The 137965-nt window shown below is 43.1% G+C and overlaps 5 protein-coding genes and 1 long non-coding RNA gene across 20 annotated transcripts in view; 4 read left to right on the plus strand and 2 right to left on the minus strand.

The window, feature by feature from the left end:
• Nucleotides 1-42996, plus strand: part of arhgap39 (Rho GTPase activating protein 39) — a 186048-nt gene extending 143052 nt beyond the window's left edge. Inside the window, exons 2-15 of one of the 2 annotated variants that reach the window (XM_046300339.1) lie at nucleotides 849-1280; nucleotides 16840-17209; nucleotides 17450-17716; nucleotides 17877-18641; nucleotides 21520-21684; nucleotides 21914-22099; nucleotides 22378-22404; nucleotides 22674-22746; nucleotides 22975-23115; nucleotides 24890-24963; nucleotides 34283-34482; nucleotides 35355-35446; nucleotides 36555-36724; nucleotides 36864-42996. In XM_046300339.1, coding sequence (XP_046156295.1) covers nucleotides 849-1280; nucleotides 16840-17209; nucleotides 17450-17716; nucleotides 17877-18641; nucleotides 21520-21684; nucleotides 21914-22099; nucleotides 22378-22404; nucleotides 22674-22746; nucleotides 22975-23115; nucleotides 24890-24963; nucleotides 34283-34482; nucleotides 35355-35446; nucleotides 36555-36724; nucleotides 36864-37058 — 3157 coding nt within the window. In that variant the 3' untranslated portion in view covers nucleotides 37059-42996. The remainder of the gene's footprint in view (nucleotides 1-848; nucleotides 1281-16839; nucleotides 17210-17449; nucleotides 17717-17876; nucleotides 18642-21519; nucleotides 21685-21913; nucleotides 22100-22377; nucleotides 22405-22673; nucleotides 22747-22974; nucleotides 23116-24889; nucleotides 24964-34282; nucleotides 34483-35354; nucleotides 35447-36554; nucleotides 36725-36863) is intronic. The other variant, XM_046300341.1, reaches the window with a different exon arrangement.
• Nucleotides 42997-44519: 1523 nt separating this feature from the next.
• LOC123996692 (GDP-L-fucose synthase-like) lies at nucleotides 44520-51274 on the plus strand. The gene is made up of 10 exons (XM_046300293.1): nucleotides 44520-44673; nucleotides 47562-47722; nucleotides 47932-48046; nucleotides 48349-48477; nucleotides 48553-48626; nucleotides 48890-49023; nucleotides 49301-49432; nucleotides 49555-49634; nucleotides 49763-49862; nucleotides 50062-51274. Exons 2-10 carry the CDS (start codon nucleotides 47562-47564, stop codon nucleotides 50115-50117), a joined length of 981 nt encoding a protein of 326 aa, XP_046156249.1. The 5' UTR covers nucleotides 44520-44673; the 3' UTR covers nucleotides 50118-51274.
• Nucleotides 51275-54020: 2746 nt separating this feature from the next.
• Nucleotides 54021-63718, minus strand: bmb (brambleberry). 3 transcript variants are annotated; one of them, XM_046300367.1, is made up of 13 exons: nucleotides 63575-63717; nucleotides 62766-63002; nucleotides 62274-62402; nucleotides 61671-61856; nucleotides 61301-61523; nucleotides 60465-60581; nucleotides 59288-59467; nucleotides 58278-58487; nucleotides 57959-58094; nucleotides 57665-57726; nucleotides 57432-57556; nucleotides 55982-56079; nucleotides 54021-55249 (listed from the first exon to the last, which is right to left on the minus strand). In XM_046300367.1, exons 1-13 carry the CDS (start codon nucleotides 63698-63700, stop codon nucleotides 55120-55122), a joined length of 1959 nt encoding a protein of 652 aa, XP_046156323.1. In that variant the 5' UTR covers nucleotides 63701-63717; the 3' UTR covers nucleotides 54021-55119. The 3 variants fall into 3 exon arrangements, with proteins under 3 accessions (XP_046156323.1, XP_046156321.1, XP_046156322.1); XM_046300365.1 differs by having other exon boundaries at nucleotides 54026-55249; nucleotides 62766-63023; nucleotides 63575-63718; XM_046300366.1 differs by having other exon boundaries at nucleotides 54033-55249; nucleotides 58278-58484; nucleotides 62766-63023.
• Nucleotides 56585-58621, plus strand: LOC123996733. The gene is made up of 2 exons (XR_006832033.1): nucleotides 56585-56648; nucleotides 58021-58621. It is a non-coding gene; the product is annotated as an uncharacterized LOC123996733 (long non-coding RNA).
• Nucleotides 63719-63796: 78 nt separating the features above from the next.
• On the plus strand, nucleotides 63797-70144 carry pycr3 (pyrroline-5-carboxylate reductase 3). Of its 4 annotated transcripts, none has more exons than XM_046300368.1 (7): nucleotides 63797-63951; nucleotides 66249-66357; nucleotides 66720-66799; nucleotides 66973-67152; nucleotides 67473-67685; nucleotides 69482-69574; nucleotides 69673-70144. In XM_046300368.1, exons 2-7 carry the CDS (start codon nucleotides 66279-66281, stop codon nucleotides 69883-69885), a joined length of 858 nt encoding a protein of 285 aa, XP_046156324.1. In that variant the 5' UTR covers nucleotides 63797-63951; nucleotides 66249-66278; the 3' UTR covers nucleotides 69886-70144. The 4 variants fall into 4 exon arrangements, with proteins under 4 accessions (XP_046156324.1, XP_046156326.1, XP_046156325.1 ...); XM_046300370.1 differs by having other exon boundaries at nucleotides 66735-66799; XM_046300369.1 differs by lacking the exon at nucleotides 63797-63951 and adding an exon at nucleotides 63984-64241.
• A 24791-nt stretch (nucleotides 70145-94935) lies between these two features.
• LOC123996871 (leukocyte elastase inhibitor-like) lies at nucleotides 94936-112862 on the minus strand. Of its 9 annotated transcripts, none has more exons than XM_046300659.1 (7): nucleotides 112840-112862; nucleotides 98545-98723; nucleotides 97718-97855; nucleotides 96889-97006; nucleotides 96432-96574; nucleotides 95958-96125; nucleotides 94936-95515 (listed from the first exon to the last, which is right to left on the minus strand). In XM_046300659.1, the coding sequence occupies exons 1-7, from the start codon at nucleotides 112850-112852 to the stop codon at nucleotides 95108-95110; spliced, it is 1167 nt and encodes a 388-aa protein (XP_046156615.1). In that variant the 5' UTR covers nucleotides 112853-112862; the 3' UTR covers nucleotides 94936-95107. The 9 variants fall into 9 exon arrangements, with proteins under 9 accessions (XP_046156615.1, XP_046156616.1, XP_046156618.1 ...); XM_046300660.1 differs by lacking the exon at nucleotides 112840-112862 and adding an exon at nucleotides 100109-100246; XM_046300662.1 differs by lacking the exon at nucleotides 112840-112862 and adding an exon at nucleotides 100112-100245.
• Nucleotides 112863-137965: the final 25103 nt, after the last annotated feature.

Here is a 137965-nt window from a genome sequence, read left to right on the forward strand (position 1 = left end):
GTGTCAGAGAAAGGCCCAAAAAGTTGTCTAAGACTCCAGCTACCCTAGTCATAGACTGTTCCCTCTGCTACCGCACGGTAAGTGGTACCGGAGCGCCACGTCTAAGACCAAAAGCCTCCTTAACAGCTTCTACCCCCAAGCCATAAGACTGCTGAACAATTCATCAAACGGCCACCCAAACTTTTACACTGACACGCCCTCCCTCTGTTTGTTTGTACACTGCTGCTACTCACTGTTTATTATCTATGCATAGTCACTTCACCCCTACCTACATGTACAAAATAACTTGACTAACCTGTACCCCCGCACATTGACTCGTACCGGTACCCTGTGGATATAGCCTCGTTATTTTTATTGTGTTAATTTTTATTTTTATTTTACAATTTTTACTTTAGTTTATTCAGTAAATATTTTCTTAACTCTTTCTTGAACTGCATTGTTGGTTAAGGGCTTGTAAAGTAAGCATTTCACGGTAAGGTCTACAGCTGCTGTATTCGGAGCATGTGACAAGTAAAATGTGATTTGATTTGATTTGATTTGAGGTTGTCTGTGTATTATGTGGTGTGGCCTGAATAATGCAGGTTGTTGTCACATCTTACCCATGCAGCTGGCTTCCACAGGAGAGGATAGGAAGAGGCAGACTCACAGCTGTAGAGAAGCTCATATCTCAAAGCCAAAGTCATGTTTGCAAAGAAGCTCATATAAGCTTTACACTATAGAATTAGGAATTAGAATAAAATAGTAATAGGAATTAGAATAGTATTAATTTCCTGGGCCTATATCATCACATGATGCTATAGTACAGTAGTATTCATCTCTTGTCTATTCTCCTCTGTCCCCCTCTGCAGGTTGGAGTGGGTGGAGATCATAGAGCCGCGCACGCGGGAACGCATGTATGCCAATCTCCTCACCGGAGAGTGTGTGTGGGACCCCCCTCAAGGGGTACGTATTAAGAGGACAGGGGACAACCAGTGGTGGGAGCTGTTTGACCCCAACACCTCCCGCTTCTACTACTACAATGCTTCCACGCAACGTACCGTCTGGCACCGCCCTCAGGCCTGTGACATCATTCCCCTCGCCAAGCTACAGACGCTGAAGCAGCACACGGATGTTCCTTGCCCGGGAGGGGGAGGGACAGGGGGAGAAAGAGGGGGGAGGACGTCAGCTGATAACAGCCCGGGAAGGAGCAGTGCGGTCAGTAGAGAGGGGAGCACCTCATCTTCACTGGACCAGGAACTGACCGCATCAGAGAAACAGGGGAACAGAGAGGAGGCAGACAGGTAACTACATACACTACACTTCCCCTAACCATGACCCGACCACAATCTTAACTCTAACTCAACCACAGGGAGGAGGCACAGGGGTATCTAAGTCTTATACAGAACCATGACCACAACCACAAATCCTGTAGGTTCTCTGACATTCTATTTGCCCATCCCTCTCTCTCTCTCGCTCCATCTCTATCTCCCTCCCTCCCTCTCCTCCTCCCCCCCTATTCTCTCTCTCTTTCTCTCTCTCTCTCTCTCTCTCTCTCTCTCTCTCGCTCCATCTCTATCTCCCTCCCTCCCTCTCCTCCTCCCCCCCTATTCTCTCTCTCTTTCTCTCCTCTCTCTCTCTCTCTCTCTCTCTCTCTCTCTCTCTCTCTCTCTCTCTCTCTCTCTCTCTCTCTCTCTCTCTAACAAGTCTGTCTTTTGCTCACTTGCTGTAATCTGTTTCAGTCTTCTGTGATTGGTGAAATCGCTTGGCCGGGGTCACAGTGTCCTGTAAATGTGTTCTCTGCTCTTGTCTCTGCCAGAGCTGACAAACCAGCTCTCCTCTCTCACACACACACACACACACACACACACACACACACACACACACACACACACACACACACACACACACACACACACACACACACACACACACACACACACACACACACACACACACACACACACACGTACACACACATTTTCAGTCAGTATGTCCCTTTAAGAGAAGTTGTGTTCAGTGGTTTTGTGTGGTTTTCAGAGTTCATTAATAATGTCAGTGATGTTGGGCAGTGTGTGGTCCAGTACTAGTTGTTTTTGTGAGTTCCGGGCTGGGGGGGTCCAATGGGGCAATAGAACGAGCTCTATTTTAGTGGCCTCTGGTACAGTGCATTCGGAAAGTATTCAGCCCAATAGATTTTTTTTCCACATTTTGTGACGTTACAGCCTTGTTCTACATTTGATTGAATTGTTTGTTTTCCTCATCAATCTACACACAATAAATACCCCATAATGACAAAGCAAAACAGGTTTTTAGAAATGTTTGCAAATGTATTACAAATAAAAACATTCAAACCCTTTACTCAGTATTTTGTAGAAGCACCTTTGGCAACGAGTCTTCTTAGGTATGACGCTACAAGCTTGACACACCTGTATTTGGGGAGTTTCTCCCATTATTTTCTGCAGATCCTCTCAAGCTCTGTCAGGTTGGATGGGGAGCATCGCTGCACAGCTATTTTCAGGTTTCTCCAGAGATGTTGGATTGGGTTCAAGTCCGGGCTCTGGCTGGACCACTCAAGGACATTCAGAGACTCCTCCCATCTCCACAGAGGAACTCTGGAGCTCTGTAAGAGTGACCATCGTGTTCTTGGTTACCTCCCTGAACAAAGCCCTTCTCCCCCGATTGCTCAGTTTGGCCGGGCAGACAGCTCTAAGAAGAGTCTTGGTGGTTCCAAACTCCTTCCATTTAAGAATGATGGAGGCCACTGTGTTCTTGGGGGACTTTCAATGCTGCAGACATTTTTTGGTACCCTTCCCCAGATCTGTGCGTCGACACAATCCTGTCGCTGAGCTTTACAGATAATTCCTTCGACCTAATGGCTTGATTTTTGCTCTGACATGCACTGTCAACTGTGGGACCTTATATAGTGTCATGAGAATTTTCAATCCCAATGATAATAACTATCAATCAATCAATAGCTTTGACCAATCCCCGAGGTTTGTAAGACCATGGGTATAATAATAATTAGGCAAAGACTCAGCTTATGCAAAAGATTAATACAGTTTATTCACGAGAACATTCTGAAGTCCATTATACAAAGACATCCATTTTATAGCTGCGCACATATTTCCACACAAACAGTAGATATCCTACGCACTGGAGGCTGAGACAGGAGGGGTCAGGAGACACTGTTGCCCCTTCCGAGGACACCCCCGGACAGGGCCAAACAGGAAAGATATAACGCCACCCACTTTGCCAAAGCACAGCCCCCACACCACTAGAGGGACATCTTCAACCACCAACTTACCATCCTGAGACAAGGCTGAGTATAGCTCACAAAGATCTCCGCATACAAGTTCAAATCCTAAGCTACGCCTTGCTCAGACAGTCTGTGTTTTTCCACTATACAAATACATTGTTTAATCTAATTCTAACTACAACTACATACATCATCAGATTATAATTTTATGATTCTAATCGATTTCATACAATTATAAGATGTCAGAGTTTATTTTATTTATTTATTTCACCTTTATTTACCAGGTAGGCAAGTTGAGAACAAGTTCTCATTTACAATTGCGACCTGGCCAAGATAAAGCAAAGCAGTTCGACACATACAACAACACAGAGTTACACATGGAGTAAAACAAACATACAGTCAATAATACAGTAGAAAAATAAGTCTATCTACAATGTGAGCAAATGAGGTGAGATAAGGGAGGTAAAGGCAAAACAGGCCACGGTGGCGAAGTAAATACAATATAGCAAGTAAAACACTGGAATGGTATATTTGCAGTGGAGGAAAGTGCAAAGTAAAGATAGAAATAATGGGGTGCAAAGGAGCAAAATAAATAAATACAGTAGGAGGAGGGGTAGTTGATTAGGCTAAATTATAGATGGGCTATGTACAGGTGCAGTAATCTGTGCACTGCTCTGTCAGCTGGTGCTTAAAGCTAGTGAGGGAGATAAGTGTTTCCAGCTTCAGAGATGTTTGTAGTTCGTTCCAGACATTGGCAGCAGAGAAATGGAAGGAGAGGTGGCAAAAGAAAGAATTGGTTTTGGGGGTGACTAGAGAGATATACCTGATATACCTGCTGGAGCGCGTGCTACAGGTGGGTGCTGCTATGGTGACCAGCGAGCTGAGATAAGAGGGGACTTTACCTAGCAGGGTCTTGTAGATGACCTGGAGCCAGTGAGTTTGGCAACGAGTATGAAGCGAGGGCCAGCCAACGAGAGCGTACAGGTCGCAGTGATGGGTAGTATATGGGGCTTTGGTGACAAAACGGATGGCACTGTGATAGACTGCATCCAATTTATTGAGTTGGGTATTGGAGGCTATTTTGTAAATGACATCGCCGAAGTCGAGGATCGGTAGGATGGTCAGTTTTACAAGGGTATGTTTGGCAGCATTAGTGAAGGATGCTTTGTTGCGAAATAGGAAACCTATTCTAGATTTAACTTTGGATTGGAGTTGTTTGATATGAGTCTGGAAGGAGAGTTTACAGTCTAACCAGACACCTACGTATTTGTAGTTGTCCACATATTCTAAGTCAGAATCGGTTGAAGAGCATGCATTTAGTTTTACTTGTATTTAAGAGCAATTGGAGGCCACGGAAGGAGAGTTGTATGGCATTGAAGCTCGTCTGGAGGGTTGTTAACATAGTGTCCAAAGAAGGGCCAGAAGTATACAGAATGGTGTCGTCTGCGTAGAGGTAGATCAGAGACTCACCAGCAGCAAGAGTGACATCATTGATGATATACAGAGAGGAGAGCCGGTCCAAGGATAGAACCCTGTGGCACCTCCATAGAGAATGCCAGAAGCCTGGACAACAGGCCCTCCGATTTGACACACTGAACTATATCAGAGAAGTAATTGGTGAACCAAGTGAGGCAATCATTTGAGAAACCAAGGCTATCGAGTCTGCCGATGAGGATGTGGTGATTGACAGAGTCGAAAGCCTTGGCCAGGTCGATGAATACGGCTGCACAGTATTGTTTCTTAGTATTGTATTCGTTAAGATATCGTTTAGGACCTTGAGAGTGGCTGAGGTGCACCCATGACCAGCTCTGAAACCAGATTGCATAGCGGAGAAGGTATGGTAGGATTCAAAATGGTCGGTAATCTGTTGACTTGACTTTCGAAGACCTTAGAAAGGCAGGGTAGGATATATATAGGTCTGTAGAGGGGAATTATGTTATCATTATCTTTCCACATATACATTATTTTATCATATAGACAGGTGTGTGCCTTTTCAAAGCATGTCCAATCAATTGAATTTACAACAGGTGGACTCCAATCAAGTTGTAGAAACATCTCAAGGATGATCAATGGAAACAGGATGCACCTGAGCTCAATTTTGAGTCTCATAGCAAAGGGTCTGAATACTTATGTAAATAAGGTATTTCTGTTTCTAACAACCTGTTTTCACTTTGTCATTATGGGGTATTGTGTGTATATTGATGAGTAAAAAAAAATGTTAAATCAATTTTAGGAAAAGTCTGTAACGTAACAAAATGTGGAAAAGGGAAGTGGTCTGAATACTTGACATTAGCTTTTATAACCATGGACAAATAATTATGTTGTATGTTGAATAGCAATGGGACATATGAGATTGACTTTGTTCAGTAGGTTCTACACATTTTATAAACTAGTCAACACTTGCTGTTAGGTCGTCAATCAAAGCACAATAAATAGCCTATGCGCCCCACTCCGTGGCCTATTAAACACACAAAATCAAATGAATGTGCCACAAAACAATAATTACGTGGATTTCAACTAATTGTTTCCACTTACATTACATGGGATGTGTAAATTCACTCACAGGAGACAATGAAGAAGCATCATGCTCTCCCTCCTCTGTGAAAGGAAATTCAACTACAACCAGCCCCAGCATACAAAAATAAAACGGATACCGAGAGGCGGGACAGACAGCAGACTGAAAAACCAGCAGTTTCCCTGTCACCCCTCGCTTTGTGACTGGAAGATGCCTGTCCTAGATCCCTAGAAGATGCATATCGTTAATTCTAGCGGGAGAAGGCTATACAGACTTTTCTGACTTGCGAATTTAAGCTTTTTTGGGGCTCACGAGTGGCACAGCGGTTTAAGGCACTGCATCTCAGTGCTAGAGGCAGCACTACAGACACCTTGAATCGAATCCAGGCTGTATCACAACCGACCCTGATTGGGAGTCCCATAGAGCAGCGCACAATTGGCCCAGCATCGTCCGGGTTTGGCCGGTGTAGGCCGTCATTTTAAAGAGTTTGTTCTTAACTGACTTGCCTAGTTAAATAAAGGTTAAAAAATATATATATTTTTAAATATATGAAACAAAGCCTAGTCTATTTATGAAGTGGAAAAAGTAGACAGCTATTTATGGAAAACACTGTGGTTTGTCTCCAAGATGGATTGTGGGTATTGACCTTGAGGTCCACAGAAAAAGACAAGGATTCCATTTAGAAACCATGGAGAGAGAGAGAGAGAGAGAGAGAGAGAGAGAGAGAGAGAGAGAGAGAGAGAGAGAGAGAGAGAGAGAGAGAGAAGAGAGAGAGAGAGAGAGAGAGAGACGTTTGAAGAGATGGTCTTTGAGCCATCCTATTTCCCACTATGTCACTGTCTGCCCAGTAGTGTGTTTGTGTGTCAGGATTTCCATTAGCCGGTAATAGCCGGCTGTAAATACATTTGACCAGTCATGCTTATTGGTCTATAGGTTCATTTGCATAATTGTATGGAATTAAATTGGTGTGTATGTATACAGATACATAGTCTATGAGCGGAAAATCTGCCAGACAGCGCGAGAGCTGCTGCTACAGCTCATTCGTTGCTGCTGGAGTGAAGCATGTGCTTTTATAAGCCCAATCATTGTGTAACAATTCTGAATGTAATCACGTGTTAAAAACAGTTTTGATACCCACGATTAAAAAGAGCTACTATTTTTATTTCTCAACTGGTAATTGAAGCGTGCTTTCCATTCGCCGTTCAAGTGCATATAGCCAAGGCATGTCTTACCTTGCATCAAAGTCAAATCCAATCATAGAAATGGGGAGATGATTATTTTATAAAGACTTCCATATGCCATTGAAACCAGTAGCCTATTTCTCTCATGTTCTATTGGTTTTCAAATCAACTTTATTTCAATGTTCAGTAGTCAAAGGCACAATCCTAGTCATATTAGTAACCCCTGCTAGTTGTTGCATCTTTAGATCTCCCCTCTTTCAAAATCTCGAATGCATATTTTCATCTCGTTCACATGAAACCGATCGCATGTGTGCTGTGCTTTTGACAACTGTGTTTTCCCGCTAATGCATTATGGAAGGAACATGCGAGCACAGCCTACTGCCTTGTGTGCATTGCTGCACTTATAATGTGAAGAAGCAATAGTTTATCAACATTTTAAGTAAGACGTTCTGATCTGTTGCATCAGCCTCATTGTTTTTAACGTTTATTTACATTTGGATGTATCCTAGGCCTAGTGGTTGTATGAATCTGGGATCTATCGTCCCACAACTGTCCCAGAGTCTGTTTGATATAGGCTGTTTCTTTCTCGCACAGAACTACAAGCTGACCAATAGAATAGGTCAACTGTTTTACTATGGAGGAAAGTAAATTGACATAGGCTAGTGATTTTGCTGTTTGTTACTCGTCTTGTTGGCTGAAGAAAAGTAAATGTGAACAGTTATTCTAACATCTTCAAAGTGTACATTGGAATTCAGTAAGAAGGATGCACGGCGTTGCACCCTCAACTTGCATGTTCTGTTAAGATGAATTACCATAATCTAAATGGGATTCTGTCATTCTGAGCACAGTGGATGACGCCTGAATCACGTTACGCACCCAATGCATATGGGTCCGGTCATTTTCTCAAATGTCCGTTAAATAAAAATGCTGCCTTAACCAACAATGCAGTTTTAAGAAAAATACCTAAAGAAAAATAAGAAATAAAAATAACAAATAATTAAAGAGCAGCAGTAAAATAACAGTAGCGAGGCTATATACAGGGGGAACCGGTACAGAGTCAATGTGTGGGGGCACCGGTTAGTGGAGGTTTTTCTGCAGTGCTGTGGAGTTCATTCTTCCTGAAGGTCCAGCATATTGATGAACAGATCCATAATGCATTGTATACACTAAGCCTGTGTGTGTGTGTGTGTGTGTGTGTGTGTGTGTGTGTGTGTGTGTGTGTGTGTGTGTGTGTGTGTGTGTGTGTGTGTGTGTGTGTGTGTGTGTGTGTGTGTGTGTGTGTGTGTGTGTGTGTGTGTGTGTGTGTGTGTGTGTGTGTCTGTGTGTCTGTGTGTCTGTGTGTCTGTGTGTGTCTGTGTGTGTCTGTGTGTGTCAGATCCATAATGTATGTGGAGAAAGCCAGATCTCACAGCCATCTGGAGTTGATATTCAGAAGCAGAGAAGTGACAGACTGCAGCTGTCAGCCCAACCTGCCTGCCCTCACCTGAACACATACACATCACCCACTCTCTTCTCCGTCTCCTACTGGGTTTGTGCTCATACAGTACGTGTGTCTGATGTCCATCAAATGATGCAGGTGCTCCAAATTCCCGTAATTTTAAGAGTTGGTTGATGACAGGTTGGTTGATCATATTGATTGAGTTAATTAAATCGTTGCAGTGGCTAAAGCCACGCCCAGTCAATACACCTGGTGTTCAACCTTCCTAAGTTCTCCCATGTCACCCCACTCTTCCGCACACTCCACTGGCTTCCAGTCGAAGCTCGCATCATCTTCAAGTCCATGGTGCTTGCCTACGGAGCAGCAAGGGGAACTTCCCCTCCTTACCTTCAGGCTATGTTCAAACCCTACATCCCAACCGGAACACAACATTCCTCCACCTCTGGTCTCTTGGCCCTCCCCTACAGGGGGGCAGCTCCCGCTCAGCCCAGTCAAAGCTCTTCTCTGTCCTGGCACCCCAATGGTGAAACAAGCTCTCCCCTAAAATCAGGACCGCGGAGTACCTGCCCATCTTTCGAAAACATCTGAAACCCTACCTCTTTGAAGAGTACCTTAAATGACTCTCATGGTACCCCCCAGTGTGGAGGGAGAGATTAAGAGGAACATAATTCAGTGATTGGATTTATATAGCACTTTTAGAACTCAAAGCGCTTTACACAGTCAGGGGGAAACTCACCTCGTCCGCCACCAATGTGTGGCACCTACGTGGATAATGCACTACAACCATTTTTGTGCCAGAATGCTCACAACAGATCATTTAGAGAGGTGAGGAGTGATATATGCCAATTAGGAATGAGGGGGATGATGGAATGGGGCCAGGTTGAGAATTTAGCCATGACACCGGGATTAACACCCCTACTTTTTATAATAAAGTGCCATGCGATTTTTTTATGACCACAGAGAGTCATTCCATACATTTAACGTCCCATCCGAAACCCTACACAAGGCAATGTCCCCTTCACTGCTCTGGGATCACCTTGGACCAGAGTGCCCCCTACTGGCCTTCCAACACCACTTCCAGCAGCATCTGGTCTCCCATCCAGGGACTGAACAGGCCCAACCCTGCTTATCTTCAGAGGCAAGTCAGCAGTGGGATGCAGGGTGTAAATTGATTTGAAGGTCAAATGTATAGGAATAATTTATGGATATGGAAAGGAGGAACAATGTTCACTTTATACTGATTTTCTAGGGAGAGAGGGAAAGAGAGAGAGATTTAAAGAGCTGGATGGAAGGAGAGAAGACAGGCAAGGGAGTGACAGAGAGGCCAGGAGGGGGAACAAGAGATGATAGAAGAGATGTGAAGAGAGGGAGCGAGGGGGGGGAAAAGAGTAGAGGTGGTTTTGTATCTAATGGCTCCCAAGCACAGTGTGGTCTAACCCAACATACACAACCATGTAATCCTTAATCCTACCCCCTCAATACACACACACACACACACAGAGCATGGAACTATTGAAGCCGAGGCTGGCTAGTGCTGCAATCGATTTCACACCTTTTTCTCTCTCTCTTTCTCTGCCTTTCAATTTCAATTCAATTCAAGGGGCTTTATTGGCATGGGAAACATGTGTTAACATTGCCAAAGCAAGTGAGGTAGATAATATTCAATAGTGAAATAAACAATACAAATTAACAGTAAACATTACACATACAGAAGTTTCAAAACAATAAAGACATTACAAATGTCATATTACGTATATATACAGTGTTGTAACGATGTACAAAAGGTTAACGTTACATAAGGGAAAATAAATAAGCATAAATATGGGTTGTATTTACAATGTTTGTTCTTCACTGGTTGGCCTTTTCTTGTGGGACAGGTCACAAATCTTGCTGCTGTGATGGTACACTGTGGTATTTCACCCAGTAGATATGGGAGTTTATCAAAATTGGGTTTGTTTTCAAATTCTTTGTGGATCTGTGTAATCTGAGGGAAATATGTGTCTCTAATATGGTCATACATTGGACAGGAGGTTAGGAAGTGCAGCTCAGTTTCCACCTCATTTTGTGGGCAGTGTAGCCTGTCTTCTCTTGAGAGCTATGTCTGTACATAGTCAAAGCTTTCCTTAAGTTTGGGTCATTCACCGTGGACAGGTATTCTGCCACTGTGTACTCTCTGTTTAGGACCAAATAGCATTCTACTTTGCTCTGTTTTTTTGTTAATTCTTTCCAATGTGTCAAGTAATTATCTTTTTGTTTTCTCGTGATATGTTTGGGTCTAATTGTGCTGCTGTCCTGTGGCTCTGTGGGGTGTGTTTGTGTTTGTGAACAGAGCCCCAGGACCAGCTTGCTTAGGGGACTCTTCTCCAGGTTAATCTCTCTGTAGGTGATGACTTTGTTATGGAAGGTTTGGGAATCGCTCCCTTTTAGGTGGTTGTATAATTTAATGGCTCTTTTCTGGATTTTGATAATTAGTGGGTATCGGCCTAATTCTGCTCTGCATGCATTATTTGGTGTTCTACGTTGTACACTAAGGATATTTTTGCAGAATTCTGCATGCAGAGTATCAATTTGGTGTTTGTCCCATTTTGTGAAGTCTTGGTTGGTGAGCGGACCCATAAAGGGCAATGGGCTCTATGACTGATTCAAGTATTTTTAGCCAGATCTTAATTGGTATGTTTAATTTTATGTTCCTTTTGATGGCATAGAATGCCCTTCTTGCCTTGTCTCTCAGACCGTTCACAGCTTTGTGGAAGTTACCTGTGGCGCTGATGTTTAGGCCAAGGTATGTACCGTTTTTTGTGTGCTCTAGGGCAACGGTGTCTAGATGGAATTTGTATTTGTGGTCCTGGCGACAGGACCTTTTTTGGAACACCATTATTTTGGTCTTACTGAGATTAACTGTCAGGGCCCAGGTCTGGTAGAATCTGTGCAGAATATCTAGGTGCTGCTGTAGGCCCTCCTTGGTTGGTGACAGAAGCACCAGCTCATCAGCAAACAGTAGACATTTGACTTCAGATTCTAGTAGGGTGAGGCCGGGTGCTGCAGACTTTTCTAGTTCCCGCGCCAATTTGTTGATTTGTTGAAGAGGGTGGGGCTTAAGCTGCATCCCTGTCTCACCCCACGGCCCTGTGAGAAGAAATTTGTGTGTTTTTTGCCAATTTTAACCGCACACTTGTTGTTTGAGAACATTCATTTTATAATGTCGTATGTTTTACCCCCAACACCACTTTCCATCAATTTGTATAGCAGACCCTCATGCCAAATTGAGTTGAAGGCTTTTTTGAAATCAACAAAGCATGAGAAGACTTTGCCTTTGTTTTGGTTTGTTTGGTTGTCAATTAGGGTGTGCAGGGTGAATACATGGTCTGTTGAACGGTAATTTTGTTAAAAGCCCATTTGACATTTGCTCAGTACATTGTTTTCATTGAGGAAATGTACAAGTCTGCTGTTATTGATAATGCAGAGGATTTTCCCAAGGTTGCTGTTGAAGCATATCCCACTGTGTTATTGGGGTCAAATTTGTCTCCACTTTTGTGGGATTGGGGTGATCAGTCCTTGGTTCCACCTCACTCCATCTCTATCTCTCTCCCCCTCTCTCCTAAAACTCATCATTTATATTTCTCTCACAGTTTCTCTCTGTTGTTGGGTGTTCACTGAAAAACACTCAGTTTTGTGATACACAGTTAATATATTGCATTAAAACCATCCATAAGAATACAACAATATTTGATGAGAATACCATGCTTAGGTTTAGGTGTAGCTTTCCTGCCAGGGCTCAGTTGTACCTGTCTCCTGAGCAGCAGGTCAGGACATTGCTGTCCTGTCTGCTGTGTGACTGACAGCAGCACCAGGTCAACTGTGTAGAACAATGGCTTCACACCCTGGTCCCAGATCTCGTTGTGCTGACTTGCCAACTCCTATGGTCATTGTTACGCCACAGGAGTTGAAAAGAGAGCACAAGCAGATCGGGGACCAGGCTAGGGGTTTCACTCCTGTCTCTGACTGTTCTGTTCTGTTCTAACCACTAACTAATCTATGGGAAAGTTGAAATGCTATGCTGTGTCTGTGTTCAAACTTTGTCAAGATTTACTTTGGATACCACACACCAGTTACTGAACAGAATCACACCTGACAGCTCCTCTGTGCCAAATACAATAATTAACTCTCAATTTCAATTCAATTTCAATTCAAGGGCTTTATTGGCATGGGAAACGTGTTAACATTGCCAAAGCAAGTGAGGTAGATAATATATAAAGTGAATATATAAAGTGAAATAAACAATAAAAATTAACAGTTAACATCACACATACAGAAGTTTCAAAACAATAAAGACATTACAAATGTCATATTATATATATGTACAGTGTTTTAACAATGTACAAATGGTAAAGGACACAAGATAAAATAAATAAGCATAGATATGGGTTGTATTTACAATGGTGTGTGTTCTTCACTGGTTGACCTTTTCTCATGGCAACAGGTCACAAATCTTGCTGCTGTGATGGCACACTGTGGAATTTCACCCAGTAGATATGGGAGTTTTTCAAAATTTGATTTGTTTTCGAATTCTTTGTGGATCTGTGTAATCTGAGGGAAATATGTCTCTCTAATATGGTCATACATTGGGCAGGAGGTTACGCAGTGCAGCTCAGTTTCCACCTCATTTTGTGGGCAGTGAGCACATAGCCTGTCTTTTCTTGCGAGCCATGTCTGCCTACGGCGGCCTTTCTCAATAGCAAGGCTATGCTCACTGAGTCTGTACATAGTCAAAGCTTTCCTTAATTTTGGGTCAGTCACAGTGGTCAAGTATTCTGCCGCTGTGTACTCTCTGTGTAGGGCCAAATAGCATTCTAGTTTGCTCAGTTTTTTTGTTAATTCTTTCCAATGTGTCAAGTAATTATCTTTTTGTTTTCTCATGATTTGATTGGGTCTAATTGTGTTGCTGTCCTGGGGCTCTGTGGGGGGTGTTTGTGTTTGTGAATAGAGCCCCAGGACCAGCTTGCTTAGGGGACTCTTCTCCAGGTTCATCTCTCTATAGGTGATGGCTTTGTTGTGGAAGGTTTGGGAATCGATTCCTTTTAGGTGGTTATAGAATTTAACGGCTCTTTTCTGGATTTTGATAATTAGTGGGTATCGGCCTAATTCTGCTCTGCATGCATTATTTGGTGTTCTACGTTGTACACGGAGGATATTTTTGCAGAATTCTGTGTGCAGAGTCTCAATTTGGTGTTTGTCCCATTTTGTGAAGTCTTGGTTGGTGAGCGGACCCCAGACCTCACAACCATAAAGGGCAATGGGCTCTATGACTGATTCAAGTATTTTTAGCCAGATCCTAATTGGTATGTTTAATTTTATGTTCCTTTTGATGGCATAGAAGGCCCTTCTTGCCTTGTCTCTCAGATCGTTCACAGCTTTGTGGAAGTTACCTGTGGCGCTGATGTTTAGGCCAAGGTATGTATAGTTTTTTGTGTGCTCTAGGGCAACAGTGTCTAGATGGAATTTGTATTTGTGGTCCTGGTGACTGGACCTTTTTTGGAACACCATTATTTTGGTCTTACTGAGATTTACTGTCAGGGCCCAGGTCTGGTAGAATCTGTGCATAAGATCTAGGTGCTGCTGTAGGCCCTCCTTGGTTGGTGACAGAAGCACCAGATCATCAGCAAACAGCAGACATTTGACTTCGGATTCTAGTAGGGTGAGGCCGGGTGCTGCAGACTTTTCTAGTGCCCGCGCCAATTTGTTGATATATATGTTGGGTGGGTGGGGCTTAAGCTGCATCCCTGTCTAACCCCACGACCCTGTGTGAAGAAATGTGTATGTTTTTTGCCAATTTTAACCGAACACTTGTCGTTTGTGTACATGGATTTTATAATGTCGTATGTTTTACCCCCAACACCACTTTCCATCAGTTTGTATAGCAGACCCTCATGCCAAATTGAGTAGAAGGCTTTTTTGAAATCAACAAAGCATGAGAAGACTTTGCCTTTGTTTTGGTTTGTTTGGTTGTCAATTAGGGTGTGCAGAGTGAATACATGGTCTGTTGTACGGTAATTTGGTAAAAAGCCAATTTGACATTTGCTCAGTACATTGTTTTCATTGAGGAAGTGTACGAGTCTGCTGTTAATGATAATGCAGAGGATTTTCCCAAGGTTACTGTTGACGCATATTCCACGGTAGTTATTGGGGTCAAATTTGTCTCCACTTTTGCTGATTGGGGTGATCAGTCCTTGGTTCCAAATATTGGGGAAGATGCCAGAGCTAAGGATGATGTTAAAGAGTTTTAGTATAGCCAATTGGAATTTGTTGTCTGTATATTTGATCATTTCATTGAGGATACCATCAACACCACAGGCCTTTTTGGGTTGGAGGGTTTTTATTTTGTCCTGTAACTCATTCAATGTAATTGGAGAATCCAGTGGGTTCTGGTAGTCTTTAATAGTTGATTCTAAGATCTGTATTTGATCATGTATATGTTTTTGCTCTTCATTCTTTGTTATAGAGCCAAAAAGATTGGAGAAGTGGTTTACCCATACATCTCCATTTTGGATAAATAATTCTTCGTGTTGTTGTTTGTTTAGTGTTTTCCAATTTTCCCAGAAGTGGTTAGAGTCTATGGATTCTTCAATTACATTGAACTGATTTCTGACATGCTGTTCCTTCTTTTTCCTTGGTGTATTTCTGTATTGTTTTAGTGATTCACCATAGGGAAAGCGTTGACTCAGGTTTTCCGGTTGGACAGGTTTCTCAATTTCTTTCTTAGATTTTTGCATTCTTCATCAAACCATTTGTCATTGTTGTTAATTTTCTTCGGTTTTCTATTTGAGATTTTTAGATTTGATAGGGAAGCTGAGAGGTCAAATATACTGTTAAGATTTTCTACTGCCAAGTTTACACCTTCACTATTACAGTGGAACGTTTTACCCAGGAAATTGTCTAAAAGGGATTGAATTTGTTGTTGCCTAATTGTTTTTTGGTAGGTTTCCAAACTGCATTCCTTCCATCTATAGCATTTCTTAATGTTACTCAGTTCCTTTGGCTTTGATGCCTCATGATTGAGTATTGCTCTGTTTAAGTAGACTGTGATTTTGCTGTGGTCTGATAGGGGTGTCAGTGGGCTGACTGTGAATGTTCTAAGAGACTCTGGGTTGATGTCAGTGATAAAGTAGTCTACAGTACTACTGCCAAGAGATGAGCTATAGGTGTACCTACCATAGGAGTCCCCTCGAAGCCTACCATTGACTATGTACATACCCAGCGTGCGACAGAGCTGCAGGAGTTGTGACCCGTTTTTGTTGGTTGTGTTGTCATAGTTGTGCCTAGGGGGGTATATGTGGGAGGGAATGCTGTCATCTCCAGGCAGGTGTTTGTCCCCCTGTGTGCTGAGGGTGTCAGTGGGTCTGTCTCCTCTATACCAGGTTTCTTGCAGGATGACAATGTCTGTATTACCGATTTCTTTGGTGAAGTCTGGGTTTCTGCTCTTTAAGCCAAAGGCAGAAGACCTCAGGCCTTGGATATTCCAGGATGATATAGTGAAGGCTTTTTGTTCCAGAGTGTCCAATGTTGTTTGTCGTGGTTTGGCCTCAGGCCAGTAAGTGTGAGCAGAGCCTGCTGAGCATCTGGTACATGCCATTGGCTTGGGCGAGTGTGGGAGTGGGGGTTAGGACTGTTTGCCCGCTCACTACCTGGGCGTATGTATGGCTTCCATGTTGAGGCCCTCTTTGCGGGGGTGGGGTGCATGGGGTGGGCAGGAGTGGCATAGGTCTGATCTGAGGGGGCCTAAATGGGGTGTGGGCATGGTTGACGTGGGGGGGTGTTGATTGGTTGGGGTGGGGGTGTGGATGTGTCTGGGTGTGCTGTGGTCTGGATGTAATTCCTCTTGGCGTGGGTCCTCTATGTGTAGGTCCAGGGGGGGGGGGGGGGGGGGGGGTCCTGCAGGTCTGGGAGGGTGTCTCGCTGGTCTGGGTGGTGTGTCTATTGATCTGTTGCTCCTGTGTGAAGTGTTGGGGATACGTTTGAGAGCGATGTCCTTTAGAGTTCGGGCAAAGGTGGGCATTGCTGCCTTGTAGAGGTGGACCTGGTCATAGAGGCTGTTCAAGTCCAGGGTGGAGTGGTGGGCCAGGAAAACATTTGGTTTTGAGGCACAGTCACAGGAAATACTTGCGTTTACCCGCTGTATTGTGGCAGGGTGGAAGTCTTTTCATGGTAGCAGAGTGGAGATAACCACTTATGTGTTGGGGAAAGTAGAAGAAGCCTTTTCAATCACTCCCTTCAGTGCTGTGGCCACCCTTTCCTGCTGTGCTCTCAGGTCGTTTGTGCCTGTGTGTATTATTATGTGGCTGGGTGAGCCTAGTTGGGCCTCAGACAGAAGGTCGAGGGCGCGCTGGGTGTTTGGACACCAGAGTTTAGACACACTGTGTTTGGGAAAAAGTTGTCTCTCTCTCATTCTACCTCTCTCTGCCTCCCCCCTTAGAACCTCTCCATTCAGATGGAACACAGGTACCAAGGAGAGGATGCTGATCAAGGTGACAGACAGAGAACCCAGCTTCCTCTCTCACCAGGGGAACGGTTACTCCCCCTGCGACCCCCCTACCCTCACCCCTGCACCTGGCACAGGCACCGCCTCCCGTACCCGCCGTTCCTCTGGAGGCTCCGCCACCCCTGACACCGGCCCCGACGGCTCTCCAATCCTCTACGTCGACCGCCGCCAGTCGCCCTTCCTGAAACGTGCGGAGCTAGGGGGCGGAGGTACCGGGACACACCGTCGCCCCTCGGCCGACTCACAGCCCTCCTCCCCCCGCTACGCCTACGAACCACCCCTCTACGAGGAGCCCCCCTCGGAGGTACGACACTCCAACATAGTTACAGAATCACGTTCATTAAACATGTAAAAACACACCTCTTTCAGCTAGTCTATGGTATGCTCTGTGATTGACTCTGTTTCACTTGCCTCTTTGTGTCTTTCCCAGTGTCCCTGTGTGATCGGTCTTGTTATGATTTATTTTAATTGCACTAGGATTTGATTGTCGCCTGTCTTTTCTGTGTGCACTTTTTGGGATACTTATTGTTTTTTATGATTCTAGTTCCAGTCCCCGCCCATCTACGAGGAACCGCCCACAGACGTGATGCACCACCTAGGCTCTGACTCCTCCTTGCTGTATGGCACAGGGAAGTCCCCGGCCCGGGGAAAGCCCTCCTCGGCGACGCCCCTCTATCACTCTCCCAAACAGAGCCACTCCCCCTACGGCCAGCTGGTGCTGACCAGACAGAAGTGTCCAGAGAAGACCCAGAGTCTGGAGTACAGCCCTGCTGGGAAGGAGTATGTCAAACAGCTGGTCTACGTGGAACAGGTAGGTAGTCTAGAGGTTAGAGAGATAGGCCAGCCACCGGAGGGTTGCCGGCTCGAATCCCATGTCTGACAGTAGGACGGTAACTGGAAGGTTGCTGGCACCAGTTGGACATTCGTGTACATTATTCAATAAAGTCATCTTCTTCCTCCCCCTCCAACAGTCCTCCTCCAGCCCACGTTCTAAGACAGCCGACCGGCTCCTTCACTACGGGACCTCCACGGCCACCCCATCCTCCATGGGAGGGTATGGGGGCTCCTACGGAGGATCCTACACCCTCCAACACAGCCAGAGTCTGATACGGGACCCCCGGCTGCTGCTGGACTACGGGAGCGAGGAGGGGGGCGAGGGCGGAGGCCAGAGATTGCTCTACGAGGACTCTATGTCCTGGAGCTCCAGTCAGCACCACTCCCTCTCCCTCTCTGGGTCTACAGGTGGAGGGGGCTTCTCGCCCGGGGGGAACCGCAAACGCAAGACCCGGAAACCGTCCCTGCCCCAGGAGCTGGGAAGGTGTGGAGGGGGTGGTGGTGTTGGGGCGGACTGGGAGGAGGGGCCGATGTCGGGGACCCTGTCAGAGGCAGTGTTGAACCAGGCCAGGCTGGCATGGGAGGCCCAGCAAGTGATGAAACAGAGGAGCAGTTGGGAATCAGCCTCGGGGGAAGGGGGCTCGGCCAGGGGCTCTAACCAGGGAGGAGGGTCAAAAGACGGGTACGAGAGTGATGGGGCGGTGCCCCTGCCCCTGCCAGGCCCAGTGGTGAGGGCGTTTAGCGAGGATGAGGCGTTAGCACAGAGCGACGGGCACCGCGGGCATTACCACTGGAAACGCAGCACCTTCGACAGACTGGGCTTCCCTCAGGCACTGCTGGAGAAGAGCCTGTCTGTACAGACCAACCTGGCCTCGCCTGAACCCTTCCTACACCCCTCACAGGTATCCACACACACACATACACACACGCACGCACACACACACACACACACACACGCACGCACGCACGCACGCACACACACACACACACACACACACACACACACACACACACACACACACACACACACACACACACACACACACACACACACACACACACACACACACACACACAGTCTGTCAGTGCAGTGCAGACTCTAGCTCTTATATATGTGTGTGTGTGTGTGTGTGTGTGTGTGCACATGTGACTGTGTGACTTCGAACTCTAGCTCATCTTCTCTGTCTTAGAGTCACACCCTAGCTGCCACAGGTTATTTTAATTTGGTTTATGTAATACCAGTTGTTGGAACCAAAATTATTTTCCAATCGTTTCGTTCTAAACAGAATAATAATTTTTTTCATTCCGTTCCACTGGTCTGACCAGTAAAATAAAGTTCTGAACTGGTTTGAACCAAGAAAAGTCCAGGTTTATATTGTTCCTTCTGTTCCTTTTTAAACCTTATAATTTTTTTTATTTTTACATTTAGCTTGACATTAGTTTACTTCACCAAGTATACAGTGTGGATTGAGCAGCTTGCTAGGGAGTGGGCAAGCTAAAGCTCAGTGAGTTGTTTGAGTGATGGAAAGACAAGTGTAGGGGGCGAGATACAACTGACATTTTGTGGGTGGGAAGCGAGAGAGGGTGGAGGAGGAAGCTTGGCTTGGAGGAGGAAGCTTGGCTTGGAGGAGGGTGGAGGAGGAAGCTTGGCTTGGAGGAGGGTGGAAGAGGAAGCTTGGCTTGGAGGAGGGTGGAGGAGGAAGCTTGGCTTGAAGTGCTGGGAATCTTGTGTTGACATGCATTATCTGAATTAGGCCCACAGAATTATGCCTCCAGAGTGGCTTCTATGAAGTAACTTTGAATGTCTTTGAACGTCAGAGATTTAATATTGGACCAAAGCTTGCTATCTAGCTAACAAGCTTGTGTGTGCAGAGTGGTACCAGAATTTAAAACACGTCTTACCTTTTTGTAGTTAATAAATCCAGTGTAAAATGTGACAACTGTAGTACACCTAACTGGCATTCTAAAACATAATCCATTCTTCTCTAATTAATAATTGCTCTCCCTATCTTCTGAATTATGCTTTTAATGTCAGTAGGCTACAGCTATGCTTTGGAGGGGGAGGGGCTGCTAGACTACACGCACACACACTGGCAAAGATTTTCAGCTGGTAGACAGCAGGCAGGCAGACAGAAGGCAGTCAGGCAGAAACTGGATGAAGTTTCTGATTGAAAGACGGAGGGCTTTGCGTAGGCGCTTTGTTGTGTTTTTTGTGGGACCAGAGCGTAAAATAACATTATTAACCGGTTCCCATTCTTTTCAAATAACGGTTCTGTTCTGGAACAGTATAGATCACTTTCATTCCCGGTTCTGATTCTGTTCCTTGAATATATATATATATATATATATATATATATATATATATATATATATATATATATATATATATATATATATATATTTTTACAGTTTTCTGTTCTGTTCCCTGAACCGGTTCCATCCCCTGTGTAATATCCATACTGCTGCTATTGCACTTACCTAGTGCCACTTAGACAGGGACTTACCTGGACTCTCTGTACCAGATAGGCTACACACACACTATGTTCTTCTATCCTCATGGGAACCCAAAACATTTTTCCATTCAAAATCCTATTTTTCCTAACCCCTAACCCTGAACCTAATCCTTACCATAACCTTAACCCTAACCCAAATCCTAAACATAACTCCTAACCCTAATTGTAACCCTAACCCTAAACCTAACCCCTAAGTTTAAAAATGTTTGTCACCACGTATTTCCTTGTTTTAATATCCTCGTGGGGACTTTAGTTGATTTTAGGTCCCCACAAGGATAGAAAAACCAATACACACAACACACTGCCATGTACCATCACTTAGAATGTAGGCACAGATCACCGGACTACAGGAATGATCTAGACTCACTGTACCAGACAGGCCTACACTCACTTAGACACACACACACATACATCGCTGCACATGCACAGAAAGGCATTGACACACCAGGCCATGTGTGCTGCTGAATGTGTGAGACAGAGAGACAGCAGGTCTTCTTTAAGGTGTGAAGAGAGATGGGAGCCATGCCAGAGAAGGATGGGAGCCTGTGGGGGGAACTACAAGCCAGATTTATTCTGCTCCATATGTGCAACCCTGCCTACAGTACCTCTTTTTCCCATCACTCCATCCCTCCAATTATCCATCCTTTCTCTAACTCGCTCCATCTCTCTCTCTCTCTCTCTCTCTCTCTCTCTCTCTCTCTCTCTCTCTCTCATTATATCTCCCATCACATTGTAAGACACACACAAACACACCCACACACACTTAACTTAGCCCTCACATAAGAGAAATCTGCCCCCATATCAACCATCAGAGAGAAAGAGGGTGGAAGAGAGAGAGACTGGTGGGGGATGAGAGAGGGGGAGGGGGGTAGGCAGTTAGGGAGAGGGGGAGATGCGGGGGTTAGTGGAAAATAGCAGGCCTGAAAGTGCTTACCAAGGAATACAGTGCTACTCAAACTCAGAGCAGAGAGAAAGAAAGAAAGAAAAAATGAGACGTTAAAAGGAAAAAAAGATGTCAGGCTGTCCTCTACTCTCTCTTTCCTCACAGCATTCCCTTTTAACATCATGTGTTTGTCTACTGCTACTGTTTCTCTCTCTTTCTCTCTTTATCTCTGTCTGTCTCTCTCTCGCTCTCTCATTCTCAACCTCTCTCTTTCTCTCTGATTCTCAACCTCTCTCTTTCTCTCTCCCTCTCAACCTTACTCTCGCATTCACTCTCTCTCCCTCCCTCTCTCTCTGTCTCTCCTTCTCTTCCTCTCTCCCTCAGTCGGAGGATCTTGGAGCGTGTGCTCAGTTCGAGGCGAGTCGGAATGCTCGGAACATGATGCCCAGTGCCAGCTGTGGAGTGTTCCCAGAATTTACCTTGAGGAAGCCGTCCTCCGAGACCGACATTGAGAACTGGGCCTCCAAACACTTTAACAAACACACACAGGTACACCCACCCACACACACTTAACTTTACACTTTAACACACACTGATATATTACAGACACACACGCCGCTTTACAATTTAAAATACACAGGAACAGTCACACTCTCAGTACTCACTGTCTCACACAAACACATCTATATAATATCTAGTATAACTAAAGCTAAATATTGACCTATCATTCCTTCCTCCTCCTCCTTCCTCTCCCCCTCCTCCTCTTCCTCCCTCTCAGGGTCTGTTCCGGCGCAAGGTGTCCATAGCCAACATGCTGGCGTGGAGCAGTGAGCCAATCAAAAAGCCCATGATCGTGACGTCAGACCGTGCGGTGAAGAGAGAGGCGGTGGAGATCTTTAAACTCATCCAGACCTACATGGGAGACCGCCGGGCCAAGACTGACCCGCTCACTGTCGCCCTGGAGGTCTGCAGACTCTCTGATATCCTTATGTCATATCCCAAATGGCACCCTATTCTCTATATAGTGCACTACTTTTGGTCAAAAGTAATGCACTAAAAGGCAAAGGGTGCCATTTTGGACTGAGCCATTGTCTCCCCTTCTGCAGCCATGTGTCATTTATGTGCTTTAAGCTTCAATTTATCTTCAGTTTCTGATTTTGTGCATCAAGGAAATAAACATGACCTAATGATTCCACCCCCCCTCATTTCCTCTCTGTCTTTCTCTCTCTCTTTCGCGCCAAGACTGGCCCCCTGAACATCGCCCTAGAGGTCTGCACAGGCCCTTTTATTATCCCTCTCTCCGTTCTCTGCTTCTACTTGTTCATGTCTCTCTTTGAATTTACTTTCATTGTGTTGCTTCTCACTTCTCTACTTTTTTACTCTGTTATTTTATGCATTTACGTCTTTTAAGCTTACATTTTTCTTCAGTTTATTAATTCTGCACATCATGGAAACATATGTGACTTTTAATAATTCCCTTCTCTCCCTTCTCTGTCTTTTCTCTCTTTCTTCTACCCCTCCCTCTCTTTTCTTCCCAGGTGGCAGTGCGTGGTTGGAGCAGCCAGGGTCTTCGTGATGAACTCTACATTCAGCTGTGTCGTCAGACTACAGGTGCACACACAGACACACACACACGCTCACACACGCTCACACACACTCACACACGGCCAGCTTTACACCTGAACACACACAGCTACGTGCACACACACTGTGTAACACTAACAGTGTGTAAACTACTGGACACATAAATAACAAACCTATTCATTCATTAGACACAGGCTTGATGCACAGTCAACCTGAAGTCAAATGAACACTAACCTCATCCACTACTTCTCACAGAGAACTTCCGCTACGATAGTCTGGAGAGGGGCTGGGAGCTCATGGCTGTGTGTCTGGCCTTCTTCCCGCCTACACCTCGCTTCCACTCCTACCTGGAGGGATACATCTACAGACACATGGACCCCCTTAACGATACTAAAGGTTGGATGAGAGATAGTGTGTGATGTGTGTGTTTACGTGCTTGTGTGTGTGGTGGCTAGCTGGCTGTGGCGATGCATTTTAATGGTGCACACAGACGTTGAGACTGGTGTTTTGTGGGTACTATTTAATGAAGCTGCCAGTTGAGGGCTTGTGAGGTGTCTGTTTCTCAAACTAGATACTCTAATGTACTTGTCCTGTTGCTCAGTTGTGCACCGGGGCCTCCCACTCCTCTTTATATTCTGGTTAGAGACAGTTTGCTCTGTTCTGTGAAGGGAGAAGTACATAGCGTTGTACGAGTTCTTCAGTTTCTTGGCAATTTCTCACATGGAATAGACTTCATCTTTCAGAACAAGAATAGACTGATGAGTTTCAGAAGAAAGCTCTTTGTTTCTGGCTATTTTGAGTGTAATCAAACCCACAAATGCTGATGCTCCACATACTGAATTAGTCTAACGAAAGCCAGATTTATAGCTTCTTTAATCAGAACAACAGTTTTCAGCTGTGCTAACATAATTGTGAAAGGGTTTTCTAATGATTAATTAGCCTTTCAAAATGATAAACTTGGATTAGCTAACACAACGTGCCACTGGAACACAGGAGTGATGGTTGCTGATAAAGGGCCTGTGTACGCCTATGTAGATATTCCATTAAAAATCAGCCGTTTCCAGCTTCAATAGTCATTTACAACATTAACAATGTCTACACTGTATTTCTGATCAACTTGATGTTATTTTAATGGACCATTTTTTTTCTTTCTTTCAAAAACAAGGAAATGTCTAAGTGCCCCAAACTTTTAAACGGTAGTGTATACTTAAGCAATAAGTCACGAAGGGGTGTTGTATATGGCCAATATATCACGGCTAAGAGCTGTTCTTATGTACGACGCGATGCAGAGTGCCTGGACACAGCCCTTAGCCGGGTTATGTTGGCCATATATCACAAACTCCCAGGTTGTCGTATTGCTATTATAACTGGTTACCAATGTAATTAGAGCAGTAAAAATAAATGTTTTGTCACGCCCATGGTATACGGTCTAATATACCACTGCTTTCAGCTAATCAACATTCAGGGCTCCAACCACCCAGTTTATAATATAGTTTTTACTATAGTAATATTAGTGTTTATACTATAGTAAACTTTACTACAGTGTACTACAGGGATGTCCACAAAAACACTACAGTGAATACTACAGTATACTTCTGCAAAAAGTATACTTTAAATATAGTAATACTACAGTATTTAGAGCACAGTCTGTTATAGTATTTTTTTCATATGGGTGTCTACTAATTCATTTTACTAGATCATTTTGTTATCTGATTGAAAGGAGGTTCTCCCTCCACCTCTCCTCTCTGTCCCATATTACATCTGTCTGCACTGCAGTCTCTCTAAGGGGAGAGTCCTGGGCATCAGTTCAGGCTTTTTACATTAGTGTAGGGTAACTGGTAACTGCTAGGACTGTTACCTCAGTGAAATCCTGCTGTTGTGTGTATGTAACTATGTAGACAACAGGAACTTGATGGTTGAACATTGTGTCAGTGTATGTGTGTTTGTGTGCGTGTGTTCTTGTAGGGTCAGGAGGACAGTGGCCTGGAGCAGTATGGTGTGTTTCCAGAATTAGACAAGTGTTACCCTCCAGTAATGAACTATTGTGTGTGTGTGTATTATCTCTGTTTCCTTCCTGTACCAGTGTTTTGAGTCCACGTCTCTTCGGTAATTACAACACGTTGCTGTATGATCTAACCACTAACCTCTGTGTGTGTGTTATTTCTTCCAGGAGTGGCGATCAGCGGCTATGCCAAATACTGTTACCGTAAACTGCAGAAGGCTGCTCTGACCGGGGCGAAGAAGGTCTGTGCTTGGTTATTCCCTGTTTCTTTTCTCTTCCTTCTAATCTTCCTCTCCTGGGATGTCTGTCTGTTGTCTCTGTACCTGGCGGGGCTGTGTCTGTGCTCATCTTCCTCCCCTTTTAGCCGTAGCACTGTTAGTGCAGGGTTAGTTAGCTAGCTGTTAATTGGCTGACAGCACTGTAACCAAGGGGAGTAACGAGGTCTATGTAGCTAGCTACTAGCCATCCCTAAGGCAACAACACACGCCACTTAATTAACACACCTCCTCATGCACGCCACACACACACAGACAAACACACACACGCACGGATACGCACACACACAAACAGAGACACTGTACACACCCTGATAACACGGCGTACCCCACCGCCATCTGATTAAGAATTCCATATCGGAATGCTCCCAGGGATGGGAATGGGAGGGGAATATGGGGCACAATGACATGCTACTTACACACAACACACACACACTACATACACACACATTCAACGGTATGTCACCATGGACTTGTATTGCTTTTGGCTCTTATTTTCTGAATATTAATAAGTAGATCAATCAAATGTATTTATGAAGCACTTTTTACATCAGCAGATGTCACAAAGTGCTTATACAGAAACCCAGCCTAAAACCTCAAACAACAAGCAATGCAGATATAGAAGCACGGTAGCTAGGAAAAACTCCCTAGAAAGGCAGGAACTTAGGAAGAAACCTAGAGAGGAACCAGGCTCTGAGGGGTGGCCAGTCCTCTTCCGGCTGTGCCGGATGGAGATTATAAGAGTACATAGACATTAAGGCCAGATTGTTCTTCAAGATGTTCAAACGTTCATAGATGACCAGCAGGGTCAGATAATAATAGGTGAATGAGAGGATAAGCTAAACTCCAATTAGTCTTATCATTTATCCTTTGATTTAGTACTTTACTGTTTGTGTGACAAAGGACTTCCTGTTTTTCCATTTCATTAGCCTCTCATTTGAATAATCTCCCGCTAGCTGTGTGTGTGTGTGTGTGTGTGTGTGTGTGTGTGTGTGTGTGTGTGTGTGTGTGTGTGTGTGTGTGTGTGTGTGTGTGTGTGTGTGTGTGTGTGTGTGTGTGTGTGTGTGTGTGTGTGTGTGTGTGTGTGTGTGTGTGTGTGTGTGTGTGTGTGTGTGTGTGTATTTGTCTTAATTTAGTTATTGTTTCAGCAAGCGGTGTACAAAATGTAGTGTATTATTAATGTAAATGTCTGGAGCAGGACTCCTGCTGAGACTGCTGGGACAACACGGCACACACACGTATCCGCCCACACCCTTGCACACACACAAACGCACACATAAAACACACACATGCTCACATGCTTCTTAACTAGTCCACCAATTACAGGGGCCCTTTAGGCAAATGTATCTTCTGAGTGTTTTTATACCAGATCACAACTCTACAGTTTGCCTCTGTTTACCAGGCTCCCAGACGGAGGAGTGTGTGTGTGTGTGTGTGTGTGTGTGTGTGTGTGTGTGTGTGTGTGTGTGTGTGTGTGTGTGTGTGTGTGTGTGTGTGTGTGTGTGTGTGTGTGTGTGTGTGTGTGTGTGTGTGTGTGTGTGTGTGTGTGTGTGTGTGTGTGTGTGTGTGTGCGAGAGAGAAGGGGGTAAGGCTGGGAGGGTGTGGAGGGAAGGTTGGGTGTCATGGAAACCATCTCCTGGGGGACGTTCCATTCCGTTGTTCATCTTACCTCGCCCTGACCTAAAAAAACACTATCTGACTAACTGACTCACTAAACCAGTTCCGATCGATACAAGCCCAGTTAGCTGTCGGTTTTAGACCAGTACCAATCATTATCAGGCCACTCCACTGGTTTAAATGGGTTGTAATATAATGGCGTCTCTCTACTGCCCACTGGGCACAGACTTCAGTTCATCGTCTAGTTTTGATATACATTTAGTTGAGTTGTCAACTAACATGAATTCAACGTGAAATCAACAAAAAATGTCACCACGTCATTGGATTTCAGTTGAGGGAAAAAAGACAATTCCCTTAAATTGATTACTTTTTTCAAATCACATCAGTTTTCCATGTTGATTCAACCAGTCTTTGCCCAGTGGGTGGTGACCAGTGTTGATCTCTACTCTGACCTTTTGAATGCCCAAGAAACCTCTTTGAGGTTTGTCGAACACTGAAATCTGAACTAAAGATCTCGGTTTAAAAGCTGACAGTGTTTTTATATACTTTTATTTTATTTTGAATCCTGCGGCTCTGTTGGGCTAAATTCCTGTGAGCGCAGCTATCTGTCCCGGGATCCTGCCAGATTCCGTATAGGGGGCGAAAGCCCAGCTAGCCTAGCTGGCTCGGCGTCTCAAATGGAGACCGCTATTGAACGTTTCCAACATTGCAGGAGTTGTGTTTACTTTGCTTTGTTTCGGGACAATGTGGACCGCGCTGACTTTCAATGTAGCAACTGCATGTTTGCGGAGGACTACAGGAGTGAAGTAGCTACTCTTAGCAAACAAGTAGAAAACCTACATAGCTACTGGGGAACCCACGCCCACCTACTTTTATTTTTCTTCCACCCCAGTAGCCGGTCGCCGCTCTGGTCTGGTGGAAGTTTTGCTCTCCACAGCCAGGCAGGGTTCCATCCCCGAAGGGGTTTCCCCTTCCCTGGAGAACGGACCTGATCTCGACCCAACCAACCAGCCATGGAGGTACGTCACTCGCCGTGGAAGTCGAACAGTGCGTGCTCTGGCAACGGGGGTTTCCATGGAGATGTTGAGCCTGGAACTGACTCAGACCAGAAACAGCTTTGCCTCCCTAGATCTAGAGGTTCCGTTGCCTTCGTCTTCGTACCTGCGTCTTCGTCCTCGGCTCTATCTCCCTCTCCGGTGCCTTCTACCTCAGGTTCAAATCCTCGGAGCTCCCAGCCTCACCAGACAGTGAGGATGCCTGAGAGACCGGCCCATTCAACATCACCTGTCATCATAGGCAGCTCTATGGTGAGAAACATCTCGGTCCCCAAGGCAAAAACCCTGTGTTACCCAGGAGCACAAGTACAGGACATAACAAGGCTGCTTCCGACTGTTCTACCACAGATGCCGGGAGCTGACACTGTCGTAGTCCATGTGGGGTTGAACGACATCAGGAGGGCTAGCTCGGAACATTTGAAAATGGATTTTATAGAACTGATTTTAGCATTAAAATACTACAAAAAACGGCCAATAATTTCAGGTCCAGTACCATCATTGGGCCGTGTGTGTGAAAGATTCAGCAGACTGCTGGCATTACACATCTGGCTAAAAGACTGTAGCTCTGCTGGAGTCACTTTTATTGATAACTTTGACACCTTCTGGAAACAGAAGATACTCTACAGGAATGACGGAGTCCATCCAAATCATCTTATCTCCTGGACTCTGTCCTCGCATTTCAAGGCTGCGTTGAAACAATGACTGGTAAATGATCCAAGACCAGCTCAATTAATCCCTACTGTTGTGACATGTACCCCTAATTGCACCGAATACATCTGTTTATCCTACAGCTATTGTAAGCAGTAATCATGAGCCTATAAACCAGAGTTACACTGTTAGCACTGAGGCGGTGTGCAATAGTAGGAAGACCACTGTATGCAACTCACCCTGCACTATCAGCTCCAATGTAAATAACATGAGGATGTCTACCTCTGATAAGCTTCCCAGTAAAGCATTAAAAACCCAGAAATGTGCTAAAAATAGCCCATATCAACATATGTAGCCTAAGAACAAGGTCCATGAAGTCAATAACTTGCTTGTAACAGATGATATTCATATTCTGACTACCTCTGAAACTCACTTAGATAATACCTTTGATGATACAGTGGTAGCAATACATGGTTATAACATCTACCAAAAAGACAGAAATGCCAACGGAGGCTGTGTTGCTGTCTATATTCAGAACCACATTCCTGTAAAGCTTAGAGATTATCTAATGTTAAATACTGTTGAAGTAATATGGCTGCAGGTTCATCTACCTCACCTAAAGCCCATTCTTGTGGGAAGCTGCTAAAGAACACCAAGTGCTAACAGTCAATATCTGGATAATATGTGTGAAATGCTTGATAATGTATGTGATATCAACAGAGAAGTATATTTTCTGGGTGATTTAAATATCGACTGGCTATCATCAAGCTGCCCACTCAGGAAGAAACTTCAAACCGTAACCAGTGCCTGCAACCTCGATCAGGTTGTCAGTCAACCTACCAGGGTAGTTACAAACAGCACAGGAATTAAATCATCAACATGTATTGATCACATTTTTACTAACGCTGCAGATATTTGCTTTAAAGCAGTATCCAAATGGATGTAGTGATCACAATATAAGAGCCATATCTAGGAAAACCAAAGTTCCAAAGGCTGGGCATAATATACAGTGGGGAGAACAAATATTTGATACACTGCCGATTTTGCAGGTTTTCCTACTTACAAAGCATGTAGAGGTCTGTCATTTTTATCATAGGTACACTTCAACTGTGAGAGACAGAATCTAAAACAAAAATCCAGAAAATCACATTGTATGATTTTTAAGTAATTAAATTACATTATCCATCCAGACGTTTGGCACCCAGGCAATTTGTGTGATCGGACCATCTAATATCCCTGCGTAAACCAGACTACTAGCCTCCCACTGGGCACAACACGTAATTTGGAGAATTGGGTACGGTTCTTATAGTGGATATTACTTTGAAGATCTGACATTGTTTGGCCAAAATATCATATCATGGTATTTTTCACATTTTTGACGGTATGATGGTATTTGACGGTATTTAATATTTTTGATTAATAAAAGTTCTACATTTACTTTATGAGTAGTGAGTGATCCTAGGGTGCTTTATGAGTAGTCAGTGATCCCAGGGTGCTTTATGAGTAGTGAGTGATCCGAGGGTGCTTTATGAGTAGTGAGTGATCCTATGGTGCTTTATGAGTAGTGAGTGATCCTAGGGTGCTTTATGAGTAGTGAGTGATCCTAGGGTGCTTTATGAGTAGTGAGTGATCCTAGGGTGCTTTATGAGTAGTGAGTGATCCTAGGGTGGCAACACATACATTCTAAATTATTTAAAGGGGTCTTTCTCCTCCTTTCTGCTTGTTTTATAATGTTCAATTCAACTTCAACCTAAAATCATTTCTGCGTTTCCTGCACTCATTTGAGATCATTTCCACACTGCCACAATATGGGCAATAAAACTAGGCCTTATTTTTAACCAAATGTTGCAATTGCGATTTAGATCAAAACATTTGGTGAACTTTTGGAGTCATGGAAATATAAAGTTTATTCTAATTCTATAGTTAGAATATAAATAATAGTGGGCACTTTGAATACAGTGTTGTTTGACATGACAACAAATGAAAATGCCATGGATGAGTTATTGTGACAGGGTAGAAACCAAAGTGATGTGAGTGCTTCCTAGGGGACACTATAATCTTTGGCTACATTAAATCTTTATTCATGTAGCCAATGTATTCATGCTTCGCCTATTTCCTCTTTGATTTAGAAGATACTGTTGCATAAACAACATGCTGATTTAGGCCTCCACCAGCACTGGTATCAGGCTGTATTAGCTAGCTACGTTTGCTGTGGCTCAGTACTTTTATTAGCTAGTTACCTTGCCAGCTAACTAGCGATTAGCATTAGTGCTAAGAAAATACAAACTAGCTGTTTGCAGATGTAAGAAATACAAACTAATATTGTAATTATATAATGCTTGTGGTTTTATATTAAGATTAGTGGAAACAACATCGTTGTCATCAACATTGTTGCATGTGCTGCATTGACCATGCAGACTAAACGCAAGTGTCTCCTGGTCAAGCAACACTAGGTTTGTGTGGAAAGCAGCATGGAGAGAGAGAGAGACCTGTGACCTGTTGCCACAAGAAAAGGTCAACCAGTGATGAACAAACACCACTGTATATACAACCCATATTTATGCTTATATATTTTCCCTCTTTGTACTTTAACCATTTGTACATCGTTACAACACTGTATATATACATAATATGATATTTGTAATGTCTTTATTCTTTTGGAACATCTGTGGTTGTAATGTTTACTGTTCATTTTTATTGTTTATTTAACTTTTGTATATTATCTTCTCCACTTGCTTTGGCAATGTAAACATATGTTTCCCATGCCAATAAAGCCCCTTGAATTGAATTGAATTGAGAGAGCAGAGAGGGATGACTCAAGTAGCGGAGTAAACTATAAAACATGGACGTTATACACGGCGTATCACATTTAACAAACAAAACATTCAAATACTGTTATTGTAGGTAAAGTAAGAACCCAAACCGGTCCGTGGATAAATACCGGTATATAGTCAAATACGGTATACCACCCTGCACTACGTTGTTTCAAAGGTACAATTTCAACATATTTTATGCAAGGTTTGTCTATTTTGAAAGTTGGTTACCATGATGACATGATCTTGTGGTTGAAATGTTATCCTCTTAACAATAGTTTATGCTAATTACTTTTTTCTAATTCAATGTATTTTCCGGGTAGATTCCACATCACAATATGTTGACAAATTAGGTGAAACAACATTGATTTAACCAGTTTGTGACCAGTGGGCTACATCTAGCTCAGTTCATGTGAAATATTTTGAATATTGGAGATTGAAATAGAATGAATAGAGCTGACAGGTTTCTTTATTCTATCTAATATCAGTTATATATCACAATACATTTCTATTTGAAAGTTTGCTAACACTACATCCTCTCAAAAAGGCCCCAATGTGACCATGGAGCAATAATTCTACTTCCTGTCATGGAATGGTGCTTCTCTCTTTCCGACCACAGGAGGGGGCCAGTGAGGCAGTCATCTGCTGTCTACACTATAGTGCCTCTATAGAGGCAGAAACAGACAGAGGGCTGAACTGAAGGAAAGGGCAGATGAGGGACAGAGGAAAGACAGATGGAGAGTGAGACCAAGGGATAGAGGGAGGATCAGAGCAAAGGAGCAGTGTAGAGGAATTGACTGGGATGGAGAGGGAGGAAGACGAATAGACAGGGAATGAAAGAGTGAAAATATGGATTGATAGTGGTGGGTAGTGTAATTCATTTTTTTTTGTGTGTGTGTGTGTGTGTGTGTGTGTGTGTGTGTGTGTGTGTGTGTGTGTGTGTGTGTGTGTGTGTGTGTGTGTGTGTGTGTGTGTGTGTGTGTGTGTGTGTGTGTGTGTGTGTGTGTGTGTGTGTGTGTGTGTGTGTGTGTGTGTGTGTGTGTGTGTGTGTGTGTTCCTGTCTCCTATCACCCGTGGCGATGCCAGCCTGTGATAGCAGGCACTAGTGGTTGGCATAGCGTGTGTGAGGCATGTAGCATGTGCCAGCATCTCTGCAGGGTGGTAATAGAGACAGTTTGTCACTTGGTGGACTCACACATACACACCCTGAATGCAGCCTGTAGCCTGAGGCACAGTGTTTGACTGGTATTAACCCCAGAGCAGAGCCTCTACCGGGGGATTAATAGTACTGATTATGCCCTTGTGAAGGAAGATCAAACCCACTGAACGCTCTCACTTTCCCCCTCTCTCTCTCTCTCTCTCTCTCTCTCTCTCTCTCTCTTCTCCATTTTCCTCATCCTTTAACCATGCTCTCATTTCCTCATCCTTTAACCATGCTCTCTTTTCCTCATCCTTCAACCATGCTCTCTTTTCCCCATCCTTTAACCATGCTCTCTTTTCCTCATCCTTTTACCATGCTCTATTTTCCTCATCCTTTAACCATGCTCTCATTTCCTCATCCTTTAACCATGCTCTCTTTTCCTCATCCTTCAACCATGCTCTCTTTTCCTCATCCTTTAACCATGCTCTCATTTCCTCATCCTTTAACCATGCTCTCTTTTCCTCATCCTTTTACCATGCTCTATTTTCCTCATCCTTTAACCATGCTCTCTTTTCCTCATCCTTTAACCATGCTCTCTTTTCCTCATCCTTTAACCATGCTCTCTTTTCCCCATCCTTTAACCATGCTCTCTTTTCCCCATCCTTTAACCATGCTCTCTTTTCCTCATCCTTTTACCATGCTCTATTTTCCTCATCCTTTAACCATGCTCTCTTTTCCTCATCCTTTAACCATGCTCTCTTTTCCCCATCCTTTAACCATGCTCTCTTTTCCTCATCCTTTTACCATGCTCTATTTTCCCCTTAAAATGTAGAATTGATATGTTTGATTCACCTCTCCATTTCAACCATTTCAACTAAAAATTAGTTAAAGAATAGAAACAAATCGAATCAAACTTTAAATGCACTTTAATACAGTTTGATTTGATTTAATAATTTTCTTTAACTTTTCTTTTTGGTTGAGATGGAGACTTGAATCCAACATATTTTTTAATTATGAATTTAGATACATTTATGAATACCATTATTTTTCCGTAAACACGCAGTTGCTAAACATAGTGTGTAATATGTGACTTTGGGCTTCGCCTCAAGAGCCGTAGTTTTATATTATGGCAGAACTGTTAATTTTTGTTTACATTTTTTTTTAAACTGATATAACATTTACATAAGTTTTCAGACCCTTTACTCAGTACTTTGTTGAAACACCTTTAGCAGCAATTACAGCATTGAGTCTTGTTGGGTATGATGCTACAAGCTTGGCACACCTGTATTTGGGGAGTTTCTCCCATTCTTCTCTGCAGATCCTCTCAAGTTCTCTCAGGTTGGATGGGGACTGTTGCTGCAAAGCTATTTTCAGGTCTCCAGAGATGTTAGATTGGGTTCAAGTCCGGGCTCTGGCTGGGCCACTCAAGGGCATTCAGAGATTTGTATTGAAGCAACTCCTGTATTGTCTTGGCTGTGTGTTTACTGTCGTTGTCCTGTTGGAAGGTGAAACTTCTCCCCAGTCTGAGGTCTTGAGCACTCTGGAGCAGGTTTTCATCAAGGATCTCTCTGTACTTTGCTCCGTTCATCTTTGCCTCAATCCTGACTAGTCTCCCAGTCCCTGCCACTGAAAAACCAACCATTATAAAAGGTTAAAGATAGGTTTTAAATCAACTTGTGAATTGTATTGAATATAGCCATGTTCCCCCTTTGTATCTTAATGTCCAGTATAGGAAATCCTCATTTATAGAAAAAAAACAAATGTACTCTAAATCTCTACCTGAAAAGGATGGGCCACCTCTCTGAACCTGGTTCCTCTCTAGGTTCCTTCCTTCTATGGAACTTTTCCAGGCCACTCTGCTTCTGCCTCTGCATTGCATGCTCTGGCATTTAGGCCGGATAACTTTAAGCACTTTGTGACAACTGCTGAAGTAAAAAGGGCTTTATAAAATACATTTGACTTATTGATTAATTCATAGATTGATTGACGTATCTGCCTGTGTTGTAATCCAGGGGTTGCAGAAGCCGTGTCTGGAGGAGATTAAACACGCCAGGAACGCCATCTTCAGCCCCTCCATGTTTGGCTCTTCCCTGGAGGAAGTGATGTCACTGCAGAAGGAGCGTTACCCCGACAGCCAGCTGCCCTGGGTCCAGACACGCCTCTCTGAGGAGGTCCTGGGTCTTAATGGAGACCAAATAGAGGGCATCTTCAGGTCAGTACCTACCTCTCACTCACTAACACTAGGGAGAGAGGTAGGGAGGGCGAGAGGGAGGAGTGGAAGTGGGGTAAAGGGAAGGAGGGAGGAGTTAGTAGTATTAGACATGCCTGTCAGTGAAGATCCTGGGCCCAGATTCACAAAACACTTCTTACGCAAAAACTTAAGAAGTTTCTTAAGAAAAAAAATAGTTCATAAGATAGTTCCTACGTGCAATTCCTCAACAATATCTTAAGATGTAATGATTTTCTTACAAATTTCTCAAATATCTTGTTGTTGTTAGGCAACCGTTTTAGCTAGCTATCTAGCGAGCAATGGCAATCATATTAGTATATTTCATACTGATATTACTGTTTTAAAACGTGTTCTTGGGATTAAAATAATCAACACAGAAACTTTCAGATGAAGTTTGTGAGTGAAATAACATATTCAATCGCTTTCATGAGCTTTTTCTCTCACTGCCCTGAGTTTAAGACAATGGTTTAGCTATCTTGGAATTTCATTTCCAACAACTTTATTTTCAAGAATCTAATTTCTTCTTATCTTTTTGCTTACAGAGAAACAGAAGAAATAGCGCAAGAACATTTCCAATAACCTTTTTGAGGAATAGCAACTTTGCTTAACAAACATTTCGTTACACCCGCAATATCTGCTAAACACGTGTATATGACCAATAAAATAGTTAAGGAAAAAAGTCAGTTAAGAAGAAATATCTTAAGAAGGTTTTGTTAATCTGGGCCCTAGTACTTAATGGAGACCAGACAAAGGAAGAGCAATACATGAATGAGCTAGAGGGATTGGTAAAGGGATAGAAATGCTGTGAGGAAGGAAGGAGGAGTCTAATGTGTTTCTGACCCCTGACCTCACAGGGTTCCAGGTGACATAGATGAGGTCAACGCTCTCAAACTGCAAGTGGACCAATGGAAGATCCCCACGGACCTGGAGGACCCACACATCCCAGGTAATACACATACTATACACCAGTGATGGCTGGTGGCACTTTAAATGGGGAGTACGGGTACATAGTAATGGCTATGCACCCTCCCCTAGCACCAGGACCGCCCCCTTCTCTCCCCCCCCCCTTCTCTCCCACCCTCCCCTAGCCCCGGGCCTCCGCCTTCTCTCCAACCCTCCCCTAACCCCAGTGCCTCCGCCCTCTCTCCAACCCTCCCCTAGCCCCAGGGCCTACGCCCTCTCTCCAACCCTCCCCTAGCCCCAGGGCCTCCGCCCTCTCTCCAACCCTCCCCTAGCCCCAGGGCCTCCGCCCTCTCTCCAACCCTCCCCTAGCCCCAGGGCCTCCCCCTTCTCTCCAACCCTCCCCTAGCCCCAGGGCCTCCGCCCTCTCTCCAACCCTCCCCTAGCCCCAGGGCCTCCGCCCTCTCTCCAACCCTCCCCTAGCCCCAGGGCCTCCGCCCTCTCTCCAACCCTCCCCTAGCCCCAGGGCCTCCCCCTTCTCTCCAACCCTCTCCTAGCCCCAGGCCCTCTGCGGTGCTCTAATTCTCTCTGAATATTAATAGCCCCAACACCAAAGCATGTTAGGAGCTGCAGCAGCAGGTCAACATGATTGGATGACCCACTCCCAGCACACACACACATTCCCCCCACCACACTGACACACTGAATGGGCCCGCTGCCAAACTACTGCAATTTTTATAAAATAACAATCAAATAGATTTCATAGCAGAAAAGAAGGAGCAATCCTGTGTGGAGGTTGGCAGAGGTCATCATCCGTCACAACTCTATTACCAACACAGACATGGATGAGCACACACTCACACATAGAGAAGTGCCATGGTGTTCTTCTGGTCTGTTCTGTGTGTGATTAAGGCATTAGTGTCAGTGTGTTTATGGGGGGGCTGTGTGTCTGACCACTCAACTGTTTCTGTCTCTTGATTGGACTGTCAATGAATTTGTAAAAAAAATTGACTTACACTGTACATACAGATAGCTAGAGCCCAAAAATAACTATTTCTCACCGTCTCCCTTTTACAATTCTACCTATTTTCCCCTTCTCTCTCCCCCCTCTCTGCTCCCCTTATTCCCACCCCACCCCCCGACAACCCAACCAGCCTCTCTGTTGAAGTTGTGGTACAGGGAGTTGGAGGAGCCGTTGATTCCTCATGAGTTCTATGAGGAGTGTATCACTCACTATGATGACCCTGAGGCTGCAGTCAACGTAGTGATGGGTCTTCCTCACATCAACAAACTGGTGCTCTGCTACCTCATACGCTTTCTACAGGTAACACACACATCATCTGCTCCAAACTCATCTTCTGTTCCAAATACACACTATCAACTTCAACATCACCCACTTCCTATAGGTAGCAAACACACACACAATCAAACACACCCATCATCATCTCTCTCTCTCCCTCCAGGTGTTTGGCCAGCCTGCCAACGTGGTGATCACTAAGATGGATGTGAACAACCTGGCCATGGTGATGGCCCCTAACTGCCTGCGTTGCCAGTCCGACGACCCACGCATCATCTTTGAGAACACACGCAAAGAGATGTCCTTCATCCGCGTGCTCATCCAGCGCCTCGACACTAGCTTCATGGACAGATTGCTATAGCCCCCCAAACCCTGCTCCTGTACCCCAGCCAATGACACAGGACCCCCATTGCCCTGCTATAGCCCCCCAAACCCTGCTCCTGTACCCCAGCCAATGACACAGGACCCCCACCTCCCTGATATAGCCCCCCCCAAACCCTGCTCCATCACCCCAGGCCAACGACACAGGACCCCCATTGCCCTGCTATAGCCCCCAAACCCTGCTCCTGTACCCCAGCCAATGACACAGGACCCCCACCTCCCTGCTATAGCCCCCCCCAAACCCTGCTCCTATACCCCAGCCAATGACACAGGACCCCCACCTCCCTGCTATAGCCCCCCCAAACCCTGCTCCTATACCCCAGCCAATGACACAGGACCCCCACCTCCCTGCTATAGCCCCCCAAACCCTGCCTCTGCACCCCAGGCCAACTTCACAGGACCCCCAAACCCTGCTCCTATACCCCAGCCAATGACACAGGACCCCCACCTCCCTGCTATAGCCCCCCAAACCCTGCCTCTGCACCCCAGGCCAACGATACGGGACCCCAACCTCCCTGCTATAGCCCCCAAACCCTGCCTCTGCAACCCAGGCCAACGACATAGGACCCCAACCACCCTGCTATAGCCCCCAAAACCCAACTCCTGTACCCCAGGCCAATGATACAGGACCCCCACCTCCCTGCTATAGCCCCCCCCAAACCCTGCTCCTGTACCCCAGGGCAATGACACGGGACCACCTCCTTCCCCCTCCCTGTTATAGCCCCCAAACCCTGCTCCTGTACCTCAGACCAACATCATCGGACCCCAATCCCCTTCCCTGCTATAGCCCCCCACTTTTAACTTCTCAACCAGAAACAACCACACAGGATGCCCCCAACTTTGACTGTACCCTTAAACCTCCCAAGGACCCACCGGCCCCCAGACACTGCTATAGCCCCCAACAATAACTGTACCCCCGACCAACTAGTTGGGACATCCCCCAACTCCAACTACTGCCCACTAAACCCAGCTAAAACCCCAACTTCAACTACTGCCCATTAAACCCAGCTATAACCTCCCAACTTCAACTACTGCCCGCTAAACCCAGCTATAACCTCCCAACTTCAACTACTGCCTGCTAAACCCAGCTATAACCTCCCAACTTCAACTACTGCCTGCTAAACCCAGCTATAACCTCCCAACTTCAACTACTGCCCGCTAAACCCAGCTATAACCTCCCAACTTCAACTACTGCCCGCTAAACCCAGCTATAACCTCCCAACTTCAACTACTGCCCGCTAAACCCAGCTATAACCTCCCAACTTCAACTACTGCCCGCTAAACCCCACTGTAACCTCCCAACTTCAACTACTGCCCACTAAACCCAGCTATAACCTCCCAACTTCAACTACTGCCCGCTAAAGCCAGCTATAACCTCCCAACTTCAACTACTGCCCACTAAACCCAGCTATAACCTCCCAACTTCAACTACTGCCCGCTAAAGCCAGCTATAACCTCCCAACTTCAACTACTGCCCACTAAACCCAGCTATAACCTCCCAACTTCAACTACTGCCCGCTAAACCCCAACTGTAACCTCCCAACTTCAACTACTGCCCATTAAACCCAGCTATAACCTCCCAACTTCAACTACTGCCCGCTAAAGCCAGCTATAACCTCCCAACTTCAACTACTGCCCACTAAACCCAGCTATAACCTCCCAACTTCAACTACTGCCCACTAATCCCAGCTGTAACCTCCCAACTTCAACTACTGCCCACTAAACCCAGCTATAACCTCCCAACTTCAACTACTGAAAATTAATCCCAGCTGTAACCTCCCAACTTCAACTACTGCCCACTCAACCCAGCTATAACCTCCCAACTTCAACTATTACCCACTAAACCCAGCTATAACCTCCCAACTTCAACTACTGCCCACTAAACCCAGCTATAACCTCCCAACTTCAACTACTGCCCGCTAAACCCCAACTGTAACCTCCCAACTTCAACTACTGCCCATTAAACCCAGCTATAACCTCCCAACTTCAACTACTGCCCACTAATCCCAGCTGTAACCTCCCAACTTCAACTACTGCCCACTAAACCCAGCTATAACCGCCCAACTTCAACTACTGCCCGCTAATGCCAGCTATAACCTCCCAACTTCAACTACTGCCCATTAAACCCAGCTATAACCTCCCAACTTCAACTACTGCCCACTAATCCCAGCTGTAACCTCCCAACTTCAACTACTGCCCACTAAACCCAGCTATAACCTCCCAACTTCAACTACTGAAAATTAATCCCAGCTATAACCTCCAAACTCCAACTACTGCCCGCTAAACCCCACTGTAACCTCCCAACTTCAACTACTGCCCACTAAACCCAGCTGTAACCTCCCAACTTCAACTACTGGCCCCCAAACCAGGATGACCCCTATCTCCCAGGCGGAGTCTCATCCCAGTCTGAGCCTGACCCCTCTACCGCCACTCTACACACAGGGACTTGCATCGCACAGACATTGTATAGGGTTACACACACACTCACCTAGACATACTCTCACATGTACATTTACTGACACACACACACATACTCTCACTTCTATAGTACACATCCATATACACAATGACAATGCTTAGAGTGACAAATGGCTGACCAACACAGTACAAGATCGATGTGATCAACCTATATCATTATTGAGATATACTCAGTCTACTATTGTCATAAATACACACAATGTCGCACACACACACACACAGCTGTTTGGCTCCCTACCCACCCAAATGGCTATCACTGTCCAACATGTTTTGGTGCTGTCCACTCCCCAGTCCCCGCCTCTCTCCCAATACAAACCAATCACGTCTGCTTCCCCCTTCCTGATTCCCTGTGAGTTCTCAAATCAGTCCACCTATCAGCTCCAAGCCTAGAGAAACATTCACACTGCCATGAAGTCCCGTTTATCTGTCTGCACTGTTGTCACCAACCAACTAATGTCGATAAAGTTATTTTATTTTGGACGGCGGTGGCTGATCCAGGACAGGTTTTAGAGGGGATCACCGCAGCACTGCCAATCAACTGTGTCTGTCGCAACAGGAAGGGATGTCAGACACTGTTCCACAGGACTTCCTGTGAGACTTTCGAAATACTGATTTAACCCCTGCACCCCCTACCACCCATCCCCTTGGCCATAGCCACTTCTGCCCCCTTCACCCCTCTGACCCCCCAGACAACCACACAACCTCACCCTCCCCTCACCTCTCCTCACTCAACCCTCTTCACCCCTCTTCAGCCCTCCTCACTCACCCCTCTTCACTACTCTTCAGCCCTCTTCAGCTCACCTCACTCACCCCTTTTCACCCCTCTTCAGCCTTCCTCACCCCTCTTCACCCCTCTTCAGCCCCCTTCACCCCTCCTCATCCCTCTTCACCCCTCTTCACCCCTCTTCACTACTCTTCAGCCTTCTTCAGCTCACCTCACTCACCCCGTTTCACCCCTCTTCAGCCTTCCTCACCCCTCTTCACCCCTCTTCAGCCCTCTTCACCCCTCCTCATCCCTCTTCACCCCTCTTCACCCCTCTTCATTCCTTTTCACCCCTCTTCATCCCTCTTCACCCCTCTTCATTCCTTTTCACCCCTCTTCATCCCTCTTCACCCCTCTTCATTCCTTTTCACCCCTCTTCATCCCTCTTCACCCCTCTTCATTCCTCTTCACTCCTCTTCACCTACCCCCCCCTACACATCCTCAAGACTACATACACCTCCATTCCCTCATACTGACATGATTTCTGAATGTCTAAATTGAGATCCGTCCACTTCTGTCTGTTTTTCTGTCTGTATGTCTTTTACTCTGTCTGTTGTTTACAAATGTACCTGTGTGTCTCCATCTACAGGTTGTCAGAGTACTGTCTGTCTTTTGGACCCGTACAAAAGTATGTTTTCTATTAGCAGATGTGACTTGGTATGGATTATTATTTTTAAAGATATGTTTTTTTGTTTTATTAATTGATGATTTGTTGTATTTAACAGAGTTTTAATGTTTTTTAACCCACTGATTTATATAATTTAATTTATTTGTATTTATTTCAGCAATATTTCCTTAATGCCTTCTTCATAGACAGTATACTTTAGGGTTCAAAATGTCTGTGTCTGTCTCCCAAATGGCACCCTATTCCTTTATAATACACTTATTTTTGTCAAAAATAGTGCACTATATAGGGAATAGGATGCACATTGTCTTTATGTTTCTTTGAATGAATGTGTGTGTACGTGCAGGCATGTATGTGCGTGTGTGTGTTTTCAGTATAACAGGGCATATACATCACATGTTCATATGCACATACATGTTGATATGTGACCCTGATATGTACAGTAGGTGTCTCTGTGTGTCTGAGAGTTAAGTCCTGCTGTGGTTTTTAGTTCTGTTCATTTGTGTTACATTTTTTGGTGACAGGTATATAGGAATGGATGCTTGTGAACCTCCCATCCCTTGAGACCACCATGCTCACACACACACAAACACACCATCCTTAGCCTAATTATTATTATGGCAGAAGGACTCTCATGCTCTTGCATTCACGGAATCTCTCATACACTAACATATTGTGTGTGTGTGTGTGTGTGTGTGTGTGTGTGTGTGTGTGTGTGTGTGTGTGTGTGTGTGTGTGTGTGTGTGTGTGTGTGTGTGTGTGTGTGTGTGTGTGTGTGTGTGTGTGTGTGTGTGTGTGTGTGTGTGTGTGTGTGTGTGTGTGTGTGTATTTGAAGCCCTCATACACTAACACATTGTGTGTGTGTGTTTGTGTGTGTGTGTGTACTTGAAGCTTTCACACAATCACATATTGCGTGTGTGTGTATTTGAATCTCTCATACACTCAGGTATTGTGTGTGTGTGTACTTGAAGCTTTCACACAATCACATATTGTGTGTTTGTGTGTATTTGGCGCTATCACACACTCAAATATTGCGTGTGTGTATTTGTGGTAGAATGATCTTTTCTTTGTTAAACTGGGTGTATGTGACAATAAAAAACATCTCAATCTAAAGAGATAAAGTGGATCAGTGAAGGAGAGAGAGAGAGAGTTATGTTTCCTCTGTCACCCTACCCCACTGCATCCTGATACACACTCACACACACACACACACACACACACACACACACACACACACACACACACACACACACACACACACACACACACACACACACACACACACACACACACACACACACACACACACACACACACACACTACACAGAACATGACCAACGTGTACATTGGACCACTGTACAGACCAACGTTGAAAATACAACAAGATTGCCATAACAACACAAGTAAATAAAGCATCACACGTACAGTACGTAACTATGGAAACAGCTGTGTAAATAATTGTATCAACAGGGTGTTGTTGGTTTTTGTTTGTATTATTATGTTCTGGGTGTGAGCCAGACAATGATGGTCAAGTTTTTTGATAGAGGTCTCTTTCTTCATCTGTGAGTTGGCCTTCTTAGTGTTTCTCTAAAGAACATTTAAACAACAGAAATTTGTGCCATCTTCAGCTCTTCCTATGATCAATTAAGTGTCCCAAATGGCACCATATTCCTTATATATTGCACTACTTTTGACATAAACCTGGTGGGCTCTGGTCAAAAGTAGCACATTATATAGGGAGCAGGGTGCCATTTGGGAGGTACACTAAATGTTTCTTTACCAAGACAACTGCAACACTTCTGGCCGCTGATACATTTAGCTCTGGGGAGTAGTTTCCCAAGCAAAGATGCTATAGAAATATAAGATACCATAGACAGGATGATAGTGTAACTAGTCGTGTGTGTGTGTGTGCGTGCGTGCGTGCGTGCGTGCGTGCGTGCGTGCGTGCGTGTGTGTGTGTGTGAACAGTAGATAGAATAGAATGCAGTGATGTCATGCATTGACCCAGCAAATTGATCGAATCAGCATGCAGAACTTTGGGTCACTACTCTTTTAAAAACATAAAGTTACTAAAAAAACAAAACATGAAAAAATCTACATCAAATACTTACAGAAAGGATTTACAATATTTAGCTTTAAAAAAAATCCACTTATAAGAGATATGATTTGAAATCTCTTAAATATCTTTGTTTTTAATGATTACTGTTGGTTCTCATTTTTATTTGTTGCTACACATGTTCTTCTTATAGTCAGTGTCCATACTGTTATAATTATTAATGTCATTAAAATGACTGATATTGAACATAAGTAAGGTGGGAGTCAGCTGCTATGTACTCTGTACTCCTCACCTCCTCTTCTTCCTCTTCCTCCCTGCTCCTCAACGTTTTATTTTCTATTTTAACGTCAACTGTATGTCAATCACTCTGTTGGAGAGAAGACTTGGGAAGTAAAATGGACATTGTTTAATAAACTATTCAAATGTGAAATATCCCTGGTTTGTGTGACACTTTTATTAACTAAAACAGTGACAGTCCATGATTTTCATTGTTGTCTCCCATGTCAATATACCAATGCACCATGTATAATTTTGTCTAGGGTTGCAAAATTCTGGGAACTTTCTTAGGTTTTTCTGAAATCCTGGTTGGGGGATTCTGATGTCATGCATGTTCCCATCTGATTCAGAGAATGTTTCCGTCTGGAGATGCTTACAGTCCCCCCTGGTGGAGGTTCTTGGAACACTGCTATTTTGCTCGGAGCAGAAGTTTACAGACACTCGGGGGTGGAGGTGCTAGATTGTGAATTATCTTGTAAACCAGGCAGATTTCTGAGAACAGAATGAAGTTGTCGAAACTAAACAGGTTGAACTTGGTATTATATTGCAGTAGTGGTAGTGCCGTGTTTTTGTTGTACAAGATTATCAATACTTCTTTATAGAGTGATTTGAGAGGTTCAGGGATTTCTCACATGCTTGAGACCAGTTGGTGATACAGTAAGAAATGGGAGAAACCCATAGCATGTAAGAACATCCTGGAAGCCTCGGTGGAGAAATCGTTTTTAATTGAGGGTGGGATCAAGGTTTATGCCGAGGTGTTTGAATCCTGAGGCCGTTTGGATCTTTTGGCCATGTATGAGGATACGGGAGTAGACCTGCTGTTTTTAATACATGAAGAAATACATGGCTACTGTTTTTCCCACATTTAGGGTGAGCCAGGATTTGTTGAGCCATTGTTGAAACATTCTCAACTGCCACTTGCTCAGCTCTCTTTCCATAAATGTAGATAACCACCTGTCTGCAAACATCTGGATCTCCACTCCATGGCACATGGAATAAGGAAGGTCATAAAACATATATAGGCTGAACAACAGGGGCCCAAAGATTGGAAATTGAATCTCAACAAGGAAACAGTCATGTGTTAGTCATATGTCAACCTGCCAATATGTAAAACCTGTGCACCTTGCTGAGTGCTGAGAACTCGATTGTCTCGGGGGTGAATTTCCCCTAGGAAGGGCAGTTACAGATCTAGGATCAGCTTCCTTTCCCAGTCATCCTTTACCATTGGTGGAAAAATGCAAAACTGACCCCAAATCGTGTTTCCCCCCTGTTCAGCTGGAGGCGGGACTCGCCAAAATAGTTTCGTCATCATCTTAACCAGCTCATTTGGACTGGAATCCGGTCATGGGGAAGCTTCTGACTTCATAGATAGAAGAATCAAGCTCTGGAGTAACTGGTAAGCAGAACTGTTTTTATGTAACTGTAGCTAACTAAAAATCGTAGTTTTTTTATCCCATAAAGGGTGCTATCTAAAAGAGAAATTTGATTGAAGTTGTACTGTTACAAGTCTTGCTATGCGGACAGTATCCTCTTTTGGTAACTACTTTTTATTTATCTTTTACCTTTATTTAACTAGGCAAGTCAGTTAAAAACCAATTCATATTTTGAATGACGGCCTAGGAACAGTGTGTTAACTGTCTTGTTCAGAGAGAGAACGACAGATTTGAACCTCGTCAGCTCGGGATTTCGATCTTGGGGGGGGGGGGGTTGAAGCGTATTTACTACATTTCTATACGATTTAGAAACATGCTATTTGGAGAACAGCAAAAACAAACAAATGACCCCAGTCATTAATTAGGCCTATAACCGCAAGATTAGGTTTAAAGGTCTGTGGAACGGCATATACAGTAACCACTACTCAAACTCGTCATAAATTGTTAAGAAATTTATTTTATTTTATTTTTTATTTTTTTTTTTTATATATATTTTTATTAACAACAAATCAATACATAAAGCACATGAGGGAACACAAGCATACATAGATTACAAACAATGGACAATCGAGCTAGGGGGTACAATATCACATTACAATTACACAAGGACCTTAAGGGACATGCATATACTTACAATTCTAAAAGCGTTTTTGTTAGTAGAGCATTTAACAGTCTTAAAATACAGTTCAATTTATTTTTGTAGGATACGAAAATGTGGTTTTCTGTTTGTAAATTTACATTTGTGTATATGAAATTTGGCCAAAAGAATAATGAAATTAATTTCATAAAAATGATTCCGCTTATTTCTATTGTATGTAAAGAATCCAAACAGTACATCTCTCCACAATAGTGTAAAATCTTCATAAATGTGTTCAATTATAAACCTACTGATGTCTTGCCACAGTTTTCTTACATGCATACAATGCCAAAAAAGATGCACAACTGTTTCTGGGTGGTCATTACAAAAGGAGCAATTTGTTGATGTTTTCCTTAAACTTCTTCATATAGTGGTTGGCAGGATAATATTTATGAATAATTTTAAAGGAAACTTCCTTAATTTTGTTAACAAGTATGTATGTTTGTGGCAACATCCAAACTTTTTTCCAACAGATATTATCAATAAATCCATTCCAATAAGGCATGACATAAGGTATAGATACAACATCCTGCTGAAACAAGGATCGTATCGCTCTGTTGTTGAATGGACCAAAAGAGAAACAAATCTTTCCTACTGATGAGTCAACAGGGTCAATAGAAGGTAGGCTCTGAGGGTCAGGTCTTGACATGTTCCTGAATAACATAGCAACACCTGAGGGAATGGCATCTAAAACAATTGCAAAATCTTTAGGTGTTACAGGGACCTTGTAAAGTGCTAAGAATTCTTTATAACTGAGTAAAAGACCCTCTGCATTTACCAGTTGGCTCACCAATAGGATATTATTTCTGAACCAATATTCTAAAAACAGAGAGGTATTTTTATACAATATATCCCGATTATTCCATATATAATATCTGTGTGGAGAAAAATTGTGTTTATAAATTAAGGACCATGACAAGAAAACCTGCCGATGAAAAGCAGAAAGTTTCACTGGAACTTTGTCAATATTATAATTGCAAAACAACATGAAGTTAAGGCCACCAAAAGTAGAGAAGACATGATGAGGAATAAAATTCCAGATAGAAGTGGGACTCAATTACTTATGGAACGACGCATACAGTGAAACATGACGTACATGTATAAAAACACGCTATGAAGTCCCAGCAAGGCCGACTTCAAATACCTGTGATGTGATGAGTAGATTTCAGTGCGTTATATTATTAGCTTAAATTATGACAATCACCATTAGCAAAACAACCCGATTTGGGCCCGGTTTCACAAAACATGTTATGGCTCAATTCATCGTAACCGCCGATAACTTCCGAACAAAGTTGACAATAAATAAAAAGTTAGCAATGTCTTTGCAATTGATACAAACAAGCGATGTATATAACATGATTCAAATGAAAACCGAGGTGACTGCATTAAATATAAATACCATAGCTAGCCTACTGCCTTTCTAAACTGCCTATCATCTAAAGCTGTTGAGGACCGTCGCCCAATAATTGCCAGTCGTAGTAGGAAAGATGCATCTTTAAAACACTCGTAGTTTAAGCCTAAATTCCATCACTATCGGGTAATGCAGGTGTCAGCACGTATGACATATAGACATAATTAGACGTTTCTTCTCCGTTCGTTGCACGGAAAAATGTCGCCTTTTATAAACGCATTAAATGCAATTCTACTACACTATTATGACTGGAGAGGATAAGCAACATGTTTTTTTCCTTCCTATGACACAAATTATAGCCTACTTTGCTGACACTGACAAACAGATCAGTAAAAACGACCTTGTTGCAACCATTTGAATTGGTTGAATTTTGAGATCTTGTGATCGGCCTCAGCAGATCTATTAATTAACTGCCTTTCACTGCGCGCTGCAACCAACCTGGACTTGTGTAGACATAGTACATGTAAATACATAACACTCCAATTAGTGTGATATGTTACGTTTCGTATGGTATGTCCATCCTCCATTGACACACCCCAATCCTTTGAGAAACTGTAGAATAGGTTTATATTACCTAGGCCTACTTTCTGTGTACAGATGTATTCTTCAGCTCTGTTAGTAACGCTTGTTTAATTAATCATTGAATACATCAGTCATTTCAGGGGAAATCCTTTGTAAAACTTTAGCCTACTTTCAGAGCACATGACCTGCAGATTGTAAGCCTTTCACTCTTTGTTTCTGTGTTTCTCTCTCCTTCTCTTTCTTTCTTTATCCCACCCCTATTTTCCTCCCCCTCTGTGCAGATGGGAGATAGCATGGTGGATCAGAGCAGTCCTATGCGGGTGTTGGTGACTGGGGGGAATGGTCTGGTGGGTAGGGCCATAGAACATGTTGTCAAAGAAGAGGGAGGAGCGCGGGAGGGAGAGGAGTGGATCTTCCTCTCCTCTAAGGATGCAAATCTCATGTGAGAGCTACACGCACACACACATACGCACTCACACATAGATAGACACACATGGTATGCATACACGCACATGTTTATACACAAACAACACACACACACCTGACCCTCTCCCGCCTCAGTGCTAACTGTGGGTGCCTTTGTAGCCCAGCCTCTGAGTCTTTGAAAAGTCAAGCTGACGTGTGTGTGTGGGTTTGTGTATGCTCACTCAGGGACATGGGTGAGACGCAGGCTGTGTTTTTGAAGCACCAGCCCACCCACGTCATCCACCTGGCAGCCATGGTGGGAGGGCTCTTCAAGAACATGAGGGCCAACCTAGACTTCTGGGTAAGAGAAGGGGATTCAGGGGTTGTAATGACAGAGGCTGCATCTCCAGAAGTGTGCACTTGATCAATTTCTCACCTTATTTTGAAAATGGTGGAAATTGCCATGAAAAGGACTCTATGTTTATTTACCGATTTTTAAGCTTCATCCCAATTGGTACTCTATTCACTATGGGCCCTGGTCAAAGGTAGTACATTACAAACTAGTTCATAGGGTGCTAATTGGGAACCTGATTCAACTGGTTCCATGTGTGTGATTGTGTTCATGTTTATTTACCAACGTATTCATCCATGTGTGTTCTCCAGAGGAACAACATCTACATCAATGACAACGTCCTGCAGGCAGCCCACGAGGTGGATGCTGTCAGGGTGGTCTCCTGTCTCTCCACCTGCATTTTCCCTGATAAGACCACCTATCCCATCAATGAGACCATGGTAACGGGTGTTTGTGTGTGTGTGTGTGTGTGTTGTAGACATGATGGTAGTTGACTATCTCTTATTATCTTGCAGATCCACAACGGCCCTCCTCACGAGTCTAACTTTGGCTACTCCTATGCTAAGAGAATGATCGATGTCCACAATAGGTGTGTTGGTATTTTATTGAACCTTCATTTAACCAGGAAGTCTTCTTTTACAAGGGAAGTGTGTGTGCACAGCTTCCCTATTTTGCTATAGATGTCCTCTGCGGGCCCATCCAGAACGATCGTGTGGGCCTCCTGTACCCTTGACCCTTTAGCTGCTCAGTGACCTCTAGAAGGGAGTCAATATAATCTGTGTATATTCAATAATAGTGTGTGTGTGTGTTCAATGTTTGTGTATTATGTTGAGGTGTGTGTTTGTCTTGCAGGGCGTATCACCAGCAGCGTGGGCGATGCTACACAGCAGTGATACCGACCAATGTGTTTGGCCCCCATGATAACTTCAACATCGAGGATGGACATGTACTTCCAGGCCTCATACACAAAGCCTACATTGCTCAGAGTAAGATGACTACACAACACTTACTGTTAACTATCACTCTCTAGTTATTTATTCTTCAGCTAACTGTTTTAATCTATACACTATACCTCCCTACAAGGATCGGTATAGCCACATTCCTTCACACGTGTGTGTGTGTGTGTGTGTGTGTGTGTGTGTGTGTGTGTGTGTGTGTGTGTGTGTGTGTGTGTGTGTGTGTGTGTGTGTGTGTGTGTGTGTGTGTGTGTGTGTGTGTGTGTGTGTGTGTGTGTGTGTGTGTGTGTGTGTGTGTGTGTGTTAGAGGAGGGTAGTCCATTGGTGGTGTGGGGCTCAGGAACTCCCAGAAGGCAGTTCATCTACTCATTGGATCTGGCTCGTCTCTTCCTCTGGGTGCTGAGAGAGTACCCTGAGGTGGACCCCATCATACTGTCTGGTGAGCATACACACACTCTGACTTTCTCTCTCTCGTACTCACACATACTCTCTATCTCACACACACATTTAACAACAGTATTTTCAGGCTTCAGCGTTCATTCTCCCTCTCTTGTATTTTAGTTGGTGAGGAGGAGGAGGTGTCCATTAAGGAGGCAGCAGAGTGTGTTGTCGAGGCACTGGGGTTCAAAGGTCAAGTGACTGTATCCTTTCACCTAGGTGCATGTCCAGATCTACAGCTCAAACACAGTCCCTCTTTCTCTTTCATACTCACTTGCTCTCACACACTGTCAGTCATTCAGTGTTTGATTCCTTAACCCCTGACATTCAGTATGACAGAACTAAAGCAGACGGTCAGTTCAAGAAGACAGCCAGCAACGCCAAGCTGCTGCAGTACTGCCCCAACTTCACCTTTACCCCCTTCAAACAAGGTACCTACCTCCCAACACCAGCAATTTGAAAAGCCCCAAAAGTAGATTGTTTTGGTTAAATGCACAAATAAATGTGCACAATATCATATATGTATTCTGCCATCTTTATGCATGTTCACCACTGACATATCAAATAAAGATGTCTGCTGTTTGGTTTCTGACGCTGAGTCTCCTACCCCCCCCCAATTCACACACACAGCCTTGAAGGAGACATGTGATTGGTTCGTGGCCAATTACGACACCGCCCGCAAGTGAAGATTCCTCAAATCAGATTGGCTGTTAGGAAACCAGTCCCAGGAAGAGGGGACTGTGATGGAGGGGTCAGGAGGAGTGGAGCTGAAGGTTCTAGAACTGACAAAGGACTTAGAGCGTACATGAAGAACATTATCTGCCATTAAATGAAGTCCTGTTAGACTGATGTAATGTGGTCCTGATCATGTTGCTGAGATTCCATGAAGAATGTGTAGAGTGTAGGCTGGGCTAATCGCTCTGTTTTAACACTCAAACAGCATCCTGTTCCTATATCAGTTGTACTCAAACTATTTGAGAGGGTGGCAAAGGTCTGGATGGCTTTTGTAATTTATTGGCGTAGTAATGAATCCTCAACCCATTCGACCCCAAACTGTTCACACCCCTTTTGTTGGCAGAGAAAAAGTAATGTTTTAAAGCGAATTTCCTGCAATTCTACATGTTTTCCATGTCTTATTTGTTGATATACCAGGAGTTGAATCCTGACTGTATTGACCCCATTCTGAGGCTAAATCCAGCCTATGGTCCAACTGTTGAGTATGTCTGCCCTATATAGTACACTACTTTTGACCAGAGATCTATGGCACTATGTAGGACAGGGATGGGCAACTCCAGTCCTTGAGGGCCTGATTGGTGAAACACTTTCCCCCATCCCTAGCCAACACAGCTGATTAAACTAATTACATTCTCAACTGAAGATCATGATTAGTTGATTATTGGAGTCAGGTGTGTTAGCTGGTGCTGGGGCAAAACTGTGACACCAATCAGGCCCTCGGGGACTGGAATTACCCACCTATGATGTAAGATGTGTCCCAAATAGTACCCTATTTCCTATCTTGTCTGGAGTGACCAGCAGGACTCCTATCTCCTCTATAACCATGTCTATACCATATGACTAGAGTGGGTATAAGGGACTTAGAATAAATCCTATGGACAAAGAACTAGTTTATGTCCACCCAATATGGCAACAAAATAGAATTTTCCACAAATAAATAGTTGTGCTGCCATTTTGAGTGGGTTGTTCACTACTCAATGTGTCTGCTGTATCATATAGAATACCCGGTGGTTTTGGATATGTTCTTTTAGAACTGTCTTTACTAAATACAACTGTGCAATATGTACATGAGTGGTGGGCTGAGAGAATAAATCTATGTTTATTTTAACTGCCGAGTCTGGGTGTCATTTTAGCACTACTTTGAGTCTGGTTTTAGTGCAGAACAGTGTTTTGTGGCTCTGGGGTGAAGTTTTCCCTAGGTTCAGAACCTGGATCAGCTTACCCTAACCACTAGTGGGTATTATCAACCAGATCTGCGTCAAGGGGTAACTTCATTCAGTCAGACCTGCCAACATGCACGCATTTTGCGTACCAGCTACGCAATTCTCTGTCCGTGTACGCAGGTACGAAATCAGAGTTAAAAGTACGCAGAAATTAATAGGGCCTGATTTTTTAAATGTTTTACATTTTTATATAAACATTTATCCACTGAGAATCTAACATCCCGATTCTCGAGCTGCAGCATACAGATGTACGGAGTTTGTGTCAACGGACAAGATGATAAATACATAATTATTTGCCTTAACTACCCCGTGTCTGCGCCTTCTGTTTGCTGTGATGCCGAGTTGGCCGACTGTCCGCAGTACGTAAACACATGGACAAATCCCCTTTCGACTCCGTTTGTGGCATTTGCCAGTGAAACAATTTAACTGCAAATAGGAAAAATAACTGGTCGCATTTGTGATATACATTTAATTCTGCATCTCAGTAGTTGTCTTTTCCACGTAACATTACGAGGATCACGCGACCTGATATACAGTTAGTCTGTTCCACGTCACAAAAAGCATTACACAAGTATAACAAAAAATATGAACATATTGGCATTAAATGGAGTCGGGAGTTTAGAAGACTGCACGATAAAGAATGAATAAGTGCCCGGTATTAGCTATAGAGGCAATACTTCTGAAATTCCTTAACTAAATTAGATTTGATCCATTTCGAAAATCTGAAATGTATGCGCTGCAAAGAAATTCAATTGGCACCTTTACATAGGCTGAAACAGCGGACTCTTCTACCGAACAGCGTTCAGATTCCCTTTGTAGTCTACTTTAGCTTTGTGTAGCCCGTTTGAGGTCTGTGTCGATGCCTTCATTTATTTATTTTTTGTGTTTTCAAAATGATTTTGCTTTTAGTATTGATTAGGAAACCGCGTCTAAAAAAGATCAGATTTACAAACCGCGTGCGCACGAGGGAGGGGGGGTTTAACATGTTATCAAAACACCAGGGAAAGCCCACGTGAAACAAAGGAATGGTGGAAAACTAATAGAATTTCCATTTGACCTCTAGGTATGACTCTTACTGTGGTACACTATTTACATCCTCCCACACGGTGTAGAATTACCCTCCCACACGGTGTAGAATGCAGACCTGCCAACCCTGTCCAACTTTTTAGAGTACCACAGTGAGTCTTAATACATAGAGGTCAAACAGGGAAATGGTTCTGTTTTCCATTTTTCCCCATAGTGGATTTTAAACTCTTAAGGGTTTTGTTTCACAGGTTTAGCCTGGCATAAATCTCTGTAGGACAATGTGACTTATCAATATAGTCGCCTGTATTTAACCCCCAACAATGAAACGCTTATGTGGCCACCAAAGAACTACAAATGCCATGATAATCTGGATGAGACTGCTGAATCGAAGAATCTCTGGATTAACTAAATGTGGTCATGAATAAATAGGCTACATGTCTTTAAAAATAGACCATTCTGTGAACTGTCATGTGCAAGTTTAAATTAGCAATACCTGTTATCAAAGCTTAACTAGAGATGACGTGAAGAAGCTTGCAGTGATGTAGTTTTGCATGACGTCTACTTTGATGGTAATTAGCATTTGCCTAAAAGAAGAATATATTGATAAAAATTCCTTGTCAGAGATTTACATGTTAACACACCAAGGAAAGCCCACACAAAACAAATGACACTTCCACAGGGCTCTATTAGCAGTTAGCTAAATTTGGTGCAAAGAATCATTTCCCAGTGCTCCGACAGACATGGTTTTTTTTGTACATTGTCCCTATCCACAAAGTTAAAAACAAAATATAAACACGAGGAAGCAAACAGAACCAAAATGGGGAAGGACCTACCAAAACATTTCACTGAAGACTTTTAGCAATGAAAACAAGTTTAATGGACAAATTCAGGTAGGTCCCTGAATTTCATTAGCTTCCGTTTGGTTTCTAGTGAATACCCCCTGAATTGTCCATCTGCAAAACCAACATTCGTTGCAAACCAGTTTGCTACTATGTGCACAGATGAAAAACACCCCAGGTTATGGAGACTCATCATATTTACAATATACACTTGATAAATATGTATTATCTAACAATGCATTGAGTGCCCACGCTATAGTGACTAACACACACATTAAGGTAGTCTGGTGGATCCAGCCTGAACGCTCCATTCACTAGAAAGGATAAGGTGAACACAGGGATCAGGCTGGTTCCACTAGGTTAGGCTAAACGGTGTTCTCATAGGAAATCATTTAGTTGACAAGCCAGTCTACCTGGCCCAGCAACTCTTTTGTTAGATAAAGAGCAACATCTCATATTTAGACTGGAACTAGATCTACTTGTGCCATCAGTCCACTCCATGTCATGCCAAATGTTTGGCATATGACACTCATGGTATAGGAGTGCAAGGAATAAAATGTTCACAGACTGGTACACAGGCTACCACGCCTTCCTTTGCTGGTGTAGAACACCAAACAATGAATTCTAGGGCTGGTCTCCCAGACAGTTCAGGGCTAGGCTTAATCTAAAAGGCAAACTCAAATAATCTTCATTGAAAGTCCTTCTTAGTCCAGGATTAGGCTTAATCTGTGTCCAGGAAATGACCCCCTATTCTCCTGATCATTGAATTGTCCTCTTTGCTTTATTTCCATGTCGACAAAATGTACTAAAGACAGTTTCCATTGTCATTCTACTTCATTATTGGAGCTAGTAACAGAAGCATTTCACTGCACCTGCGTATTGGTGTGCGAGACCAATTCATTTTGATTTGAAATATGCCCTTCACACAAATGTTTAAACTTTCCATTACTGATATTTTATTATTCATTTTAAAAAAAAAATCAAAAACAATAGATATGCCCTTCATACAAAAACACTTGCCTTTGACAGGCAGCTTAAAAAAAACATTTAAGATCAGAACACAAATAATATTCCCAACCGTTAGTCAAGACGGAGTAATTTATGAGTGCAATTTAGTGCTTTATGGGCAAATCTAACTTCCATTTACATGAAATTTCACTTAGTTTCTCAATGACATCAATACATGACTCAAGGAAAATTAATCTTAAGAGAAAGTTATAATTCGACTCCTTTGTCCTCTACATAACTTGGACACAAATGACAACTCTACACACCCTAAAAAAAATAAAAGGTCAGTATCATGTACACACAGGGTCCATAAATCATGATAAAAGCAAACAATCCTGCCTGCATAAACCCTTGTAGAATTCAGTAACATCAGCCTTACCACATTACTTTCACATTTATAACCAGGGAGTATCCTACTACAGGATGTCACAGGCACGCGCTTTCATCCAGACATACAAAAAGTTCATACACATGGTCATTGCTTTAGACAGAGAAACCATGGTTTCTCTTACTGTCAGGGTAACAGCCTGTTTAAACAAACGTTAAAATAAAAGAATAGCCCAAGTACTTCCTGGTCATTCTGGGAGGGTGTTCAGTTGGGTACACTAGCAAAACGTTTAACAAAAATCTGTTCTTATTGGTACGATTTCTCATCTCAAAACATTCTCCTACTGAACTTGTCCCTGGTGGATGGAGGAAGGGTTGGGGTAGCAGGGAGAGGGGAAGCAGGGTGTGCATTCAAATGGCAGGCTATTCCCTACATAATGCACTACTTTTGAGAAGAGCCCTATGGCCCTGGTCAAAAGTAGTGCAATATATTGGGAATAGGGTACCATTTGGAACACAGGCAGTGTTATTCAGAGACAGTTGTAGGAGGTATAGCCACCCTCATGGACGTGGCAGTACTCCTGTCCCAGCACCGCCCTCTTCTTACATTGCTGTCCCATCCTGGTAGTGCCATTACATAGCTGACGACCAGACACAGAGCTGCCAGGGGACAAAAGGAGAGAGAGGGGGAAGGGAGGAAAATAAATCTACACTTGAGGGGGATCAGTTTGAGCAAGGCAAGGTGCAGAACTTATCTTGGTCACATAATGAATAGTTATTTCAGATACAAGGTGATTTGTAGACCAGGGATTCTGCACAGCCCAACTGCAATGTAGTCTGAAAACACAGCCTGTCCTCTTGTCCTGGTCACAATGGTGAGAACTATAGAGTTGATTGGCCTCCAGAACTAGTCCAATTTGTATCAAATACCTCTGATCAAACCCACCTACTAGCTGTACAAGGCTAGCGCCACAGTAGTAAACGTTTCTTCCTCTATAAACATTGTATGAGGTGTGGCATAAAGTAATTCTGTATGTCATTGGTTGTACTAAAATAAATCATGCAGCGTAATTCTCACAATGCACACAAGTAATCCCTGGTCCCGCTAATCACATAGGTGTGGCATAACGAGATCTGATGACACAACCATCTTTAGTTGTAGCAAGGTAAGCCAGGCAGTATAATTGATATAAAAAGTCAACTTCTCACACTTATAGAAACTATGAGCACACACACCTAGCTATGCATACAGTACAGGTGTGGCATAGCAAAAATGTCACACGGTGTATCATTGTTGGTTTTACTAAGTCACACACTGTATAAAGGTCAAACATTGCATACAGAGTTGATGCTTGAACCTGCTAAACATATCGGGTTGGTTAGAACGCTAACCTGTTGCTGGCCAGGGATTGGTTGGGGCTGGCGCTCCGTGATTTGCTCACTGCATCCATCATTCCTCCCAGGTTCTTTTGGGGCAGACCTAGGACAGCCTGCCAATCAGAACACAAAATGTCAAGAATAGCCTACCAATCTAAAAACAGTATGTCAGTGATGACAGAGCCAATAATAATCTGTATGTGTAGCAGTGGAGGCTCCTCAGAGGACCATCCTCAATTTTTATGAAATTCACTAAGTTACTCTTTAGATACGACTACACTAAATATAAAATCACCAAATAATTCATTAAAACACTATTTTGAAAAGGTCTACAGTAGCCTCAACAGCCCTCTAGGGTAACACCATGGTGTAGCCGGAGGACAGCTAGCTTCAGTCCTCTGGGTACATTGACTTCAATACAAAACCGAGGAGGCTCATGGTTCTCACCCATGAGAACACAGTAATTATGACAACTTCCATAGGACATCCTCCAACCTATCAGAGTTCTTGCACCATGAACTGACATGTTGCCCACCCAATCAAAGGATCCAAAAATGTATCTAGTACTGAAAGCATAAGCTGATAGCTAGTTTATCCTACTGAAACACCCTGCTCAAACAGAAGGATGTTATGTTAGCTAGCTGGCTATGACTTTCCAACACTGGAACTCTTCCAAGTCAAGGTAAGCTTTTGGTTTGACTAATTTATTGCCACCGGGGCCCACCGGTGTAACCGCTTACCGACTGTACATTAACGTTACTGCATGAATGTAGCGGGTTTACTAATGCTCTAGTTCTATTAGCCATGCAGAGTATGTTGTTACCTCAAATGTATCTCGACCTGTGTGCACCTACATTGTATACAGTCATTTATAGGCTAGGTTGTAGCAACCTCATGATGAGTATAGGGAAAATGTGAGTATCATGTTCGAGCCTAAACCAATCACTGTTACATTGAACTGTGTGAAAGAAAGTCAACCAATATGCTGTAATAGAAATAAGGCCATGCTCATGGAAAAAAAAGCAGGGGAAAAAAAACCTAATCTTAAATGGCACTGATGTGTAGCTAACCCTAACCACACGTGTATATACCCTCATTTCCTAACCATTAGGGTTAGCAGTGTGGGTAAGGTTAGGTTTAATAATCAGATTTTATGACTGGGTTGTGCCAGCTACTAACGGTTTTAGGTGACTTTCCCCATAAAAGGCACAGGTTAGTAACTAACCTGTGCCTTTTATGGGGAAAGTCACCATATTATTATTATATTATTATTAAGTCACCTAAAAGTAATCAATGAGTAATACTAAAGTTAGTGATTAGATCTTTGGCCAAGTAACGAGTAACCTAATTACATTTAGTAAGTAATCTACATAAACCTACTGGTTTATAACTAACTAGGTCCATCAGAGTATGACACTAATACCCTCCTCCCTTAAGGACATTCATCTGCTATATTCATGCTCACCGCAGAGAGACTAGGCCGACACTTGAACCTGGGAGTAGAGTGGTTCAGTAAGCCCACAGGCACAAACCTGGCCTCAGCCATGTAGTGGGCATGGGAGGGAGACAATGCTGCTATGCAGGGGTCACCTGGAAATTATTAGAAAAATAAATAACAGCCAAGAGAATAGTGTTTTCCATTCATTTTGAGAGGAATTCTGAAGAGAGCATGGTCCATTTGTAGTGCGTGTTACACACCAGTCATGAAGCTGTCCTGATCCAGCAGGTCTATTGGCTCCATGAGACCATTCAGCTCATCTCTGAGAGTATGTAGGAGAGAGAGAGAAGTATCAGCTACATTATATCAAACTTGGTCTGTTCACATAATTAGCAGTAACCACCCATTACCGGCGAGGGCCACTTTGAAAATAAGTACTTTCATTTACGCTTTCATGAGTTTCTCTGGTAAATGCACATCTTGTGATACAGGGTTTATTAGCCAATCTGAAGTCAAATGTAATTCAATTCTGGAGCTACCCTACTGTCACTCACCTCTGGGGGGTGGAGGAGGATGGGCCGCAGGAGTGGAGGTAATGGTGGCTTTCTGGTTCCAGGGTCTTCTGACTGGGGATCTTCTTTCCTCTCATCTGAGAACACACCCACAACACCTGCATCGCCAACCAGTAGCCTGAGGAGAGGGAAATGACATCACAATAGTCCACATCACCAATAAGACGGCTAATAATTAATATCCCAGTCAGTCATGAGTGACAGGGTGAGAAGAAAAAAAAAAAAAAAAAAACCACACCCTTTTGTAGTTTCCAGTGAGAGGAGCAGCAACACACACACACACAAAAAACCCTTCCCGTACCGAGTGACAGTGTGAGCAGCAGCATGCTGAGACTGGGCAGGTCCAGGGCAGGCTGTTGGTTGACCTCAGCCACAGCGTTGAGCGGGACCGTGAAGAGCAGCATGGCTCGGGAGAAGGACGGACAGCGCAGGAACGTCAGTACCACCGCACACAGCAGGAAGTACCCAGCATGCACCACACACGTCCACACCGCAGCCAGACTTAGACCTGCTGGACAGAAACATGGAGGGAAATTTCCTGAAAAATGTGTGTAGCTGATGAAGGAACTAAGATTAAAATGTTAATTCTCACTGCAAAAGATGATCTGTTGACCTTTGCAATAAAAATGCATCTGGTGGTCTAAAGTTGTGTACCTGGTCTGAGATACACACAACTCAAAAAAATAAAGGGAACACTAAAATACATCCTAGTTCTGAATGAATGAAATATTCTTAATAAATATTTTTTTCTTTACATAGTTGAATGTGCTGACAACAACATTACAAAAATTATCAATGGAAATCAAATTCACCAACCCATGGAAGTCTGGATTTGGAGTCACACTCAAAATTAAAGTGGAAAACCACACTACAGACTGATCCAACTTTGATGTAATGTCCTTAAAACAAGTCTAAATGAGGCTCAGTAGTGTGAGTGGCCTCCACATGCCTGTATGACCTCCCTACAACGCCTGGGCATGCTCTTGATGAGGTGGCGGATGGTCTCCTGAGGGATCTCCTCCCAGACCTGGACGGAAGCATCCGCCAACTCCTGGACAGTCTGTGGTGCAACGTGGCGTTGGTGGATGTAGCGAGACATGATGTCCCAGATGTGCTCAATTGAATTGTCTAGCATTGTCTTGCATTAGGAGGAGTCTATTCCATTTGCACAACAGCATGTGAAATTTATTGTCAATCAGTGTTGCTTCTTAAGTGGACAGTTTGATTTCACAGAAGTGTGATTGACTTAGAGTTACATTGTGTTGTTTAAGTGTTCCCTTTATTTTTTTAGCTGTAACACACACACACTACCTGCCCAGCCCAGGTAACCCTGGATAATATGAAGCCTCTCTTCTAGACAACGCTGCATGTTATCAAGGTAACGCAGCATGGTTCCCAGGGTTCCATTCATGCGTTCCAATTTTCCCACGAGATCCATGTAGTACTGAGAGGTAAGTTTCTGATACTGCAGGAACCCAGACATACTGTGGTCTGAGATCACATTCCCATGGAGACAAGAAAAACAAATGATCAGATACATACAATTAAAGATACCAGAATGTCATGACATCATTGATAAACTGTCAAATTAGCTAAAACAATTCAATTGTCAAATAGTGTTTCATGTCATTTTAACCTGCATAAATAACTTCAACAGCATGTTTTGGTATTTTGAAAGCAGACCCTGAAACCAAAAGTACAATTTGACAGCTCCTGTTTGTTAGTGTTGCCACTCACCAGAATCATTATTTATGAGACTACAGAAAATGGCAATTTAGGTTAAGTGCAGTAAATATTGAGTCACATTCTCCATCTTGACCTCAAAGATTTGACCTGTAGCCTAATCTGACTTACTGTCAATCTAATATGTTCAAAACAACAAGGCTACAACAATAAACTGAAGTTTTAGGCTATTTATTAAATTGGTTTGCTAGCTCCACAAGTGGCACACATTTATTTGCAATGACTCCAGTGATAGTCATTTCAACATAATTATTGTATCAAATGGCAGCCGACAATGGCATATACATTGATAGACTACTTGATGGCCAACAGAGGCAAATGTATAATTCTCCACGCGTAGCCTAATGTCCGTTTCATTGAGGATTTTTCCCCATAAAAGGAACCACGTGAGGGAGTTCCATAACTTCCATTTTAAATTTCCACTCAGGCAGCCCCCGAGACCCAAAACCTGAGCATGCATAAAGCACTTCACTTGATAATGTTTTCTTTAAGCAGTCAACATTAGAATGCAGTTTAAAGTATTTAACAAATTAATAAAATTGTCCCAGACATCAAAACCTAGATAATGTAGCTTGCAATGCATCTCAAGCTGTCAAACACATTTAATTAAATCAATAAGTAGCATTTGCAACCAAATACAGATCATTCATTGCATTTATCCAGAATCAGTAGATGTATCCCAAATTACAAGTTAGTGTGATGAACATACACATTGCTTTGCATGGTGTGTGCATGCGCATCTTACCCATTTTGCTATAGATGTCCTTTGCGCGCCCACTGACCTCAGCAAGGTCATCCAGAAGGGCCTTATGACCCTCCTGAACCTCTGACCTTTGATCCTTTAGCTGCTCACTAACATTCTCTAGAAGGGAGGTAGCTGACATGAAGTGAATATGATCTCACAAGCATTTTTGTAATGAGTCTGGGAGCGCAGAGCAAAAACAGACCAAACAGTGTTGACAAAGAGAGCAACGTCACATAAGAGCATGTGAGAGAGAAAGTGCTAGGAGTGAACAAGAGTATTATCATCACAGAGAACAATGAGACAGATATTTCACTGGATATATAAATGAAGCAACCGCTTGGCTTTTCTAATCACTACCAAATATGGTAGTGAGTGCTTGCCAGCAGCGGGAGAAGATGGAACAAGATGGATTTTGGCCGACATTCTTCACATTTTCTCATAGATTAAACATTCTCAGTTCTGTTCGCAAAACTACAATCTGTTATAAACAGAGTGGACTAGTTTTGTAGACTTTACCCTTTGCAAAAGTTATTTTAAAATCACCTTGTTTAGGTGGGCAAAGACAAATTTAGTTGCACACACGCACTTCAGAGTAGGCATTCCCTAACAGAAATATGCAGATGCATGCTAGAATGTGCCAATAGGATCTCGCTAGCTTGTGCTTGGCTCTGCTCACCTCCTTGCTTGTTCTGCCCACTATGACTCATTTGTTTCCACAGGAAACGGCAGTCTGTGGTCTATCTTGGTTTAGTTATAAAAAATATTTGGTATCATCATGAATTAAGGCTGTGAAATAGAGAACAAACAGTGTGTTTTGTGCATGCATCTCCTCTTACCCATCCTGTGTGTGATTCCCTGGATGAGCTGGGCCACTAGTTCCTGTCCGGAGGCAATGAGGGCCTTCTCCTGACCCAGACGCTCCAGGTTAGACGAGAGAGAGGTCTCCAGCTGCTCCTGGCCCTCCCACAGTGCCCCCTGCTGGGCCACCAGGGCACTGTGACCCTTCAGCAGCCTCTCCAGGGAGGCCGAAGTCAGATCCTTCAGCTCCAGCTGACCCTCCTGTTGTGGAACACAGCAGAGACATTCAAGTCCACATATTATGACAGAAAACAGAAAGAAAAACAGACCTCTCCCTTTGAAATAGAAGGGAAAAAGAGTGAGAAGGGGGGGCAGAACAAGGGAGAGATTGACACAAAGACAACTGACCTTCAGGTCCTTCATGGCGTCCAGTTGGCTAGTTGCTGTAGAGATTAGCGCGTTGACGGTGATCTCGGCCCGGCGGCGGAAGTGCTGCTGACGGGTGGCGTAACACACGGAGCGTGCCCGGTTGCTCACTATGTGGTAAGCATTCCACGTGTCCGAGTCCATGTCCACTGTGCACTGCTTTAGGGACTGGCAGGAGAAGAGGGTGAACATACTGTAGAGAGACTATGAAATCAGCTTCAGTGTTGTGCATGTAAACTGGGTCGAGCTCAGGCACAAAATTAAACAGAACCATGTAAAGCGGGAGGCACTACCTGAAGTTCTCCAAGAACACAGTTTTTCCCTTACAAATAATTTAAAAACTATTTGCTGCAGTATGCCCTAATACAAATGACACAGATTCAGACTGGGAAGAGGACAGAGCCTTCCAATATGAAAATATGGCACTCTAACAATTCTGCCTTCAACCCACCAAGTCCTCGAGCATCAGTGATTAGGACAGAACTGTATTAACATTCAAACAACTTGACTCCCAAAACAATTTATAAAAATAAAAAGTTCCTAGATATCACTTAGCTGGAACAAATGATACATCTCAGAGCGTACCATGTCCTCAGTGCAGGGGTACGTCCTACGCCCCTCCACCTCTGCCTGGCAGTTGAACAGGACAACGCCCAGTTTGGCCAGCTGCTCCTCTGATAGGCTAGCGCAGGTCGACTTCAGCTGGGCAACCACCTGGAGGGAGAGGGACACCTTTTCTACTGGCTGATGAACAATATGAAGTCAGTTTGATTTAAATAAATGCATTAAACTGATGAGTGGATTTGCCATGCAACTTCTCTGAGGTGCTGTGATGCCCATGAACATGCCTATAAAGCCATTATGCTTCAGTGTCACTGCCTGGTGAAATAAATAGTTGTTAGGTAGACATATAGCCCAAACTTTCTTTGGGAAAGAATGACAGTAGGATGCATCATCATGCATGATTGCTCAGCCAAGGGTTCATAGACCATATTCATAATGGTTGAAACACAGATTGTTATCGAAGCGAGAAGACCTGACTAATGTTGTGTAGAGAATAACTGTCCAACACATTACCTGGTAATGACAGCTGTCCAACCGGCTGAGCTCCATATTTTTTGCCTCTGCTAGGAACTTTTCATCGGCTACAGTCATCTCGAACGGTTGGGCATCTCCCTCAGGTAGTCCAGGGACGAGGACTGGAGCCCCTGGCTGCGTCTGCTTCAACCAGTCAAATAAACCGCTCACTGGACCACACCGGGAGGCCAACACGCAGACCAGCAGCAGTATAAGGCCCATCACCGGCCGAGCCATCTGAGTGTTGGAAAAAGTAGGCTAGACAGGGAGGATATGTACACATGAAGTTCGAATGTGTACATTCAAACTTGCAATGTCAGTGACAGACAAGTTGAGCAATGGTGGTTGGGTAAAACACGCTTGGTTGATTGACTCGGCCTGACAGCTGAAGACAGGCATTTTAATGGAGAGTTAAAATGCACAAGCTTTAACTCAGCGAGAAACAAGCGTGCGTAGACAACCGGGGATCAAAGCCCACTGCTTTTTATTATGAGGGGCAGATGTTATTCAATTCATTATGGACCGACTTCGACTCAAACAAATGTAAATGTCAGATGCAAAGCACTCTCTGAACCTGCGCTGCACAGGTGACAGGCGGTGTGGCCGGACATGCAGACGGTAAAATATTATTTGGAATCATTGCATTGAACTAAACAGGCGATACTACCGTGTGCATGTTTTAATTTTCCATTTTTAAAAAGTCCGAATCTAGTTAATGAAAATAAACTATTTGCTTAAAAACCACCATTGAAGCAAAAAAATCGTAATGAGACTACCAAATTCAAACGTTGTTTGGTATGCTAAATTACCTCAAAATGTATTTGTACTTCTGTTGTTTCGTCGGATTTCCGCTGGTACAATCGTTCGTTGATTCTGATGAGCCAACCCCAGCTGATTTGAATGAGAACCCTTTCATTTCTTTCATCCATATTCATCTGTTTTAAATGGTACAATGAAACAGCCAATCGGATCAGCGTCTTTCTGTATCTCGCGAGATACACAACCAGGAACAGGTTGAGTTTTGGCAGATTCGTAGATCTTTCCATCATATGTGTCCTTTATGGTACATATGACTGACGTTGAGATGATATACAGATCAGATAATGTGCAGCAACTTGCTCAGACAGGAGGACTCGTGAGTCAGTTGAGCTCAAAGCCTCTACAAAATCCCTGGATTTGATTGAAGGTAACCATAACTAGGCAACTGTATAATGCATATATATCTCAAATAAAGAGACGTTAATTTGAATCATAGGCTAGCTAGCTACATAGTTTGTTAAACTGTTGAGCTGTAGTAGCTAGCAGCTTGATGTTGTTGTGGTTCTAGTTCTAGTTGTAAAAGCACACGTGTGTGAGCCCGACGATTTGTGTTCGTACTGTCAGTCCTACACCTAGTTAGCAATTGAATTCAAAGGTGCTTTATTGGCATGGGAAACGTGTTTATGTTGCCAACGCGAGTGAAATAAACAAACAAAGGTGAGAAGACACAAATCCTCAACAACAAACTATTATAGTTTAACAGTAATTATAAACTGGGTGGTTCGAGCCCTGAATTGCGTATTGCCTAAGAACGGCCCTTAGCCATGGTATATTTATTGGCCATATACCACACACCCTCGTGCCTTATTGCTTAAATATTGCACTCGTAAATGTTTTAGACATTTCAATAGTTGTATTATCACCTATGTACATGTTTTTACAATGTGGAAATAGTTGTAGTACGAATAGTAGGGGAAGATAAATATTGGTTTGTGCTTCTCTGGTTGCCCTTTTTCGTGGCCACAAATCTTGCTGCTGTGATTTCACACTGCGGTATTTCGCCTAACAGATATGGGATTTTATCAATGCTTGAGTTGTTTTCACATTCTTTGTGGGTCTGTGTGATCTGTGGGAAATATGTATCTCTAATGTCGCCATACATTTGTCAGGAGATTAGCTCTTACACCAAGAGGTCTGAATGAGGGATGTCTTAAAATATATACATATTTTTTGTGTTAACATTTGTTACATTTTTCTTATTATACCAATATCGTAACATATTGACCAATAGGTATTTATCAAATCAGTTTTCTTAACGTGTTATTTAAACGTTTAATAAAATAATGGTTTATGGCCTATTTGAGGGCTTTTATTATGAAGGCTGAAACCGGAAGTTTATTTGTTATTGTTCCGGCAGTAAAGTGTTCCCAGTAGTTACCACAGCCACAAAGTCAACAGCCTATATCTTTAATATTATTATTATTTTTAAATAAAAATGTGGTCTTAATTTAAGGTTAGGGTTAGGCATAAGGTTAGCAGTGTGTTTAAGATTAGGGATAGGTTTAAAATCAGATTTTAAGAAGATACATTTTCGAAATAGGAAATGTATGACTTTGTGGCGTTTGTAACTAGTGACGACCCCAGCAAAGCATAGGTGGAATGTGTATAATCCGATCGAGATCCATTCGGACAGATCAATATTATAATTTTATCACTACATATCACAGCCTAAAAAACTAATTGTAAAAATGTCTGCCATTAAAAAATACTTCTGGGACTGAGGAGACTGAATATATGTTAAAAGTTTTAAGGGAACTGGACATAGCGAAGCACTTGGACGGTCGAAAGGTTTGAAACCTGAAGTTGTGCAAGGTAGCAGAGAAGAGAATGAAACAGGCCGGGTATCACAGATCAATTGACCAGATAAGGCACTGATGGAAAGTTATCAAGACATCATATTATAGCTGGAATAACAACCAGCAAACAGTGAAATTTACCCACAATATGTTTCCCACAATATGCAACAACTATGCAATCAATCATGGATGAATCTGAAACATGGAGCCGCTCGCATGGCACCAACAGCGGCCCTGTTCGTATTCGGAATAGGCCTAAGCCTACAGAGCATGACGAAGAGACAGAAGATTCCGAAGAAGAAGCAACTGCTGCTTAGTTGTTGCATGATCATTCTACTGTGGATGTCATTGTAGGCAATGGAGTAATTTGATTTCTTACCATTGCCCAGATGTCAAGCCCATGATTATGTTGTCTGTGCCCTGGCACTGTATCCCCTATACAGTGCACTACTTTTGACCCGAACCCTAAGGGAAAGGGGGATACCTAGTCAGCTGCACAACTGAATGCATTTAACTGAAATGTGTCTTCCGCATTTAACCCAACCCCTCTGAATCAGAGAGGTGCGGGGACTGCCTTACTCGACGTCATCAGCACCCAGGGAGCATTTGTTGTGGGGGTTAACTGCCTTGCTCAAGGACAGAATGGCAGATTTTTCCACTTTGCCGGCTCAGGCATTCAAACAAGCAACCTTACTGTCCCAACACTTTAACCGCTAGGCTACCTGCTGCCCCACTATGAGCCCATATCTAAAGTAGTACACTTTATAGTGTGCCATTTGAGACGCAAGCGATCATGTCATTATAATCATTGATGCCCCTGTTATGGTTCATTGGTATGACAAGGGATTTATCTTTGCCCCCCATGCAGATCAAGTCAGACCCAGAGACACCTCCTTAGATGGACTCTAACCTGAGAATCGGCTTCATCGGGGCAGGCAACATGGCCTACGGGATAGCCAAGGGAGTCCTGCAGTCTGGTAGGTCAACAGGGAGAATATAGTGTGTGTGTCTTCATCAGGGTAACATGGCCTACGGGATAGCCAAGGCAATCTGATGTGTGTGTGTCAGGGTTGGGGTATATTAGAATTGAAGTCGGTCAATTCAGGAAGTGATTTGAATATAAAATTCCAATCTGTAAAAACTTCTTACATAAATAGCTTCTCCTTTTCAGTTAATTGTGAAGTCATTGAAAGTAGCTGCCCTTTTTTCAAATATTGAATTGGAATTTCAGTTTACTTAATGAATTAACTGCCTTCAATTAGAATTGACTGCCTTCAATTAGAATTGACCCCAACCCTGGTGTGTGTCTGACTCTTTACATGCCCCCAAAAACTTGCAGGATGTTTAATTGCAGGAGATGTCCCTCCCAGCAATGTTAAAGTGAGCGCACCCTCCGCAAGGAACTTTGGTCGCTTTCAGGTACATAGTCCTCCTATTTTTTCCCACACACACTTATTTTCTCTCCACCCCCGTCAGTTGATGTCAATCACTGTATTTGCATTGATTAATCTATTGCTCGACAAGTGTGTGTGTGTGTGTGTGTGTGTGTGAGCGCAGAGTTACCATTCACCTCTGTTTTCATTTTATTTCAGGAGTTGGGTGTGGCTGTCACCCATTCCAATGCAGAGCTGGTCAGTAGCTGTGACTTGGTGTTCGTGGCGGTCAAACCACACCTCATCACAACCGTTCTCAGTGAGATCACAGACCACGTCACCCGGAAACACATCATCGTCTCCGTGGCAGCAGGTGTAACCTTGGCAACGCTTCAGGGGGTGAGTCCAGATGAGAGGGTTTTTAAACTATTGCTTAGTAACCTGAGTAACTTGAGTTGCTTTATTGGTTGATCAGATATCTGATAGACATTCCTGGCGATTTTCTTTGCAGACAAGAAAAAGACAAGAACATTTTTAGCAATAAAGCAAAAGACCATAATTGTATCATTTTGTGTTTTGGTCTTTGTCACATGCCCTCTTTCTTCTCTTCTTCTTCCTCCTCCATCCATCCGAACACCGCTGTCCCTCTCGCCCTCTTTCTCTCATCTCCCTCCCCCCTCTCGCCCTCCTTCTCTCATCTCCCTCCCCCTCTCCTCCAGCTCCTGCCATTTCACACAGTGGTTTTGAGACTGATGCCCAACCTTCCCTGTCTGGTCCAGCAAGGGGCACTATTGTTCTCGCGGGGGACGTGGGCGCGGCAAGAGGACGGGGATCTGCTCCGCTCGCTGCTTCAACACTGTGGCCTGGTGGAGGAGGGGCCCGAGGCCTGGATAGACATCCACACTGGGCTCAGTGGCAGCGGGGTGGCCTTTGTGAGTGGGAGGAGGAGTGATGGCCTAACTAAGGATATTCAACTCTTACCCTACAAGTTCCAAAGCCTGCTGGTTTTCTGTTCTACCTGATAATTAATTGCACACACTTGGTGTCCTAGGTCTAAGTCAGTCCCTGACTGGAGGGCAACAATGAAAAAATGCATTGGAACTGGCTTCAAGGTCCAGAGTTGAGTTTGAAGGGCCTAATCTATTGAATTTTCCCTCATTGTAAGTTGCTATGGATAAGAGTGTCTACTGAAATGTAAATCTAAAATGAATCAAGGAGGAAAGAGAAGGATGGAGGGAAGGTAGGGATTTTTTAAATGTATTTTATTTCACCTTTATTTAACCAGGTAGGCTAGTTTTACAACTGCGACCTGGCCAAGATAAAGCAAAGCAGTTTGACACATACAACAACTCAGAGTTACACATGGAATAAACAAACATACAGTAGAAAAAGTCTATATACGGTGTGTGCAAATGAGGTAAGATAAGGGAGGTAAGGCAATAAATAGGCCACGGTGGCGAAGTAATTACAATATACCAATGAAACACTGGAGTGATAGATGTGCAGAAGATGAATGTGCAAGTAGAGATACTGGGGTGCAACAAAACATTTAAAATAAATAAAAACAGTATGGGGATGAGGTAGTTGGATGGACTATTTACAGATGGGCCATGTACAGGTGCAGTGATCTGTGAGCTGCTCTGACAGCTGGTGCTTAAAGTTAGTGAGGGAGATATGAGTCTCCAGCTTCAGTGATTTTTGCAGTTCATTTCAGTCATTGGCAGCAGAGAACTGGAAGCAAAGGCGCCCAAAGGAGGAATTGGCTTTGGGGGTGACCAGTGAGATATACCTGCTGGAGCGCGTGCTATGGGTGGGTGCTGTTATGGTGACTAGTGAACTAAGATAAGACTTGGCTTTACCTAGGAAAGACTTGTAGATGACCTGGAGCCAATGGGTTTGGTGACAATATGAAGCAAGGGCCATCCAACGAGAGCGTATAGGTCGCAGTGGTGGGTAGTATATGACAAAACGGATGGCACTGTGATAGACTGCATCCAATTTTTTGAGTAGAGTATTGGAGGCTATTACATTGCCGAAGTCGAGGATAGGTAGAATGGTCAGTTTTATGAGGGTATGTTTGGCAGCCTGAGTGAAGGATGCTTTGTTGCGAAATAGGAAGCCAATTCTAGATTTAATTTTGGATTGGAGATGCTTAATGTGAGTCTGGAAGGAGAATTTACAGTCTAGCCAGACACCTAGGTATTTGTAGTTGTCTACATATTCTAAGTCAGATCCGTCCAGAGTAGTGTTGCTGGACGGGCGGGCAGGTGCAGGCAGCAATCGGTTGAAGAGCATGCATTTAGTTTTACTTGTGTTTAAGAGCAGTTGGAGGCCACGTAAGGAGAGTTGTATGGCATTGAAGCTCGTCTGGAGGTTAGTTAACACAGTGTCCAAAGAAGGGTCAAAAGTATACAGAATGGTGTCGTCTGCGTAGAGGTGGATCAGAGAATCACCAGCAGCAAGAGCAACGTCATTGATGTATACAGAGAAGAGTCGGCCCGAGAATTGAACCCTGTGGCACCCCCATAGAGACTGCCAGAGGTCCAGACAACAGGCCCTCCGATTTGACACACTGAACTCTATCGGAGAAGTAGTTGGATAGAGGGATGGAGGTGAAGATAGGAGAGATTGAGGGAGGGAGTGGGAGAGGGATGGGATGGGATGGAGAAGACAAAACGGAAAGGGGTAACGTTGTTCTGGTTATAACAGAGAGTCCTTGGCCCTGTAGGTGTATCTGTTTGCAGAGGCGCTGGCTGAGGGAGCGGTGAAGATGGGCATGCCCAGTGCTCTGGCCCATAGCATCGCTGCTCAGACTGTATTGGTGAGTTTCTGGTTTCATAAAGCAGCCGTCATTTGTATTATATTATCACAGGTACTTTTGTATCTCTGTTCAATGTGTAATTTTCTTCCCTGTTCTAGGGGGCAGGCCAGTTGTTGAGGGACTCAGGGAAGCATCCAGCCCAACTGCGTTCGGAGGTGTGTACACCAGGAGGCACCACTATCTTCGGGCTTCATGCCATGGAGCAGGGGGGTGTGAGGGCCGCCACCATGACCGCTGTGGAGACTGCAACTGAGAGGGCCAGGGAGCTGGGCAGGAAGTCAGTACCTACGGCCACAGAAAATAGGAAGTGAAGCCGTTTTGGCCCACAGTAACTGATTCAGGAAATGTATATATTTTGTTTGCTCTCTGCCCAATGCCCACAGAAACCACTTCAGTCTTTAACTTTGTTACTGTTGGAGCCTAATCTAACTACAAATCTGACTGGAGGAGTTGTTCAAGGACACATAGTGATTGTGAAGAATACACCAAGATGCTTCAAATCAGCGCTAATCCAGTTATCTTCATAATTTATCAATGTTCATTTGAATTATTAAAGTGAATTTATTGGTATTTTCAGTTTTTTTATATGAAGAGAAGTATGTGTTTTTCAGGATTCTGTTTTACAATATTAGCTGTGCAGTTTTTGAATTGGCTATTGATTTGATATTACAACAGATAATAATTATATTTATCATTGAGAATAAATAGGGGTGATAAATTACTGTAGATAAGGTATTCCACACTATGCAGCATATATTAAATTCATGTTATTGTCAGATAGAATACTGAGGATCTCTGAAGAAAAGAGCTTGTAAGTGTAGGAAGGATTTTGATATGGTTAGCATTTGTTTTGGCTCTGTTTCTATTAGGAGTTTTTTTTTAAATAGTATTACATTTAACAGGAATATAGGACATCTGTAATAATTTAGGATTATTGTAAGGATTCAGATAGATTGATTAAGGAAATGTAAGGACTTTAGAGATTGCCACTTATAGACGTTTTTCTCAAATCAATGATTTTAGATAGTCAAACAGTGAGACACTTAGTGGCATTTTGAGAGATAGGAGAGAAAGGAATTACTGTTTAAATCGGTAAATATATATATATTTAAGAACATATATAAATAGCACAGATACTTCTTAAACTAGATAAGACACTTGACAGAGAATTGATACAGGATTGAGATGAATGGATGCCCAAGGGAGAATTGGATGTGAGAATGAGATAAATGTCAAGAAAATAAGGATCATTTACTAATCCTACCTAAGTCATTATTTAGGGTATATAAGGTTGTTACCTGGGCAGAGCCAGGTATCAAAAGGGGGGTGGGTAAGTTCGTGGCCTATTGGATAATAAACTAATAATTGTAAAAAATGTAGCTAACAAATAGTTAGGAGATGGTTTTGTCTGTGGAGGTCAAGACTCCTGGAATGGGTCATACTTGTCCCTCAGAGGGCCGTTGCATGTGACCGGTGATGCTGGCGATGACGTTGCGGACGCCGCAGTATCTTCTTCCCCAAGAGCCCCCTCCTCCCTGTTGGTTACTGTTGACTCCACAGGTACATTCTGGTAATAATCGTAGAAACGTATCTCTGCATCCTCATAGTGTCCCCGGTCTACCCACACCCTCTCACTGTCTGGATGAAGGAAGTAACAGACTCCTCCCACTGACATGGCCCCACCTTCCTCATCTGTGATGTCAGCAGGCTCCTCCTCCTGAATGGTGAGCAGAGAGTGATAGACTTCGACCTTCCCCTGTGAGACCATGGCTGCTTCTTCCAACACTTCCTCCTCTTCCATAAGACTCTGTGGCTGGTCTCCAATACACCTGGAGGTTGAGTGAGCGTTATGGGTGGTACGTGAGGTGGATGCCCCACCATCCAGGTTGTTGCAGGTATGAGAGCGGTTGTTGCCATAGAGGTTCTGGTAGAAGGCGGTCTCTGCCCGGTCGTAAAGAGGCTTCTGCAGCCACACGTGCCTCAGCAGCTCCACGGGGAGACAGGGCAGTCCGTTCATCATTCTGTATTTCCATAGTTAACGGGTCCGGTGTTCCTTGTGTGCTTGTTCAGTTAGGAGCCCAGAACAGAAGGGGAGAATAGAATAAGTGTCCACCGAAGGTGTGTGGGGGACAAGGGTTGCTGCGTGGTTGATTCACATATATCCTACTGAAAATATTTTAGGATTATAATATTATTAAAGTCTGGAACAGTGTGTAGTCATAATTTAGCTTTTATTAATTTGTTCAATCAGTTTTTCCAGGATTGGTATACTCCCATTCAACACTCACTGCGCTTGCACATGACAGAATAAGGAACTGTTTAATAAAACGTAATTTCTTCCGCCAGCAGGGGTCACTTGATTTCAGAGACTGGGACCGCTCAAAATCACGTCACACTGATTTTTTTGTTTAATCTTTGTCTGGAATAAAAAAATGTTGGGATAGTTTTCAAAGTAAATACATTTTTAAAAATCTGAAAACCCAAGGAAGGTGAATTGTATGTAACATCTAACTTGATAGGCCACACTTTAGAAGAATGGAAATGTACTTTTAGTACATTAATGTACAGTACCACTCAAATACATTGTAATTTCCAATATCATACTATGTGCAGGATCTATAAGGACCATCTGAATTAACAAAGTGTGAATGCACAGCACCTGTTCATAGCCATCAGTTTGGACCAGATAGGTACAATATTCTTGAATTCCAAAGATTTTAGAACATCAATCAAAGAACTCAAATCCCCCAAGAATCAAGAATATAGGCTACTAACCTTGCCGCTGACTGGGAAAAGCATTGTTCGTTGGATCTAGTCACCGTCCCTGTGGTCTGGGGTGTACATCGGCCTAGTCTTTCCCTCAATTCAGAGGCCAGGTCTTAAATAACGGGACCAGACCCGCTCGTGCACGATTTATTCGGCGTACGGCCTCAGATGGCAGGGACGGATATTTAGATCCCGGTTCGAAGGACCAATTGTTGCAGGAATTTAATTCCTCTGTTTTAATACCCAATTAAAATTAAACACTGTCAATTCATAAGGATTTGTATGACCCTTCTTTTATAGAAATGGACAGAGCCCAGTCTAAAGTCAAACAGCAGCCTTTATTCACGAGAGTACTGAACACGATACAGTTTACCACAGGTTATAAACTGAAAATTACGTCATTAGTTTTCGAACTGTCCCGTCTCTTCTCCCACCCTGGTACAAAGGCAGTATCTCAAGTCTTCCCACATCGTCTCCCTACCAATTTAATATATTTTATAACTGAGCCAAGGTCTTCCTGTGTAGATAAGCATTCTAGCCAGTCTGAAGATATAGTTCATTCATTTCTACCAAGGAACAGACAGTCATTGTTCTAATTCTTGATTATATTTACACACATTATATTCAGTACTAGGATTAAAAAGAAAATTCATAAATATATTGTAACATAATAGTATTCTGATTAGTCAGTCCTGATTGAAATGTATACATAATTAGTCATCATTGATTAAAATTCCCTTAACACTGTGATTGGAGCAAAAACATTATCTAACGTTAGCCAACTTTTGACGAGCTGTACTGGTACATCAACAGGTGAAAACAAGCCAAACTAATTTACTTCTGTTGAAAAAGGACACAACTTAGGCTACAAAACATTTCCATACACACAACAGCTGTTAGATTCTGCAGTGCCTTGCAAAAGTATTCACCCCCTTGACGTTTTTCCTATTTTGTTGCGTTACAACCTGTAATTTAAATGGATTTTTATTTGGATTTCATGTAATGGACACACAAAATAGTCCAAATTGGTGAAGTGAAAGGAAAAAAAGAACATGTTTCAACAAATTAAAAACAGAAAAGGGGTGCTTGCGTGTGTATTCACCCCCTTTGCTATAAAGCCCCTAAATAAGATCTGGTGCAACCAATTGCCTTCAGAAGTCACATAATTAGTTAGATTGCACACAGTTGGTGTCACATGATCTCAGTGTATATATACACCTGTTCTGAAAGGCCCCAGTGTCTGCAACACCACCAAGCAAGCGGCACCATGAAGACCAAGGAGTTCACCAATGTCGTGGCAATTTCCTGTATTACCAAATGAGTAGAGTTACAAACCACACACCAGTCAGTTATATTTAAACTTCATCTCTAATAATATGAGTTTTACAATAGACCTTTGACTTTCAACAATTTACTATCTATAATGAATTGTGAGAGTGACTACAGAAGAATACAAAGATGAGTGACTTGAGCACAGACATTGTGGAGACAAGTAATTGGTTCCCCCTTAATCACGCCGTCCCTTCACACGGTTTAACAGATACATTCACATAAGAAGACAATGTTCCATCCTGTCCTCTTCCCTTTCTGATATTCTGCATAGCACCAGCGACATGTAAAAGACAAGCCTGACCTCTCCCCTCTCTGGGCCCCAAGTGACTGAGCCCCAGCTGAGAAAAAAGTGCAACTGCCAACACTGTAGTCCAAACAGATACATTCTAATGACAAGTATCACACATAAATAAGATGTTTTATTTACATAATATGCCAATCTATGTTTTGATTCATCTGCCACACCAAACAGGTCAGGGACAAAGTTGTGAAGAAGTACAGATCAGGGTTGGATTATAAAAAAATATCCCAAACTTTGAACATCCCACGAAGCGCCATTAAATCTATTATTTTAAAAAATTGAAAGGATATGGCATCACAACAAACCTGCCAAGAGAGGACCGCCCACCAAAACTCACGGACCAGGCAAGGAAGGCATTCATCAGAGAGGCAACAAAGAGACCAAAGATAACCTTTAAGGAGCTGCAAAGCTCCATAGTGGAAATTGGAGTATCATAGGACCAATTTAAGCCATACAGAGCTGGGCTTTACGGAAGAGTGGCCAGAAAAAAGCCATTGCTTAAATAAAAAAATAAGCAAACACATTTGGTGTTCGCCAAAAGGCATGTGGGGGGACTCCCCAAACATATGGAAGAAGGTACTCTGGTCAGATGAGACAAAAATTTAGCTTTTTGGCCATCAAGGAAAATGCTGTGTCTGGCGCAAACCCAACACATATGATGCTGAGAACACCACCCCTACAGTGAAGCATGGTGGTGGCAGAATCATGCTGTGGGGATGTTTTTCATCGGCAGGGACTGGGAAACTGGTCAGAATTGAAGGAATGATGGATGGTGCTAAATACAGGGAAATTCTTGAGGGAAGCTTGTTTGTCTTCCAGAGATTTGAGACTGGAATGGAGGTTCACCTTCCAGCAGGACAATGACCCTAAGCATACTGCTAAAGCAACACTTGAGTGGTTTAAGGGGAAACATTTACATGTTTTGGAATGGCCTAGTCAAAGCCCAGACCTCAATCCAGCTGAGAATCTGTGGTATGTTTTGCTTGCTGTACACCAGCGGAACCCACCCAACTTGAAGGAGCAACTTGAAGGAACTGGAGCAGCTTTGCCTTGAAGAATGAGTGAAAATCCCAGTGGCTAGATGTGCCAAGTTTATAGACATACCCCAAGAGACTTGCAGCTGTAATTGCTGCAAAAAGGTGTCTCTACAAAGTATTCACTTTGGGTGGGGGGTGAGTAGTTATGCACTGCTGTTATTTCTTGTTTCACCCCAAAAATATTTTGCATCTTCAAAGTGGTAGGCATGTTGTGTAAATCAAGTGATACAAACCCCTAAAAAATCTATTTTAATTCCAGGTTGTAAGGAAGCAAAATAGGAAAAATGCCAGAGGGGTGAATACTTTCGCAAGCCACTGTACCTGACAGATGGCTTGAGTTGCACTGGCTGTGGTAGCTACTAGCTAGCTTACGTTAGTTCAAATCAAATCAAATTTATTTATATAGCCCTTCGTACATCAGCTGATATCTCAAAGTGCTGTACAGAAACCCAGCCTAAAACCCCAAACAGCAAACAATGCAGGTGTAAAAGCACGGTGGCTAGGAAAAACTCCCTAGAAAGGCCAAAACCTAGGAAGAAACCTAGAGAGGAACCAGGCTATGTGGGGTGGCCAGTCCTCTTCTGGCTGTGCCGGGTAGAGATTATAACAGAACATGACCAAGATGTTCAAATGTTCATAAATGACCAGCATGGTCGAATAATAATAAGGCAGAACAGTTGAAACTGGAGCAGCAGCACTGTCAGGTGGACTGGGGACAGCAAGGAGCCATCATGTCAGGTAGTCCTGGGGCACGGTCCTAGGGCTCAGGTCCTCAGAGAGAGAGAAAGAAAGAGAGAATTAGAGAGAGCATATGTGGGGTGGCCAGTCCTCTTCTGGCTGTGCCGGGTGGAGATTATAACAGAACGTGGCCAAGATGTTCAAATGTTCATAAATGACCAGCATGGTTGAATAATAGTAAGGCAGAACAGTTGAAACTGGAGCAGCAGCATGGCCAGGTGGACTGGGGACAGCAAGGAGTCATCATGTCAGGTAGTCCTGGGACATGGTCCTAGGGCCCAGGCCAGTTGAAACTGGAGCAGCAGCATGGCCAGGTGGACTGGGGACAGCAAGGAGTCATCATGTCAGGTAGTCCTGGGGCATGGTCCTAGGGCTCAGGTCCTCCGAGAGAGAGAAAGAAAGAGAGAAGGAGAGAATTAGAGAACGCACACTTGGATTCACACAGGACACCGAATAGGACAGGAGAAGTACTCCAGAAATAACAAACTGACCCTAGCCCCCCGACACATAAACTACTGCAGCATAAATACTGGAGGCTGAGACAGGAGGGGTCAGGCGACACTGTGGCCCCATCCGAGGACACCCCCGGACAGGGCCAAACAGGAAGGATATAACCCTGCCCAATTTGCCAAAGCACAGCCCCCACACCACTAGAGGGATATCTTCAACCACCAACTTACCATCCTGAGACAAGGCCGAGTATAGCCCACAAAGATCTCCGCCACGGCACAACCCAAGGGGGGGGCGCCAACCCAGACAGGCTGACCACAACAGTGAATCAACCCACCCAGGTGACGCACCCCCCCAGGGACGGCATGAGAGAGCCCCAGCAAGCCAGTGACTCAGCCCCCGTAACAGGGTTAGAGGCAGAGAATCCCAGTGGAAAGAGGGGAACCGGCCAGGCAGAGACAGCAAGGGCGGTTCGTTGCTCCAGAGCCTTTCCGTTCACCTTCCCACTCCTGGGCCAGACTACACTCAATCATATGACCCACTGAAGAGATGAGTCTTCAGTAAAGACTTAAAGGTTGAGACCGAGTTTGCGTCTCTGACATGGGTAGGCAGACCGTTCCATAAAAATGGAGCTCTATAGGAGAAAGCCCTGCCTCCAACTGTTTGCTTAGAAATTCTAGGGACAATTAGTAGGCCTGCGTCTTGTGACCGTAGCGTACGTGTAGGTATGTACGGCAGGACCAAATCAGAGAGGTAGGTAGGAGCAAGCCCATGTAATGCTTTGTAGGTTAGCAGTAAAACCTTGAAATCAGCCCTTGCTTTGACAGGAAGCCAGTGTAGAGAGGCTAGCACTGGAGTAATATGATCAAATTGTTTGGTTCTAGTCAGGATTCTAGCAGCCGTATTTAGCACTAACTGAAGTTTATTCAGTGCTTTATCCGGGTAGTAGTCTAACCTAGAAGTGACAAAAGCATGGATTAATTTTTCTGCATCATTTTTGGACAGAAAGTTTCTGATTTTTGCAATGTTACGTAGATGGAAAAAAGCTGTCCTCGAAATGGTCTTGATATGTTCTTCAAAAGAGAGATCAGGGTCCAGAGTAACGCCGAGGTCCTTCACAGTTTTATTTGAGACGACTGTACAACCATTAAGATGAATTGTCAGATTCAACAGAAGATCTCTTTGTTTCTTGGGACCTAGAACAAGCATCTCTGTTTTGTCCGAGTTTAATAGTAGAAAGTTTGCAGCCATCCACTTCCTTATGTCTGAAACACATGCTTCTAGCGAGGGCAATTTTGGGGCTTCACCATGTTTCATTGAAATGTACAGCTGTGTGTCATCCGCATAGCAGTGAAAGTTTACATTATGTTTTCGAATAACATCCCCAAGAGGTAAAATATATAGTGAAAACAATAGTGGTCCTAAAACAGAACCTTGAGGAACACCGAAATTTACAGTTGATTTGTCAGAGAATAAACCATTCACAGAGACAAACTGATATCTGTCCGACAGATAAGACCTAAACCAGGCCAGAACATGTCCGTGTAGACCAATTTGGGTTTCCAATCTCTCCAAAAGAATGTGGTGATCGATGGTATCAAAAGCAGCACTAAGGTCTAGGAGCACGAGGACAGATGCCGAGCCTCTGTCCGATGCCATTAAAATGTCATTTACCACCTTCACAAGTGCCGTCTCAGTGCTATGATGGGGTCTAAAACCAGACTGAAGCATTTCGTATACATTGTTTGTCTTCAGGAAGGCAGTGAGTTGCTGCGCAACAGCCTTCTCTAAAAAAAAAATTGGCAAATTAGTTCATTCACTCCAGACAGATCTTAAGTCAAGATGGAATGAAACATTAGCTAACGTCAGTTACACTACTAGCTCAGCACTGGGAAAAAATATTTTTTGTTCAATCAAACAGCACTTACTTTGCCAGCTACATCAATCAAATAAATAGTAACATGTTTCTGCTCTGCTTGCTTTTATCACTCCAGAGAAAAAGCACAGCACACACAGACAACAGCTGCCTCTGTTTGCATGCTCTGTGGTGTCTGCACAGTCCTAAATCCAGCGTCTGAAACCACCAAACAGCCTACCTGACCGCTCTGAGGCATCCGCATGGTCCTAAAGCACAACAATGCTGCTTTTTGTATCACAATCCAATGATAAAACTGGGGGGACAAATATGCAGTACCCATTGAAAGTCGTGTCCCTAATTTATCTTACTTTAAGGATCGTCTGTAGTGGGACACAGATGGTTAAAACAGAGGGATACAAACAGTCTAATGGACTCACTGAATTACTAAACATTAGATCCCTTTCTCCTCCTCCCTCTTCTGTCCCTCTCTCTTCTCATATCTGCTTCCTCTTCCTTTCTGTAGCACCATGAGTGCAGCAGTAGACTACCTAGCTCAGGAGAAGATCTGGTTTGATAAACCTTGCTACCATGAGGCAGAGAGACATTTCTACAAACACATGAACGGCACCTCACACCCAGCACAAGTAGGTCGTTTCTCTCTCTCTCTCTCTCTGTGTGTGTTTGTTTTTGTGTGTGTTTGAGAATTCTCTTCCTCACACGTCTCCACCTCTCGTGTGTGTGTGTGTGTGTGTGTGTGTGTGTGTGTGTGTGTGTGTGTGTGTGTGTGTGTGTGTGTGTGTGTGTGTGTGTGTGTGTGTGTGTGTGTGTGTGTGTGTGTGTGTGTGTGTGTGTGTGTGTGTGTGTGTGTACATCAGTGTTGGACCTGGTCCCTGTACCTATAGGAGCTGGTGGGAGCCAACAGCATCCTGCAGGACATAGCCCTGGCCAGGGAAAACATCCAGAAGTCTCTAGCAGGAGTGAGTGTAATATAATACACATCTGAGCCTTCATACACCCCATCTCTCACACAATCTGCTTTAAAGCTGCACTGAAAGTAATATCATCACTTTTTTAATATACAGTACTGTGCAAAAGTTTTAGGCAGGTGTGTAAAAATGTTGGAAAGTAAGAATGCTTTAATAACCTCTTGAACCTCTGGGGGCAGTATTTCATTTTTGGATGAAAAACGTTCCCGTTTTAAACAAGATATTTTGTCACGAAAAGATGCTCGACTATGCATATAATTGACAGCTTCGGAAAGAAAACACTAATGTTTCCAAAACTGCAAAGATATTGTCTGTGAGTGCCACAGAACTAATGCTACAGGTGAAACCAAGATGAAATTTCATACAGGAAGTGAGCCAGATTTGAGGCGCTGTGTTCCAATGTCTCCTTTTATGGCTGTGAATGTGCAAGGAATGAGCCTACGCTTTCTGTCGTTTCCCTAAGGTGTTTGCAGCATTGTGACATATTTGTTGGCATATCATTGGAAAATTGACCATAAGAGCCTACATTTACCAGGTGTCCGCTCGGTGGCCTCCGTCGAAACTATTGCGTAATCTCCAGGTGCGTGCATTTTTCCATTTTGAACAGAGGAGAAAGCAAACTGCCACGAGTGACTTAGATATGTGAAAAACACATTGAGGATAAACAACGTTTGCCATGTTTCTGTCAATATTATGGAGTTAATTTGGAAAAAAGTTTGTGTTGTAATGACTGAATTTTCGGGGTTTTTTCATAGCCAAACGTGATGAACAAAACGGAGCGATTTCTCCTACACAAATAATCTTTTTGGAAGAACTGAACATTTGCTATCTAACTGAGAGTCTCCTCATTGAAAACATCCAAAGTTCTTCAAAGGTAAATGATTTTATTTGAATGCTTTTCTTGTTTTTGTGAAAATGTTGCCTGCTGAATGCTAAGCTTAATGCTATGCTAGCTATCAATACTCTTACACAAATGCTTGTGTAGCTATGGTTGAAAAGTATTTTTTGAAAATCTGAGATGACAGTGTTCTAAAACAAAAGGCTAAGCTTGTAAGCCAATATATTTATTTCATTTAATTTGTGATTTTCATGAATAGTTAACGTTGCGTTATGGTAATGAGCTTGAGGCTATAATTACGCTCCAGGATACGGGATTGCTCGTCGCAACAGGTTAAAAAATAGACATGTTAATATATTATATTTATCAATTAACTAAATGCAAAGTGAATGAACAGAAGAAATCTCAATCAAATCCATATTTCGTGTGACCAACCTTTGCCTTCAAAACAGCATCAATTCTTGTAGGTACACTTGCACAAAGTCAGGGATTTGGTAGGCATAGGTGTAAGATTGAACAATTATACCAAACAGGTGCTAATGATCATCAATTCAATATGTAGGTTGAAACACAATCATGAACTGAAACAGCTGTGTAGGAGTTATAAAACTGGGTGAGGAACAGCCAAACTCAGCTAACAAGGTGAGTTTGCTGAAGACCGTTTACTTGTCAAAAGTCATACACCATGGCAAGACTGAGCACAGCAACAAGACACAAGGTAGTTATACTACAACAACAAGGTCTCTCCCAGGCAGACATGTCAAGGCAGACAGGGGTTTCAAGATGTGCTGTCCAAGCTCTTTTGAAGAAGCACAAAGAAACGGCCAACGTTGAGGACCGTAGACATACTGCAGCAGATGAAATACACATCAAGCTTACTTCCCTTCACAATCGGAAGATGTCCAGCAGTACCATCAGCTCAGAATTGGCAGAAAATAGTGGGACCCTGTTATACACGTCTACTGTCCAGAGAAGTCTGGTCAGACTTGCGCCCCAAAGCCATCCCTCTGACGTGGAAACAAGGCCAAGCGACCCAACTGTGCACGAAAACAGAGGAACTGGGGTGCAGCAAAATGGCAGAAGGTGCTCTGGACTGATGTCAAAATGTGAAATATTTGGCTGTAGCAGAAGGTAGTTTGTTCGCCGAAGGGCTGATAGCGGTACATGAATGAGTGTCTGCAGGCAACTGAAGCATGGTGGAGGTTCTTTGCAAGTTTGGGGCTGCATTTCTGCAAATGGAGTTGGGGATTTGGTCAGAATTAATGGTCTCCTCAATTCTGAGAAGTACAGGTAGATACGTATCTGTCATGCAATACCATCAGGGAGGCATCTGATTGGCCCAAAATTTATTCTGCAGCATGACAACGACCCCAAACATACAGCGAATGTCATTAAGAATTATCTTCAGTATAAAAGGAGTCCTGGAAGTGATAGTACGGCCCCCACAGAGCCCTGATCTCAACATCATCGAGTCTGTCTGTCTGGGATTACACGAAGAGAGAGGAGCACAATGAGGCTGCCTAAATCCACAGAGGAACTGTGGTTAGTTCTCCAAGATGTTTGGGCCAATTTACCTGCCGAGTTCCTTCAAACTGTAACTGCAAGTGTATCTAGAAGAAATGATGCTGTTTTGAAGGCAAAGGGTGGTCACACCAAATATTGATTTGATGTAGATTTTTCTTCCGTTCACTTACTTTGCATTTTGTTAATTGATAAATATAAACTTTTTTGAAAGCATTCTTACTTTACAGCACTTTTTTCACACCTGCCTAAAATATTTGCATGGTACTGTAGATCATCTTTTGTAGTGTGTTACCTGTTCCAAGACCCCCCCCCCCCCACACACACACATGACCAGATGTATGTGGACACCTGCTCATCTAACATCTCATTCCAAAATCATGGGCATTAATATGGTGTTGGTCCCGTCTTTGCTGGCTGCTATATGCTATAACAGCCTCCACTTTTCTGGGAAGGCTTTCCATTAGACGTTGGAACATTTCTGCTGGGACATGCTTCCAATCAATCACCAGAGCATTAGTGAGGTCGGGCACTGATGTTGGGCGATTAGGCCTGGCTCACAGTCAACGTTCCAATTCATCCCAAAGGTGTTTGATAGGGTTGAGGTCAGGACTCTGTGCAGGCCAGTCAATTTCTTACATCCCAATCTCAACAAACCATTTCTGTATGGATCTCGCTTTGTGCACTTTGTTATTGACCAAATACTTATTTTCCACCATAATTTGCAAATAAATTCATAAAAAATCCTACAATGTGATTTTCTGGATTTTTCTTCTCATTTTGTCTGTCATAGTTGAAGTGTACCTATGAGGAAAATTACAGGCCTCTCATCTTTTTAAGTGGGAGAACTTGCACAATTTGGTGTCTGACTAAATACTTTTTTTGCCCCACTGTGTGTGTGTGTGTGTGTGTGTGTGTGTGTGTGTGTGTGTGTGTGTGTGTGTGTGTGTGTGTGTGTGTGTGTGTGTGTGTGTGTGTGTGTGTGTGTGTGTGTGTGTGTGTGTGTGTGTGTGTATATATATATTACATTCACAGAACCAGTCAAAAGTTTGGACACCTACTCGTTCAAGGGCTTGTATTTTTACTATTTTCTACATTATAGAATACTAGTGAAGACATCAAAACTATGAAATAACACATGGAATCATGTAGTAACCAAAAAACTGTTAAACAAATCAAAATATATTTGAGATTCTTCAAAGTAGCCACCCTTTGCCTTGATGACAGCTTTGCACACTCTGCATTCTCTCAACCAGCTTCATGAGGTAGTCACCTGGTATGCATTTCAATTAACAGGTGTGCCTTGTTAAAAGTGAATTTGTGGAATTTCTTTCCTTAATGCATTTGAGCCAATCAGTTGTGTTGTGACAAGGTAGGGGTGGTATACAGAAGATAGCCCTATTTGGTAAAAGACCAAGTCCATATTATGGCAAGAACACTTCAAAATAGCAAAGAGAAATGACAGTCCAGCATTACTTTAAACCACGAATGTCAGTCAATACGGAAAATGTCAAGAACTTTGAAGGTTTCTTCAAGTGCAGTCGCAAATACCATCAAGTGCTATGATGAAACTGGCTCTCATGAGGACCGCCACAGGAATGGAAGACCCAGAGTTACCTCTGCTGCAGACGATAAGTTCATTAGAGTTAACTGCACCTCAGATTGTAGCCCAAATTAATGCTTCACAGAGTTCAAGTAACAGACACATCTCAACATCAACTGTTCAGAGGAGACTGCGTGAATCAGGCTTTCATGGTCGAATTTCTGCAAATAAACCACTACTAAAGGACACCAATAGGAAGAGGAGACTTGCTTGGGCCAAGAAACACGAGCAATGGAAAACTGTCCTTTTGGTCTGAGTCCAAATTTCAGATTTTTGGTTCCAACCACTGTCTTTGTGAACGGAAGATCTCCGTGTATGTGGTTCCCACCTTGAAGCATAGGTGTTATTTCATAGTTTTGATGTCTTCATTATCATTCTACAATGTAGAAAACGAAGAAAACCCTTGAACGAGTAGGTGTGTTCAAACTTTTGACTGGTAGTGTGTGTGTGTGTGTGTGTGTGTGTGTGTGTGTGTGTGTGTGTGTGTGTGTGTGTGTGTGTGTGTGTGTGTGTGTGTGTGTGTGTGTGTGTGTGTGTGTGTGTGTGTGTGTGTGTGTGTGTGTGTGTGTGTGTGTGTGTGTGTGTGTGTGTGTGTGTGTGTGTGTGTGTGTGTGTGTGGAGATATATCTTTACTGAACTAGCCATATCTGACCAACCAGCTAAGACTGTTTCACAGCAACATTCTGTTTTGACTGCTAGTTGTGTTCATGTTGACCCTGAGCTGCTGACAAGAACCTTGAATACCCTGGGTTGTATTCATTAGTGCATGCAATGGAAATAGTTTTGCAATGAAAACAAGTTACGGTAATCGTGCCACATTTCAATTGGTTTTCTTCCTATTTATTTCTAGTGAACACAACCTTGGCCCATCACTTGCACTTAAAGAACAAACAGGTGTGTTTTTGATTTTCATGCTCTGGTTTAGCTAACATGAAATCCAAAAGTGGGATTTCAAAAGCCATCAAAAGTGTTTTTGTCTGTGGTTCTTTTCAGCCCTAGCCATTCCTGCATGTTTTAGTAGCATGTTGTGGCTCGTAACGCTGGTTTAAGCCTCAGGGTTGTGTGTGGGTTTATGCAGGTATAACCTGCTGAGGCAAGATTTCTGTTTGTATGATTTCTTGCGTGACTGACTTAATCCTTCATTCCTCTGCCTGGGCCCTCCTGTAGACCAGTCCTGGGTATACCTCTGCCTGAACCCTCCTGTAGACCAGTCTTGGGTATACCTGTGCCTGAACCCTCCTGTAGACCAGTCCTGGGTATACCTTGGCCCTCCTGTAGACCAGTCCTGGGTATACCTCTGCCTGAACCCTCCTGTAGACCAGTCCTGGGTATACCTCTGCCTGAACCCTCCTGTAGACCAGTCCTGGGTATACCTCTGCCTTGGCCCTCCTGTAGACCAGTCCTGGGTATACCTCCGCCTGGGCCCTCCTGTAGACTAGTCCTGGGTATACCTCTGCCTGGGCTCTCCTGTAGACCAGTCCTGGGTATACCTCTGCCTTGGCCCTCCTGTAGACCAGTCCTGGGTATACCTCTGCCTGAACCCTCCTGTAGACCAATCCTGGGTATACCTCTACCGGAACCCTCCTGTAGACCAGTCCTGGGTATACCTCTGCCTGAGCCCTCCTGTAGACGAGTCCTGGGTATACCTCTGCTTGATTCCTCCTGTAGACCAGTCCTGGGTATACCTCTGCCTGAACCCTCCTGTAGACCAGTCCTGGGTATACCTCTGCCTGAACCCTCCTGTAGACCAATCCTGGGTATACCTCTACCGGAACCCTCCTGTAGACCAGTCCTGGGTATACCTCTGCCTGAGCCCTCCTGTAGACGAGTCCTGGGTATACCTCTGCTTGATTCCTCCTGTAGACCAGTCCTGGGTATACCTCTGCCTGAACCCTCCTGTAGACCAGTCCTGGGTATACCTCTGCCTGATTCCTCCTGTAGCTCTGTTTCTTTTCAACCACTGTCCCCTCAGCACCTTCAACTTCAGTCAGCTCTCTTCCTTCCTTCCTTCCTTCCTTCCTTCCTTCCTTCCTTCCTTCTCAACCCTACAGCTGAATAATTCACTGTTACCTAGCAGAGACTCTGGTCAACCCCAGAACCACTATCCTGTAAGTGTCCAACCCTGTGTGACAGTAGCTAGCTACTGCTTACTGAGAGCAATGTGTCACACACAAAACACACACACACAGACAAACCCTTTTTCTGGCCAGCCACCCTGACCCTCCTTTCACCCCTATCCACTTTATTCCCCCTGTATAATGGGCATGCTTCTGTCTGCCCTGTCCACCCTCCTCTGAGGTGTTGCTAAGATGTACGTTTGTGTATTTGTTATATATATATATATATATATATATATAATTGTTTTTTGAAGAGGCTTCTTCCGTATAAGTGACAGAAAGAGAATTGTCCAAACCATTGTGTATCTCACTATACCTCAATATGCCATGTCTTGAATATGCAGATGGATTAAAAGTAAACTTACATTGTAAATCTTCTGACAGCCAGCTTTCTAACTGACCATAACTTTTGGACTTCATAGCATGCCCAGAAGGAGTATATCTTACCTATTTTATGAGTATATTTTTCCCACAACATTGCTCTGATGTCCAAAAGCTTTCAGGTCGAAATTTCATGAACTAGAATATGAATATCCATTCAGGGCCTGAGCTACAGGCAGTTAGATTTGGGTATGTCATTTTAGGCAAAAATTGAAAAAAAGGGGCTAATCCTCCATTTTTTTGGTAGATTATAAATTATTTATTTTTTCTTCAGTTTTTTCCGTGTTCATTTTATACCCTTGAGATTTTAGAGTATTCAATTCATAATGTTTTTTACAAGGGGTGCATTGACTTTGTTATTTTAGTCATGTATATCAGAAGATTGTCGGCAAATACGTTTTGTTTATATTCATGTTTACCAATACTGATACCTCTTAAGTTTCGGTCTGGTCTAAATCCTTCTGAAGTGGTTCAATTGCTAGTGCAAACAGGAGACATCCCTGCCTCGTGTCCCTAAAGCTTTTTAACAGATAAAGTATTATTTGTGAATATTTTTGCTTTAAGATATTTATATAATATATTTTTAAATGTATTATTTCAGCTGGAAAGTTGAATGCTTCCAACGTTTTTAATGGAAAAGGCCCCTTTGTTCCAGAATATAAAATACAATTCTATGGGAAAGCTGTCCATGCCTGGTGCTTTTCTCCATATGACTGTTTGAACAGTGTCTAATATACATTTTCTTTCTATTTTTTGTGATAGATAAAAATGTAATTATAGTTTCTTCAGGGTTATTGAGTCTAAGAAGGCTGTAGTATCAGTCCAACTATTATTTAATTGTTTTTATAGATTTTCATAGAAGCTTTAAAAAATGTATTAATAGCATTGTTGTTTCTAATTAAAGCATTTGTATCCGTATCTTTTAAAATGATAACTAGTTTGGCGTGTATTCATTTTGTGAGGGCTGCGAGGTGTTTGCCAGGTTTATTTGCCATTACATCATAGCATGCTTTATTTTAGTTTAAGCTGTAGTTGTTGGCTCTCTTCAAAAGTACAAGATCATATTACTATTTAAGTTCAGAAATGTTAGTTTCTTCATGACCTTGTACAGATATGTTTATGGGTTGTTTAATTTGAACTTCTAACTCAGATTGAACTTTTGCCGAGTATGAGATTATCATTCCCCTAATGTATGCCTTAAAAGCATCCCAAATTATGTGGTGGCTACATTTGTAATGGTAAAGGTATTTTCTGTTGGTGTAATTAAGCATTATACAAAATCATGGATTTTAGAAACCAGTACAGTATTGTTTTCCTGGATACAGTATTGTTAAGTGTATAAAAAAGTAGTAAATTATTGAATAGCTTTTCTTACTTTGATTTTTTTTTTAGTGGTATCCAATTATTAGTAGTTATTGTCTTATCGCTGCAACTCCCGTACGGAATCGGGAGAGGCAAAGGTCGAGAGCCATGAGCTTCCTGGAGATGGTTTCTGACAGTTGTCCTGAGTCTGCACAACTCTGCCAGGACCTAGGATCAAGAGAGACGCTCAAGTGTTTTAGTACTATATCTCTTGACACAATGATGAAAATAATCATGGCCTCTAAACCTTCAAGCTGTATACTGGACCCTATTCCAACTAAACTACTGAAAGAGCTGCTTCCTGTGCTTGGCCCTCCTATGTTGAACATAATAAACGGCTCTCTATCCACTGGATGTGTACCAAACTCACTAAAAGTGGCAGTAATAAAGCCTCTCTTGAAAAAGCCAAACCTTGACCCAGAAAATATAAAAAACTATCGGCCTATATCGAATCTTCCATTCCTCTCAAAGATTTTAGAGAAGGCTGTTGCGCAGCAACTCACTGCCTTCCTGAAGACAAACAATGTATACGAAATGCTTCAGTCTGGTTTTAGACCCCATCATAGCACTGAGACGGCACTTGTGAAGGTGGTAAATGACATTTTGATGGCATCGGACCGAGGCTCTGCATCTGTCCTCGTGCTCCTAGACCTTAGTGCTGCTTTTGATACCATCGATCACCACATTCTTTTGGAGAGATTGGAAACCCAAATTGGTCTACACGGACATGTTCTGGCCTGGTTTAGGTCTTATCTTTCGGAAAGATATCAGTTTGTCTCTGTGAATGGTTTGTCCTCTGACAAATCAACTGTACATTTCGGTGTTCCTCAAGGTTCTGTTTTAGGACCACTATTGTTTTCACTATATATTTTACCTCTTGGGGATGTTATTCGAAAACATAATGTAAACTTTCACTGCTATGCGGATGACACACAGCTGTACATTTCAATGAAACATGGTGAAGCACCAAAATTGCCCTCGCTAGAAGCATGTGTTTCAGACATAAGGAAGTGGATGGCTGCAAACTTTCTACTATTAAACTCGGACAAAACAGAGATGCTTGTTCTAGGTCCCAAGAAACAAAGAGATCTTCTGTTGAATCTGACAATTAATCTTAATGGTTGTACAGTCGTCTCAAATAAAACTGTGAAGGACCTCGGCGTTACTCTGGACCCTGATCTCTCTTTTGAAGAACATATCAAGACCATTTCGAGGACAGCTTTTTTCCATCTACGTAACATTGCAAAAATCAGAAACTTTCTGTCCAAAAATGATGCAGAAAAATTAATCCATGCTTTTGTCACTTCTAGGTTAGACTACTGCAATGCTCTATTTTCCGGCTACCCGGATAAAGCACTAAATAAACTTCAGTTAGTGCTAAATACGGCTGCTAGAATCCTGACTAGAACCAAAAATTTGATCATATTACTCCAGTGCTAGCCTCTCTACACTGGCTTCCTGTCAAAGCAAGGGCTGATTTCAAGGTTTTACTGCTAACCTACAAAGCATTACATGGGCTTGCTCCTACCTACCTCTCTGATTTGGTCCTGCCGTACATACCTATACGTACGCTACGGTCACAAGACGCAGGCCTCCTAATTGTCCCTAGAATTTCTAAGCAAACAGCTGGAGGCAGGGCTTTCTCCTATAGAGCTCCATTTTTATGGAACGGTCTGCCTACCCATGTCAGAGACGCAAACTCGGTCTCAACCTTTAAGTCTTTACTGAAGACTCATCTCTTCAGTGGGTCATATGATTGAGTGTAGTCTGGCCCAGGAGTGGGAAGGTGAACGGAAAGGCTCTGGAGCAACGAACCGCCCTTGCTGTCTCTGCCTGGCCGGTTCCCCTTTTTCCACTGGGATTCTCTGCCTCTAACCCTGTTACGGGGGCTGAGTCACTGGCTTGCTGGGGCTCTCTTGCGTCACCTGGGGGGGTTGATTCACTGTTGTGGTCGGCCTGTCTGGGTCCCCCCCCCCCCCCCTTGGGTTGTACCGTGTCGGAGATCTTTGTGGGCTATACTTGGTAAGTTGGTGGTTGAAGATTTACCTCTAGTGGTGTGGGGGCTGTGCTTTGGCAAAGTGGGTGGGGTTATATCCTTCCTGTTTGGCCCTGTCCGGGGTGTCCTCGGATGGGGCCACAGTGTCTCCTGACCCCTCCTGTCTCAGCCTCCAGTATTTATGCTGCAGTAGTTTATGTGTCGGGGGGCTAGGGTCAGTTTGTTTATCTGGAGTACTTCTCCTGTCCTATTCGGTGTCCTGTGTAAATCTAAGTGTGCGTTCTCTAATTCTCTCCTTCTCTCTTTCTTTCTCTCGGAGGACCTGAGCCCTAGAACCATGCCCCAGGACTACCTGACATGATGACTCCTTGCTGTCCCCAGTCCACCTGGCCATGCTGCTGCTCCAGTTTCAACTGGCCTGGGCCCTAGGACCATGTCCCAGGACTACCTGACATGAGGACTCCTTGCTGTCCCCAGTCCACCTGGCCATGCTCCTGCTCCAGTTTCAACTGTTCTGCCTTACTATTATTCAACCATGCTGGTCATTTATGAACATTTGAACATCTTGGCCACGTTCTGTTATAATCTCCACCCGGCACAGCCAGAAGAGGACTGGCCACCCCACATATGCTCTCTCTAATTCTCTCTTTCTTTCTCTCTCTCGGAGGACCTGAGCCCTGGACCGTGCCCCAGGACTACCTGACATGATGGCTCCTTGCTGTCCCCAGTCCACCTGACTGTGCTGCTGCTCCAGTTTCAACTGTTCTGCCTTATTATTATTTGACCATGCTGGTCATTTATGAACATTTGAACATCTTGGTCATGTTCTGTTATAATCTCTACCCGGCACAGCCAGAAGAGGACTGGCCACCCCACATAGCCCGGTTCCTCTCTAGGTTTCTTCCTAGGTTTTGGCCTTTCTAGGGAGTTTTTCCTAGCCACCGTGCTTTTACACCTGCATTGTTTGCTGTTTGGGGTTTTAGGCTGGGTTTCTGTACAGCACTTTGAGATATCAGCTGATGTACGAAGGGCTATATAAATAAATTTGATTTGATTTGATTTGATATTCTTTGGTTGTGCAAACCCACAGTTTCATCAGCTGTCCGGGTGGCTGGTCTCAGACGATCCTGCAGCTGAAGAAGCCGGATGTGGAGGTACTGGGCTGGCGTGGTTACACGTGGTATGCGGCTGTGAGGCCAGTTGGGCGTACTGCTTATGGTAGAGAAATTAACATTACATTCTCTGGCAACATCTCTGCTGGACATTCCTGCAGGCTGCCTTCCAATTGTGTCATTGTGTTGTGTGACAAAACTGCATATTTTAGAGTGGTGTTTTATTGTCCCTTGCACAAGGTTCACCTGTGTAACGATCATGCTGTTTAATCAGTTTCTTGTTATGCTACACCTGTCTGGTGGATGGATTATCTTGGCAAAGGAGAAATGCTCACTAACAGGGATGTAAACTAATTTGTGAACACAATTTGAGAGAAATAAGCTTTTTGTGCTTATGGAAAATGTCTGTGATCTTTTATTTAAGCTTATGAAACATGGAACCAACACTTCACATGTTGCGTTTATGTCTTTGTTCAGTATGTATGAATGATAGTAATAACTTAGTTGTCTTTCTAATACAATGTATCACGTTCCTAAATTACCTTTAAAGGCTTGAAAATTATAGAATTTATGCATTGCATTCAATTGTAATAAATTAATTATAAATATATTCCTATGAAATAGCAAATGCACATGGGACCAATATTTTAGCCTGCATTGTGCCAATGTGGACATGTTTGCTGGGTTGGTTAAAATAATAATTTTCATCTAATGGATGGTCAGTTTTTGCATCTATAACTCTGTCTATGAATTTGATAGTGTTTACATTTCTCAAATCAAATCAAATGTTATTGGTCGCATACACATATTTAGCAGATGTTATTGCGGTGTACCAAAAAGCTTGTGTTCCTTGCTCCAGCAGTGCAGTAATATCTATAAATTCACAACAATACACACAGATCTAAAAGTAAAATAATGGAATTAAGAAATATATAAATATTAGGACAAACAATGCCGGAGTCTAAATATACACTACCGTTCAAAAGTTTGAGGTCACTTAGAAATGTCCTTAATGCTCCTCTCCGTTCTCTTTCTACCCCCACATATTGTACATTCCTTTCTTCCTAGGTACATGCCATATAACCCCTTCCTAATGAACAAACATTATTTAACACTACAAGAAAGACAGGGTAGAATTCTTGCCAGTTATAGTGCAGTATACATCATTTAGTCATTATTCATTAAAAAAATCCCATAACAGATCTATAGACATTATGGACAGTATGTGGAAATAATATTTAGTATATCTGCAGAATATGTGGGATAGAATATTATACAATATATACAGCAATAGTTGAATAGGATGGCCTTGACTCGAATACAGTATACTCAATACATGACATGAGTAAAACATGATGTAAACATTATTAAAGTGACCAGTGATTCCATGTCTATGTACAAAGGGCTAAGGTTCAGGGTTGAGTAACCAGGTGGTAGCCTACTAGTGACAATGACGGCTAGCCGGCTAGTGATGGCTATTTAACAGTCAGATGGCCTTGTGATAGAAGCTGTTTTTCAGTGTCTCGGTCCCAGCTTTGATGCACCTGTACTGACCTCGCCTTCTGGATGATAGCATTGTGAACAGGCCGTGGCTCGGATGGTTGATGTTTTTGATGATCTTTTTGGCCTTCCTGTGACATTGGGTGCTGTAGGTGTCCTGGAGGGCAGGCAGTGTGCCCCCAGTGATGTGTTGGGCAGACCACACCACCCTCTAGAGAGACCTGCGGTTATGGCGGTGCAGTTGCCATACCAGGTGGTGATACAGCCCGACACATCACAGGACTTGAGAACTGAACAATGTCCATGTTTTGGAGAATGTGTACATGGTCGGGGGAGAACCCAGCTATGACCGGTCCATTTCATTTAATGTTTGGGAAACTCATGAGACAATACAGCCACATTACCATAACTCTGTTTATACAAGAGTCTCAGTTGTTAGGCTTGCATCTAATTGTTGTATAAAATGAATTAGTAAAGATGAAACTATTTGTGAAATGATGTAATGTGATTTTAAACTGATTCCCTTTGGAGTTTAACTTCTTGCGTCGAGCAATCCCGTATCCGGGAGCGTAATTATAGCCTCAAGCTCATTACCATAACGCAACATTAACTATTCATGAAAATCGCAAATGAAATGAAAGAAATATATTCACTCACAAACTTAGCCTTTTGTTAACAACACTGTCATCTCAGATTTTCAAAATATGCTTTTCAACCATAGCTACACAAGCATTTGTGTAAGAGTATTGATAGCTAGCATAGCATTAAGCCTAGCATTCAGCAGGCAACATTTTCACAAAAACAAGAAAAGCATTCAAATAAAATAATTTACCTTTAAAGAACTTCGGATGTTTTCAATGAAGAGACTCTCAGTTAGATAGCAAATGTTCAGTTTTTCCAAAAATATTATTTGTGTAGGAGAAATCGCTCCGTTTTGTTCATCACGTTTGGCTAAGAAAAAAAACAGAAAATTCAGTCATTACAATGCCAAACTTTTTTCCAAATTAACTCCATAATATCGACAGAAACATGGCAAACGTTTTTTAGAATCAATCCTCAAGGTGTTTTTCACATATCTATTCGATGATAAATAATTTCTGGCAGTTTGGTTTCTCCTCTGAAGCAAATGGAAAAATACACGCAGCTGGAGATTACGCAATAATTTCGACGGAGGACACCATGCGAGCACCTGGTAAATGTAGTCTCTTATGGTCAATCTTCCAATGATATGCCTACAAATACGTCACAATTCTGCAGACACCTTGGGGAAATGACAGAAAGTGTAGGCTCATTCCTTGTGCATTCACAGCCATATAAGGAGACATTGGAACAAAGCGCATTCAAAATCTGGGGCATTTCCTGTTTGAAATTTCATCTTGGTTTCGCCTGTAGCATCAGTTCTGTGGCACTCACAGATAATATCTTTGCAGTTTTGGAAACATCAGTGTTTTCTTTCCAAAGCTGTCAATTATATGCATAGTGGAGCATCTTTTTGTGACAAAATATCTTGCTTAAAACAGGAACGTTTTTTTATCCAAAAATTAAAAGAGCACCCCCTATATCGAAGAAGTTAACTAAGTCTTAGGTCCACCCCAAGAGCACAGACATTGAACTGGCGTCATGGGACAGCCCTTTCCTACTGTTCTGGATATAACCCCACCTTGGGAATTTACCTTCAGACCAAGCTACCTCGATTACCGAGAGGGCTAAGGTTTGAGTAGAGACCATGCATTTCTTGTTGCTGAATTCTTAACCATACCACGTGGTTAAACTCTGACTATCGATACCGACAGAATAAGAGCAACTATTTGATACTAATTTATTGTCTGCAGCTAGGAATTCTGTACCATTGAATGCGAAGACCTACAACCGCCAAAACATCTATCTATAAGAACATTTCTGAATGTTACTCTGAAGTATCTATTCTAACCAAAGACTCCAGGGCCACAGAGAATCTCGGTTGAACTCCAACAGAAAAGGACGATTCCAGCAGAGACCACGACGACACGCTGGGAGTAAATATATATTTTGATTGCAATTATTCCCGAATGAGTGAGTGTTCATGTGCAAAGGATTAGCATTTAAATTTTTATAATTATCAACTGTGTAGTGTCTTTTGTCTTTCACGCCCTTCTCAGTGCCTTTGTCTACCAAGCCGCCATATCGGTTTAGCCCACTAGGGGTCAAACCGGTTTAGCCCACTAGGGGTCAAACTGGTTTAGCCCACTAGGGCAAATCCCCTATTATTTCCCTGTAACCATATCTACTTTGTTTGTTTGTGCATTTCTGTGATTAGTTAGTTAATAAATAAATGATTGAGACAATTGATGTATGGATGACTCATAGTGAAGACTGGGTTCGTGCAGATAACCAACAATTTATGACATTTGGAATGAGACCAACGTGAGGTAAAGAATAATTCATTAGAAGACTAATTGATCAGATAAAAATTTCTGAAAGTTATATTAGGAAAATTGTAACTTTGTAATCTGAAGATTTTCCTTGGTGCCCCGACATCCTAGTTAATTACATTTACATGATTAGTTTAATCACTTAATAATAATTAGAGAATTGATTTGATAATCTAACAGTCTTCATTTTAATGATGACAAAGACACGACATAGTGCATCTGTAAAAGTTTGTGAGTCTTAGGGGCCAAGCCAAATTACTTTAGCCTCCTGAGGTTGGGGGATTGATTCCCAGCCAAGTCATTCCAAAGACTGTAAAAATGGTACCAGGTGCGTCTCTACTTGGCACTCAGCATTAAGCAGATAGATTGGGGGTAAGGCCCCTGTATACACTAGATTTTTTGGCACTCCCCCCCCCCCATTGTGAAAAATATTTTGGAAGCTATACAATTAATTTATGAATGTCTACATCTGTTTTTGACATGTTTATTATATTACTGACACCTTCATGCATCTGGTTTATGTGAGCTAAACAAACATTGAAAACTTTTTTTTACATTTTCGTATAATTTTATAAAGTTCTGTTACTGTTCCCACAACAACAAAACACTCATATTAAATCTTGTCTTTGAAACATTTAAATTAAATACTGTAGAATTTAATTAATTCCTATGGAGGACTGCTTCTTCTGAGGAGTGTCAATACGGCCAATCGGTGGCTTCAAAGCCTCATTGGCCAATACACAGCATCAGCAATCCAGGCTTTATACAGATCATTGGTCCGATCCAGGGGGTGTACTTGTACATCAAGCTGCCTCATGCTACAGAAACAGAAGATAGGTTCATGATCCTATTAGCCATTCCAGCTCGCACAAGTCAAGGCTTGTGAAAGGCTACTTACTTTACTACATTTCTCCAGCCCCCATTATCAGCTGTATAACCCCCTTCCAAAAGAAAAAAAGTAGGGTGGTGACCACTTAGTTAGTTGAATCTCAGAACCATAACAATGTTTAAGGGAACTAAGGTCACACAATGATACTGTCCAAACAGACAAGTCATTTAGACATTCTCCTTTATTTGGTTTTATAGTGGATTAAATCAAGTGCTAATGGAACTAGCTACCTGGCTAAATATGGCACATTTACAGAAATGTTAATTGATGTTAAATGCCCCTGTCAAATAATTGTTGTAAATGATGTTAAATCCTCTCTACTAGTTTTAACTATTCTACTGAGGAGAGGAGAACCTCCCAAGAAAGAGGATGCTTTTGGTCTTATTGTGCCTGATGAAGAAGAGGAAGGGGTGATCAGCCGTGAAGTGTTCCTCTCGGAACATACAGAACGCTATCATCCCAGCAGTGGCGGCTGCAGCCTCCGTCCCCTCCTCGTTCACCTCCACAAAGGCCTTATGGGCCACCGTAGACAGGAAGAGCCCCCCCTTCCCATTCATCCCAGACAGGTCGGCCATGCCCCCGATGAACACATCCTTCATGCCCATCTGGACCAGGGGATCATTCAGCTCGTAGTCCTCCTCCAGTTTGAACTTGGGCAGATAAACTATGATGTCCGTGCCCGTGTCCATGTTGGACCTGGTGGTCCACTCGTCCAGTTTCTCCATGGTCAGCTCGCTCTCCAGCTAAATGGTACACAGAGTTAAAGCACAGTCAGTATAGTAAAAAAGAGTAGCGTTGAAACATAGTTAAAACACAGTCAGTATATAGAATAAGTAGCATTGACAACACTCCATACATCAGATGATAAATGATACTGTTGTCGTGTTTTCAGCAGCCTACCCGGGCCTAACCCAAGTACACCACCTAGTGGCAAATGATGCGCAAAAAATGCTGACTTGCATTGGTTTTGGGCCACATATTCTAAAGCGTTAGCATTTGGATACAAAACCAAAGCATGGATTGCTGTCATACCTTGTCAATCGGCTGCTTACAGGGTAAGGAAACCAGTGTCTTGTAGTGTAGCGAACAGAGGGACAGGGAAGGGAAACCTGGTCGCTGGTGTGAAAGGCAAACACCCCACGCATCAATCAACTATGCAGTTATAGGAGGCTGTGTACAGTATACCTTCACTAGAGGATCAGATCCGTCAGTGGCCTCCTCAGGCAGCAGGACAAACATACTGAGCTCCTCATCCACATAGGGAAGCTCCACGATCTGGAGGTTATAGTCTGGGACATAGTTAAAGGGGAACTTCTTTATCTGGTGCATCATCTGAACTGGCTTGCTTTCACTCTGAAAAAACAGATTATTATAGACAAGGAGAATGAGTTCATCTGAACCATATAACTCCCAATAGGCCTATACAGTATAACTTGAAAGTTTGTTTGGCCTCTTGGATGACGCATAAATGTGTCAAACTTGTGCCTGTACCACTGCTAAAAAAAGGCCCCTGTGAAGTGAACCATTGAACCCTTTGGTTTTAAATCGCACCATATCTTCTAGCAGTTTAGTATATAATCCTATTATATAGTAAATCATTATATTATAATTCCATTACTGAGCATAAATATCTATCTAAATATTACTGCCAATATCCACCCGGTTTATTTTGAAGGTCATCTCTTTGGTGTCTTTCTGGTCAAATCTGTTCAACCAGTTTCCTTTGAAGTAGATGGCATTGACTAGAGCCAGCCTTGTCAAACCACTGACTGTCCCTTGCTTCAGCAGATCTTTGATTTTATCTGTAAACGCACACACATTCACGCACACACACACACACACTTAAACAAACTAAACCCAGAGCAGCTCCGAAACCAGAGGTCCCATCTGGCTTTAATGCTGTCGGTAGGCATAGACAGATTTATTCATCACAAGTTCAGTTCCATGTTAGCTGATCCTGGTTACAGATCTGATAGTTGCTGTTTTTTAATCTAATGTGTGTGTTAAGTGTATGTTGTTGCATTTTTGGTGTCCCCCCAATGTATTGCACTACACATTTCCCAGCTGGGATAATACATGTGATTGGTTAATTGATTGATATAGTAAATGATGATACTTTCCGTCTGCTGCTCCACCCAGCTATTGATCTGTCCTCTGGTCTCCTCTGCTGCTCCGAGGAAGTCTACTGCCTTCATATCTGCACGGTAGAACTTCTGGGTGGATTCTAAGAACTCCTACATCAGAGTGAAACAGTTCAATAAAAGTAAAGAGAAGTACAGTATAACGTCTGGGTGGATTCTCAGACAGCAGACAGTAATAGCACAGTCCGTCTCAATAAAACAATTTTCGCACAGGACTAGTATTACTAGAGAACGTTGGGTATGTCATTATTACCCCTGTGTGCCTGTAAATGTAATATGATTGTATAGATTCGTAGAATGTCTGGGTGGATTCTAAGAACTCCTATGGCAGAGTGAAACAGTTCCATAGGATTAACTAGCCTCATGTATGCAGATGTATAGTTAAGCATTAAAACCAGAGGGGGGTTATATGGCCAATATATCACGGCTAAGGGCTGTTCTTATGCACAACACAACGCTAAGTGCCTGGATACCTCCCTTGCCATGGTATATTGGCCATATACCACAAACCCCTGAGGTGCCTTATTACTATTATAAACTGGTTACCAATGTAATTAGAGCAGTAAAAATACATGTTTTGTCATAACTGGTCTGAAATACCACAGCTGTCAGACAATCAGCAAACAGGCCTCGAACCATCCAGTTTAAAATCAATAGTAAAAACGTATTAATTGATTGATAATATAATAGCAAATGTCTGATTTGCAGGTATTTTGTCCAATGCTATACTGAAGCAAAATGAAAGAGAACACATGTAAAGGGACTGTTACTTGCATAAATAGTATAGTTTATAGTGAAACTCACAGTCAGGAAGTTGCAGGTCTTCTCTCCATACAGGCGGTTGGCCAGTTTCAGGATGTAAGTTGCAGAGGGAGAGTTGATATCTGCATTGAGTGTCTGGAAATCTGTGTGAATGTCTTTGGTGAAGTTGAATGACAGAGCCTGGGGAAGATTCAGAGAGAACAAAGATGATTATAATGATGACATTGATGATAATGGTGATGATGATTATAGCGATGATAATGAATAAAGCTTGGACTGTGTACATAAAAGGTAAAAGAGTGCAGAGTACCTTTCAAATACAGACAGTCATGATGCCATGTACGCTACTGTGGATTTACAGCTTTGCTTGGATTCTGACTGACTGAGGGTGTGCTTCCCAAATGGCAACCCATTTCCTCCATTGTGCACTTATTTTGACCAGGGGCAGTTTCCCAAAAGCCGCTTAAGGCTAAGTTCATTGTTAGAATGGTTATAATGATGAACTTAGCCTTAAGATGCCTTTGGGAAACCGGGCCCAAAGCCCTATGGTCAAAAGTAGTGCACTACATAAGGAATAGGGTGCGACTTGGGGCGCAGAGGGAGTAACCTGTGGGTTTATAGCCCTCTCCATGGTTACTATGTTGCTGTGTGTTCCCAGATGTATAAGCTGCTGTCCTACAGTCTAAAGTACAAGCTGAACAGCTCTAATCAGTTTGTCTTCTACATATAGACACACACCCTGTCATGTTATCAGATGTCTGGAGAATAGGCCTAATGAGTACAAAGATTCATGTTACCTACTATAAGGGTGTGTGTATGTGTGTAATATATATATATATATAAAAAGTGTGTTTTTCTCTGTGTATTACCTTTGCCATCTGAGCAGCTGTGTCTCTTTTAGCCCCCAGGTAGACCATGGCCAGAGCTGAGCTGATACTGAATGGGGAGATGAAGATATTCCCTGTGTTGGTCTGACCCAGAGTGTGGTACAGCTCCAAGGCAAAGGCTGTGTTAGAGCTGCTGAGAGATGCCATGGTTGATGACTGGTCTGCCGGAGAACGGACGAAAGCAATGTTTGACATATGCAGTGGTGTAAAGTACTTAGGTAAAAATACTTTAAAATACCCAAAAAAACTACATAAGAAGTATCTGTACTTCACTATTTAAATTTTTGACTACTTTTACATTCCTTAAGAAAATAGGGTACTTTTTTTACTCCATACATTTTCCCTGGCACCCAAAAGTACTCATTACATTTGGAATGCTTAGCAGGACAGGGAAATAATCTAATTCACACACTTATCAACCAAAACATCCCTGGTCATCCCTACTGCCTCTTTTCTGACAGACTCACTTAAGACATGATTCGTTTATAAATGATGTCTGAATGTTGGAGTGTGCCCATGGCTATCAGTAAATAAATCAATAAAAACAAGTAAATGGTGCCTTTTGGTTTGCTTAATATAAGGAATCAAAAGTATTTATAGTTCTACCTTTGATACTTTGGTATATTTTAGCAATTACATTTGATACTTAGGCATATTTTAAACCAAATACTTTTAAACTTTTACTCAAGAGTATTTTACTTGAGTCATGTTCTATTAAGATATCTTTACTTTTACTCAAGTATCACAGTTGGGTACTTGTTCCACCACTGGACATATGCAGACTAGTCGGACACTGATTTGAATGTGACAATAATAATTTTTGCGGCATATTTAGTGTCAAAGATCTTTTGGGGTCTGTCATCACATCTCATACAGGAAATAAAAGTTTTGCTCCTAATCATATTCTCTTTAGTTTGCACTGTATATCCTACTCAATGACATTGGCAATAGTGAAATGGCGATGGTAGAATGTAATCATCAATTTTAATTCGGCACTATGTGATCGCATATCAATTGCTATAGAAAATATACAATCGGCAGGCAAAATATCCATAAAATGCCTATATTATTCTAGTCGGGAGTAACCAGGAAGCAGAGGATAATGTAACTAAAAAGATAAACTGCTGAAAGCAAAACTTAAGCCTTAAAATCTCACAAATGTGTGTTGTTTTTTGGATGAGAAAAAAGTATATACACCCAACCCTTCTGCTTCTCTCTGTGTGAAAAGATCGAAAATGCGCAGCTCCAGTGAAATAAACAAAAACAGAAGTAAAGACCGAAACTATGCCTTCCTCCTGAGATAACTACAAAAAGGCGCTCTAAATATGCCGCATTATCCCAAATCATTTAGCGCGTCTTTTATATATCATACTCACTGCTCTACTTGGGCAATAAAACCGGGTGGGGACTTGGCCTTCAGCCCACTTCCCACATGGGTTATCGAGGTGGGGACTGGACAGGCTTGTCCTGAATTACATTCTACCTTTGCGGAAGTCAGTTCGCCTATTGATAAATGACATGTATTTCTCACCAGGCTACTACTTACTACCTGCTGGAAGTGTGTTCCTCTGGAAAATCAACCCTACAGAGATATAGGCCAAAGATGATGGATAAATGAAGATGTTTCACTTTCTTCTTCTTCTTCTTCTTTGGGATTTTGTTGGCGGATCTCGTCTCATTTAAGGTGCACACACCGCCACCTACTGTACTGGAGTGTGAGGCCATTCATGGCCTACCGACATTAAATTCTTCGTGAAACGGTGCAATAAAATGGGAGAAAAGGAAAACGGACTTACCTAGTTAAATAAAGGTTAAATCAAATAAATAAATAAAAACTGGGCTAGAATCATGCTTTACATCCTCAGACCGAGGTGGTCCTCATTGCAGGAACTTCATCCTCACTCTCGTTATAGGTTCCAAACTGAGCTACTGGAATTACGTATCCCTCTTTGCAGTTGACGCCAACCTTCCTTTCCACACTGCTACACTGCACCTGCCGCCACATCTAATTCATATTCACTCTCGTCCCTCTCCATTTCTTCAAGTTCTTCCAAAAGTTCTGTGAAACCCCTGGTTCCATATTTTCTCAACCATTTCTGCTGTTCTCCTTTTTGTCTTGTCCATTATCTTCTCGTTCACCAGATCTCTTAGAATACCTGTGTAATCCCCCACTCCATGTTTATTCATAATATGCTCCACATTCTTCCTTATTTCCTTTTCTCCAATCGCTCCCGTTCTCCAAACATTTCTCCCTGTGCAATCTCTCCAACGCCCACCCCTTGTCTTGAGCACACGCCGGCATAAAAGGTTACAGTTCACTGCTATTTGTGGAATCAGATGTCCCACTCAAACCGTAAAATGGATAGGTTGCGGTCCGGGTGGCTCTGCCATTGGCACCAATCAATGATGTATATAGATCTATCTATAAATAATGGGGCCAATGTGTGACATTGGGATCAACATTTCATAATGGTTTGAAACAAAAATGAAAAGGATTTCCATACATTTCTAGATGTACTTAGAGGAATAAAAGTGAATATATGCAAATTGGCCCGTAACTCCACCAACTCCACCTATACAACATAGGCCTTGGACTAGACATCTTTATGCAGGGTTCATAAAGACATTGGCTTGCCAAATTCAAGTACTTTCAGGGACTGCATCATTTCTATAATTGTACATAGGGCATAGTATAGAACCCCCCCCCCAAAAAAAAAAACATGCAATAAGTGTCCAAAAAGTAGGCCATCACCACTAAGAATAATGAGCGGTAGAGCGTAAAAATAATCTGTCCTCGGTTGCATCACTCACTACAGGGTTCCAAACTGCCTCTAGAAGCAGCGTCAGCACAACAACTGTTTGTTGGGAGCTTCCTTAAATGGGTTTCCATGGCCGAGCAGCGGCACACAAGTCTAAGATCACCATGTGCAATGCCAAACGTCGGCTGGAATGGTGTAAATCTCGTCGTTATTGGACTCCGGAGCAGTGGAATTGCATTCTCTGGAGTGATGAATCCAGCTTCTCTATCTAGCAGTCAGACAGACAAACATGGGTTTGGCGGATGCCAGGAGAAGGCTACCTGCCCAAATGCATAGTACCGACTGTAAGGTTTGGTGGAAGAGGAATAATGGTGGAGGAGGAATAATTACATTTAGACAATTCTGTGCTTCCAACTTTGTGGCAACAGTTTAGGGAAGGCTCTTTCCTGTTTCAGCATGACAATGCCCCTGTGCACAAAGCAAGGTCCATACAGAAATGGTTTGTCGAGATCAGTGTCAAAGAACTTGACTGGCCGGCATCTGGTGGAAAGCCTTCCCAGAAGAGTGGAGGCTTTAGTAGCAGCAAAGGGGGAGCCAACTCCATACTAATGCCCATGGTTTTGGAATGAGATGTTTGACTAGCAGGTGTCCACATACTTTTGGCCATGTAGTGTACAGTAGCCTATACATCTTACATATGTAGCATGCACAGCATATCAAACAAGCAAAACACAGACAGGCAGTTAATATTGATTTAAGGTTATTTTTTCATCATCATTGCAAACATTGGCTAAACAGGGGGCAGCCTGCTGGCTTTATGGCAGCATAACTATAAAGATTACATGCACAGAACATGATTCAGATACTTAGATTAGAGTAAGACGTTTCCAGAAGTGTGGGATGGGGCCAAATGCTGTATTTGTAGCCTCAGCCCTTTCAAATAGTGGGGGAGTGCCAGGATGGAGGCGCGAGGGCTTGAAAACACAGTGCCCCTTGTCTGTCATCCAGTTTATACACAAATCATTGGCTCCAATGCATTAGGCAACATCCTCTCACATTCTCACATCAGATTTAGACTTTCATCCATGTTTCTCAAACGTCAGATTTCGAAGGTGTTCCAAACGTCAAATTTCTAAATGTTAGGTTACTTCTCTTTATCCTTCCAATGTTAAATGTAGGTGTTAACTCCAAATTCTTAAGATTAGACATTAACTCTGAATGGTTGAGGTAATCTAAAACAACTCTCTATCGCTGGATTAGAACATGCAACCTTTGTAACCGGAGGCAGATGCTTACACCCAAAAGTCATCCCTGCCCACATTACCTTAACAAAGCCAAAGCCGACTTGAAGGTAACAGCGCTCACTGTCGCCCCAGTGGCCGGTTTCCATGTCATCTCCCGACATCCTGAGATGTGGATGAACGTCAAATACTGACTTGTATCACAGATGACCTGTCTTGGATTAGCATCTGGGTCTGGTCTGCTTAGTTAACTGACCCCGAAATAAGGAGCGTGTGACGTGTCATTTCCTCTTCAGTCTCTGATACAGATTATCCAAACAGGAGCCTCTTTCCTGAATATGGCCCAGGGAACAATTGACACCCAGCTTGAGTTTTTTATAGGGACATTCCAAAATGTTCAACCTTATATTCGTTATCTCCAGGACCACCTCAACATCAGTATATGTGAAACGGTGGGCTTCTACGTTTTGTAGTGTGGGTCTTGACTTTTAAATGATTAACACATACACAACTTCATAGCAGTCAGAATAGACCGAAGTCATTGCCAGCCACACCTTGACAGAACCCACCATTACTGTGCAGCCAGGTGACTTTTGTCCCCTCTAGTACATTCCTGCCTCCTTGTACACCCACACATAGGCGGCATGTGAGTTTCTGTCTCCGTCCTGTTTCGGTCTCCACCCTTTTCTTTCTTACCAGTCTCTCCAATGGAGGTAACCTACGGCAACCAATGGAGAACAAACATGGCTGATTCTCTCTATCAATGCCTCGCCCCACCCTCCCTTTCCACCCACATCTCTCCCTCTCTCCTGCCTCTCTCTCAGCTGAGGTCACTATTTCTCTCCCACAGTACCAGAGCTCTCCAATAGACTCACTGTAGACCCGCAGGAAAATATACCAAAAAGGTTTTAGACTGTCAGGCCTCTTCAGGAATTAGGACTCAACACAGACACGCAGTAGAGAAGGGGGAGAGGAGGGGAGAGTTAGGAGGGAGGTAGAGAGAGAGAGAGAGAGAGAGAGAGAGAGAGAGAGATGGAGACGAAGGGGAGGAGAGGAGAGAGAGGGAGGTAGAGAGAGAGAGAGAGAGAGAGCGAGAGAGAGAGATGGAGACGAAGGGGAGGAGAGGAGAGAGAGGGAGGTAGAGAGAGAGAGAGAGCAAGAGAGAGAGAGAGAGAGAGAGAGATGGAGACGAAGGGGAGGAGAGGAGAGGGAGGGAGGTAGAGAGAGAGACGAGTGAGAGACAAGGGAGGCCAAACGAAATCAATCATAACCCATGAAAATGTCAGTTGTGGTTTGCTGAACTGAAGATGTTCCAAACCTGTCAGTAATTTCTGATATATTCCACGTTCCGTATTCTTACTCTGACTATTAAACACATACCACACACAGTATAGAGAGACAGATGTGTTTAACTTTAAAATGTATCTCTTTCCTTGATATTTGTGACGACAACCCCCTATAGTGTCATTTCAAGATGTGTATACACGGACATGTCCACTAGAGGGAGTCCTGTACAGAGTGTGATATGTATTGGTACACCTTGTTGGACATGATGCATGTCATTCTACTGGGTCAAGATGGCCTGGTTCGTCCATTATACCTGTCAAAGACGATGGTCAGAATATTGTACATGAGCCCCTTACCCTTTATAAATTAGGGGGGCAGGAGGTGCGTTCCTCTTAGAATTTGTGCAGACAGCGTACATTAACAAAACCCTCTGACTAAAGCACAGCATATCCACATTACTGGTTCGCGGATCAACTGTTTGTTCACCCGCACCCCGCCCGCAATTGCTAATAACCCACCTGCGACCGTCCTACTACACGTGATAAAGTGAATATATGACGCCCGCACCCAACCCTAACCAGCAAATAAAATGCGCTGTAGGCCACAGACTGCAGAATTCTTTTTTGACAGGGGGTTCAGGATTTTTAGTTGTTGCCTGATTTAGATATGTTTCTGCATATAATTTCCAACATTTTGGTAGGTTATTTGTTTGCCATCTTGTCTAGAATTAGATACACGTAGCTTCTCTTTTGTTATTATATGTTGCCCTAGAAGACTAAATAAACCTTTGCTCAATGCAATAGATCGATAGAGTGAATAATTCAATCTAGTTGACAGTCAAGTTCTCTGTCATCTTTCGTGGAGCAAAGATGTTTAGGAACTGGGGAGAAAATGCAATAAAGGAACAAAAAAACGGGAAAGGGTTTCTGTGCAAAATGTCCAAATGACGTTTGACCGGTTGTAAGGAAAAATAAAGCTGTGAAAACGACCCAATGTTTTTCTGATAATATTTCAGTTCGGCTTCGATGCATATTTTATGTGTTTGAAATACTATCAGCTTGTATTATACGTATATGATGAAGACAGCACATTTACAGATGGTATCTAACGGAGCATTTCATTCTCTCAAGATACAGAAAAAAAAAACTATTTCTCCACTCCTGTTCCCAAGTACACATTTTGCCTACTGAAATAAATTATTAATTCTGCAGGAGTTATTATTAAGGCTATATCCCTATTTGTACTGGACTAGTATTAATAGAGAACGTTGGTTATGTATTAATTACCCCAGAATGTCCGTTATTCCAGAGGCGCAATATTTTTTCAAGATACATGTTGCGATTTTCAATTAATTCGCAAAGTCGATACATGTAGCTCCTATACATATAGTCTATGCGCAGCACGTCGCTCAATTTATCGAATCAATTATTGTTTTCTCGCTCAAACCGCGAGCAACACCTGTCAAACTCAGACATTTGGAAGATTTTGGAGTAAAGTTGGCAAACTACCCTGTGAGTAAAAGCAAGATAAGTGCTACAGACATCACATAGCTCGGGCAGGGTCCTTTGAAAAGAACAACAGCTACACTACCACTGCAAAAATGGCCGTCAAAAGTTAAAAACTTTGAATGAATTTTGTGGATGTTATATTGAGAGGAACAATACTCACAATGGGGGATAAAATCAACTTCAGATAGGTGTATGTTGATAGCCTGATTCCAGATCTGTTAGTGATGTCTGAACGCATGACAATGAGTGACAAGGAGATGAAATGACAGACAGATCTGGGATCAGTCTAGTATGGTGGTGAGGAAACTACTGAAGATTCATCAGGATATAAACACGATCCCATGTCCATTCTCGAAGAGTGTTTGATGTTTAGAAACAGTCCTCATTGTTATTATAGCGTATGCATGACCCTGCTGTGATGCATACAGTTCAAGCCTATCATAAGGTCATGTGGACAGCACCTGGGATTCTTCCTGGTTTTAGTTATTTAATTCCCAACGTGCTGTACCAGGGGACGTTTAGGGACACCCTGATCTGTGTTTCACACACACGCTTATAAGCTCCCATCACAAATGACTAAACAAATGAAGGCCTACAGATTAGTCTAAAGCCTGGCAATCAGGCTGCTGTAGAGTTGACACAATGCTGTGACACACCACGAGACACAGGTTGTGTTTCAAATGGCAACCCCTTCCATACATAGGGTATTACGTATGACCAGGGACCATAGGACTCTGGTCAAAAGTAGTGCACTATGTAGGGAAGAGGGTGCCATTTGAGATAGACAGCGAGGGAATAAAGTACTAAATCAGGTAGTAGGCTAGGTAGTGGAAGAAAACACACCAACAAACAACCAACAAAACGTTTCATTGAAAGAGAATAAACAAGTACATGATGATCAGTTTGTTCCAGAATAACAGTGAAAGAGTTAAGATAAAGCCAAGCTACCAGGTCAGCTTATCTGTTCTGAACATCAGTCTGTAAGGAGAGGCTAGCCGTCTATATTAGACCACAGGAAGGTTATTAGAGCTCTAGGACAGCTTACCTGTTCTGAACATCAGTCTGTAAGGAGAGGCTAGCCGTCTATATTAGACCACAGGAAGGTTATTAGAGCTCTAGGACAGCTTACCTGTTCTGAACATCAGTCTGTAAGGAGAGGCTAGCCGTCTATATTAGACCACAGGAAGGTTATTAGAGCTCTGGGACAGCTTACCTGTTCTGAACATCAGTCTGTAAGGAGAGGCTAGCCGTCTATATTAGACCACAGGAAGGTTATTAGAGCTCTAGGACAGCTTACCTGTTCTGAACATCAGTCTGTAAGGAGAGGCTAGCTGTCTATATTAGACCACAGGAAGGTTATTAGCGCTCTAGGACAGCTTACCTGTTCTGAACATCATTCTGTAAGGAGAGGCTAGCCGTCTATATTAGACCACAGGAAGGTTATTAGAGCTCTAGGACAGCTTATCTGTTCTGAACATCAGTCTGTAAGGAGAGGCTAGCCGTCTATATTAGACCACAGGAAGGTTATTAGAGCTCTAGGACAGCTTACCTGTTCTGAACATCAGTCTGTAAGGAGAGGCTAGCCGTCTATATTAGACCACAGGAAGGTTATTAGAGCTCTAGGACAGCTTACCTGTTCTGAACATCATTCTGTAAGGAGAGGCTAGCCGTCTATATTAGACCACAGGAAGGTTATTAGAGCTCTAGGACAGCTTATCTGTTCTGAACATCAGTCTGTAAGGAGAGGCTAGCCGTCTATATTAGACCACAGGAAGGTTATTAGAGCTCTAGTACAGCTTACCTGTTCTGAACATCAGTCTGTAAGGAGAGGCTAGCCGTCTATATTAGACCACAGGAAGGTTATTAGAGCTCTAGTACAGCTTACCTGTTCTGAACATCAGTCTGTAAGGAGAGGCTAGCCGTCTATATTAGACCACAGGAAGGTTATTAGAGCTCTAGTACAGCTTACCTGTTCTGAACATCAGTCTGTAAGGAGAGGCTAGCCGTCTTTATTAGACCACAGGAAGGTTATTAGAGCTCTAGGACAGCTTATCTGTTCTGAACATCAGTCTGTAAGGAGAGGCTAGCCGTCTATATTAGACCACAGGAAGGTTATTAGAGCTCTAGTACAGCTTACCTGTTCTGAACATCAGTCTGTAAGGAGAGGCTAGCAGTCTATATTAGACCACAGGAAGGTTATTAGAGCTCTAGTACAGCTTACCTGTTCTGAACATCAGTCTGTAAGGAGAGGCTAGCCGTCTATATTAGACCACAGGAAGGTTATTAGAGCTCTAGGACAGCTTACCTGTTCTGAACATCAGTCTGTAAGGAAAGGCTAGCCGTCTATATTAGACCACAGGAAGGTTATTAGAGCTCTAGTACAGCTTACCTGTTCTGAACATCAGTCTGTAAGGAGAGGCTAGCCGTCTATATTAGACCACAGGAAGGTTATTAGAGCTCTAGGACAGCTTATCTGTTCTGAACATCAGTCTGTAAGGAGAGGCTAGCCATCTTTATTAGACCACAGGAAGGTTATTAGAGCTCTAGGACAGCTTACCTGTTCTGAACATCAGTCTGTAAGGAGAGGCTAGCCGTCTATATTAGACCACAGGAAGGTTATTAGAGCTCTAGGACAGCTTACCTGTTCTGAACATCAGTCTGTAAGGAGAGGCTAGCCGTCTATATTAGACCACAGGAAGGTTATTAGAGCTCTAGGACAGCTTACCTGTTCTGAACATCATTCTGTAAGGAGAGGCTAGCCATCTATATTAGACCACAGGAAGGTTATTAGAGCTCTAGGACAGCTTATCTGTTCTGAACATCAGTCTGTAAGGAGAGGCTAGCCGTCTATATTAGACCACAGGAAGGTTATTAGAGCTCTAGTACAGCTTACCTGTTCTGAACATCAGTCTGTAAGGAGAGGCTAGCCGTCTATATTAGACCACAGGAAGGTTATTAGAGCTCTAGTACAGCTTACCTGTTCTGAACATCAGTCTGTAAGGAGAGGCTAGCCGTCTATATTAGACCACAGGAAGGTTATTAGAGCTCTAGGACAGCTTACCTGTTCTGAACATCAGTCTGTAAGGAGAGGCTAGCCGTCTATATTAGACCACAGGAAGGTTATTAGAGCTCTAGGACAGCTTACCTGTTCTGAACATCAGTCTGTAAGGACAGGCTAGCCAATCTATAAATCAGACCACAGGTAGGTTATTAGAGCTGGTTTAAGTTATCTGCACCAAGTGTGCGTGTGTGTTTGTGCCCACTTACTAGCTTATTTGTGTCTTACTGAATAGTGCTTGAGGTGAATAGTTCAGGATGGGTCACTGGACACTACAGCTCACCAAATGTTTATGGAATTAATCTCCCTAGAAGTGAATGTCCTCTTTACAAGAAACTGAATCAGGTGCTGCATGTTTGATACAACTGTTGAAATCTCTCTGGTGACAGGAGTGTGTTGTGTCCCAAATTGCATCCTTTTCCCTATGCAATACACTACTTTTCACCGGTTATAAAGGAAATAGGGTGCCATTGGGCCCTGGTCAAAAGTAGTGAACTATATAGAGAATAGGGTGCCATTTGGGACTTAGCCAGAGACAAGTGCCTGTGGTGCCCGAGACCTCATCCTGCATTGGCAAAGTGACCGCCGTGTTTTTCTGTCACCTAGTGCACCACCGCCGTGGAGTGTCACTCAGAATTCTGTGCCCATGCATCAAAACGCTTAGTCTAACCTCAGTCAACGGATTCAGTGGAAACGATACACTCTTTCACCACAGAATCACAAAGGCTAAATTTGAAGTTCATATCCGATGATATCAGTGCACACTAGTAGGCATTTTCTAACCAATAGTGGTGATCTCAACCATCAGCATCAAATAGCTGTGGCATATCAACACCTCACTTAAAGTGTCACGCCAGTCTCCTTTTCACCTCATTTAACACCTGACTTAACAAAGGCACATCTCAATAGGTGGTCCAGGTAAGTCATGACATAGCACCAGTGGGGTGGGGGCCTTTCCTCTTTTGTTCTCTATTGCTCCTCTAATGTTCCTCAAGCTTTCCATCAAACCAACTCACTGAATGCCGTACTCCTTGAAGTTTGCAATATTTTTCTTCCCTTTAAAGTGTGTAATTTACTATATTTAGAGAAAGGGGATACCTAGTTGCACAACTGAATGCATTGGGATATCACTTCAACAGGAAAAGTTCAGAAATCACAGGAGGACGTCTTTAAAGATGCCCTATCAAACTTTTGTATAATTTCAGCCAGTAGTTTTGAAAGTGGTGCTCACCAACCAAAAGCAATCCCTGCTTTTTGTGTACTACATCATCCATTTCCTATGATATGTTACAAATCCAATTTGTACTATATGTTACGAATTTGTTGTTCTCATGATCGTGGAGTGCATCTTTAACCACAGACAGACGGTATCAAAACCTTGCATTTTGGTATTTGTGGAAGATATAAACCTTAGTCCATCATGAATGAATGCACAAAACATTGCCCATGATGGTCAGACAGCTTTCATGCTCAGACTCAGCTCAGTGTATCCAACACACACACACACACACACACACACACACACACACACACACACACACACACACACACACACACACACACACACACACACACACACACACACACACACACACACACACACAGCTGTGACCTTCTGATAGATCCCAAAGGAATCTGTCCTGCTTCTGATGGAGATTCCAGGCAAGATTAAGTACAACCACTAGCAAACTGTGTCAGGTTATACTGTCTTTCATCTGTCAACACACAGACAAACACACACATGCTCCCATGCCCCCCCCCCCCCCCCCCCACACACACCCACACATTTACGTTCAAATTCAGTGATTTATATAGTGCAGCAATGCAGACAGTTAACACGCCATCTCAGATTCCACATGCATCCAGAATACCATACAGTTAATACAGAGATCTATAAATTGCTTGAACTAACTGTAGGCTACACAGCCCCAGCCAGACCTGCCCCTTGAGGGGCTCAGTGGCGCCTGCTGCTGGTGCTTCTTGTCTTGACTTATAAACTGAATTGCTGTAGCCTAGGGTTGTTAAGCGGTCTAAGCTGCTGATTTGATTCTGGCACCCTACTATTTCAGCACAACTCCCCGCTATCCTTCCTCTCTGTCTATCCTATTCAATAAATAGAAAATACAAGAAGTGGGACAACTCCATGCCTTTAAAAAAAACATAATTGCTCTCTCAGAACTGGGCAACAAGGTTATAAGACTCTCTCCAATGAGTGTTCTCTAATGACCTGTATCATTTAAAGTGCTGTAGAGATATTAAACCCATCTGACATTGTAGCCCTTGAAGACTAAACTTTTAAAGAATTTAGAAGACATAAAAATACAAGATATCACATTCAGTATAAACATAAGACTTATCATTCAGTAGAAACACAAGACTTGTCATTCAGTAGAAACATAAGACTTATCATTCAGTAGAAACATAAGACTTGTCATTCAGTAGAAACATAAGACTTGTCATTCAGTAGAAACATTAGACTTGTCATGAATATCATACTGTAGGTGTATCATTCAGGACAAATCCAAGCAGCGTAGCATATGATAAGCATGACACCTTACTATACACAGAGCCTCATGTAATACTACAGGATGCCACTATAACGGGCACTAATTAACATTGGGCTATCTTTAGTCCGACCACAAAGGCAAACATAGATCTCAGTGCCAAACGCAGGGGCCTGGAGAACAGCACTGCTAAACACTTGGGTTGGAGCAGACAACAGATCTGTCTGTCAGAGAGAGAGACAGAGTTGATAAAGGCTAGTGTTACGAAAACAGCGAGAGAGAGAGAGAGAGAGAGAGAGAGAGAGAGAGAGAGAGAGAGTGATAGAGGACATGAAGAGGTAGGGGGGGGGCGCAGAGAGAAAGAAAGAGACAGAGAAAGAGGTGTGCGAGAGAAAGAGAGAGAGAAAGTAGAGATATTTAGAAAGAGAGACAGGTGTGTGCATGTGTGAGAATGAGAGCTAGAGAGAATGAGGAGATATAGAGGTGAAGGGAGAATATATAGATTAACAGACATGGGAGGTTAGAGCAGTGAGTGCCAGTGACCCTTGGGGTGAGAGGTTGTCCAGCTGGACCATAAAAGTACTGAATATACCGAGGCCAGGTGGAGGGGGCCTTTCCACTCATAGCTTTATGAGCAACCATTAACCGTATGGGTAAATCTTATGGGTATCCTTATGGCCAACTATCCTGCACCCATTACACATAAACCATGACCTATAGAGAAGTAGTGCATGGGTAAAATCAATGGGGAAAGCCAAGCCAGAATAAAAAGCCATATTACATATACTACAGTTCAAAAGTTTGGGGTCACTTAGAAATGTTCCAGTTTTTGAAAGAAAAGCACTTTTTTGTCCATTAAAATAACATCAAATTGATCAGAAATACAGTGTAGACATAGTTAATGTTGTAAATTACTATTGTAGCTGGAAACGACACATTTTTTTATGGAATATCTACACATGTGTAGAGGCCCATTATCAGCAACCATCACTCCTGTGTTCCAATGGCACGTTGATTTAGCTAATCCAAGTTTATAACATTAAAAGGCTAATAGGTCATTAGAAAACCCATTTGCAATTATGTCACAGCTGAAAACGGTTGTTTAAATGAAGCAATAAAATTGGCCTTCTTTAGATTAGTTGAGTATGTGGAGCGTCAGCATTTGTGAGTTCGATTACAGGCTCAAAATGGGCAGAAACAAAGACCTTTCTTCTGAAACTCGTCAATCTATTCTTGATATGAGAAACGAAGGCTATTCCATGCGACAAATTGCCAAGGAACTGAAGAACTGGTACAACGCTATGTACCTCTCCCTTCACAAAACAGCGCAAACTGGCCCTACCCAGAATAGAAAGAGGAGTGGGAGGCCCTGGTGCACAACTGAGCAAGAGGACATGTACATTAGAGTGTCTAGTTTGAGAAACAGATGCCTCACAAGTCCTCAACTGGCAGCTTCATTAAATAGTACCGCAAAACACATTGTGGTTACAATAAAGAATGTATCCCATCATGCAAATGTTTCCTATTAGCAAGACAATATACTTTTTATAGCCTGACTACTGTTGTGAAAATCCCTCATCTTGCAATGCATTCAATGCTTAAGTACTTTAAAGTGTTACATTTCTAACTCAAAGCAGCATTTCTTTATCAACATATTTATGTTTTAGTTAATCTTCTTCTTCTTCCTTTTGTTCTGTAGCCATTTTGATGCAATTGCTCAAGGGCCATGGTTGATTCATCTGTTTAAATGACCTTATTGAATGTCTCACCAGCTTTGATCAATGCCTGGGCATTGAACGCAAAGTTCTTTGTCAGACTAATCATTGGGTCGAATCTACAGAATAGTACAAAACAAGCGAACACACATGGTTAATGTTCTGACAATTAAAAAAATATATATATACATATATAATATATTACCGAGCCTTTCCATAAGTCCACTCAAGTTTCTTCAACTGTCTTCTGTGATTAGAGCGATGTTGATGTTGTGCGGTGATGCCAGCAGATTCCAGACTGCATTTTCCGATCGCCCATCATCTTCATTCATCAGTGAGTCAATGGCTTGAATAGTCATTGACTCACTCACACGTTGAAAAGGGCGAGGAATGAGATGGAGACACAATCCATGCCAGGCACACCTGTGAGCTCTGGAACTCCACCTCTGACAGGCAGAGTCAACATACAGTACAGTATGTGGCGGGTTCGTCAGGTTTTCAGTTCACCCTGACATTTCCATTCCTCTTCTGACAACAGAACTTGACCAACTGCTCACCAGTCACAGCAAGGCCCGCCCGGACCGGTATGCTGTTCTGCTATTCCAAGGATGTGTAACCGAAAAGAGATCTCATGAGTGGACACAGAATACATAGCCTTCCCACTGTGGATGTCTATTTCAGAACCATTAGGCGCTGCTCTGAGACAAGCATGGAGAAACAAAAATGTTCAAATATTCCATGATATTCTTAAGATATGTGTTGACTGAATATAAGCAAGTGATGTCTGCTAAATAATCAAGTTAGGTTTCTCCAGAAATAAATAGTTTTAAATAACAAACTGGCTTTATTTACAAATTAGTGAGAATGTCTCACCCCATGTTCAAGAATTGCCTTTTTCCTCACTCACTTTAGGTTAAATGAAAACAAATCTCCAAAATATCATTACTTTTTAAATAAAGCAATTATTACTAATTAATTTAGAAGTATATAAAAGTCCCTGGGATATTCAGAGATCATAATATAAAATGCCCCTTAGATATTAATATAGAGTCCTCCAATCCTCTAAATGTAAATGATTGTTGGAGAGTCACATTATACAAATATTTTTAGATATACTTTTAAAAATGGTGTAGGTCTTATTTAAAGAGCATATTGAAGTTAGAAGCAAAAGCCTACAACAATTTAAGCGCCGTTCTGCGCTGCTCTTGTAATAAATACTCATGGAGAAAGTGTAGATTGATGCGCAGAGCGTGGCAGGTGTTGATTTCGCCTTCATAGAAGGCAGGAATTGTGGTCACAGGCTGGCAATGGTCATACACAGGTAGGCAAACAGGCAGGTGAATCAAAACTAGGACTGAAGGCTATAACTGTTTTACACAAATGAGCTAGGAAAAGGCTTCATAGAGTCAAAACAAACATTACCTCACAAAGGCACAAACAGAATGAACTGATGAGACCAGGTGAGTAACTAACACAGGTGAAATCAATTAACAAAAATGAAAGACAGGGATATGTTCAAGAACACAAAGAAACAGGGCTACTGTCACGATCGTCGTAAGAAGCAGACCAAAGCACAGCGTGGTGTGAATGCATTATTTAATAGATGACAAAAACACAAAGTAAACTGTACAAAAACAATAAACAAATAAAGACCGTGAAGATATTATAAGAACTGAGCTGACACAAGCAACTAACATAGACAATCACCCACAAACAAACAGTGAAACCCAGGCTACCTAAGTAGCCTCTGATTGAGAACCATACTAGGCCGAAACATAGAAATCCCCAAATCATAGAAAAACAAACAGACTGCCCACCCCAACTCACACCCTGACCATACTAAATAATGTCAAAACAAAGGAAATAAAGGTCAGAACGTGAGAGCTACGTTCAAGAACACAATGAAACAGAACACAAGGTTGACTAAGAAAATAAATACAGAACCTTACAGCTCTGAGGCAAGCATTGGGATTGGTCTGGATAAATCAATGAGATTTTTATTTTCATTTAATCTCATTTGGGTATTGGTTAGACAAGAATTAGGAAATTATGGCGTAGAAATGTTATGCTCTTAGAGTAACCTTTATTTAACCAGGCATGTCGGTTAAGAACAAATTCGTAATTACAAGAACAGCCTACTCCTTCCTCCCGTTGTACAGCGCCATATTTTCCATTCCCATCCTAATGGAAACCCTGGTGGTTTTGTTTTTCGTTTTTCTCTGTATAGAAACAGCATAAAATGTATCAAATTAATTAAGCCACATTTCTTAAAATCAATCCCATATACTATGTTATTACAAAAAAGGTTTTATATTCTCTGGTAATGCCAATACGGAGACTATCAAACGCTTCTTAAAGATGCCCTCTGGTGGTCAAACTAACAATGACATGCATTTAACATTACATTTACATTTACATTTAAGTCATTTAGCAAACGCTCTTATCCAGAGCGACTTACAAATTGGTGCATTCACCTTATGACATCCAGTGGGACAGTCACTTAACAATAGTGCATCTAAAACTTAGGGGGGGTGGGGTGAGAGGGATTACTTAACCTATCCTAGGTATTCCTTAAAGAGGTGGGGTTTCAGGTGTCTCCGGAAGGTGGTGATTGACTCCGCTGTCCTGGCGTCGTGGGGGAGTTTGTTCCACCATTGGGGGGCCAGGGCAGCGAACAGTTTTGAGAACCATACTAGGCCGAAACATAGAAATCCCCAAATCATAGAAAAACAAACAGACTGCCCACCCCAACTCACACCCTGACCATACTAAATAATGTCAAAACAAAGGAAATAAAGGTCAGAACGTGAGAGCTTTGACATGCATTAACAGAAAAAATGGCTGACAAATAGATAACGTGCCACAGAATGCTGCAGCTGCCCTCAAGGTGAGCCGCAGTATGACACAACTTTAAAGGAGGAAGCACAGTGTGTGTTTTGATAATTACGTTGTTTGCTCTATAACCTGTTAGTTCATATGCCTTGCAGCTGTGATATATAGGCCTAAGGATGAGACAATAAGAAGACACAGTGGCAGAATAAATTCAACCGCACCTTCGTTTCATTACAAAACTGGAGAGTTACATATGTCTGGTGAAGTCCACAAAGCATATTGCTTGTAACAAACAGTTACATGAGCTACAGCATGGTCAAGCAAGTTAATGTTTATAAGATTTGTGGACTACTAAACAACTATTGATTTAGAACCACAGAGAGTTTTTGCAAGAAAACAGGAGCTGCCTCCACAATTCCAGCATCGTATCAACTTCAACATTCAACTTCATAAAATCATCTGTTTGTCTAATACAGTGACAACTAAAAGATACCGAAAACGATTTAGTCCAATCAAAGTAAGCTAAATATGATTTCTCTGTTTGTGTGTGTGTGTTTGTGTGTGTGTGTGTGTGTGTGTGTGTGTGTGTGTGTGTGTGTGTGTGTGTGTGTGTGTGTGTGTGTGTGTGTGTGTGTGTGTGTGTGTGTGTGTGTGTGTGTGTGTGTGTGTGTGTGTGTGTGTGTGTGTGTGTGTGTGTGTGTGTGTGTGTGTGTGTGTGTGTGCGTGCTCTCGATGTGATGGAATTGGTGAAAATCCAAACTGACTTCACTTAATACTTTTTTTGGGTGCACCAGGACCATTCACAGTTGAGCTCACTCAGTTTAGCTCAACAACTAGCTCAACAGTTTAGCTATTATTTTATATTTGTTTTCACTGGCTTCCCTTGCATTTAATGCTATGGGTGGCAACAATGTCATACTCTTTTTGACCAGACAGCATCAGATAGGCCAAGATGGGCTACACATACAGAGAGGTGCTGTTTCGCTCGCTCGGATGCTTTCTCAGGAGAGATACATTCAGCCTTTTGCGATTTGAAAGAAAATTATGAAACACAGACGAAAGATACATAATTTGAATACACGCTACAGGATCTATATTCTTATATACATGTTTAAATGTTGATCCTCCCCTGTGGTCAGGCCTTTAAACCCCCATCATCTCTCTTCCTTATTTCAACCACTCTCCAGTTGTCAGCCCTCTCTTAACCTCATCTCTCTTACACCTCTCTTGCTGTCCCCCTCTCCCCTCCCCTACCCCCCACCCCCTCTTCCCCATTCGGAGACTCATGGCGCTTCAGCATTCCAGGCATTCCATTTTAACAAGCCACATTCCCTGGAAGACTTCCTCACTCCCATCTGTCCCTGTTGTCCCAGGAGTGAATGGAGGAGCAGAGAGATAGAGCCTCTTCTTATCTAGTTCATACCCCTCTTGCCTCTCCAGTCCCATCAATCGCTTCGACCCCTTCCCTTCTTTATATCTCCCCTGCCCCTCATGCCCCCTCCCTCCCTTTCCCCACATCCTGATTCTGTACCCCCACTACCCCCAATATCCCCCACCTAGGACCTGCCCTTCATGCCCACTCCCTTCTTTGTACCCCTCCTCCTACTTTCCCCTCCCTTCCTTCTCTATACCAACACCTGCCCCTCTCCTCCTCCCTCCTAACCCATCCTCCCATTATATTACCCCTCCTCCTCTTCCTACCTCCAAGCCTCTTATCCAGTTATACCCCTCCTCCTTGTCCTCCTCCTCCTCACCCCCGCCATACTATAGACTGATGTTCTTCAGGGCCCCACTACAGAGCAGAGTGACTCTTACTCCAGCCCTGTGCACTGAGCTATCTCACTGTACACACAGAGAGGAGAGAAGTGGACATCTATAACCTGGTCTGTCCCCCCAGAGCTCACCTGAACACAGAGGTATACACTATAGTGTGACTCTTACTTAGACATCACCACGACTACCACTCACAAAAGGAGAACGGGACAGGTAAACAGACAGCTGGAGGAAAAAAGGGACCGAATCGATGAGAGATATGGGTGGGAAGGAGAAGAAGACTGTAGGCATTACCAATGTGCCAAAATACCAGGGGTGAGTGTCACTATATCCAATTTGCTTTAACAAATGGACTCAAATGAGATGTGGAGATTTCATTGTCTTGAAATGTACAGCTGTGAAAAAGTGGGAAAAGAAGAATTTTGATAATGCAAAACAATAATGAAAACAATCAGACCTTTTGATACATTTGCATTCTGGTATGAAATTAGATCAGAGCGAATTACAGTAGTTTTAACCTCTTGTTAGCCTTTTCTGTATATCTCTCTCTGTTATTCTACAGAGGTTCCGTGCAATCTCATGCGTGCACAATAACCATGCTGTGAATGTTAGCACCTCTTTCCCTTTGGTGCTGGTTGCATCCCATGCAAGGTGATAGCTAACAAGAAACACTGCACAAGAACACTCACAGTTTAGCTATCATACATTTAATGGTGCCCCATGAAACATTTTACAGATATATTTTTAACTATTGGCATACATGATAGCCCTTAGTGAAGGTTAACCTTGCTATGACCCCAAAAACATTATTTGCTTGCATGTGAAGTCATTATATTGTTAACATTTCAACTCGAAAATGAGAACCGCCAGAAAATCATGAAGGCTCTTCTTTTTGTTATACTGTGTACACTGAAGGTAGCCAGCAAGCCACTCTGACAGGAGACAAACTTCAGAACTTAGGGTGGTACATTTTTCTCTATCACACGGAATGTATTATTTGACCCATCCCTTGTTATCTATATCAAAGACTATATATTGGGTATTAGTATATATTGGGTATTAGTATATATTGGGTATTAGTATATACACGTTAGGAAATTGACATTCAAGATGATGTGAAAATCAAAAAGAAATCTATGAATATTTGATGCAAATCAGAATGATTTATCTGACAGTATTGAATCGTTATTGAATGAACCCTTTCATATTCAATAATATTTCTCAACCTCACTTGTTCACTTTATCAATGTAATTCCTTTACTGCAAATAATGCATGAGCAAATGAGTGGAATAACAACACTTACAACGCAGACTGTACAACATCAACAACAACACTTACAACGCAGACTGTACAACATCAACAACAACAACACAACGCAGACTGTACAACATCAACAACAACAACACAACGCAGACTGTACAACATCAACAACAGCAACACTTACAATGCAGACTGTACAACATCAATAACAACAACACTTACAGCTGCTACAGTTTACATGTCCACACAGAGAGATACATGTGCAGAGGTTTACACCAGGGAGATGTGAGATGTGACTTTCCACCGTGATTATTTTTGGTAATGCTGAAATGGGCGTACTAAAAGAAGGACTGTCTGCTTTGTTTTCTGCTGTTGAACGGAAAAGTACATTGGGTGGGACGAGGAGAGGGGTACAGTTACACTCTTCTGCAAGGTTGCTTGGCTGTCGCCGGTGTGAAGGATGGGGCAAGAGTTTGTTTGTTTGTGTGTGTGTGTGTGTGTGTGTGTGTGTGTGTGTGTGTGTGTGTGTGTGTGTGTGTGTGTGTGTGTGTGTGTGTGTGTGTGTGTGTGTGTGTGTGTGTGTGTGTGTGTGTGTGTGTGTGTGTGTGTGTGTGTGTGAGAGAGAGAGACAGGCTGCTAAGAAGGATAGATTCATGGCCTACATAAAATATTCATACAAAATAATTGCACACAGTCACAGCCACACACACACACACACACACACACACACACACACACACACACACACACACACACACACACACACACACACACACACACACACACACACACACACACACACACACACACACACACACACACACACACACACACAGTAAGCCTACAGAGCTGGGATTGGGTTCTGGAGGACTTGGTTGTTGTAATCGTATACACCCCCAGTCCAGACCTTCAGTAAGAGTAATGGCGATGACACTGTGATACTTTGACCATGGCGAATTCGGCTTTAGACACGATCAAAGCAGCGACGTGTGTGTGTGTGTGTGTGTGTGTGTGTGTGTGTGTGTGTGTGTGTGTGTGTGTGTGTGTGTGTGTGTGTGTGTGTGTGTGTGTGTGTGTGTGTGTGTGTGTGTGTGTGTGTGTGTGTGTGTGTGTGTGTGTGTGTGTGTGTGGAATGTTGTTGGCTTGGATGAAGAAAATAATCCTGCTGATGGCTCACATATTATATTCTCTTTAATTACAATTAACTTAACAATAATTTGTTAATAATCTGTCATAATGTCAGTTAGAGAGAGAGTGTCACACAATCACACATCTCCTCTTAGTGGACCTATAGTAATTAAAGAGAGGGAACAAACACCATCTACTTGACCTCATTGGGTATCTTTCTGGCAAACTTGTTGGTGTTTGGAGAGTGTGGTCAATTAGTACCAGGGTAGTTGGAGATCTACGTGTTGATCTCTGGCTAAAAGCCTTGGAGCTTTCAGTCAGATCTCCACATCTCTCTGGGCCAAAACTGCCTTCAAATACTATTTGAAATAATTTGAAATACTTTATATGTGGTTGATTGAGTTTGCCTGTTGCAATGGAACCAATATAAAAGTCCTAAAAGTGCAAACCCATCCAGCTGACACTCAAAACAGGCTAAGGCAAACCCCTTTAAAGTTTTTGAAAGATTTCAAATACTATTTGGACCTAGGCTTGACCATGAGAGGTGGTTGCCATGCAACTTAACCTTGACTACAAAAACAACAACACTCAGACTGAGACTGTGTCAAAGTTTGCACCCTATTCCCTATATAGTGCACAACTTTTGACCAGGACCCATAGGGTACACACACACACACACACACACACACACACACACACACACACACACACACACACACACACACACACACACACACACACACACACACACACACACACACACACACACACACACACACACACACACACACACACACACACACACACACACACACACACACACACAGACACAACCAGTCCGTCTCTCTAACCTGAAGTTATGTGTTTGTCACTGGCTATGTTTATGTTTGCCTGTATCCCACTAGTATGTATCTGTATGTCCTTTCATGGTCATGCCAACTGGACTGGGTCAGTGACGTCCAGACATTACCCATTCTCTCACTCCTTCATTCTGAATGACCTCAGAGCTTGGTTTAGTTGAGAGATTGTTTCCATGTAGAGCAGGGGTTTCAAACTCATTGTCTGGCTTTCATTTGGGTGATTAGTAGCGAGTCAAGAAACTGCATGAATACAGGTCCATTATCTTTTCTATACTGTTTTTGGTTTAAGTTATTTTAAAGTACACTATATATACAAAAGTATGTGGACACCCCAAATTAGTAGATTCGGCTATTTAAGCCACACCATTGCTGACAGGTGTATAATATGAGGCTGCGTGATGAATCACGCTTCACAATCGAGCAGTCTGACAGACAAATCTGTGTTTGGTGGATGCCAGGAGAAAGCTATCTGCCCCAATGCATAGTAAAGTAATGTTTGGTGGAGTAGGAATAATGGTCTGGGACTGTGTTTCATGGTTTGGGCTAGGCCCCTTAGTTCCAGTGAAGGGAAATCTTAACTGTACAGCATACAATGAGATTCTAGACGATTCTGTTCTTCCAACTTTGTGGCAACAGTTAAGGAAATGTTTTCTCCTGGATTTATTTACACTTGCCATAACAAAGGGGTTGAATACTTATTGACTAAAGACATTTCAGCGTTTCATTCATTTAATTAATTTCAAAATGTTTCTGAAAACATAATTACACTTTGACATTATGGGGTATTGTGTGTAGGTCAGTATCCCAAAAATCTAAATGTAATACATTTTAAATTCAGGCTGTAACACAACAAAATGTGGAAAAATTTAAGGGGTGTGAATATTTTCTAAAGGCCCTGTAGCTAGTGACGTCAGCCTCACGTGCTTGCTGATCAACACATGCGCACACACAATCACACACACGCACAAACAAACAAACAAACGCACGCATGCAGACACACACACACACACTAACAGTTATAGGGATCCACACACCATGGGGTCCTTTGACAGAGCCACGCTACTTAACCTTTGGGAAAGGCATACCACTAGCGCCCGGCCTCGACAACATCCGGTGAAATTGCAGAGTGTGAAATTCAAAATCACACAATTCGTAATATTAAACACTCATGAAAATACAAGCGTTATACATCGGTTAAAAGCTTAACTTCTTGTTAATCCAGCCATTGTGTCAGATTTCAAAAAGGCTTTACCATACCATGCGATTATCTGACAACAGAGCCCCACATACAAAAGCATTAAAAACATTTTCCAACCAAGCAGATGCATCACGAAAGGTAGAAATTGCGATAAAATAAATCACTTACCTTTGAAGATCTTTCTCTGTTTGCAATCCCAAGGGTCCCAGCTACATCACAAATGGTTGTTTTATTCGGGAAAATCCTTCTTTATATCCCAAAAAAGTCAGTTTAGTTGGCGCGCTTTATTCAATAATCCACCTGTTTCCCCTCGTTCAAAATGCATACAAAATTATTCCCAAACATTACCAATAAACTTGGTCCAAACAAGTCAAACAACGTTTCTAATCAATCCTCAGGTACCCTAATATGTAAATTACCAGAGAAAAATAACCAAATGCGCGCCCTCACCAGAGCGCGCCAAAAATCTAATCAAATCAAATGTATTTATATAGCCCTTCGTACATCAGCTGATATCTCAAAGTGCTGTACAGAAACCCAGCCTAAAACCCCAAACAGCAAGCAATGCAGGTGTAGAAGCACGGTGGCTAGGAAAAACTCCATAGAAAGGCCAAAACCTAGGAAGAAACCTAGAAAGGAACCAGACTATGTGGGGTGGCCAGTCCTCTTCTGGCTGTGCCGGGTGGAGATGTCCAAGATGTTAAAATGTTCATAAATGACCAGCATGGTCGAATAATAATAAGGCAGAACAGTTGAAACTGGAGCAGCAGCACGGCCAGGTGGACTGGGGACAGCAAGGAGTCATCATGTCAGGTAGTCCTGGGGCATGGTCCTAGGGCTCAGGTCCTCCGAGAGAGAGAAAGAAAGAGAGAATTAGAGAGAGCACATTTTCCAACTAAGCAGATGCAGCTACATCACAAATGGTCGTTTTGTTCGATTAAAGTCCTTCTTTATATCCCAAAAAGTCAGTTTAGTTGGCGCGCTTGACTCAGTAATCCACTGGTTTCCCTCTTTCAAAATGCATACAAATGAATCCCGTAAGTTACCATTAAACTTCTTCCAAACAAGTCATACAATGATCCTAATCAATCCTCAGGTATCCTAATATGTAAATAAACTATACAATTTAAAATGGAGAATAGTATATTCATTACCGGAGATAAATAACGAAGTGCGCACCCTCACCGGAATGTGCTACAAACACTACAGCCAAATGGGAGTCACTTACAAAAACTACAAACTCTAGCTCATTTTTCAAAAAACAAGCCTGAAACTCCTTCTAAAGACTGTTGACATCTAGTGAAAGCCCTAGGAACTGCAATCTGGGAGGTATTCCTTTTATATTCCCATTGCCAGCCATTGTAATCAGTGGTGAGCTGGAAAAAAAACTATTCTGGATGGATTGTCCTCTGGTTTTCGCCTGCCATATCAGTTTTGTTATACTCACATTCATTATTTTAACAGTTCTGGAAACTTTAGAGTGTTTTCTAGCCAATACTACTAATGATATGCATATCCTAGCTTCTGGGCCTGAGTAACAGGCTGTTTACTTTGTGCACCTCATTCATCATTCCGAATACTGCCCCCTGTCCTGAAGAAGTTTTAACGTTAAGTAATTGAGAATAACTGTGGATTTACATCTAGACAGGGAATGTGAACGAGTCAGTTCTACTCACACGCAAAGTGTGGACTAATCAGAAAAAAGTAATTTAATAAAATGTATTAGATTATGTCATTTGCTAAATGAGATTGTGATCCTGGAGGTTGGGTTTCTTTTCCACTGATGCCTCACAAAGAACATGATGTCCTATTTGTTTCCTACAGGGTGGAGAGACAGTGGGAGGTGTTTTCAACAAGATTAAAGGGTATGATTGCCCATCTCAAGGACTCAATCGATTGAGAATAATGTCATTTAAAGGTCCCTAGTTGTTGTTTGGAGCAGTCAAGTCCCCAAGTCATGCTATAAATAAGAATTTGTTCTTAACTGACTTGCCTAGTTAAATAATGGCAACCAACACAACAGAGGAATTGATTATGTTTGGCATGGCAACCAACACAACAGAGAAACTGATTATGTTTAGCATGGCAACCAACACGACAGAGGAATTGATTATGTTTGGCATGGCAACCAACACAACAGAGAAACTGATTATGTTTAGCATGGCAACCAACACAACAGAGAAACTGATTATGTTTAGCATGGCAACCAACACGACAGAGGAATTGATTATGTTTGGCATGGCAACCAACACAACAGAGAAACTGATTATGTTTAGCATGGCAACCAACACGACAGAGGAATTGATTATGTTTGGCATGGCAACCAAAACGACAGAGGAATTGATTATGTTTGGCATGGCAACCAACACAACAGAGGAATTGATTATGTTTAGCATGGCAACCAACACAACAGAGGAATTGATTATGTTTAGCATGGCAACCAACACAACAGAGGAATTGATTGTGTTTAGCATGGCAAACAACACAACAGAGGAATTGGCTATGTTTGGCATGGCAACCAACATGACAGAGGAATTGGCTATGTTAGGCATGGCAACCAACATGACAGAGGAATTGGCTATGTTAGGCATGGCAACCAACATGACAGAGGAATTGGCCATGTTTGGCATGGCAACCAACATGACAGAGGAATTGGCTATGTTTAGCATGACAACCAACATGACAGAGGAATTGATGACAACCAACATGACAGAGGAATTGGCTATGTTTGGCATGGCAACCAACATGACAGAGGAATTGGCTATGTTTGGCATGGCAACCAACATGACAGAGGAATTGGCCATGTTAGGCATGGCAACCAACATGCCAGAGGAATTGGCTTTGTTTGGCATGGCAACCAACATGACAGAGGAATTGGCCATGTTAGGCATGGCAACCAACATGACAGAGGAATTGGCCATGTTAGGCATGGCAACCAACATGACAGAGGAATTGGCTATGTTTAGCATGGCAACCAACATGACAGAGGAATTGGCTATGTTTGGCATGGCAACCAACATGACAGAGGAATTGGCTATGTTTGGCATGACAACCAACATGACAGAGGAATTGGCTATGTTAGGCATGACAACCAACATGACAGAGGAATTGGCCATGTTAGGCATGGCAACCAACATGACAGAGGAATTGGCTATGTTTAGCATGGCAACCAACATGACAGAGGAATTGGCTATGTTTGGCATGGCAACCAACATGACAGAGGAATTGGCTATGTTTGGCATGACAACCAACATGACAGAGGAATTGGCCATGTTAGGCATGGCAACCAACATGACAGAGGAATTAGCCATGTTAGGCATGGCAACCAACATGACAGAGGAATTAGCCATGTTAGGCATGGCAACCAACATGACAGAGGAATTAGCCATGTTAGGCATGGCAACCAACATGACAGAGGAATTGGCTATGTTTGGCATGGCAACCAACATGACAGAGGAATTGGCTATGTTAGGCATGACAACCAACATGACAGAGGAATTGGCTATGTTTGGCATGGCAACCAACATGACAGAGGAATTGGCTATGTTTGGCATGGCAACCAACATGACAGAGGAATTGGCTATGTTAGGCATGACAACCAACATGACAGAGGAATTGGCTATGTTAGGCATGACAACCAACATGACAGAGGAATTGGCTATGTTTGGCATGGCAACCAACATGACAGAGGAATTGGCTATGTTTGGCATGGCAACCAACATGACAGAGGAATTGGCTATGTTTGGCATGGCAACCAACATGACAGAGGAATTGGCCATGTTAGGCATGGCAACCAACATGACAGAGGAATTGGCTATGTTTGGCATGGCAACCAACATGACAGAGGAATTGGCTATGTTTGGCATGGCAACCAACATGACAGAGGAATTGGCTATGTTTGGCATGGCAACCAACATGACAGAGGAATTGGCTATGTTTGGCATGACAACCAACATGACAGAGGAATTGGCCATGTTAGGCATGGCAACCAACATGACAGAGGAATTAGCCATGTTAGGCATGGCAACCAACATGACAGAGGAATTAGCCATGTTAGGCATGGCAACCAACATGACAGAGGAATTAGCCATGTTAGGCATGGCAACCAACATGACAGAGGAATTGGCTATGTTTGGCATGGCAACCAACATTACATTTACATTTAAGTCATTTAGCAGACGCTCAACATGACAGAGGAATTGGCTATGTTTGGCATGACAACCAACATGACAGAGGAATTGGCTATGTTTGGCATGGCAACCAACATGACAGAGGAATTGGCTATGTTAGGCATGACAACCAACATGACAGAGGAATTGGCTATGTTAGGCATGACAACCAACATGACAGAGGAATTGGCTATGTTAGGCATGACAACCAACATGACAGAGGAATTGGCTATGTTTGGCATGGCAACCAACATGACAGAGGAATTGGCTATGTTTGGCATGGCAACCAACATGACAGAGGAATTGGCCATGTTAGGCATGGCAACCAACATGACAGAGGAATTGGCTATGTTTGGCATGGCAACCAACATGACAGAGGAATTGGCTATGTTTGGCATGGCAACCAACATGACAGAGGAATTGGCTAAAGCACAAACAGATCTGCAACTAAGCTAAACAACCTCAACGACTGGTGCCATTTGATGTCCTAGATTGCCTTGTCATGGACTGTTACCTCAGGGGAAATGCTGTGTCTCCATGCTGGATCCCACACCTGTTTCCCTCCGCTTTGTCATAACCCACCCTGTCAGTGTCTTACCCCCTGTCAGCCATTCTAGTCCCTGGTCCCCCCCGGTCCCCAAATGCAATTTAATAAGTCTGAGTCCCAAATGGTACACCGGCTATTCCCTATGGTGCAGAAGTTTTGACCAGGGCCCATAGGGTGCCATTTTGGACTCACACTTCTAAGTATTAAAAGATTGGCTATTTCCAGGCCAGATCAACTACTCTTGTGTTCCACATCGAAAGAACAGCCTTCTTGACAGAAATCAAAGGCAACATACAGCATACAGTGCAGTAGTGTATGATCATTTCCTGATCATTAAATTCCACTTGTTAGCTTTATAATCCTAATCAACATTTATTATGAGTATCACAATCCACACCGGAAACCCCCTGAAGACTTCTTCCAGTATAAAAAGATGGAAGTGAAATCTGATGCCGTGGGCTTGCATTGCGACATGTTTTGACGGACATGTCTGCTCTCATCACTGTACTCCTGTAGCACACTCTGCAGTTCAGCTACGGAGGTTAAGCTATGCACAGAGCTTCATATCACCCTTCACACTATCTGTCTGTCTGTCTGTCTGTCTGTCGCTCCCTCTCTCGCTCTCTCGCTCTCTCTCTCACCCCCCTTTCTCTCTCCCTCTCTCTCTCTCTGGCTCTCTCTCTCTCCCCCTTTCCCTCTCCCTCTCTCTTTCCCTCTCTCTCTCCCTCTTTTACATTCTCTCCCTCTCGCCCTCTTTCTACCTCCCTATCTCGCGCTCTCTCGTTTTCTCCCTCTCTCTCGCTCGCCCTCTTTCGCAGGTGTGCATGCACCATGCACACACGCATGCACGCACACACACACACACGCTCACACACACATAGAAACACACACTTAAATGCACATACTCATGGACGTACAGAAATACACACCCAGTGTCTCTGTCTTTATGGTGTCTTTACGAGGTATGAGGCACACGCAGCTCTTCCTATCAGTTACATAGAGGGGATTATACAGTGGAAGACAGAGAGGACCTCTCCTGCTATCTGTGTTATGGACAGGGATAAGTATGGGGCAGATTAGGAAAACACACACACAAACTGATGCATAGCTGAACCACACACATAGCATGCACGCACACGCACACACATCATGAAACACAAACTACAGCATTGTCTCACACATTTCTATCCAAACACCAATCCTATCTTTAGCACTTTGTTACTATCCCACACTCTACTAGACTACTGTTCACCACTCTACCAGATGACTGTACACCACTCTACCAGACTACTGTACCCCACTCTACCAGACTACTGTACACCACTCTACCAGACTACTGTACACCACTCTACCAGACTACTGTACCCCACTCTACCACTCTACTGTACACCACTCTACCAGACTACTGTACCCCACTCTACCAGACTACTGTACACCACTCTACCAGACTACTGTACACATTACATTTACATTTAAGTCATTTAGCAGACGCTCTTATCCAGAGCGACTTACAAATTGGTGCATTCACCTTATGACATCCAGTGGGACAGTCACTTAACAATAGTGCATCTAAAACTTAGGGGGGGTGGGGTGAGAGGGATTACTTATCCTATCCTAGGTATTCCTTAAAGAGGTGGGGTTTCAGGTGTCTCCGGAAGGTGGTGATTGACTCCGCTGTCCTGGCGTCGTGAGGGAGTTTGTTCCACCATTGGGGGGCCAGGGCAGCGAACAGTTTTGACTGGGCTGAGCGGGAGCTGTACTTCCTCAGTGGTAGGGAGGCGCTCTCAGTGGTAGGGAGGCGCTCTATCAGACTACTGTACAACACTCTACCAGACTACTGTACACCACTCTACCAGACTACTGTACAACACTCTATCAGACTACTGTACAACACTCTACTAGACTACTGTACACCACTCTACTGTACAACACTCTACTAGACTACTGTACACCACTCTACTGTACAACACTCTACCAGACTACTGTACACCACTCTACCAGACTACTGTACACCACTCTACCAGACTACTGTACACCACTCTATCAGACTACTGTACAACACTCTACTAGACTACTGTACACCACTCTACTGTACACCACTCTACCAGACTACTATACACCACTCTACCATACACCACTCTACCAGACTACTGTACACCACTCTACCAGACTACTGTACACCACTCTACCAGACTACTGTACACCACTCTACCAGAATACTGTACACCACTCTACCAGACTACTGTACCCCACTCTACCAGACTACTGTACACCACTCTACTGTACACCACTCTACCAGACTACTGTACACCACACTACCAGACTACTGTACACCACTCTACCAGACTACTGTACACCACTCTACTGTACACCACTCTACCAGACTACTGTACACCACACTAGCAGACTACTGTACACCACTCTACCAGACTACTGTACAACACTCTACCACTCTACTGTACACCCCTCTACCACTCTGCTGTACACCACTCTACCAGACTACTGTACACCACTCTTCCAGACTACTGTACACCACTCTACCAGACAACTGTACAACACTCTACCACTCTACTGTACACCACTCTACCACTCTGCTGTACACCACTCTACCAGACTACTGTACACCACTCTGCCAGACTACTGTACAACACTCTACCACACTACTTTACAACACTCTACCAGACTACTGTACACCACCCTACTGTACACCACTCTACCAGACTACTGTACACCACACTAGCAGACTACTGTACACCACTCTACCAGACTACTGTACAACACTCTACCACTCTACTGTACACCCCTCTACCACTCTGCTGTACACCACTCTACCAGACTACTGTACACCACTCTTCCAGACTACTGTACACCACTCTACCAGACAACTGTACAACACTCTACCACTCTACTGTACACCACTCTACCACTCTGCTGTACACCACTCTACCAGACTACTGTACACCACTCTGCCAGACTACTGTACAACACTCTACCACACTACTTTACAACACTCTACCAGACTACTGTACACCACCCTACTGTACACCACTCTACCAGACTACTGTACACCACACTAGCAGACTACTGTACACCACTCTACCAGACTACTGTACAACACTCTACCACTCTACTGTACACCCTCTACCACTCTGCTGTACACCACTCTACCAGACTACTGTACACCACTCTTCCAGACTACTGTACACCACTCTACCAGACAACTGTACAACACTCTACCACTCTACTGTACACCACTCTACCACTCTGCTGTACACCACTCTACCCACTCTGCCAGACTACTGTACAACACTCTACCACACTACTTTACAACACTCTACCAGACTACTGTACACCACCCTACTGTACACCACTCTACCAGACTACTGTACACCACACTAGCAGACTACTGTACACCACTCTACCAGACTACTGTACAACACTCTACCACTCTACTGTACACCCCTCTACCACTCTGCTGTACACCACTCTACCAGACTACTGTACACCACTCTTCCAGACTACTGTACACCACTCTACCAGACAACTGTACAACACTCTACCACTCTACTGTACACCACTCTACCACTCTGCTGTACACCACTCTACCAGACTACTGTACACCACTCTGCCAGACTACTGTACAACACTCTACCACACTACTTTACAACACTCTACCAGACTACTGTACACCACCCTACTGTACACCACTCTACCAGACTACTGTACACCACACTAGCAGACTACTGTACACCACTCTACCAGACTACTGTACAACACTCTACCACTCTACTGTACACCCCTCTACCACTCTGCTGTACACCACTCTACCAGACTACTGTACACCACTCTTCCAGACTACTGTACACCACTCTACCAGACAACTGTACAACACTCTACCCCTCTAACCCCTCTATCCATAGCCTTTAACCCCTAACCCCTCTGTCCATATCTTTTAACCCCTAACCCCTCTATCCATAGCCTTTAACCCCTAACCCCTCTGTCCATATCCTTTAACCCATATAACCTTCTGTCCATAGATTTGAACCCCTATATCCTTCTGTCCATATCCTTTTACCCCTAACCCTTCTGTCCATAGCCTTTAACCCCTAACCCCTCTGTCCATAGCCTTTAACCCCTAACCCCTCTGTCCATATCCTTTTACCCCTAACCCTTCTGTCCATAGCCTTTAACCCCTAACCCCTCTGTCCATAGCCTTTAACCCCTAACCCCTCTGTCCATATCCTTTTACCCCTAACCCCTCTGTCCATAGCCTTTAACCCCTAACCCCTCTGTCCATATCCTTTTACCCCTAACCCCTCTGTCCATAACCTTTAACCCCTAACCCTTCTGTCCATAGCCTTTAACCCCTAACCCCTCTGTCCATAGCCTTTAACTCCTAACCCCTCTGTCCATATCCTTTTACCCCTAACCCCTCTGTCCATAGCCTTTTACCCCTAACCCATCTATCCATAGCCTTTAACCCCTAACCCCTAACCCCTCTTTCCATAGCCTTTAACCCCTATAACCTTCTGTCCATAGCCTTTAACCCCTAACCCATCTATCCATAGCCTTTAACCCCTAACCCCTCTATCCATAGCCTTTAACCCCTATACCCTTCTGTCCATATCCTTTAACCCCTAACCCTTCTGTCCATATCCTTTAACCCCTAACCCATCTATCCATAGCCTTTAACCCCTATACCCTTCTGTCCATATCCTTTAACCCCTAACCCATCTATCCATATCCTTTAACCCCTAACCCCTAACCCCTAACCCCTAACCCTTCTGTCCATAGCCTTTAACCCCTAACCCCTCTGTCCATAGCCTTTAACTCCTAACCCCTCTGTCCATATCCTTTTACCCCTAACCCCTCTGTCCATAGCCTTTTACCCCTAACCCATCTATCCATAGCCTTTAACCCCTAACCCCTAACCCATCTATCCATATCCTTTAACCCCTAACCCCTAACCCCTAACCCCTAACCCCTAACCCCTAACCCTTCTGTCCATAGCCTTTAACCCCTAACCCCTCTGTCCATAGCCTTTAACTCCTAACCCCTCTTTCCATAGCCTTTAACCCCTATAACCTTCTGTCCATAGCCTTTAACCCCTAACCCATCTATCCATAGCCTTTAACCCCTAACCCCTCTATCCATAGCCTTTAACCCCTATACCCTTCTGTCCATAGCCTTTAACCCCTAACCCATCTATCCATATCCTTTAACCCCTAACCCTTCTGTCCATATCCTTTAACCCCTAACCCATCTATCCATAGCCTTTAACCCCTAACCCTTCTGTCCATAGCCTTTTACCCCTAACCCTTCTGTCCATATCCTTTAACCCCTAAACCCTTCTGTCCATAGCCTTTAACCCCTAACCCCTAACCCCTAACCCCTCTTTCCATAGCCTTTAACCCCTATACCCTTCTGTCCATATCCTTTAACCCCTATACCCTTCTGTCCATAGCCTTTAACCCCTAACCCTTCTGTCCATATCCTTTAACCCCTAACCCTTCTGTCCATATCCTTTAACCCCTAACCCTTCTGTCCATAGCCTTTAACCCCTAACCCATCTATCCATATCCTTTAACCCCTAACCCTTCTGTCCATATCCTTTAACCCCTAACCCATCTATCCATAGCCTTTAACCCCTAACCCTTCTGTCCATATCCTTTAACCCCTAACCCATCTATGCATAGCCTTTAACCCCTGACCCTTCTGTCCATATCCTTTAACCCCTAACCCATCTATCCATAGCCTTTAACCCCTATACCCTTCTGTCCATATCCTTTAACCCCTATACCCTTCTGTACATAGCCTTTAACCCCTAACCCTTCGGTCCATATCCTTTAACCCCTAACCCTTCTGTCCATAGCCTTTAACCCCTAACCCTTCTGTCCATAGCCTTTAACCCCTATACCCTTCTGTCCATAGCCTTTAACCCCTATACCCTTCTGTCCATATCCTTTAACCCCTAACCCTTCTGTCCATATCCTTTTACCCCTATACCCTTCTGTCCATATCCTTTAACCCCTAACCCTTCTGTCCATAGCATTTAACCCCTATACCCTTCTGTCCATAGCCTTTAACCCCTAACCCTTCTGTCCATATCCTTTTACCCCTAACCCATCTGTCCATAGTCTTTAACCCCTAACCCCTCTGTCCATAACCTTTAACCCCTAACCGCTCTGTCTACAGCATTTAACCCCTAACCCCTCTGTCCATAGTCTTTAACCCCTAACCCCTCTGTCCATAGCCTTTAACCCCTAACCGCTCTGTCTACAGCATTTAACCCCTAACCCCTTTGTCCATAGTCTTTACCCTCCCACCCCTCTGCCCCTCTGATGTCCCAATAAGGCATGAAAATGCTGCTGTTAATATACTATTAAAAACAGCCCCCAAAAAACAGACAGGCGGCTGGTCAGGGTTATAGCCGGGTCACATGTCAAGAGTTTAGTCGTGTTAGAAATGTCCGTAGTTGAGTTACTAGGGAGGGACTGACTGTTTGTGGTGTGCTAGCAGAGCTTCCTGGTGCTTTTGGGTTTACTTTAAAAGGAGTAGAAGGGGGGGATCACGTGACCCTTGAACGAGATGCCCGCATGAACTAAGAGCTCCGCACAAGTAGTTTCCAATTCCTAATCTTACCTCCTTCCAAGTTCAAACTCATTTAACTTTAGTAAGAAAAAGTCATGGCGGCTACAAAAGGCGACACTACAGGTGACATTTTTACCCGGACTCGAGTATTAGCGACGGAAAAAGCCTCCAAGAAGAAGCTAGCTTCAGAACAAACTAGCGCCATTAGCCAGGAGCAAGAGAACCCGCTCCCCCCCGAGGCACAACGAATGCCAACCTCGCACTCTGTCGAAGACATCCTTTCTGAGTTGAGATCCCAACGTACAGAACTAAACACCAAATTAGATGCCATTAACTCTCAGCTCAGTGCGATAGGAGGCAAGGTGACAATCCTGGAAAACGCTTTGCCTGACATCAACAACAAGAACCATAAACGCGGGGCGCCTGGATGAGGCAGAGGGGCGAATCCTATCCATGGAAACAATAGCATATGCTAAAAAGAAAATCGAGCATCTGGAAGAGAAAACAGAGGACCTGGAAAACAGGGAGCGAAGGAATAATTGTGTTCTATTTAATCTGGGCAAAAAAGAAGAGGGAAACATGCCACTGATCCGCTACCTGCAAGACAAACTTCCCGAGTGGCTCCACCTGCCCACCGACAGGCCCATAGAACTCGAGAGAGAGCTCACCGAGCACTCAGGCCCCCACCAGCAGCCAGACAACCACCGCGCCCAATCACCATACGTTTCCTGAGGTTCACCGACAAGGAACGAGTCCTACAGGCGGCGAAAAACAACACCATCACAGTGGGAAACGCCAAACTCGCTTTACACCAGGACCTGTCAGCTGGAATACGCCGAAAGAGCCGAGAATTTGACGAAGTGAAGAGACCGAGGCATCTTCAGGGGATTCAAATACCCAAACGAGCTCAGGATTCTTCACCAAGGAGCCTTGCGACACTTCAAAACTCCCGAAGAGGCAAAACATTTTTTGAAAGACAATCCTGGCCAATGAGAAACAGACCAATGACTAAATGTGATTAATGCCATTACTAAAGGAGGTAAGACGACATATAGCCGATATCCAGAGACCCACCCCCTAAATGTCATTATAGCCGTCCAATTTATATTTATTTTCCTTTAACTGAGAGGGATGGGCTGTATAGCCTAACCTAGGCCTACTAATGTTTCAGCCTACTTTTATTTCCCTGTTTTTGTTGTTGCTATTATTACTTGGGGTTCCCTATGTCCCTTGGGGGAGGTATATGTAGGCTGGGCTATTGATTTTATTTTTCTCCCCTCTTTTACTGTGGTCTGGACGAGGGCAACTGTGTTATTTACTCAATGCGGGGTGGAGAGGATGAGGCATTTTTTGGTGGAGAGAGGGAGACGTTGTGCGTTGCTAACTGTTCCCGGTTTTTGTTTTATTCGGAACACAGAATTCAGACTGATCGGGGGGGTAATAGATCCAACGGGATGTGTCGAGTTGTTTGGGAACTCGGCTGGGGTGTTCAGAGATTATTATTTTATGTACACCATTTATTTTCCTTTTATGTGAACGCAGCTGTAATTACTATCCACTTTTACCCAGCGATGTCTTGCACTAAAGTCCGATTACTGCTCGATGACGATGACTAGTACCTTAAATCTATTGACATGGAACTGCCATGGTCTAGGGCATGCAATAAAACAAAAAAAGATACTATGTGCTCTTAAAAAGAAAAAAGCAGACATCGCGCTATTACAAGAGACACACCTCTGTGATGCTGAACATGCCAAACTCCGCAGAGCTTGGGTGGGACAGGTGTATTTCTCATCTTTCAAATCAAACAGTAGAGGCACAGCCATACTTATCCATAAAAATGTTCCATTCATAATTGACAAAAACATATCTGATCCGGAGGGGAGATTTATTTTGATAACTGGGTCACTATATGGTCAACCAATTACTATATTAAACATATACGCCCCTAACACAGATACTCCTGCCTTCATGTCAAAAATTATAACCCTGTTCAATGAGCATTGTGTCTCCTTTGGCGTGGTGGCCGGAGATTTTAATTGTACCCTTAACCCAACCCTAGACAAATCATCTCAAGTCCCCACCACAAATCCTAGATCTGCAAAGATGTTGAACTCTCTTACTAAAGAGATGGGACTGATAGATATCTGGAGAGAGACTAATAGCTCATCTATGGACTATACATACTACTCTAATGTCCATAATACCTACTCCCGTATAGATTACATTTTTACCCCAAAGAGTTTCATAAATTCAGCCACTTTTACAATCGGACCCATAGCACTTTCAGATCACGCCTTTGTCCACCTCCGCTTTGACCTCTGCAAAAACATCCCGAGGTCAAAGAGCTGGAAATTCAACACCTCCATGCTATCAAATGACGTGTTCCATACATTGGTAACTACATGGATAGACAACTACACACAAGATAAATAAAGATTCTCCTGTTTCTCCGGCCACAATGTGGGACGGTGCTAAAGCCACACTAAGAGGTCATCTAATTGCATATGCTTCCTCTAAGAAAAAAGCAATGGAAGCACACAGGCTAGATCTTGAGAGGGAGCTGGAATGCTGTGAAAAAATACATAAACAATCCCTAGACAGCACCTCCTGGAGTCATCTTAAAGCAGCCAAAGCCAAACTGAATTTGGACTACACTCGGGAGATAAAAAAAAAGTTTTCTTTACTAAACAGAAATACCATGAGTATAGCAATAGGCCCAGTAGATTGCCCGCTTCACTCCTGAGGAGATCCTGGAGGCAATTACCTCCATGCCACCTAATAAGTCCCCAGGCCCAGATGGATTCCCCAGAGAGTTCTACAAAGCTTTTTGGCCCCAGCTCAGCTCTATCTTGTGGGCCTTCTGTAGCTCAGTTGGTAGAGCATGGCGCTTGTAACACCAGGGTAGTGGGTTCGATTCCCGGGACCACCCATACGTAGAATGTATGCACACATGACTGTAAGTCGCTTTGGATAAAAGCGTCTGCTAAATGGCATATATTATTATATTATTATTATATTATCTTCATGCCAATGCTGGAGGATTTTTGCAAAAAAAGGAGTTCTCCCAGACTCAATGCACACAGCTCGCATTACAGTGTTGCTAAAAAAGGACAAGGACCCCCCTATCCTGCTCGTCCTTCCGGCCCATAAGCTTGTTGGATTTCAACTATAAAATAATTACCAAATTGCTCGCCAAAAGACTAAACACTCTTCTTCCCAAAATAATAAAAGCGGACCAAACTAGATTTATTAGAGACAGATACTCTTCTGATAACATTCGCCGTCTTTTTGATATTATTGATCAAGTAAACACACAGAAGACCCCTGTCCTGCTGGCTTCGCTGGATGCTGAGAAGGCGTTTGACAGGATGGAGTGGAGCTTTCTGTTTTCAGTCTTAGTAAAGTTCAATATGGGCCCAAATTTTATTAAATGGATCAAATCACTATACTCTCATCCAAATGCCATGGTGACTACTGATGGACTGAACTCTGACAGATTCGCTCTGGAACGGGGCACAAGACAAGGGTGCTCGCTGTCCCCGTTGCTCTACTTGTTGGGGGCGGAGCCTCTGGCAGAGCTGATAAGGAGCAATCCAAGTATTATGGGTGTTTCTGCAGGTGGCCTGCAGCACAAGATTTCGCTTTACGCGGATGATGTCTTGCTCTACATATCCAACCCTGAGAAATCCCTCCCTCTCATTTTAGACACAATTGCTCAGTATGGCAAGTTTTCAGGTTATAAGATCAATTTTAACAAATCCACTGTCTGCCCTCTCAATATTACACTCACCAGCTCTATGAAGACACTTTGTCCTTTCCAATGGAAAACACAGGGGTTTCAATACCTCGGGATCTTCATAACACCAGATCTGAATAGCCTTTTTAAGGAAAATTATCTTCCACTCCTGGATCAAATCAAGAACGATCTCCAAACCTGGATCTCCCTCCCAATTAGCTTAGTAGGAAGAATTAATGTAATCCGTATGAACGTCCTCCCAAGACTGAACTACTTATTTCAGATGCTCCCATGCTATCTCCCAGTTTCCTTCTTCAAAACAACTAACCAAAGCATCACCAAGTTTATATGGGGCAATAAAAAACCTAGGATCAAGTTTTCCACTTTATCAAAACCTGAATCTAAAGGTGGTCTTGCCCTGCCCTCCCTTCAATTGTTCTACTGGTCTGCCCAAATCCGCAACATGCTAACATGGATCACAAACAGACAAGAGTCAATGTGGATTCAGATAGAAGCCCTATCCTGTGGTTCATTGCCCTTAAGCTCAATTATATTCATTAATAACTTTAGTGAAGTGGGCAACATAGCCAAAACCTTTGCGATTTACAGCACCCTACTAGCGTGGAGGGACTGTAAGAAATACCTGGGCATTTCCTCCCAAATATGTTCTCACTTGCCTATAGTAGGCAACCCAGACTTGCCAAAAGCCCTGAGGGATGCAAACTTTAATCTTTGGCATACTCTAGGAATCAGGACATTTTCAGACCTATTTCATCAGAAAACCACTACACCGAAATCCTTTCAAGAGCTCTGCAGTGAATTCGATGTGCCAAGATCCCATTTTTTAAAATATCTTTGAAATTAGACATGTAATTTCCTCATTTACCTCCAAGAGGAGGTTTAGAACTCAGTTGAATGAAGTTGAAACCCTTCTTGTCACAGCACAATCCATGAAAGGCAAAATATCTTACATCTATAGACTCCTTTCTGAGAAAGGAAGCTCCTCCTTTACTCCTTTGAAAATAATCTGGGAAAAGGACCTTGGTCTGACTATCAGTGATGAGTTATGGGCGGAGGTTTGCGACACGGTATACTGCTCCTCTACCAGTGTAAAAATGAAAGAATCTAATTACAAATTTTTGTACAAATTTTATTATACTCCTTTGAGACTCCATTGAATGAAAACAGATATGTCTCCTAACTGTAAAAGATGTAAAAGTGGAACCTATATGC

The sequence above is a fragment of the Oncorhynchus gorbuscha genome, linkage group LG15 (assembly GCF_021184085.1).
Source record: "Oncorhynchus gorbuscha isolate QuinsamMale2020 ecotype Even-year linkage group LG15, OgorEven_v1.0, whole genome shotgun sequence".
Classification (NCBI taxonomy): domain Eukaryota; kingdom Metazoa; phylum Chordata; class Actinopteri; order Salmoniformes; family Salmonidae; genus Oncorhynchus; species Oncorhynchus gorbuscha.

Coding starts and splice junctions, on each gene's coding strand:
- LOC123996692 (XM_046300293.1), top strand. CDS start 47,562: ATGGGAGATAGCATGGTGGATCAGAGCAGTCCTATGCGGGTGTTGGTG. Junction 48,478..48,552: donor ATCCCATCAATGAGACCATG/GTAACGGGTGTT, acceptor ATTATCTTGCAG/ATCCACAACGGCCCTCCTCA. Junction 49,635..49,762: donor GGTTCAAAGGTCAAGTGACT/GTATCCTTTCAC, acceptor CCTGACATTCAG/TATGACAGAACTAAAGCAGA.
- bmb (XM_046300365.1), bottom strand. CDS start 63,700: ATGAATATGGATGAAAGAAATGAAAGGGTTCTCATTCAAATCAGCTGG. Junction 58,488..59,287: donor GGGTTACCTGGGCTGGGCAG/GTAGTGTGTGTG, acceptor GTTTCTGTCCAG/CAGGTCTAAGTCTGGCTGCG. Junction 56,080..57,431: donor GTCGGCCTAGTCTCTCTGCG/GTGAGCATGAAT, acceptor TCTGATTGGCAG/GCTGTCCTAGGTCTGCCCCA.
- pycr3 (XM_046300368.1), top strand. CDS start 66,279: ATGGACTCTAACCTGAGAATCGGCTTCATCGGGGCAGGCAACATGGCC. Junction 66,358..66,719: donor CAAGGGAGTCCTGCAGTCTG/GTAGGTCAACAG, acceptor AAAAACTTGCAG/GATGTTTAATTGCAGGAGAT. Junction 66,800..66,972: donor GGAACTTTGGTCGCTTTCAG/GTACATAGTCCT, acceptor ATTTTATTTCAG/GAGTTGGGTGTGGCTGTCAC.
- LOC123996871 (XM_046300658.1), bottom strand. CDS start 99,909: ATGATTTGGGATAATGCGGCATATTTAGAGCGCCTTTTTGTAGTTATC. Junction 98,724..99,764: donor ACACAGAGAGAAGCAGAAGG/GTTGGGTGTATA, acceptor GTTCTCCGGCAG/ACCAGTCATCAACCATGGCA. Junction 97,856..98,544: donor CAGCTGCTCAGATGGCAAAG/GTAATACACAGA, acceptor AATCTTCCCCAG/GCTCTGTCATTCAACTTCAC.